The 127,826-nt window shown below is 33.0% G+C and overlaps 2 protein-coding genes across 3 annotated transcripts; both read right to left on the bottom strand.

Moving 5' to 3' along the window:
• Positions 1-10,174: 10,174 nt before the first annotated feature.
• LOC133181054 (uncharacterized) lies at positions 10,175-12,356 on the bottom strand. Its single transcript, XM_061315598.1, has 4 exons — positions 11,927-12,356; positions 11,259-11,336; positions 10,686-10,891; positions 10,175-10,435 (listed from the first exon to the last, which is right to left on the bottom strand). Exons 1-4 carry the CDS (start codon positions 12,354-12,356, stop codon positions 10,175-10,177), a joined length of 975 nt encoding a protein of 324 aa, XP_061171582.1.
• Positions 12,357-26,665: 14,309 nt separating this feature from the next.
• LOC133185349 (zinc metalloproteinase dpy-31-like) lies at positions 26,666-88,613 on the bottom strand. 2 transcript variants are annotated; one of them, XM_061320501.1, is made up of 16 exons: positions 87,675-88,613; positions 83,911-84,018; positions 83,585-83,789; positions 83,311-83,467; positions 49,542-49,629; positions 49,249-49,455; positions 43,262-43,403; positions 41,520-41,660; positions 41,273-41,373; positions 41,025-41,164; positions 40,801-40,922; positions 37,372-37,528; positions 35,860-35,948; positions 32,545-32,749; positions 26,986-27,120; positions 26,666-26,796 (listed from the first exon to the last, which is right to left on the bottom strand). In XM_061320501.1, the coding sequence occupies exons 1-16, from the start codon at positions 87,837-87,839 to the stop codon at positions 26,706-26,708; spliced, it is 2,253 nt and encodes a 750-aa protein (XP_061176485.1). In that variant the 5' UTR covers positions 87,840-88,613; the 3' UTR covers positions 26,666-26,705. The 2 variants fall into 2 exon arrangements, with proteins under 2 accessions (XP_061176485.1, XP_061176494.1); XM_061320510.1 differs by having other exon boundaries at positions 49,542-49,617.
• Positions 88,614-127,826: the final 39,213 nt, after the last annotated feature.

The raw sequence follows: 127,826 nt of genomic DNA, 5'->3' as shown, positions 1-127,826 counted from the left end.
GAGCATGTAGAGAGTAACAGGATGCTCCCACATCTATTCTTTCATTCCTTCATGATGTCATTTAACATGTTTAAGTGAAGTGGTGAAGTGCATGATTTACAATACATCTGATTCTTTGCCCCTGCTGACTTGAAACTTGCGCAGTTCCGTATTGAAAATAAACTTACTAGTCCTCTTTTATTGGGTCATCAATCGTACATTTAACATTCTCTTATTTTTTCTGAGCAGAGGAAATTCAAGTGAACAGGTGCGCGTTAGATTGTGACAGTTTCAGTCATCATTTAGATCATTCATTTCATTCACCATTATAATGAAATTAACAGTGCTAATATTTGACTAAATTTATTAAATTGTACAGTGTAGTTATAATAGAGCTTAGACTTACACTCTTACTACTAGCTGATACACGATCTACATTACTTCGTTCTGTTATTTCAGATTACAGGATAAGGTGTAGCAGTTACAAAGAAATATTAATTACTGTTTTCTTTATTACAGATTACAAGAAATCAACAGATTTCAACCAAAATTTACTTTTGTATTTAGTTTATATTTTGTTGTTTTAATTAAGAGTTTAATTCACTGTAATTAGCTTTGATATTTAATGAGTAATAGTAAGTTACAGAAATATTTAGATAGACCAGTAGAAAAGAAGAAATTAGTTAGTCAGCCTACATTAGTTAGTACAAGTTTGGGTAACTACCTGAGAAAACATCTAGATCTTTTGAAACAATATCATTTATTCTTGCATTTTGAATGTAGACCTGGTGCTCGATTTACAGATTTTTATCCTTGGTTAAATTACAATTTACGTGCTCTTTTGGACCAGTGCGGCCATTTGACGTTGTATGTTTGGCTCGGGACATGTGATATCACTAGCAAATTTGGTAAGTTTATTTCTTTAGTTTCTGATGACTCACAGTCTATTGTGGAGAATGTTGTTCACCATATAGATAGTTTTCATTCAATTGTCAAAGAGTTTAAGAGAGTCAAACTCATATTTGTGGAAATTCCTTCATATTCTATAGTAGAATGGAATAAAAGTAGAGGACATATTGATCCTGATAGTTTTCTTGATCAGGACAAAGTTTTGATCGAAATTATAGATTCCATAAATTTTAATATTAGGAATGTAAACAATAAGATGTCTGTCTATAGTCCCGAACTTAAACTCGATATTTTGAAGTACAGAAAAGATAAAGGAAAATCTCAAAGAGTTTCATTTAATTTTCAATTGTATTTGGATGGAGTTCATCCCGGTCCAATGTTAGCCAGAGTGTGGTTAAAAAGACTTATAGAAAACATTTTTGTACATTGTTCTTAAATGTCTTAATATATGCAGTGTTATTGATACATTACTGTTCATCTGGGAACAGGTATCTGTTGGCAGGGACTGACCCAATCAAAGAAATCGTACCAGTTACTCAATACACTGTATCATAGATTTATTCATGTACATAGTATTACACTGTTGGGTTTGTATTGGTAGGGATTAACCCAATCATACTTTTATACCTAATAAGTTGTAAATTTACTATTACATGTGATACTGTCATTATTTTACAAAATGACAGAAGCAGGTAAGAAAGAACAAAAGATATCATCAGACAGGGCAGGAACAGGTGAGGATACTGATGCAATCTCTATACAGCATCATATTTCTGAGGTACACAAAGACCCCAACTACAGAGTGTTAACTAAAGAGGAATATGACGTTTTAGTGAGTGCTAGTTTAAAGCAAAGCAACACTAGTACCCCTTTGGGTAAACCAAATATGTCACCAATGGCAAGACTCTTAAATAGTAAACCATTAAATTTTGACTTCCCCAAAACACCAGATGTCCCTTCTACCCCTACATGTACAATCAGTACCCAATACAACTTTCCAAAATTACCCACATTTAGCGGTGTTGATGATCTTAAACAAGGTGAGGTCAAATATGAAGTATGGAATTTTGAGGTCAAGTGTATTCAAAATTCAGGCCAATACCCTAAGCACATTTTGCTCCAGTCTGTAAGAAATTCATTAAAAGGGCTTGCCCGATCAATGTTAGTTTCTGTTGGAGAAAATGCCTCTCTAAAAGATATTCTAACCAAACTTGATGGATTTTTTGGAAATGTTGCTTCAGGGGAAACTCTTATGCAATCTTTTTATAATGATATGCAAAAAGAGGGAGAATCACTTGTAGTGTATGCTTCTAGATTAGAGGATACTTTATCCAAAGCTATAAAATTTGGCCATATAGATGCCGTTGCAAAAAATGCTATGCTTAGAAGTAAATTTTGGACTGGTTTGTACAATGTACAATTAAAACAAAGTACTAGGCATTTATTTGATTCAATTAAAAACTTTGAACATCTTCTTAGGGAAATTAGAAAAGTACACCAGGAAGAATTATCAATTCCTGTGAGAAAGACACAGAAAGTATTCCAACAGGCTGAGAGAGCAGAAACAACAGATTTACAAAAGGAACTTCAGAAATTGACATCAACAATGCAAAGGTTAGAGAGCAAAATTGACAGTAACTCTCAAAGTTTTCAAGAATTAAGCAATAAAGTTAATCAGTTGGAAAAAATGTCAAACCAACAAAGTCCAAATTTTATTGGGTCAGGTAGAGGTAGAGCAAGAGGATTCGGTTTTCGTGGAAATTCTAGTAGAGGCTATGTTCGCGGACGAGGTCAGTTTCGGGTCAAGGTCATTACAATGTAATTGAAAACAACCGAACTCGGTCAAACAATCAAGTGCCTCAAAAGAGTAACAATTCAACAAACTAGTAACCTCTTCTATTAAAGGGCAAATGGGGGAGGAATCTGTAAATAAGAGCCCTGAACAAAATTTGTTGTCAAGAATGGTGGGTCATTCAAATAAAAGTAGAATCATTATAAATCGTGTTGAGACAGAAGCTTTAATAGATACAGGTTCTACGGTTACTTGCATGTCAGAAGAGTTTTACCATTCATTGAGTCATAAACCTGAACTTCACAGTATTGCAGATTTTGAGTTGAAAATATATAGTGCTGAGGGTAGTACTTTGCCACATTAAGGTTATGTTGAAGTAGAGTTTCAAGTACCTTTTCTGTCAAAAGAATCATTCTATGTACCAGTCTTAGTTATGAAAGGAACATAATACAGTAGTAAAGTCCCAGTAATTGTTGGTACTAATATTATAAGACTGTGTAAAGAATATTCTACGTGCATAGAAACAACTATTCCAGATGAATGGGAATTAGCTTTTACAAATTTAAGCATTGATAGTGATATGCCTGTCAAAAGCACAAATAAGTATCCCATTACAGTGGCACCATACGAGGTGAAAACAATTTCTGGTTTAGTTAAGATCATGGACAAGGTAAGTACTGCTATTACAGAGCAAATTAATACAAATCAAAATGGTAGTCTTTTGATATGTCCAAGGGTTGTTACAATGAAAAGTGGCAAAACTTGTAGAGTACCTGTTCGTGTTTGCAATATGTCAGCACAACCAATTAAAATAGCACGAAAATCTGTCATTTGTAATGTAAGTGCTGCAAAGGTGGTTGATACTTTAGATTCACCATTGTTAGATTCCAAGGACCATAATTCATTTAATCTTGTGGATGCAGGTATAAAGGTTAATCATGATAACTTAACCCCAGATCAATCAGAAGAGTGTCATAATTTTCTTAACAAGTGGAAACACATCTTTTCTACATCTTTCAAGGACTTCAGGAGAACTGATCTAGTTGAACATGAGATTAAGTTAACAGATAATATTCCTTTTAAAGAACCATACAGAAGGATTCCACCATCAATGTTTGAGGAGGTAAGACATCATCTCAAAGAAATGTTAGATGCTGATGCTATTAGAAAATCATAGAGTCCTTATTGTTCAAACGTAGTACTAGCCAGAAAATCAGATGGTTCACTTAGATTTTGTATTGATCTCAGGAAGTTAAACAACAAAACTATAAGAGATGCAAATAATCTTCCTAGAGTGGATGAAACAATTGACACTTTAATTGGCAGTAAGTATTTTTCTAAGTTAGACTTAAGATCTGGTTATTGGCAGGTGGAAATCAAAGAGGAAGACAAATATAAGACTGCATTTTCGCTTGGCCCACTTGGTTTTCATGAATGTAACCGTATGGCAATTGGCTTGACTAATGCGCCCGCTACATTTCAGCGGCTAATGGAAACTTGCATGGGTGAGATGAATCTTAAGGAATGTTTGATGTTTCTGGATGATATACTTGTATTTTCATCTACTTTTGAAGAACATTTAGAGAGATTGCAGGGTGTTTTCAAGCGATTAGAAAAACAATTTGAAATTGAAACCTTCGAAATGTGAATTCTTTATGTCAGAGGTCAAATATTTAGGACATATTGTATCTGAGAAAGGTATTCAAACAGACCCTGATAAAATATCAGCTTTGAAAACATGGCCTGTCCCTAAAAATATCAAATCATTACGTTCCTTCTTAGGATTCACAGGTTATTGTAGGCGATTTGTTAAATATTATGCCAAAATTGTAAAACCCCTAAACGATTTATTAGTGGGTCACCCTACAAACAAACGTGCTAACAAGTCAAAGAAAAAGAAAGTACCTTGGATTTGGGGCAAAACAGAACAAACAGCTTTTGATACCCTAATAGAAAAACTTACATCACCCCCTATTTTAGCCTATGCAGACTTTTCCCAACCTTTTATTGTAAATATTGATGCTAGTAAGGAAGGTCTTGGCGCTGTTTTATACCAGAATGAAGGAGGGTTAGACAGGGTTATAGTTTACGCAAGTAGGGGATTGCGCCCCAGTGAATGCAATTACCCCGTCCACAGATTGGAATTTTTATGCTTGAAATGGGCACTATGTGATAAATTTCATGATTACTTATATGGGAATACATTTACGGTCTATACTGACAATAACCCTTTAACGTATGTAACAACTACAGCTAAGTTGGATGCAACATCCCACCGCTGGTTAGGGTCTCTTTCAAATTACAATTTCAAATTAGTTTACAAAACTGGCAAATCTAATAGAGATGCTGATGGGTTATCACGGAGACCAACAGAGGTAGAGATTTTTCATGATGTTATAAAAGCTTTAACATCTGCACTTTTAGTTGAAAAGGAAGAACTACCTTTAGCTGAATGTTTAGTTTTATCACAGAATGCTCAGTTAAAACATGTAGAAATAGAGAGTGAGAATACAGATTTTAGTACAAGTAATATCAATTGGAAAGAGGAACAAGATAAAGATACAGCCATTAATAGAGTAGTTGAGTTAATACACACTGGATTGAAACCTACAGGTAAGGACTTACAAAACGAAAGTCAAGATGTTAAGGAGTATCTTAGAGAGTGGAAGAACTTAGAAATTTGTAAAGGTATACTTTATAGAAACACTATTCAAGATGGAGTAAGTATTAAACAATTAGTCTTACCAGCACAGTACAGAGATGTAGCTTTTAAAGGAATTCATGACAATGCAGGACACCAAGGTAGGGATGACTCTATAGTTAGCTAAACAAAGATTCTTTTGGAATGGAATGGATAATGATATTAAATCCAGAGTAGAAACTTGTGGAAGGTGTGTGAGAAGAAAAGTTGGTGATACCCCAAGGGCTGATCTTATTAATATCCAAAGTACTAAACCCTTAGAAATTTTATGTATAGAGTTTTTATCTCTTGAAAGATCAAAGGGTGGATTTGAAAATATACTGGCGATCACAGATCATTTCACTAGATATGCAATGGCTGTGCCAACGAAGAACCAACTTGCAAGAACAACTGCAAAAGTATTATTTGAAAATTTTATATGTCATTATAGTTTTCCTGAAAGATTACATTCAGACCAGGGAAAAAATTTCGAAAGTAAAGTTATTAAAGAACTTTGTAAATTAGCATGTGTGAGTAAATCACGTACAACACCATATCACCCCATGGGTAATGGTCTAGTTGAACGTTTTAACCAAACTTTGCTTAAAATGTTGGGAACTTTAGAAAATTACAAGAAAGATGATTGGAAATCTTATATTTTACCGTTGGTTCATGCTTATAATGCAAACAAACAAAATACAACAGCTGGTTTTTCTCCACATTATTTAATGTTTGGTTGGCATCCAAAGTTGGCCGTTGATGCATTTTTAAATTTAGATCCTTCAGAAATGTCTGATAAGCCAGTTAGTCATCAAACTTATGTTGACAAATTGAAGAAAAGATTAAACTTTGCTTATAATGTCTCAAGGTCTAATGTTGAAAAAAATACTATAAGACACAAAGAGAACTATGATAATAGAATCCGATTCTCAAAGTTAGAGATCGGAGACTGGATTCTAGTTCGTCTTTTAGTAAAGACTGGAAAAAGTAAACTATCTGATAAATGGGTAAAGGATCCATATGTTGTGTTAGATATTCCCAATAGTGACATTCCTGTTTATAAAGTGCAGAAGTCATCTGGCAAAGGACCAGTAAGATTACTTCACAGAAACTTACTGTTACCTTTTATGTTCTTGTCAGATGATGACTGTCTTACAAATAATAAGACCAAGAAAAGTAAGAAAACTGTTAAACAAAAACATAGTGTGTTTACAGTAAGTGGAACAGATTCTGAATCAAGTGATTCTGAATCAGAGGTGTTATTGGTGACAAAACCAGCAAATACAAATAAATGTAATAATGTTCATAACACTTCACGTGTTAACCATAATACTCATCTCAATAGTTCAAATGAACAAATGAGATCAGATGGTTTGACATTCAACACATTTAATATTTCAGATTTTAGTAGACCTATGTCAAGGTTAGAAAATTCTTCTTCCGTTGACCCTGGATATCAAATTCAGGACAGTGGTTCTTCTTTTAATACAATATCGAGTACAAATTTATCCGAAATGCATGATAATTTGTCGCGAGGTAGTGAATCGAGCCCGTCTACTATTCAACCAAGTATAAGACGTTCCACAAGAGTTAAAAATCCTCCTGATAGATATGGAAATTGGGTTGTAAGGGAGCATGATGCTCAAGTATGGTATGTGTAGGAGGAGAATGTCACAGGATTATTACAGGGACTAGATTTCAGATAGTATATTCCAGATAGTTAGTTGTATATAGTTTTATGACGTAGATATCTAAAGTTGATAGTTTTAGGACGTATATGATAGTTGATAGTTTTATGACTTACATGATCGCTAGTTGATCATATTACCTAGATTTTAGGATACTTTATTAATCATGGATTGCTTTTCAGCTTAGCCATTCATGATTCCAGTTTTATGACAATAATACATTGATATGGATTGATTGAATGATTTTGTATTTCAGTTTGTGCTAATACAAAATGCTTTCTGTTATAGAGCAGAAGATGTTGCCAAACTTTAATTATCAATCATATGAGTGTTGATATTTATAATATTTAATATTTTTATTTCAGTTGATATATATTTTTTACAATGTAATTTGATGAAATGTGAGGACACATTTTTCTCAAAGAGGAGGAGAATGTCACAGGGTGAATTATAATTAATTAATATTACTAATTATCATTCATATCATATTCATACATTTGTCTAAGGCATTATATTATTATAATAACTAGTGAATTCCGTTCTCACTACGGAATTTACTACGTTCATTCATTGCCTTATTCATTCATTCATTCATTCATTCATTTATACGGGTGAGTGGTCAGTGAGAGTACGGGTGTGTGAGTGGTCAAACTGGTTTTATTCTGTCCCCTGCGCATTCGCGCCAATACTAATTCTCGAGCACTCCAACCTAAGATTTTGGGGAGAGAAGACGCTCTCTCTCCCCAACACAACTTTTTCTCACGATAATTGTGAACTTCAGTCTAGGAATTACGGTAAGAAATAATTGGTAAATTATTTCTAAGGATTCAATTGTTATTCAATATCTATTTGATCATTATATTCAAATCGAGTATTTTCTAAATTATCCAAATTTATAAAATTTAAATTATGATCCGCATAAAAGTGTGAGTGAGGCGAGAGATATTTAATACCTGTTGTTATATTTCAGGTCACCCTTCCTTCTATGTTATAAAATTCCATAATCGTAGAATATAGATTATATATAAACATCGAACCCAGCAGCAAGTTGTGTTGTATTTTACCACATTTATAAGGCTGTGACACTGGGAACGATGTCGTTCTCCCCGACCATTAAAACAACCACCTCGGGACCTAAAGCAAATACACTCTCCACATCCTTAGATATATCACGAACCTTCCTTCCACCCATACCCCTGTACAAAACGGACTGCGTTTTTCCCAGACCAAGATTTGCAGAATATCTAATGTCATCACCATGTTTCAAGAATTCGTGAATACGACGCACAATTAAATGACCAAGAATGACAACCGACGTTTTGCACATTGAAGACATGATAAAATAATTTTTCTCACCAAATACTTGATAAAATAAATAACAAACTTGAAAAAAACGTCCGTCCTCCAAGGCTGTAGGTGGGAGAGGAGGCAGAGTGACGCACCGCGTGGCCGAAATGTTGAATGTTTGATTTTGATTGGTCAATCTCTGCCTCTCCTAAGACATGAAACAAAACGACTATTATAATACATCACTATACAATATATCAGATTTGAACATTCAAGGAGGAGACTTATTGATTACAATAAAAAAAATTTAAGTAAACTTAAGTGAGCGTCTCAGAGAAAACCATGCAAAACAGTCCACAAGCAGGGTTTATGTATTGTTATCAATTTTTGTGTGCAATATAGTATTGATATACCATTAAATTTGCCACATATATTTTTGTCATTGTTGCCTTAGTTCATGACTTAGAGGCATGTTACTAAAAATAGAACATGTAGTCAAACTAGGAGCTTGAAATCATTGAATCTAGACATATTTGAGGAAGTCTCAACAAATTATGACATTTCATGCATTGAAATTAATTGATAGGCATAAAAGTATGTTGCCTAGAGTATCAGTCAGGATAGTAAAATTTATTCAGTACTTATCCAGTTTAAGTACAAAAAGGTCACAAATCTTCCAAAATTCACATTTCCAAAAAATTCAAATATTTATGAACTTTCAAAGTATTTTTAAAGATTCTGTAAACACTGCAATTTGTTTTATTGTAATTACACCTGTAAGTACAGACCATAATTAGGAAGATATAAAAAATCTATCTTTGGACTCTTTCAAATAGGGCAGATATGAGGTCACGAACAATGCTTTGTTTTGACGTATTGCAAATCATAATAAACATTGTTAAAAAAGCTCACACCTAGTATATCATAATTTAACTGGAAATGTTTCAGCATGTCACTTTATAATATTTCAAAACAAACAGGACAACTATAACACAATTCTACATAAAAGGAACTTAAATACATTTTAATGCAGAACATATATGTTGTCATGGGTTACGGTATTATCTTGGTACGTTTTCTTTAAAAACATCAAATGGCTGTTATTCATTGAACTTATTTTTACAGGAAAAAAGTATGTGTGGTATTAATAAATATTCTATATAAAAAGGCAAAGTGTTTAAAAATATTAAGAAATTTATTTTTGTCATTTAAATATAAAGAACATGTTGCCATGGAAATACCATATTCTTGGAGTTTTATCATTTTCTTTGAAAAGGATGAAAATTACTTTAATCAATTCATTACTCTTCGATCAGAAAATCATGAAAACAAGTCCAATATTTACAAACATTTAAAATAAAACATTGGTGTACCCGGTACAGATACAGAAAAAAAATATGTAAATGTTGCCATGGAAACATCATACATTTTACATTTTTTTTCAATTTTTCCGAAATCCCCCCCCCCCCCCATGATAATCTTCAAATCTTTACTTTTGCTAATACATATATAATATGACTAAAAAGGACTATTTGTGTTATGAAATAGACACAAAAGAACATGTTATACTAACATAGCATGTAAGCTACCATAAAAATGTTTACCATGGTTACCAAACAAAGCAAAATATCAAGTGTTTAAATTAGAAATACATATATGCTAATATATTCATATGCTAAGTGCATTTCATGAAATGCTGGAATTGTAACTTGTATCTTTAGAAAATATCTTTAACAATTAGAATAAAATTGCAGAAAATAAACTTTTCACACCTACATGTTTATCAAATAGGTTGCCATGGATACACAAAATTACGTATTTACAACATTTAACACATTTTCAGATTTTAATGCCATAATCAATCGCAGTTTCCTCTGCTTTTCTGTAAAGGCGGTTTCCCAGAGCGAGATGTTTCTCGAGATTGGCAGACCTTACATACTGTTTCTGACAAGAGGGATCTGGACATGAATACAATTCATCGAACAGTTGTTTCTGATCCTGGTCCTGCACACTGACAGCTTCATTTCTGTTGTTAGAGTTTCTTTTTCTCATACAAACTTGTCCAGTATCAACTGCATGGGACGGAAATTCTTCTAAAACCTATACCAGAAAAATCCATAATGCATTAGTAATATTTAACTAAAATAATAGAAATTCTACTGTATATTGTAGAATTTAAAACAAAAACAACAACTATTTAAAAAAAATTTGTTTATCCATACAAAAAAGTGATTGTATATTTATTATATAGATTTGTAATCATAACATATACCTGGAAAACCTTCATTTCTCTAACATGAAGATGTTGATATTTCAAGAGATTTGTTTTGATGAGCCTTCCACAACCAACCTGGTATGCCTTTCTCATAATTACTGAATCCACATTAAATATGAAGTTGTTCAGAAGGCTAATCTGGGGGATTTTGGATTTTATTTTTGGTTCCTCTGCATTGTCAATGGAGACAACACAAGCTTTAGTTCCTTTCAATCCATGATTGCTTTCTAAAGCTCTTTTCAAGTCTCTATGGCAAGTCCTACAAATTTGTTCACACCAATCTGAAAGTAAAATAATGTGATCTTCTAAACAAATACTTCTTTTTTTGATATAAAAATTATATTTGTCAGGGATGGCACAAGTTGCATGTGCAATAATGCACTAAACTAGAATGGACTATTGCATAAGATATATTACATGCAGCACTTTAGTTTCAGAATTTCATGAGTTTTACAACAAATGTACAAGTACTTTTCACCTAACAAGGGATTTTGTCTTATATGTAATAAAATTATTAAGCATGTTGCAAAGTCCTTGCTCATTCTCAATTTTTTCCTCAAAATGTCAACATTTTGAATCTGAAAATTGCTTAATGTATCCTTTTGCATACTAGCTAGCTAATGTATACTTAACAAATATTATAATTACCAAGTTCTTCCACAAACTGTACATTGTAAGAGGGAGAAACATTCTTCTTATGCTCCATTGAGCACCTCTTGCAAATTGCTACAAGACAAGTAATTGAAATAAATAATGCAAATTTTGTCAAAGTACAAGTACATTGTAATAAAACTTATTTATGGCATATACACATCATTATCGAATTCATTTTCTTTAAATTTCCTTAATAATATATTGAGTAAATAAACAAATTATAAATAATAAATAATAGTGATCACCTGGTGTACTTTAACTGTTTTGAGATATAATAATTTTTTTTCTATAGTTTTCTGTGAATGCCTTAATTTAGGTTACAAACAAAATTAAATGCTGATTTCCAATAATAGGCCTAAATGACCCCCCCCCCCCCCTCTTTTTTCATTTTTTTTAAAAATTATGATAGTTTGTGTAATTTTCAAATAAGATCCTAACAAACCATGTAAGTCTTACTACTTGTGATCAGTGATCAGTTTGCATTTCTCAGATTACTCCATGTATACATATGCTCTTTAAACTTAACTTGAATTTATTATCTAAATTTATTCTACTGGAATAAATATTTCTTTCATACACATAATTCAATGCAACTTTTTTTTATAATCATTTTATTGAAAATATGATAACTACTAACTAGGTTCATAATAATTATAACCAACCTGAAACTACTGGTAATATTTGTCTTGTATTTAACCACAGTTCTTTACAAATTGTAGGACTGGCTTCTCTGTCTGCTTTCATGTTTCCCTGATGACCAGGATAGAAACAGGTTCTCTTGGGTCTTTTCCATCGTGCCCCCAACTCTTCACGGTGCTTTATACATATTCTCATTGAAAGAATGGTTTTATCAACCGTGAAATATCCACTTCGATATAATATTAATATATACTCAGGACATACGTGAGCATCATATACATGCTTGTCTATTATTTCCGCACTTTGTAGAGAATATAGATGACTCAAGATATCTATGTCACATTCATAAACATAAAAAGTGTTTGCAAAATTACAATCAGATTCTCCATTATGAAAGTCACACACAGCAGGGCATTTGGTTGGCAGTGCTTGTAAATGAACATCCATTTCCATTTATAAATATATCAAATTAATCAGAAAAATCTTGGAAGTCATTTTGATTAAAAAGATCAGACCACATAGATCAAAAAAGTTGCATCAAGTTCATTCTGATAAATCATGTTTTGACCTCCATTACTTCTCTTCTCTTTTCTACCTCCTCTGCCTGGAGATTGCATTTAAGGGGAGGTAAATCTTATAAATAATTTTTCATAGAAACAAAACTTATCTACAGGATTTAGACATGGAATATATTGATCTAACAAGTATTTATGACCAGAAAATATATTTTTGAAATTAATTCAAAATTTAAAAAGCATTTTAAGGTCTCGATGTCTAAAATATGAATAAATTCAAGAATGACCTAAAATATGTCATTTCATATATGTATATATCAATTTTTATCAATTGTGCAGTAAACTTTGAGAGTCCAAAGATGGATTTTCTTTCATTTTCCATTTAGGTCTTCTACTTCTATAATCATGTGAGATAGACAAGATGCAAGCGTTTACAGGTATATTTATACCTTACTCAAAGTTAGCATTTTCTTTCATATCTGGCAGTGGTATCGATATGCCAGTTTTCTAAATTCTGCCTGATTTTTATAAAAGCAGTACTATCAATTCAACTTTGTTTTACTGAAAATATAAGACATAGATAACTTATACATGAGTAAAAAGTTTGTATGAATTGTTCTCTTATTTTTGTAATTTGGTACTCAAAATGTATCGTTTTTGGTATTTTTTTTTTACAATTTTTCAAAGGATACTTGTACCAATACTTAAAGTAGGTCAAAGCTAAAAATAGAACAACATTGAGGGGCAATTGAATTCAAAATTTGGACTTTCATGGGAGGTTCTTCCAGTTTTATACCAGTTTTAAAATATCTGAGACGTAAGCTTGTGGACCATTTTTGCCATTTTGCATGGTTTTCTCTGAGACGCTCACTTAAATTTATTTATGTTCAATAACCTGCATCTATGAAGGAATATTAATATCAACTTCATTAAACAATCTTCCTAATTTTTTGCCGTTTTCTATTCATGTTGTATGACACAAGCCTTGCATGCATTTGCCACGTAATAATTTCTTAAAAGATTGATTGCTTATCCAACAATGCCTTCACATTTCATTTATGCTTATGGTAGTTTCATTTAACCAGACGCTCGGCTTTCTCCGTAAACGCCGACCTGCTCGTTGGCCTTTACAGAGACAGCCGCCATTTTGGTCCCCGCTTCAAATTTTAAAATGTGAATATCTAGCGTTTGTTTTTATCAATTTTAAAACAAATCATATATTGAGCCCTTTTAGAAGTGCCTTTATAAACCTTACTGATATCAAAGAAAAATATTGAAAAACAAAATTTTTTAAAAAATCGACTTTTTAAATTTGCATTCGGTAACGACCGGAAGTATGGACGACGAACGAAAGGTAACGCCCTGGCTAATATTTATCACGATCTATAATCCCTGATAGTTTCACATTTTACCGTTCCGAGATTATCCGCAGACAAAATGTCATTTTAAATTCAGAAAATGGTCCGTAACTTAGCACCGGAAGTAAATTTCTAAAAATTCTCTCGGATAAAATAACTTCAGATTACAACACATTGTTTCTACAAATTTCATTAAAATCCATCCAGTAATGTTTGAGAAATCGCGTGCACAAAATTAGATTGGGCGGGAAAATAATGATAAGAAGAAACAATAGAATCACTATAAGCTTCATAAGAAACAGTTGACTCACTATAAGGTCTTCCGTGAAGACGGAATACCTTAATAAGAAGGAGAAACAATAGAATCACTATAAGGTCTTCCGTGGAGAAGGAAGACCTTAATAAGAAAAAGAAACAATAGAATCACTATAAGGTCTTCCGTGGAGACGGAAGACCTTAATAATAATAATAAGAAGAAGAAGAAGAAACGGAGTAGAAACAATATGTTCCACAACATCGTTTGGGGAACATAATAAAAAGAAGAAACAGTAGAATCACTATAGGTCTTCCGTTAAGCAAAACCTTTGTATTATAGACTTTAAGAACTTATTTTTTAAAAGTATTTCGAAGAAATAACAATGCAAATATAGCTCAGTGAGCTTAGCTAATCAGACTTAAGTACATGTGCAAGCCCATGATTTCGAAAATTACCATTTACAGATACAAAATCTGATAGAATGCCATAATAAAAAGGTCCATTTTAAATTTCAATGAATTTCACAGAAAACATAGAAAGTCACAGCAACATGAATATTAAACATTCAGAAATCAGCGCGCGTGCATGCATGTCCTCTTATACTAGTATTCATTTCTTATGATTGAGTAATGTAGGAACTTGTATTACTTATATATACTCTGAATTTCATCTTCTTTCGTTAAGAAAAAAGAATGTTATAAATATTAACAACCTTAGCCAATCGAATTTCAGCATACGTGCTTGCACGTATTTTCTAGATTTCTCACATACATAGTGCCTTTTAACATATGCCAAATGTCTTAAATTTCAAAGAATTATATACAATAGTAAGAGAGATACAACCTATAAAGTATTAGCCAATCAGATTCCAGCACATATGCACGCATGTCCTTGCATTCAATTCTGATACTAGCATAATGTAGAAGCCCATTATTCCTATCTACATTATATTAATATAAATTTCATTCTGTTTTATTGAAAACTAAAGAAGTTATAGCCAGTTAAAGTTATAGCCAATTAAATTGTAGAACGTGCTTGCGCGTGCTTTCAAGAATTTCTGTATAAAACATATTGTAGAACCTTGTAATATATACCTATATTTTAAATTTCAAGGGATTTTGTCAAAAAACAAGGAAGATATTGAGATTTTTGTTTCAGCCAATCAGCGCGAAGCGCTTGTGCATGTGCGTGAGTTCATGCTAATTTGACCATGTCATCTTTTCTACACTACTAATATATCTTTATATTTTTAGTTTCAAAGCATTTCACAACATGCCTGTTAACTCTAAAAAGGTTTCATCTCAATTGGATGAGTAGTTTCCGAGAACACTCGAGGACAAAAAAGAACCGGAGAAGAAATTTAGAAAAAAAGTAAAAACAATATGTTCCCAAACTTCGTTTGGGGAACATAATTAATAATAACTAGAGCAAAGCTCGTTGCAAAGCAACGAGTGGGTCATCCTTTTTAGCGAGTAGCTTGTAATTTGATGTAATAAATGGATAAATATTAGTTTAATTTCCAACTAAAGGTAAAAAGTTTCTGTTTAGATTGTAAACTTTGCTAATATTCTCTCCCTTCTTTGATCCAAATATCAAAAAGCCCCCTTTCTGGAACCCTGAATCTGAAGTGACCATAACATATAATCCAACGGTACTCTCTCTAACAGTACTCTTTAAACTGTACCCACAACATTAATACTTTTAGGATTCTCCATCAGCTGTTTAACTGTATCGGGCCCGACACAGTCAATTTTTTCCCGACACATTTACAATTCAAATTTTATGCGTGAGACACAGTAAAAATTGTGCGACACAGTAAGATCCGTGATAATCAGAAAATCAGACCATAAATTCTCTCTAACTGAAACTTTAATCAAACAAATCTACCGTCTTTCAATTTTTAATGCAGAGCATTTAATTATCTCTTAATTAGGGCACATTGTCTTACTTCACCTTGCATTATCAATTATCACCTAGACCCTCGCTAAATTTTAATTTAGCGAGTGTCTTTTATGCATGAAGGACAGAGGCAAATTGTTTGTTTTCACACTTCCATGTAACCATATAATTGCTAAATGCATTTTTTTCAATATTATTTAAATACATGTATATAAAAATTAATTAAATATATCTCTTTACTTCAGAATCACGTTTCCAGAGTAATGTTGGCGATGTGAGTCATCATAACGTAATTTATTTGATGTACATGTATTGTTGAAAAATTTAAAGGCACCCCTAAAAGTATTTTCAATTCTAAAGTTTCTTTTTTAAATTCAAAAACTTACCCATAATTCGATCAACAAACAAAATCACGGCAAATTTACTTTTAAAGATGGCAAGTAGTTCGATTGTATCGACCAGAATTCAATTCTAAAGTTTCTTTTTTAAATTCAAAAATTGCCCGTAATTCGATCAACAAACAAAATCACGGCAAATTTACTTTGAAAGATGGCAAGTAGTTCGATTGTATCGACCAGAATTTCGTCTGCTCTTCAGAGCATGTGTAAAATATAAAGTTATATATAAAAATATCAAGGTTTAATACTGGCAACTTGTAAATACTGTTACAAGTATAGTATATAAGTATTTGTCTTATAATCGTATTTTGTTAAAGTTGTGTTGTGTGTGGGGTGGGGTGGGGTGGGGTAGTGGGTGGGGTGTGTGTGTGTGTGTGTGTTCAGTTGGCTTGTGTATATTATTAAATATATTAGGAGACATTCTAATTGTTTTCAATATCCATTTATTATTTTTTTATTAATATATACGATCATACCATTTGTGTAAAGAATAAGTGACTCAAAATAGTTGTGTGTGCGTGTATGCTTGTGTAATTATAATGAATAGTGGTTCAGTTGCGAATTTAATCGTGAATATACCGCGAATATAAAGAGCTTCGCGAAAAGTCTGCAACATAGTTAAATTTCAAATGATGGAGAACCCTGAGTCTTCCACATCTTGACCTTTGAATTTTTTTAATTTCTAGACTTTTCTATTAATCTGCATGTAGCATCTTTGATGCAAGCATGTAGTCAAACGTGACATACTACAGAATCAGAAGTGTTTTGATACATCACTGTCATTAAAATTGCTTTAAAAGCATTTACATAGTATAACTAGATAGTACGTAACCCAAATGTGTTACGGATGGACGATCTCCATTGTTTGACAATCAGTAAGTAGAAAAATACTCTTACAAGATATGCGCAGAGATTATTTAAGTAACGATTAAAAGGAGGGGGTTGCCAAACGAAGTTTCAGTAAGACACAGTGTTACTAGTTGAAAACTTTAACATGACCTCTTTCTAAGCCTTAAACATAAACATGAAGATGAACTTCATTATCTCAAAAACTGATATTTCGTGATATATCAGTTATATGTCGTGAGTTGGTAGTCCCAACCACTTGTTCTTTAAGCTTTTTACCTTGCATTGTAATCTTGAATAATTGGATATCTTTAAGTATAATCTTTGTCATGTTGAAATTGAGATAAAGAGGTTTGCCTGTATTTCTTGGGTTCATTTATTCAAATAAAACTGACATATTAAAATTTTTTTAACATGTTAAAACAAGAGTCCCATGGGCAACAACGCTCACCTGAGTAACTTTGGCCCTGCTGTTCTTCACCAGATTTCCTCGTAATACTCATTGTGGCCCCAAAATACCACAAGGGGGCATGATTTGAACAATTTAGAATCTACACTACCTCGAGGAAGCCTCCACATAATTTTTCTGGCCCAGAGGTTTTTGAGAAGATTTTTAAATATTTTTCCTGTATGTTTCAATGAAAAACTTTGATTCCCTATTGTGGCCCCGCCCTAACTCAGGGGCCATGATTTGAACAATTAAGAATCTACACTTCTCCAGGAAGCTTCCACATAAGTTTTGGCCTTTCTGGCCCAACGGTTCTTGAGAAAAATATTTTTAAAGATTTTTCTTGTATGTTTCAATGTAAAACTTGGATTCCCTATTGTGGCCCCACCCTACCCCGGGGGCCATGATTTGAACAATTTAGAATCTACACTATTCCAATATGCTTACACATAGGTTTCAGCTTTTCTGGCCCAGTGGTTCTTGAGAAGAAGATTTTTAAAGATTTTTCCTATTATATCAATGTAAAACTTGGAATCCCTATTGTGGCCCCTCCCTACCCCTGTGGGCCATGATTTGAACAATTTAGAATCTACACTACCCCAAGATACCTTCACTTAAGTTTCAGCTTTTCTGGCCCAGTGGTTCTTCAGAAGAAGATTTTTCCTATAAATTTCAATGTAAAACTGGGATTCCCTATTGTAGCCCCACCCTACTCCCAAGGGTCATGATTTGTACAATTTAGAATCTACACTATCCCAGGATGCTTCCACATAGGCATTAGCTTTTCTGGCTCAGTGGCTCTTGAGAAGAAGATTTTTTAATAACCCCACCCTATTTTTGTATTTTCTTGATTATCTCCCCTTAAAAAGGGGCTTGGCCCTTCATTTTAACAATTTATATTTCCCTTTATCCAAGGATACTTTGTACCAAGTTTGGTTAAATTTGGCACAGTAGTTTTTGAGAAGAAGATGAAATGTGAAAGTTTTCAGATGGACGGACGGACGAAGGACAACGGTGATCAGAAATACTATTACTTTTTACATGTACATGTATATTACAAATATACTCAAGTAAATTTCTTACTAGAATTCATTTAGAATATTTGAATCCATTGAAGTTGAATGCAGTAACATAACAAGCAAATTTAAAGAATAGTGGTCTCATTCTTTCGTTGTCTTAGTGGTTGAGATGCAACTACTTATGACATATTTTAACTATCTTGTCCATGTGTTCTGTCTCCTATCCATCAAACATCAAGATACATGTATATATTTCTGAATTAATCAAAGTTCTGGCCATGATTAAAGTTTCTTAAAACTGCAATAAACTTCAAGAGCAAGGTTTTGATATCAAAATTCATAATATATTCCAAAAGGTATTAACAAGTAATGCAAATGTGAAAAAATATTAAAGCCATGTTTTTTCTTAAGCAAAATTTACAGCCAAAATTAAAATTTTTTATACGTAGGTAAAACCTGTTGATCAAGATCATAAAGTCAAAAATGATAGTTCTTTCTGAAAGATGTTGTCACATGTAATCTACCTGTAAAATATGAAAGCATACAAAACTGATTAACAATGTCAAAAAATTTTCCAAAAAAAGTTTAAACGTTTAAACTTTGAAGTTAAGGTCAAAAACCATAGTTCATCTCTCTTAACTCATCGCCTATAGGCAAACTCACTGGAAATATATATATATATATATATATATATATATATATATATATATATATATATATATATATATATATATATATATATATATATATATATATATATATATATATATATATATAAAGCACTTAAAATGACCAACGGCACGAACAATAATAATTGTCAAATTTTCGGGACGACCTGTCCCTTCCTCAGGACAAAGAGACAAGTTAAGAAGTCGGGTGTACTCTTCACCAGAGTACACCCAATAGACCGGACGCAATTCATAGCGCTCCGGATTTCTTTGTTCACAACTGTTTATAAACTCCACATTAAACATGTAACATTGTAAATATTTAGTGTTTGGTAGTTTAGTAGTAGTGCTAGTTGTTTTTGCTTTTCTATTTTCTTTGTTTTTATGACTTCTTAACTTTTTTCTTTGTCCTGAGGAAGGGACAGGTCGTCCCGAAAATTTGACAATTATTATTGTTCGTGTCGTTGGTCATTTTTAGTGCTTTATATAAATTTCCATCCGTGACCTTGTATCTTCTTAGTAGATCCGACACTTACGATATACAGTGTTGTTGGTTTTTAGTGCTTTATATATATATATATATATATATATATATATATATATATATATATATATATATATATATATATATATATATATATATATATAATCACAATTTTTTTGATAAATTTTTTTTATATATATATTGTGTTTCTGTTTCAGTAATTTTTCTTTTATATCTCTTTATAAAATTATTCATTTGATATATTTAAATAATTAATATATTTAACTTTCTATTATATCACAATTAGTCCTCTGTGTTATTCTTTTAAATTATAGCTTAACTTTAATCTAGCCTAAAATATAAAAATTACTTTTTCTCAGTTTCAAATGAACAACACAAACTATGCTGCATATTATTATAATTATTTTTTTATCGCGCAAATAGATGAAAAGCCAATTTGAAAAATAAAACAATATATGCAGTCTATTTAAATATAAACGGCATAAAATTAAATATTCAAACTGTTACTGTAATACTCGACAAAAACAATGCACAAACATTCATTCTTTAGAAAATGCACCGTTACTTGTGCATATGCTATGGTAAAAGTAATAAATACATGTATAATACAAAATGACTGGAATTGCATAAAATTGTTTAATTATAAGAACCGTTTTGAAAAATAAACAGCATAATTAAATAAGACTCAATGGCGATTGATTTTCCAATCAGAAAAAAACATATATATCATTTGTATCTGGTGCTTCTATTATTGTGTTCATTAACATCATTAACATGATAGAATATTCCATGATTAGATATTATTTTTAATCACAACTGATAATTAAATTTTAGAATATTTAAAATTGTTTTCACTGTTCAAAATTTTTGTACCTTTAAAATTTATTTATTTATTAATTAGTTTTTTAATATTTTTATCAATATTCATTTTTCAATTGAAAAAAAGCAGTTTTATAAATGTTTTTACCACAATCATAGAATTTTTTTTTTTTAAATTTGTCAAGATTTCTGATTTTTTAATTTTTTTATTTGAATTTTCCATTGGTTTATTTTTATTCTATTTTAAAAAGTAATTCTCAGGTATAGCACAAGAAAACATGGAAAAAAACTATAGCCTGCTGATCACCCAGGTGTAAAAATCAAAGTGTTGGCTATATGGGAATAAGATTTTTCAAAATGTTGGCTAAGTGGGAATAAACCCTGTAATCAACTTTAGTGGAAACACCCTTTAAAACCAGAGAAAGAAAGCGCACAACTCTTTTTAAAAGCTGAAACGGATTTATTAGGGAAAATACAAATAACAGAATAAATATTAAATATTTACAGGCTAAATTGCACATATAATCAAATTAAGAATGATATAATTGAGTATGAATGCTGAGTGATCACTAGACCACTAAGGTATACATTCTTTGAATTTAACTCTAAACAGCAGGAATACAGAGTTGATTAGTTATACAAAATTTCCTGAGTTGAACTATAAATATCGACATATTTATTCCCGTAAGTGAGAAAGTTGTTACCAATGAAAAAAATACAAAGTATCCAATGCAAAATATGCTGATAATGGGTAGCAGATTGGCTACATTAATTAACGTACATCTGTATCATGCACATTTTGAGTTTGTTTCAAAAATAAATAAAAAGGATGACATGATAATACATGTACTATGAAGACAAATACGATGTAACATAATGTCAATAAATGTGATTTGGTTTCACCAATGAATAATTCCAACCTTAATTTTATTTATTGATTTCCTGTGTTTTGATTGTACGAAAACAAATTCAAGAAAAAGTTTACACCACGATAAATCTCTCACCCAGAACTACTTACTTATGGAGGGTAATCGTGTTCAGAAATCCAGACTTGTAAGTTTGTAAATCCAAACTTGCAATCGTATCAGTTTCATAGGTTACATATGTAAGTAGGTAATATTCCGACATCCAAGCATGTAATTTTAAAAATACAACTGTGTTGACTTTGAGTTTATACTATGAATGTGGGTATTTTTGATGTTGTAAACTTTGTTTTCCGGAATCTGTATTTCCGCGCTCTGAATGAAACACAAAGACAATTCACAAGTCTACAAATGTAAAGTTTGCACGTTTGTCGAATTTTGATATGAGAAACTATGGAGGGGCATCAGTGCCACAATTTTTTAAAAATGTTCTTATTTTCTTTCTTTTTTTTTATTCTAACTTCTTGTTTTCGAGGGGTGAAAATTTTCAATGTTACACTTAACTACATGCAGTATTTATTATATTATACTGAATGTTTTATATAAATACATATTACAGTGAACTTTGCGCGCATCAATTCTGCGTAGTCAATATTTGTTTGGAATAACACCCGTCGTCAAGCAATGTTGACTGTTGCTTCGCTGGAGGGCGTGGCTTCATTATTCAGCGGGTAAAAGTGTTTTATAACAAATGTTTTTCGACGAATCAGATTCAACTAATTTACATGAAAGTATTATATATATATATATATATATATATATATATATATATATATATATATATATATATATATATATATATATATATATATATATATATATATATATATATATCACTAAAAAGTTGTATAGTATCAAAACAAGTTTTGTTAAGAAATAAACTGTGACAGGGAGAAGTTTTTTACTCTGGGAAAACTTCAAAAGGCTTTCTTAAACTCGCTATCTACAGTTTACACGTGTCCACTTGCTGTTTTTTTAGGGTAACATGTGAAATTGTTATCAAGCGAAAACCATTGCTAACCAAAGCCAAGCCGAGGTCAGCAATGGTTTTGAAGGGATAACAATTTCACATGTTACTCTAAATAAACATGTAAAAAATTTTTTGTTATACTGAATGTTTTTAGAATGCATTTAAAAGAAAAAGCTTCAATGAACCGTACGTGCAGACATTCTGCGCAGTTAACAATTTTAATACTGTTACCCGTTGTCATGCATTGTCAACCGTTGCTATGTAATGTTACTCGGAGGGCGTGGTTTACGCACGTGGTAGGGTAACGGTACTTTTTAGCTCACCTGAGCCGAAGGCTCAAGTGAGCTTTTCTGATCGATATTTCTGATCGAAATTTGTCCGTTGTCTGTAGTTGTCGTCGTTGTAAACTTTTCACATTTTCATTTTCTTCTCAAGAATCACTGGGCCAATTTCAACCAAACTCGCCACAAAGTATCCTTGGGTAAAGGGGATTCAAGTTTGTTCAAATGAAGGGCCACCCCTTCTTCCAAGGAAAGATAATTATGAATTTGTGAAAAATTAATGGCATCATTTAAAAATCTTTTTCTCATGAACCACTGTGCTTGAAAATATGAAACTTATATGGAAGCATCATCAGGTAGTGTAGATTCAAGTTTGTTCAAATCATAACCCTGGTGCGGTAGGATGGGGCCACAATGGGCGATCAAAGTTTTACATAGGAATATATAAGAAAAAATCTTTAAAATCTTCTTCTCAAGAACAGCAAAGCCATGATTGGTCATATTTATATGGAAACATCCTCAGGAAGTGTAGATTCAAGTTTGTTCAAATCATGACCCCCGGGGGTAGGTTGGGGCCACAATGGGAAGTCATAGTTTTACATAGGAATATATAGGAAAAATCTTAAAAATCTTCTCAAGAACAGCAAAGCCATGATTGGTCATATTTATATGAAAGCATCCTCAGGAAGTGTAGATTCAAGTTTGTTCAAATCATGACCCTCAGGGGTAGGGTGGGGCTACAATGGGCGATCAAAATTTTACATAGGAATACATAGGAAAAATCTTTAAAAAATTTTTTTCTCAAGATAAGCAAAGCCATGATTGGTCACATTTATATGGAAGCATCCTTAGGTAATGTAGATTCAAATTTGTTCAAATCTTGACCCCCTGGAGAAAAGAGGGGCATTATTTGGCATAATTTGTCATATTAATTCAAAAGTATCCCTTTGAAGTATAGATTCAAATCAGTTCAAATCAACCCCCCGAACCACTTTTATATTTAAACTTTTCGAGACTGAACTGATTTCTGTTGTTTCCTCGCCAGAGTGCTTAGGTGAGCGATGTGGCCCCTGGGCTTCTTGTTAACAAATGTTTTAAACCAATCAAATTTGACTATTTAACATGAAAGTATAACAAAGTCTTTTATCAAACCCGCAACAGAAACTATTCCCCGAGGGCTTGCACGAGGGTAATAGTTCCTGTCAAGGGTTTGATGAAAGAGCTATCCAACTCACAGCCAGTGGATAAGAGTTTTATTATGTAGATTATAATTTCTGAGGGTTGGATAGCACATTTTACACCCCAGTATATGGCTTGGCTTAGTGGAACTCGTCAGTGTTGGAGAAATCGCCAACCAATCATATTGCAGGAAATCAAAAATTGAATAAGAATTTTCCGAGGGTTGGATAGCACAAACTATACCCCAGGGTATAGCTTTGCTAGAAGTGAAATTTTTCAGACTATAAAAATGTAATTTTACCTTCTTAACTTTATACAGAAATCATTTAACAGAAATATAATAATCTTTTTTCAACTTTTATGTTAAATAGCCACATTTTATTGGTATAAAAACATTTGTTAAAAGTACTATTACCCTACCGTATATTTTCCTTCAAATACATTCTAAATACATTTAGGATACCCCCCCCCCCTTCCAAATGATTTTTTAGGGTAACATGTGATAGTGTTATCCCTTTAAAACCATTGTTGACCTCGGCTGCGCCTCTGTCAACAAGGATTTTCGCGGGATAACAATTTCACATGATACCTTAAAATGTAATATTTTTTAAGTACTATAGTTTTAATGTGGCTTATGATGACATGTTTGTTTTAAATTATAATGTTTTGATAAAGTAATTGACTGACTGTTATAAAGCACATTTTTGTGCTCATTTTTGATGCACTGTTCAAATACAAATTTAACATATTAATTATGTGGAATCCAAATATCAGTCAGTATCAATCATATGGTCAGGAGTTAATTTTATCATTATTATTTTTAATAAGCGTTTTCTCAAACTAATTTCATTCCTCTTTAACATGGTACTGAAATGTATTTTTAAAAAAAGGGAAAAAAATGAAAGAAAAAAAAACCCAAGCCCACAGAAGTATCAATATATTCAAAGTTATTTCATCAGGGATTACAATTAACCCCTAAAATTTAGTAGCCAAACGGGCTACTAACTTTTAATTTTCACTTTTACTAGCCCATATTAAGTCAAGAAGTAACACTTTTTGCCACATGATGTTGATGCGCGCAGATGTGCGACCTAGCAGAAACATTAATTTAAATCAAATCAATATGAAGGTACCTAATTGTATTATTTAAGATTCCTTAATTTTATCACATGAAGCGTCTTGTTTAAAAATGTGCAGACATCGGCCAATCGTACTTTGTATTATAATATCTAAATAATAGATAAAAACTATGATTTCAATGAGAAACTATGTTTATCAATGCAATTAAAACTGCAGACATAGAGGAAATTCTGGTCCCCAACCGGGTCAGTGCTACGAAGTTCTCAGTTGTATTTAGTCGCCTCGGGCGACCATTATTCATGCATTTCTTCGGGCCTCTTCCGCGGAAATATATTATTCTCGACAAATTGTATTCGTGATTCGTCAGTTTCAGTTGATCTGCGACTATTAATTTTCGCGGCTGAGAAAACATTAGTTATATATAGTACATATGATACAGTGTATTACGTATTACTTAATTTGTTTAATCGATTTCACTCGTACAAAAGATAATGACATTGTGAAATGTATAAAATTATATGTTATTCATGCCTCCACCCTGCAGTTTTTTTTCAGTACTTTGATCTTTCTTGATATTCCCATTGGCATGCATGTTAAGAAAATCAGAATCAGGTTGCTATCTTGAAAAGGCTCAAATTTCGCGGCCATTGTTTACAACATTTTTTGAGTACAGGCATCGTTTGCGACTTAACAATAAGCGGGTAATATGCACGTTGGTAAATAAAGATTTCATAATATTTATTATCGAAGAACGTTGAATTACTGATTGACACCAATCGACGAACAAAAAGCTTAATTCGTTAATTCGCCACGCTTTCGTCTTGCATGAAACCTGTTTACTTTTTATTTATATCCATTTATTTTATATCCGTAAACTTTGTTCTACTTCTGCTTCTTTTTGTCTTATATATAGCTGCAGTGTGATTACCTGTATTTTACTTTTTGGAAGGGGTAGGAGATCTGAGGTTTTAAATTTTGTAATTTCAAAATCACCATACCTTCAACTGAGAAAAAAAAAACATTTAAAGAATAAAACTGACCCTCTGATAAGAGAGATAACTCTCAGTGAAATACAAGATTATATATGAAAGGCTACTTCTATCTAATTTTGCCCTGCAATTTATGCTGATAGTGTATGCGTTATAAATTAAATTTACTTTGGACAATCATTAGCAAAATTTAAGCAAAATGTGAGTGAACAGAGGGACAATGAACCTTAAGGACCATAATATACCATAAAATATTAAATAGACTGTTCGAAATATTTCCCCAACATTTTTCAATAGCAGATCTGAAGTAAATAATTGTGTTTGTACAATGAAAATGAACATGACTATTTATATTCACAAATACACAAACTGTAATGGAATTCTAAAGATCGAAAAATGTTTTAAATCATTTTTTTAGTTTTTTAGTATGCCCCCTTAAACCTTGGCGTATATGAGGTACAGTTTAAAGTACTCTGTGGGGTGTGTCGTTCTTTTGCAGTAGCCCCAGGCGATGACGGAATGATGTCTGCATTCTACTTGACAATCTAGGAGAATACAAGCAATATCACAGATATAGACCCTCTTCGGTCATTTGGGCAAGGAAACTACCCGCTTTGCGTTTAGCATCCCTTTTCCATCTTAATGAATCCTATCTTTTGTTTATTGGAACACAACTGTTTCCATCAATTTTATAATTTGCACAACACGTACCGAAACAATCGTAAGTTTCTGTATATGTCCTACAAAAAAGAATTTTAATTATGTTATAACAATAATAATATATAATATAATAATATGACAATAAAAATAATGTTATATGTTAAGGGGCTTTTTTGCTCATGGAAAATTGGGATCAACCTAGTGAGACACAATATTTATACATATATATATATATTTTAAAATTTCACAGCATAAACTTGCTAACTTACGTAACGCATATATCCATGGATAAAGGACTACAAAGTTTCTGCTTCTCTATTTCTCGAGTACATTTGTTCGACACTTTATCTTTATCGCATGGCTGTAATCCGCACTGTTTTGCCTCTCTCTCGTAAGTTTTACCCCTAAAAATAGAACATATTGATTTACCTCGCAAACCTTTTATATCATTATCAATTTCAAAAAGATGATTTAATGTGGCTGTACATGAATGGTCGAGGATAGGGAGCCCAAAGACATGGAATACTTACCCTTATTATCATTCTACATGTATGAGTCTTTCTCATGTTTTATCGGTTCACCATTATCAATACCAACTATCTCATGTATTTTAAAACTATACTTTTCTATGTACAAATAATATAAAACGCCTAAATTTAGTTAAGGGTCCTCTACATACTTTCCACCTCTGTTCTGCTATAATTATTATATAATTATTAAGATTTAAGATTAAGATCATAATTATTAAAATTTTTCCGCCAAGTTTTGATAAGTCGCACAACACATTTAGTTTTGATTAGACACTCGGGAATTTTCATATTTTATGATTGGTCATCTACATGTACAAAATTACTTTGTAAAAAATCACTCTGATTTTACACAAAAATACTCTGAGTTTGATACTAAAAGGATACTGAACATCTATGTAGTCTTTGGAGACCAGGCCTTCAAACATTCTGTAGGAATTTCGATGGGAACTAATTTTGCTCCTTCATTAACAGACTTGTTTTTATATTCCATAGAAGCAGAATTTATTCAAAAACTTCAACATGGGAAGAAGAAAACACTTGCTGTGGCCTTCAACTCGACATTTAGGTACACTGTATATCAACGACGTTTTATCAATGAAATATATGGAGATAACGAACAGTATTCAAGCTCAAAAGTCCATTCAAACAATACAAACCAGGAACAGAGCAAACACGGACCTCTAAAACATCAGAGTGGGATCAGGTGCCATGGAGGAGTGAGCATCCCCTGCCAACCGATCACACCCGCCGTGTGCTCCTTGTCATGATCGGTAATAACGGAGAAATCCGTCGAAAATTCAGTGTGTAAATAAAGGCCTAATAATTAGTATGAAAAACTTCAGTCAGCATTTGATTCAATGATAAATTGTATTTGCTGAGAGCATGCTCCTGCGTATCGAATCAAAGGAGAGATATAAACCCCATATGCAGGTGATGAAGGTACATGTATATTGTTGCATAAGTAAGGGAAGTTGACGATTGAAAAGTTAAAGTCATCATGTTTATCATAAAGCTTGGTTGTTAGATTACCATTAACGTCTTTTTCAAGCAAAATATCCATATATGAAACAGATGTGTCAGACTCTGTAGTATCTTTTATCTCAAGCTCACCGGGATATATCGTATTGACATAAGAATGGAAATAACCATTGTTAATTGACAATACGTCGTCGATATATCTAAATGTTGAGTTGAAGGCCACAGCAAGTGTTTTCTTCTTTTCACGAATAAGATTTTGGACAAATTCTGCTTCATATGAATACAAAAAGAGGTCTGCTAATAACGGGGCGCAATTGGTACCCATGGGAATCCCTATAGATTGTTGGAAGACCTGGTCTCCAAAAACCACATAGATATTGTCAATCAGAAACTCAATCATCTTTTTAATGTCAGCTTCAGAGTACTTGTGTGTACAATAAGAATGTTTTTTAACAAAATAATTTTGCAAATGACCAATGACAAGGTAAGTAAATTTACGAGTTCCATTTTTATTGAAAAAGCAGCTGTCAATGATATCAAAAAGCCTGGATTTTAATTTATCGTGGGGAATGGTTGTGTATAAAGTTGAAAAGTCGTAAGTTTTTAAGCTGTTGATTTTGGTAAAATCTTGTGATTTCAAATTTTCCAAAAGTTCCTTGGAATTTTTAAGTATCCACATCTGATTAACACCACTTCTCGAATATATTGTTGCACAGTACTCTTGAAGTTTCCCCTTCATTACTGTTAATATCTTAGTGAGGAGTAAAGAATGAGGCTTGGTTGAACATTTACTGGAACCCTCTATGTATCTTTGTTTGTAAGGATTTTTTACGAAGTTTCGGAATCCAATATAGATATTGTAATTCAAATTCATTTTGGTTGTTTGGAATATTAAAAATATTCAAAACTGACATATGATTTTGAAGAATTTCTTCCTTAGAAAGAGAATATTTACTAAAGTCGTGGAGAGAGAGAGAGAGAGAGTATGTATGGCAGATAAATTAGTAAACTAGTTGCATTTATTTAGCATAACTCGCAATATAGGAAGGAAAGGTTTTGGTCAGAAAACTGTGTCCAGGATTGGTGTACACCATAATATTATGCCAAAATGCCGTTATTCGTGATATATCTTATACATCATCCCATTTTTTTATCATAAGAAATACTTGGAGATTAAAAATGTTACTTTTTAGCTCTACTGATCAGAGACCAGAAGAGCTTATGCGATAGTAAGGTGTCCGTCGTCCGTCCGTCTGTCTGTCTTTCTGTCTAGCTGTCCGTCCGTCTATAAACAATTTTTCAAAACGCTACTCCTCCTACAGTTTTGGTCTGATTTCAATATAACTTGGCACACAAGTAGACTACACTAAGATACATAATTCTGTGTATCGGTTTTTGATTTCAATGAACGATGTTGCCATGGTTACTTAAGATAGAAACTTCTGTGAAATACTTTGAAACCCTACATCTCCTACAGTTTTGGACTGATTTCAGTATTACTTGGCACACAAGCAGATTACACTAAGATACATAATTCTGTATATCGGTTTTTGCTTTCAATGAACGGTGTTGCCATGGTTACTAAAAATAGAAATTTCCTTGAAATAATCTCAAAATGCTACTCCTCCTACAGTTTTGGTCTGATTTCAGTACAACTTGGCACATAAGTAGACTACACCTAGATACATAATTCTATATATTGATTTTTGATTTCGATGAATGGTGTTGCCATGGTTACTGAAAGTAGAAATTTCCTTGAAATACTTTCAAAATGCTACTCCTCCTACAGTTTGGTTCTGATTTCAGTATTACTTGGCACACAAGTAGACTACTTAAGATACATAATTCTCACTTCAGGTTTTGATTTCGATGGTGTTGCCATGGTTACTAAAAATAGAAATTTACTTGAAATACTATCAAAACGCTACTACTCCTACAGTTTTGGTCTGATTTTAATATAACTTGGGCACACAATTAGACAACCATGAGATACATAATTGTCTTTATTGTTTTTTGATTTTTGTTGAATGATGTTGCTATGGCCCTTAAAATCAAAATTTATGTAAAATTTTTGAAAAGGCTACTCCTCCTACAGTTTTAGTCTGATTGCAATAAATCTTGTCACAAAAATAGACTAAACCAAGGATCATTATTCTATTCATTGGTGTTGAAAAGTTAAAAGTCCAAGTGCTACTTTTCTCTTCCTTTATGCAGTGAGGGTAGGCACATAATGTTGCCAGCGAAAATATGTACATGTGTAACTTTTCAGCCGGCAACAATGTGTACCGATGGACGACAACATATGCAGTGAGGGTAGGTACATATGCAGTGAGGGTAGGCACATAATGTTGCCAGCGACAATATGTACATGTGTAACTTTTCAGCCGGCAACAATGTGTACCAATGGACGACAACATATGCAGTGAGGGTAGGTACATATTGCCGCCGACGACAATATATACAGAACGACAATATGTTCCGTCACAACCCCGACCAAGGGGCCATGAATTTCACAATTTTATAGGAGGCATCCTTGCTCATCATAATCATGCACTTACTTTGATTATTTAATACCCAGGAGCAGAGAAGAGGATTTTCAAAGAATTTATGCATTTTCTCTATATAATCAATAGGGTCCCACCCTAAGAACAGAACCTCTGATCCAGGGGCCATGATTTCACAATTTTGGAAGAGGCATCCTTGTTTATAACCATGCATTTAGTTTCTCTCTTTATACCCAGAAGCGGAGAAGAATAAAATACACAATTAAAATTTTACTTAATTATCAATACAGCCTCCTCAACACTAGAACCCCTGACTCTGGGGCCATGAATTTCACAATTTCGGAAGTGACATCCTTGCTCAGCATAGCCATACACTTACTTTGTTTGCTAAAAACCCAGGGGCAGAGAAGATGATTTAAAAAAAATGCACTTTCACAATAAGAACAACAGAACCCCACCTTGACATCAGAACCCCTGACCCAGGGGCTATGAATTTCACAATTTTGGAAGAGGCACCCTTGCTCATCATAATTATGCACTTATTTTTTTGCTTTTGCTTCAAAGAAATAACGCATTTTCACTAAATTATCAATACAGCCGCCCCCAACATCAGAATCCCTGATCCTGGGGCCATGAATTTCACAGATTTCGAAAGAGGCATTCTTGCTCAACATAACCATGCACTTACTTTGCTAAATTCCAAGGGCAGAGATGTTTTTAAAAGAATTTGTCCATTTTCACAATATGATCAATAGAACCCCGCCCCAACACTAGAAACCCTGACCTAGGGGCCATGATTTTCACAATTTTAGAAGAGGCACCCTTGCTCATCTTATCCATGCACATAGTATATCTGCTTGATATGCAGGAGCAGAGATCAAGATTTTCAAATAAATAATGCATTTTCGCTTTTTTATCAATACAGTCCCCCCCCCCCCCGAGACCAGAACCCCTGAGCCTGGGGCCATGAATTTCACGATTTTTGAAGAGGCATAAATACTCATCATAACCATGCACTTTGTTTCTTTGCTAAATAAACGGGGGGGGGGGGGGGGGGGGGGAGAAGCATGTACATGTATGCATTTTTACTATATGATCGAAATGCAATAATTTTTTCCTGTAATTATATATGCCATATGCTAAAATTGGCTGAACTTTGCTTCTGCGGTTTCAGAGAAAAAGCTGAAGATGTTCAAATGTTGACACATAACGGACGACACAAGACGATGGACAAAACAGATAGCAATAGGTTACCCGAGTGACCCTGGTGACCTAAAAAGATTATTAATTGGCTATATAAAGAGTTTCACAGAATTCTTAATTCGGAATGAGAAATTTTATCATTGGCACCACTTATAGTTTTAATTACTTGCATTGCACAAAGCTGCTGTATTAAAGGTAGGCAGATATGATTGTGCAAAATATGCATAAGACCAAAAATACATATCATTCTACAAAATATTACACTTTAAACAAACTAATATGGACAGCATTTATTTAAGGGTTATAGGGTTTCAGGGCCATATAATTTTGAAACGTAATTTACTGTACTTTTTGTGACAATAAAATATTATGAATTTTCATTTAATACTATTCTGGTAACTGCTTTTTTTATACAGTACTTTTCATATTTTACATCTGTGAAAGGAATTGATGTTCCATTGACTAAGATTATATTTGTCTAACAAAGATGCAATTTTCTATGCATTGGTTTTATATCAATCACTTTAGAGATATTTTTTTTCATTTATGACAAGAAAATTTAAGTTTGGTACAGTTTAGCTAAATTTGGACGTAAATGCGTCTTGACACTAACCCACATAGTTGGGAATCCTCACAAGTTCTATCTCTTGTTTGAATTCCACATCCACCGCATGTAGCGCTGCAGGCACTCCAGGATGACCATATTGTCCAGCCAACGGCGTCGTACAAAACGTTGCTGGTTGAAGATAGTTTGTTGTCCTGAAAAGTGACCGTGTGAGTCGTCTGAGAGGGTGGTAATGTGAAGGTACTGGTTAATCCTGTAACAACAAGAAATATTGACAAAAACGATAAAGGCCAAAACTATCGTAACATACAAAATTGTGAGAATAGATTTTATAACTTGCCGGAAACCATTCCGCGCTTACAGTCTTACTATAAATCATGATTCCTTCAATTTTTCCAGTAAGTCAGTTGATTGATTGTATGTTGTTTTACGTCCCGTTCGAGAATTTTTCACTCAAATAGAGACGTCACCATATACCGGTGAAGGGCTTCAACTTTAGACCTTTACTCGGCACCCAGGGCCATTGAGGAGTGAGGGTTCTTTATCGTGCCAAAGCCTACCGTGACACGGGGCCTCGGTTTTTAAGGTCTCATCCGAAAGACTCACAACTTTCACTTCAAAATGCCGAGCGCTTGGCGAAGGAATAGTTGCTACCTATTTTTTATCGACTTAGGTCAGTCGCGGCCGTGATTCGAACACACGACCTTCCGATCACGTAGCGAGCGCTCTACCGACTGAGCTACCGTTTCCAGTGAGTCAAGTAATTATTGCTAACATAACAACTTGGCAATGTATGATTTAACAAACATATTTCTTTCTTGCGTGTATTTTATGTTAAGCTTCATTTTAATTAGTGATAATACAAGGTAGAATTATCAAATATGCTTCATTATTCCTAAATATGCATTGGATTGTTCAAAAGGTTTCTATCTGTCAGCTTAGAGAGAGAGAGAGAGAGAGAGAGAGAGAATTTGTGTACTTGTTATATACGTATAGCTGGAATTTTTAGCGGGGTGCTATCTTTGGCTTATTTTAGCGGTTTTGTAGTAGTCCGCTCAAATTTTAATCGCTAAATTTGCACCCTTGCATACAAGTTATGAGTATAAGAAAAAGATCCTGAAACTTATCTAGAGGATAAACTTTTGCAACGCCATAATACTTTGTGTCCGCAAAATTATTGGCATACCTTTGAGCAAACAAAACCCCAAATTTTACTCCCGCTAAAGAAACCCGCTAATATGTCCCTTACCGCCTTCCCAAGGAACAGGAGGAATGGGAATTAAATTTTGTGTTTGATATAATTATTTCGTTTTTGTATACTGGCACCGTGGAATATATACTTTTGCGCTCTCGAAAGCTAGCAGCTAGGTTAGACCTATATTTTGCTGGAATACGCTGTATTTTTACTTGAATTCACAGTAGGACACTGTAGGGAAAATACCATGTCAGTTTCATATTATCATTTAAAAATACATATTATCTGAAGTTTCGTGTTTTGTCGTATAACCTGTACAAAAATGTACCAGTTACTTAGGCCCAGTAACATGTATACCAAGACTGCAGAGATGTTATTCCTAAAATTGATAATGAAAACCTAGCTTATCACTTTTTACAAACATTGAAATAAATGTAGGGGACATCTTATGTATAGAATCTCGAGCTAAACTTCATTGAAAACATCATACGATATATCCTATAATATACTGCAGAAGATACAATCAACTCTGTTTAGCCAAAAACATGTATCTAACTGATGGTAAGCGACTCCACTTTTGTACAAAATCTCGTACATCATATAGTATTCCGAGCTTGTCAGTAAGGCCCGAGAATGTGCGATCGCTGCAAAACATTACCACGATGGAATATTTAAATAATGAAATTTCCTTGAAAGACAGCTAGATTGCTTAAAGCAAAGTGGTGTCATTGTCCAAGTGTAACCCACTCGAGTTTTACCATTCTCACTTCTGAGTTGAGACCCCTCCCTCTTTAGCAGCAGTGTCTTTCTATTAATAATTAATCGATTCATTATTATAAACCAATGATTCAGAAAACTATATCTGTGTTTATAATGGCTACAGCGCTAGCTCATCTATCTTTTTAAAAGATAAGATTAAAATTATGTCAAACTTTGCTACAGTACCCTAACGTGGTCCCACCCTACCCTCGGAAACCATGCTCTGAACAAATCTAAACCGTCCGTCCGTCTGTCACACTTTCTTCTTCCTGTAATTCCTCTAACAATTCAAGCAGTGAGCAATTCATCTTTTGGAATATGATAGATGATGTCCTTTAGATGTGCTATAAGATTTCAGCTAGAGTTTTCATTTTCAACCTAGTTGAAAAACAACTTTTTTCTACAAAAACCTGGTTCTCAAATGTCCTGGTACATTTTGCGCAGTAGCCAAATCATCTTTTGAAAGATGGATGTGCAATAAGGTTTCGAAAATTTCATTGTCACTCTGGGGGTCAAATGGGGGTTTACAGGAACCTGACTCCCAGAACTCTTACATTTTGCGCAGTAACCAAATCATCTTTTGGAAGATAATTGGTGATGTTGTGTAGATGTGCAATAAGGTTTCGGAATTTTCATTTTCACCCTAGGGGTCCAATGGGGTCGAAAAACGACATTTTTTATTTTACAAAAACCCAGAACTCCTCTTATATTTTACGCAGTAACCTCTTCAATTTTTGCAAGATGATAAGGGGTGTCCTGCAGATGTGCAATAACGTTTCGGAATTTTCATTTTCACCCTTGGGGCCAAATGGAAGTCGAAAAATGATGTTTTCAAGATCCAATTTAGGCCGATTTTCTTCTTGTTTTCTTTAAAGGAATATATTTTTCTAAAACTTTTCTTTTAAAATCAGAATTAACTTCATTTCAATCTTTAATTTCAGACCAAAGAGGCCAAAGGTCAAATGCTCACCTATACATTTTATACTAAATTTGATACATGTATACGTATTTCATGTTAATTATAGAATAACTTTTGTGGTTTCTTTGCTACCCAGGTACAAGGGAGATAGTGTACATTTAGAGGCAAACACTTACTTGCGGATATTACAGTCTTATGACAGTATCTAGTTTTTAGAAGTTTTCTTCTGAGGAACATTAGGACCACCGTTACATATGTCCGCATGTAGATTCAAGTTTGTTTAGAAAAACAATATCAAGAAATCAATGTTTGGCAAAGAAATCTACAGAATTTGCAAGCTTCGGTTTGATACTGTAAAATAAAAATTTTGAAATTATGGACTTTGAATTGACGTCTCTTTAAGCGGTTATACGTTTTTTTTTTCTTTTCCGGAAGTTATAGTCCCATAGGCCATTAGCTGAAGTCTTTGTAGTTCAATAAATTATCTTACCAACGCATAATTGACCATCAAAGAAGAACCCATCAGAGCAGTAATATGTGGATCTAGGGCACAAAGCAGGTCGGGATTTCTTTACCATTCTACATATTGGAGAAAACATTGATATTCAAATTTGTAAATATAATTATTTGAGTAAAATAAATTTCGCAGGATTGTAAAGATTTTATGCATAAAATATTGTGTAAAACATTGTTTTTTAAAAGCAATTTATTGTACTACACACAAGCCCATGGGCCACAACACTCATCTGAGTTACCTTGAATTTAGTCTTCTTGAAAGAGGATTTTTCCTACGTGTACATATTCCCTGTAACACTTACATTTGTTATGCTTTAAAAATTGTTACCTATATTAATCTATACTAAAAAAGGCTAACGTTTCCAATGTTTTACTGAGCGGTCAAAAAAAAAAATGTTTGACCGCAGAGTGAGATACTGGATCTGTCGATGAGATATTGGACCGCTTACGTCTCAGTGTAGGAGGGATCAGCTATATCTTCTTTACATTCGCTGAAGTTCGGCAGAACATTGACCTAGTTTAAACTGCAGTGCGGGTAAACGAAATTTACATCATGGAAGCCAGCACAAGATATGTTAAAAAAGTAAAAGGTATTACAAAATTTATGTACTGTGTTCTCGGGCAAAATGCCATTTGCCGACCCCTCGAACGAAACTGTTTGCTTTCGACATAAAGGCCTCAGGCAAACAGTTTGGTTCTTGGGTCTGTTGCCCCCGAACCCAGTCAATAAATGTATAATAGTTTCTTAAAGATGCAAACTTTATCAATTTAATGTACTAACTGTGGTATTGTCGTTCGCAACGGGAATTATTTTTCAAGGATTAATAGTAAATTTTTAACATCTATTTCAGCACCTTCACCCTCAACCCCCAGGAACTATACTTTGAAGAAACTTTCATCAACACTTTATGTTTGCACATTAATATGACTAATTGTGGCCTGTTATTGTTTAGAAAATTTGTTAATGTTTTCCTATTCAAACATTATTCATACCAAGTATTTAAGGAATCTTTCTAGTACACTGCACACTAAAGAGTTGTAATTCTGTGGTATTTTTATGCATTTAGAGTATTTTGCCCATAGATCTAGAATAAAAAAAATGAACTCTACATTGGTTTACTCAGTTTGTGATCAATTCAAGTATTCTTTAAATTTTATGACGCCAAAATGGATTAATAGAACACTATATTTCCCCCCTATTTAGGCATGAAATAATTAATTAAACCCACCATATTATTACAATTGCTCTATTATCTCCCATTGATGGAATGTGTTGCTTGTGATTTTAACCATGTTTAATTCACTTTGCCATTGGATGCTTTGTGGCATCTTAGCTTGATATTGGTCTGATGCTTACATGCTTACAAGACAGAAAGACAGACGTCGGACACTCTTCGATCAGAAAATTCACTTAAACCTTTGGCGAGGTAATAAAAATAGTATGAAAGAAACATTTTCAAAATTAACAGATAAAGGGCATGCTTACACTTCTGTTTTGCAGTCAGGAGCCCAAGTGTACCAGGTTTTACAGGACACCTCCTCCCTCTCCTCCCACACTTGTTGACAAGTCTCCTTAATAAGGCGGGAACAAGGCATATACGACTGATCCCTACGGCTATTTTGTCCATATCCTCCGCAATATTCTAAAAGGACACCAGTTAAAACTATGTTTCATTTTGTATTTCATATTAAATATTGTTCAAACAACCAACGTCCAGTCATACTCGTATTGACTTTTTGGAATGTTAATGTCTGATAATGATACATTACTGCACGATACCACTTGTACAAATATGTAAAAAAAATCCACTTGTGACGTCCCTCTTATGTTTCAACGCTCCACTATATCATTTTCAGGAATGGAGAGTTGCAAATTACATTGAAAACGGTATTTGCTATGTTCAAATTCTCCTTCCCGTGCCTCTACCGAAGAAAGAACTTAAAAAATTTCATTAACTAAAGTTTATTTTCATATTAAGGAATAATCATACTGGTACCGCTAAGAATCGATCCCGGTGTACCAGTGAAAACTGTCGCTAGTGCTCAGAGTCGCTCTAAAAATAGAAATCCCAAGCGGTAATTCTGGTAGGTTATGAAACCTCCTTTTGAACAGTGACCGAATAACTAAATAAATTTAAAATAACGTTTTCCGATTTTTTCCTTAGAAATATTGAACTACACTCAGATAATCTACTTTAAATCAAAACAGCATCCCGTTTTACTATTTAATGTTGTAACAGAAGGCATACTAGTCGGTTCGTATAAAACAATTGAACATGAAACCGTAATTTTTTGTAGAGCGACTTGAATCACCGACGCTCTTGATTTGTTTAAGATAATGTTTCTTCAATTCTTCATATTCAGATTTATTAAACTCAAAATTTATATCAGCTACATAAAATTAAAACCACATCCATTTTTTTTCTCTTTTTCTTATCATTTCGCCGGACAAGTGGCCAACCACCTGAACGTATTTAAAATTATTATGTCGTCATTATTTATTTGTTCAGAATTATTTTCCCGTTATTTAATTTATCTGTTAAATAAAAAAATAGGTCGAAATGAGATAAGAATTATCACTATAATTATTCTGGTGAAATACAGGTATTTATGGTTCATTGAAGACAAAATACAAGTGTATATAATGAAGTGGTTATCAAAACACACACCTTTTGGTAAAAATTGACCACGGGGAGCTGTGTTTGTGAGTTATTAACATACAGGTAATTGTTGACACCTGTATAAGATAACGCCCTGGGCATGGTTCACACCTGTTGAAACAAATGATTGAGAGATTGTGAACCGTAGCATGTTTTTCCTCCTTCTTTTTTTTTTAAAATATATATTCAATTTACAAAATTTTTAATTAAATTTGAAGTCGTTTATTTCCTTTTAGAAAATAAATAGATTTTAGAAATCTAAACCATCATTTAATAATCCTATACGAAGAAAATTCAATATTAAGTTTTAAATAACTTTTATTTAATTGTTTTGCATACTTTTAGGATTAAAATAAATAAATAAAAAAACTAAAAGCTAAGACTGCGGATACTATTACCGTGGATTTAAAACCAGTAGAGCACCGCTTGGATTTGAAGCGACTAAAATCCCCAGGCATGCGCAGAGGCCAGTGATTTGAGTCGCTCTTTTCCCTATATATTCTATTAAGAGCGACCCTGAGCACTAGCGACAGAAATCACGGTTACACCGGCACCCTCACCATTAAAGTCAGACACTTATCTGACTAAGCTATCGAAAGCTGTTGACAGACGATGGATTTAAATTACATTATAACACTTTACTCGCCTTACTCTATCTATATATATTAAATACTACAAATATGTCACATATATATTTACCGTGTATCTTTTATATATTCTTGTATTATATATTAACAAACAATAATTACAAGCATTTTAAACAGTGGATTTTAAGCGGGTTAATGTACTCGTAGCGCTTCATTCCGTAAAAGCAATGGGCCTTCACTCATATAGAGACGTCACCATATACCGGTGAAGGGCTTCAAATTTAGACCTTTACTTGGCACTCAGGGCCATTGAGCAGTGAGGGATCTATATTGTGCCAACACCTGCCGTGACACGGGGCCTCGGTTTTTAAGATCTCATCCGAAGGACCCGCAACTTTCACTTCAAAGTGCCAACCGCCTGGCGAAGGAACAGTTGCTACTATTTTTTTATCGACTTAGGTCAGTCGCTGCCGAGATTCGAACACACGACCTTCCGATCACGGAGCGAGCGCTCTACCGACTGAGCTACCGTGACGGCCTTACAGATGTATTGAAACATACGAAGAATTTACATCTCATTTTTCTCAGCGCAAATCGAACTCGTTGTGATATAATTAATTCGTTCTATTGAGATACTAACTCAAACCATTCTTTCGTTCATTGGATTCAAACAACATACAAGTAGTAAAAGGTATATATAAATTACTTTCTTTGAAAACAAACTGAATCTTTAAACATTAGATAGCTTTGATTTACTGCACATTGAAAATATGTGACAAATACAAGTATCGCTGCGCCATTAGAAGTGTTAAGGTTTCGAATATGAGGAGTTTTACATTTCTTTTGAAAGCTAAATATTCGGGTTGAGTCTCCATGATTGGAAAAATATGCTAAGAAAATTCTTACTACAATTGAACAGTATACAAGTCAAAAACATTCATTTTCATTTAAACATCAGTGTGTCGTTTATCTTTTTTCACAAAAATATTGCGGTAACTCCATAACGATGGCGGAAATCCTACTCTGAGAAAGAAAGAGGGGGAAAATTGGCTCTGGTGTGAGATTTCCCCTCGGGGGAAATCCAACTCTATGGTACAATTTCCTGGAGAAAAGCTGGCTATGGAGGAAATCCTAGTCTACAACACCGGTAAAATACCAGTAAAGATCTTTTTGAAATGAAACATGCGAGATAGAAAAAAATAAAAAGAATGATAAAAAAATATATCACATTCACACAGTCAAATAACGATGCATATGACGTCAAGATCCCGGTGGGGGGGGGGGGGATTTTTTTTTTATCATTAAAGGATGCGACTGCAACGCTTAATGATATACTAGTGTGTATCATTAACCGTCAATTATGTAGATATTTGCTTGTTTCATTAAGCGTCGATGTTGCTCTGCATTTGTGACGCTTAATAATATAATTCTATCATTAAGTGGCGATTTAGCATTAGCTGTTGTGAATGTCAACTATTAATGCAATAATTTATGGCACTGAGCGTTGCAATTGCAACGCTTAATGATATTTGTATCATTAAGAGGCGTTTTATCATTAGAGGTTGCTACAGCGCTACTCGTACATTAACCCTAACATAATACAGATTTCTGGACTATATATGTAGTGCTGGCTTTTGATAAATATTAACCACTCAAAGAAATTTTTACCTGAAACCACCTCCGCCTCGAAGCCTTTTTTACCATCTCCAAAAGCGCGCATCAACACCAGCATCTGATTTCCCTCTGACAAGAGGGGAGGGGTTTTGTCATTTTTATTGAAACAACAAAATCTGAAAATCAAAATATAAATAACTAGTATTTAATCAGTGATTTATATAAAACACGCATTTTTAAACAATTTATCTTTCCCGTTTTCTAGTGCACGTATATACCTTGCTCCGGGATTTGCTAGATTGTGGTAATACCGAACTTCAACATAATCCCGGCACTTTTCATTAGGGTCATCTGTGCAATTATAATACATCATGAAATCTCCTTTAAAAGTTAGTTTGATGTTTTTGTTCGGCTCAGTCTGAAAAAAAAACCCAAAGCTGTGTAAAAAAAAATCAAATTGATATCTACAGAGACCTCCCTTTGTTTAATAATTCATATGTTTCTGTTTGTGCTTTAAAGAACTTACCTTAAAGAGCCAGGATAATTTTGTCCCTTTCCTATAATCACTCGTTGTATATGCAGAAATCATTATTGGTTTATCGGAAACAAAGATTTCTCCGCTTTTCACTATAACCAAATTAGAATTTCGGTGAGAGTTTTAACCCATACGATGTAGCATATAATCCGACTGAATTCAAAGAACAACAACGAGCAAAAAATTATGAAGATAATTTAACTTTTAACTTATTCAATGAGGATGAAGACTAATTTACCGGTACTTTGAGGATGTATTTGAACATTTTCGCAGTAGTCTCCCCCTAGTCCGTCTGCACAGCGGCATCTGGAACAGTTTTTGGGATCCTGGTAACCATCGTGGAGGCAAGTTTTAGCCAAAAGTGAAGGATCACACACGTCTATGTGAAAGGAAATGATAACATTTTATATGTAAGTGATCATTGGGTATTTTATATGTAAGTGATCATAGGGTATTTTACATGTAAGTGATCATAGGGTATTTTACATGTAACTGATCGTAGGGTATTTGACATGTAGGTGATCATTGGGTATTTTACATGTAAGTGATCATAGGGTATTTTACATGTAACTGATCGTAGGGTATTTTACATGTAGGTGATCATTGGGTATTTTACATGTAAGTGATCATAGGGTATTTTACAGGTCATCGTTTCATTTCATTTTTGAAAATATAAAGAACAAGAGGCCCAGGGGCCACATCGCTCACCTAAGCACTTTGGCTAGGAAAAAGCAGAAATCAGTTCAGTATTGAAAAGTTTAGATATTTAGAGATTAGTGGTTCGGGAGCGGGGGGAGGGGGGATTTGAACAAACCTGAATTAAATCTACACTTCCTAAGGATGCTTCTGAATTAATATGATACATAATGGCTTTGCTGTTCTTAAGAGGAAAATTTTTATTGATATATCCTAAATATTCCTTTGTATAACTATGATCCCCTGTTATGGCCCCTCTGTTCTCCTGGGGGGTCATGAATTGAACAAATTTAAATCTACATTACATGAGGATGCTTTTATATTATTATGACCAATCATGGCTTTGCTGTTCTTGTGAAGAATTTTAAAGATTTTTCCTTTGTATTCCTATGTAAAGATTTGATCAAAAATTGTGGCCCCACCCTACCATAGTTTATGTTAATGATATCTCACTCGTCATAATCTATGGGATATACCCCATGTTTAACAATGTATGGGAGAAAATGACTCATTGTCAATATCCATGGGATTTATCCCATTTGAGCAAATTTGTGGGAGAAAAAATCCCAATGGGAGAAAATATCCCATATGACACTTTTTCTCCCATGTGAGAAAGGTGGGATATTGTTAGAACTAAAAATCCCTCCATTCTCCCATGGGATTATGACTTTTTGGTCCTCATATCTTTAAAAAAGGAGATATTTGAGAGTTCAACATGAGACCCGTAGATACTGCAAAGAAATACTACCAAGTGCTATAATTTATTTTTGGACATCACAATTAGAATTGGTAGTAAAAAGTCTGGACAATGTCGTGTCCAGAGTTAAATATCGCACTGATTTTGCTGTTCTTGAGAAGAAGATTTTTCTATGTATTCCTATGTAAAAATTTGATCCCCATTGTAGGCCCCACCTGACCCCTGGGGGTCATGATTTGAACAAATTTGAATTTACAATACCTCACAATGATTCCACATAAGTTTCATGTTTTCAAGAACAGTGGTTCTTGAGAAAAAGATTTTTAAATAATGCCATTAATTTTTCACGAAATCATAATTATCTTCCCTTGAAAGAAGGTGTGGCCCTTCATTTGAAGAAACTTGTATCCCCTTTCCCAAGGATACTTTGTGGCAAGTTTGGTTAAAATTGGCCCAGTGGTTCTTGAGAAGAAGATGAAAATGTGAAAAGTTTACGACAACGAAGACGACGACAGATAACGGACAAATTTCGATCAGAAAAGCTCACTTGAGCCTTCGGCTTAGGTGAGCTAAAAAGTCTTCCTTACCCTGACAGTAAGCCAAGTTTGCAAGCTTTGCGTCATAAAAAGAAAACTCCTGTCTTTGACCAAGGGCACGTTGAAGGCGGACATCCCTTGCAATAAGTGTCGGCTTCACAAATGTTCCACCACCCTGAACAGCGGCAAATGCCTGAAAAGAAATTAGGCTTACATCGAAACATACGCTAATTATTTTGAAAATCGGAAGAAAGTAGAGCACAAAGAAAATTAAATTTCTTTATTTTGCAGACGAAATTAAGGGGAAATTTTTGTTAGATATGTGACTAATAAGAATATTTAAAATATATTTCCATATGTGTCCTTTATATTGAAATGTTAGGAATTTGAAAGATCATTACTTTCCCTTTCATCTTACAAGTGGGTACTATTATTTTTGGCCGAACAAGAACGTGGAGAAAATGTGTTTTGTTTCCAAATTTACTATAGAATAATGAAATTATTTCAAATTTCAACCAGTCTTAAAGGATTTACTGAAGTAATTGAAAGTAACAGAAAGGAACAACTCATTTTTTAAAAAAAGAAATGACCTATATGGCTCGGGGAACACTTTTCCGGAAAAATACCTTTATAGGTCATTTTCCGGCCTACGATAAAATCTCTTTAAAATGTGATTTAAAAAAAAAAAAAAATAATAATAATAATTTTGATCATTTTATTTTATGATTTTGATGTTTGTTTTTCAACATCGATTACCTAAGTCACGTGATATAGAGATCACAAATGTTCGGTCAAATAAAGAAAAAAATGGGGAAGGTCTATTTATATGTACATCAAGTTTCTACGGTTGTTTTTAAATGTAATTTATCAAAAAATGTTTATTTATGTCGGAAACATACCAAACTTAAGTAATAAATACAAAGATTGATTCTGTATATTAATATCCTTATAAGGGATATATTCAAATATGGGCATGTGTAATTTTTGTACATATTTGGTTAATTTGTTTGGTATTCTAATAAATGCCCGTTTACGACAAATAATTTGTTGTTATATTTGCAAAAAACAGAGCAGAGTAGACTCATGGATGGAGAAAAAAAATTATATTGAGGGAAGTTGAAGACGATGGTATAAATACAAAGATTGATTCATTTAAGAGTTAAGACAATTTTTTATGACCTGAACTATGACTCTGAATCTTTTGCGTTTAAACGCAATAATTTTGCGATTAAACGCAACAATTTTTGCGTTTAAACGCAATAATATTTTTGCGTTTAAACGCAATAATATTGCGATTAAACGCAATAGTATTGCGATTGAACGCAATGATATTGCGATTAAACGCAATGATATTGCGATTAAACGCAATAATTTTTGCGTTTCAACGCAATAATTTTTGCGTTTAAACGTAATAATTATTGCGTTTAATCGCAATAATCTTTGCGTTTAAACGCAATAATCCTTCCTTTTAAGGATTCGTTTTGCACTTAAACACAATGATACCGTAGTTTCAAAATTATACATAAATAAGACAAAGTTCATAATTACTAGGATCCAACACTTCAAAGAACCTTTTGGTTCTGTGTCTTTTTGCAAAATTTTCCAGTTTTTGAAAATTGTAGTTAAACAATGGCATCCTAACAACCAGAATGTCTTAAACGTATTAGAACCCAACACTCTTAGTGAAGTCTTTGATCAATTTCTTACGTATCAAAATTAATTAAGAAAGTTTCAGTGGGATTAATAAAAACTTGTCAATTTGGTAGTACACATCGATCAATCTGTTTTCATTTGATTTTGATCTCATATGATTCCATCACCTATGTTCTTGTGTTTACTGTATGCAACCATAGGAAAGGTTGCGATACTTTTAAGTCTAAATACTTCATCATGTTGTACGTAGTTCCAACATTCCATTAGTCTTTTCCTGAATCCATTTATACATGGGTTAAATTTTGTGACCGCAACGTGGGGGAAAGTTTGTCAACCATTTTTTTTTCTTTAGTCTTTTATTTAGAAGATCCATTCTAATTGTTGCAGAAATTGTTTCAAAGTAGGAAAAAAAAAACAAATAGAAAAGTGATTTGTTATTGTAAGCAACTGACCAAATATTTATCAAGAGTATAGCGATCTAATAAGTCAAAGGCATGTCTCGTTCTTAGGTTGCCTTTGTTTTTACAACCCGATATTTTTTTCTCCTCTATAAATGCACATCAATGATTTATCCTTTCAGAGAGCGTTTGCTCGGAGGAAATCTGATTCTACAAAGCTATACAATACACAATTTCCTAATAAGTAAAAAAGAAAGAAAGAAAATATATCAGTATGCGTGGGTCCGTTGTATTCTGCAAGGTTTGATACATATGATTGCCTTTTAACACAAAGATTATTGCGTTTAATCGCAAAATTATTGCGTTTAAACACAAAAATATCTAGAGATATAAACTGAGCAACGGAGATCGCAGGAAATTTCTTGTTAATGTAATCTTAAAGGACTACAAAAAGCATAGTTTGATACTATAAATGACCATTATCATTCAATTTTCGTTCCTGGAGCCGCGTCAAAAACAAAGTTGTTTAACTGGGTGGTGACTGTTTCTTTGCTAAGTCCTCAGCATTATAAGTAGAAGTCATGGATCTTTTGGGTAATAGCTTAAAAAAAAAGATCCCGTGCCACTGTAGACATTGGTCAGTAATGAAACACCATACATAAATCAAAATTATAACACTTCGCCTAAAGTGGATGATCTCTTTACCTGGGTGAAAATACTAAAATACGGTCAAGCAACATTCAATTATCAAGCACATGTGACCTTTAGGGATCCCCTCTTCCTGGATTTAATTTTCTAAGACAGAACTGCTGTTTTTGTAGCTATAAAGCTACCAAATATGTGTGTTGCATTCTGAAGTCCCAATAGATTGATTCCGCTCTACATCCAGGTATCATAAAATACTTGGATCCTATGTCACTCATACGGAGATATATGAGCGTTCCTCTGAAAGGTCGAGGCGAGAATTCCAATTATGAAACTTTTATTTTATGTCAGTAATTCCCTATCTATAAAAGTTACGTGTGTACCTATCGAAAAACAAGTTAATAACACAATTGCAATTTTTCCCACTACAACACAGTTAGCTTTTATCATCTCTAGTACTAACAGATATAATGTACTCCTGAGGAATAAATACAAAGAAGTGGCATAGATAAACTAATCTATAATTATAAATAATTATTATAAATAACTTATATCCACACCTTATAGTATATAAAAAGTATTTTTTTCCTTTATTTCTAGCACACAGTTCGATTACTAAATTGAAACATTAACCTACTGTTTCATGCAGTTTTGAAAGGAAAAAATATTATTTCAAAAAAATGAAGTCATTGTAGGCCTAAAAACGGCCTTATAAGGAATGATCCTTTATAACCCGCAAAGTTTATTTTCGCTTATTGCTTTTCTGAGTCGTGGTTCAAACCCACCTGGTACAGTTTTAAATTCTCGCCTTTTCAAACACTTAAAACATTCTGTTAGGGGCTTTGTATTTTCCTACAATTATCTATCTTTTAGGCAATTCATTTTTAAATTAACTCTGCGGTCCAACATCGATTTTTTTATGACCGCGCAGAAAAACATTGGAAATGTTATACTTTTTTAAGTATATAATTTTTTATATACTTAAAAATTTTTATATACTTTTTTAAGCATAGATTTATATAGGAACCAATTTTTATAAGGTATAACAATTATTTTTTTCCACAAGAGATAGCAGAGCAAAGTAAGCTGGATTTACCGTCGGTGAAGATATACATCTGTAAGCGTCAATTCAATGAAATCCTCAGAAAGAAAGAGCTAGGTTCACTTTATCCATAAAATGGCCCTGCCTTTTTACCAATTAACTGAACTAGTCCCAATGTCCTATTTCAAACATGATATGATGTAGAGACTTTTAGTGGATTCATTTCCTATAAAAAAAATTCCTCTGAGAGTCAAAGTATTTAAAAACAGGCTTTGTGAAGTTGCAATGTTCTTGAATTTTGCAGAAAACGGGTGTATTTGATACCTTCAGCAAAGATTAAAAAATGAGCCCACCCCTCCCTCCAAAGAATAAAACATGTAGTATAATCTTCTGAAACAGTTCTTTCATTTTATAATTGCACATTCTTGATCAGAGGTTGGGCTCTATGCAAAATAGTGAAAAATTGCTTAAACTTTTGGCCATTTTTGAATAATTTTTCAGGATTTGAGGATAATGACGCAATTCATGACGTTATTATACATAGACTAGCGAGAAAAGTACGTCATTTTTATAAATATGCAGGACTCCACCAATGTCGCAAGTGAAATTTTATGTATTTTCGACAAAAAATGAAAAGTTTTAATTTTTTAGAAAAGCCCTAAGTGAATCTTATTCTTCATAATGCATTTAAAATCTAATTGATTGATATAATACTGAACATGTCCTTACAGTACAAACCAGAACAAAACTGGTTTGTTCACAGTGGTTAAAATTGTTCTCGTATGGTTCTATGCATTACATTTTTATCAGATTAGTAAATATAGAATAATACATGGCAAAATCTGTGTCACACCCCATATCAACCCAAGGCTCCAATATCAGCCCGAGGGCCGAAAGCCAGATGGCTGATATTGGTCGAGGGTTTATATGCATGGGGTGTAATACAGATTTTGATATATATTGTTGTTTTTATTACATATTTGAAAATAATGTCCACAATTCATTTATACATGTACATGTAAATGCATTATTAATAATTGAATGTGTTCATCTATTTTGTTGAATTTTTGTCATCACTTATCAAAGACAATTTATTCAGCGATAAGAATTAAAATAGTTATAAATTAAACAAAATAATTATATATTTTGAATGACATAAAATATCTAATTAAAAAAATGAAATTTAGGTAAACATCATTAACAATAGAAAGGGATCAAAGGTACTCCGAATGAAAAGTACAGAGGTGTTCCGGAAAGGTGTAATAAAGGTGTGATAAAGGGTGAAATAAAGGGTGATGATACATGGTGTGAAATACAGGGCGCATGCCTGTGTTAAAATCAGGGATGCAAAATTCCGATATTATATAACAAATTTATAATGTATTAGAATATGTTGTTTGTTTATCTTAATTCTCTGTAATAATGGTCATCACGAGTGGTAACGCTCGGGATGCTCCAAGTTTTGCTTTTATCTATACGCAAAATTTAATAATTTCAGTTTATTGCATTATGTGTCGTTATTACATTTTGCGTTGCAACATACCATCCCGAAATTTTAATCAAGGAGAGACTAGAATTATTTCATTTGATGAAAATTGTTATGAGATGAAACGTCAACAATGTCGCCTATGGGATACCAATTTGGATTCGACCTATATATATTGATGAGATGTTGTTCCCGTTTTGTTTGTCTGTGTCGAGTGGATAACATATAGGCATCACTTGTTTTGGTGTCTTTCCGACTATTTTACCGTCTAGGGGTCATCAAACTTTCAAAACTTTGAATTCTCTTATTTTTAATAACATTATCTTGAAACTTTCATGAAAATATTGATTTGAATAAGATGTAAACATCAAATGGCGTGTAAAAAAAATAGTCAGTTCAAGTTCAACCTCTTTGATGCAGGTAATTAAATGTATCAGTATTAGGCTGCATATACACCAATCCCAAACTAGTTCTAATAGTAAAGGAGACCGTAACGGAGACAGTTATAAATGCTCCCCTGCTCCCTCTTGCTTCCCCATTATTATCGGCAAAATCTCTGTTTAATAAACTAAATTACACCGATTTATAGGTTTCTTACATTGATGTTCTTTTAGTGCCTTATAACATAATTTCAATATATTTTACTTATATATATATATATATATATATATATATATATATATATATATATATATTGGGAACCCCCTGGTTATTACATGTACATGTAATTATTGCGAACAACAACAAAATTGTTATGTCCAAAAGATAGAACAATTCAGCTGTATTGACAAATATCAAAAGTGAATAAACTTACGGTGGCAGAATAATGCATTATAGAGCTGACATCGTAGCTGACGTTTTTCGTCTCCACATTCTGCCAGCTGCTTTTGTAAAAGTTGAATAATTTCCCTTCTTCTATTGAATCGTTTTCCACGTTAATGTGACTATCTCTGTCAGGCCGGGAGTGCTCATGCCAAAATCCAATTACATGACCCAATTCATGTAACAAGGAACCTTCGTTCTGTAAAGTTCTACTTCCATAAATTTACACTTTTTACGAGACAAGAGAATGAATTCAAAACGTTTGATTGTGAATAAAATACTTACAACCATACAATTAGGGGCTGCCGACAAAGCTTGAACACCATTATGTGCCTCGCGTCTTCCGATATAGGACCAACAACTGAAACCAGACCTGGGCATGTTGAGGTGAAATATTTAGATATTTTTAATTTTAACTAGTTTTATTATATGAGTGAATAATTTGTATCTTTATGAGTGGCTGAGATCCAACAATGTAAAAAAAAACAAACAAAAAAAACAAAACGTTATATTCACCTGCACGTGAACTTCCAGGTGAATATAAGGATTTATTTTCTCTAAATTGGTCTAAAAATATAAAAATAGATTGGGAAATTCCAAATAGATACAAATAGTTTTGGAATGCTAGTTCACTTGCTACTGACTTTCACTCAGGTGAACATAACATTAGGGAATATGTAATTTAGGGTGGGGATGGTTGTGGGGGTTGGGTGCAGTGGACACCCCCCCCCCCCAAAAAAAATTCTGAGCGTAGACTAAAAATTTATTTAATCCGCCACCCCTAACCCCACCCAACCATAAAAGAAAATTTGAAGTTAAAAGAATTCTCTTTTTGTGGGGGCTAATCAAAGATTTTTTTCAGCTGTCATTTTCCCCTGATAATCCCCCCCCCCCTTTTCAAAATCTATTATATAAATGAAAGAGCCTGATATTATTTCTTTTTTTCATAGCAACTAAAGTAGATTTGAAAAGTTATAAATTAATATGACCAGTAATGTTTATATAACCCCGCTTCTCTCATTGCATTTAGCTAGGACTTCAGCAAATGTTTTTTTGTTTGTTTGTATGTTGTTTAACGTCCCTTATCGAGAATTTTTCACTCATATGGAGACGCCACCATTTGCCGGTGAAAAGCTGCAAATTTTGTCCTATACTCGGCACTTACGGCCATTGAGCAGTGAGGGATCTTTTTCGTGCCAGCACCTACTGCGACACGGGACCTCGGTTTATACGGTCTCATCCGAAGGACCGGCCTCCACGTCCCCAGTGGGATTCGAACCCGGGACGTAAGGATCAACTCTTTACTTCGCGACTCTAGAGCAGACGCTCTCACCACTGCGCCACGCGGGCGACCTTCAGCAAATGTAAACAAGTAAGATTGCATGAACTACTCAATGAGTTCGTATCATTTAATTATTGATTCATATAATAAAACGAATATTGATGTTTTTCAGTCAATACGATGATTTAGCCACCTTTGAAATACAATATTCACCTCGCCCTTCGGGCACGGTGAATATTGTACTCCTCAGGTGGCTAAATCATCGTATTGACCTCAAAAACAACACTAATTGTATATTATTACTTAACCTACTATATAAATTGTAAGGAGGCATTTTGAACTGTTTCCTGAATCATTTTAATGTTTTTGCACACCATGAAACAGTCAAACTGTTATCCGATCACAGAATAACAGAATAAACTGTTGCATGGCTGAACTGGTTCATTGTGACGTCTTAATTAATTTCCCCTATTTTACAGCTATAATATTGAATTCTGTAGAAAATGAAGCATTTTCATGGCATTCAATTTGAAATCATCATTTGAAAAGTAATCCCGAATCTATACATATTCAATTTAATATCATTTCAAAGAAGAGGCCGGGAACACCTTTTCTGAGGGTAATTTGGGAAAATGTAGGCCCGTTTCACTCCCTATAGATCTTTGCCTTAAACAACTGACTCAGAATGTTATATCTAAACTTTTTAAAATCCATTGATTAACATTTCTATATTATTACTTTAATAAGAAATTATATAGTAATAAAACAGTTATTTCATGACAACTCGGGAAACAGTCAAACTGTTATCCCTCGATAATGGGGAAGTTCTGGAAAACTGTTGCCCTTGGCCTTCGGCCTCGGGCAACTATTTCCTAGGTCTTTCCCATCATCTCGGGACAACAGTTTGACTGTTCCCCCTCGAAGTCACGAAATAAGTGTATACTGTTGTAATTGTAACGGAGGCCTGAAGCAGATGTTCCCTAACAGCTAACCTACTGTCAAATGATTCACCATTCCATTTAACCCATTAACAAATATTTATTTCGTGGTAAGGTCTTTAAATTTTGCCTATGAAAAAGGAGAATTATCAGTCACTCGGAAACAGGGGGTTATTGTTTGTCTACCAAAACCAAATAACCTAAACAGTACTTAAAGAATTGGAGACCAGTTTCGTTACGAAACACAGTCTATAAAATTGGGTCAGGGTGTATAGCAAGTAAAATAAAATCTGTCTTACCAAAAAAAAATACACGGGGACCAAACAGGATTTTTACCAGGTAGAAATATATCAGAAAACACAAGACTGATTATACTCCAGTCAAAAATATTTTTGGTATGATTCTTCTTACTGATTCTGAAAAAGCGTTGAAATTACTATTCTATTATTATTTTTTTTATTTTTTACTATTTTATTTTATGAAATTCTTTTATTTTAAAGAATCTTTTAGAAAATGGGTTCAAGTTTTTTTTACAAGAATATTTCAACAGCAATTAATCAGGGTGGTAAATTATCAAGATGGTTCAGAAATGGAAGAGGTTGTAGAAAGGGAGACCCAATATGCCCATATTTATTTATATTTTGTACAGAAATATAAGCAATAAAATTAAGAGGTAATGAAAAAATTAAGGGTATCAGAATTTTTCTTTTTTCTAGATGGAACTATAACGACCTTAGAAACAACTGCACAGGAGCTTAATGATTTCAAGCATTTGTCTGGTTTAAAAGTTAATTATTTAAATTTAAAGTCAGGTTATATGGATTGGTAGCAAAAGGTTTTGTGTAGAAACGCTACTGAATAATACAGAGCTGATTTGGGGAAGTAAATCCTTTCAAGTTCTAGGAACAGAATTTAATATTGACTTAGAGCAAATGCTGAAAGCAAATTACAACTCAAAAATAATGCCTTCCAAGCTTATTAAATCAATAGAAAAGAAGGAATCTCGCACCATTAGGACGAATAACAATCATCAAGTCCTATTTCAAAAATAGTACACTTGTTTATCTCCTTACCAACCCTACCTAAAAATCTTATTTTGGAAAGCTAAATCATATGTATTTTGAATTATTATGGAAAAGTCCAGTTTCCAAAATTAAAAAAATCAATTGTTACTCAGGAATATGTGAATGGGGGATTGAAAATGGTTAATGTTGAACATTTTAATGCAAGTATGGATTAGAAAGATATTACAAGATAAAGCCAAATGGCAGTGTGTTATAGGGGCAGAAGTTGATATTTCCCAAGCAATAAAATATGGGCAAATTTATGCTTTGCAGAAAGTTAAGAAGTTTAAAAATCTGTTTTGGATTGACGTTTTAGTCATGGAGACAGCTTTGCACATGTCATGAAAAAGAAAACATATCCAAATAAATGTGCAAAAATGTTTAAGGTTTAACGAAAATATTAAGGTGGATAAAAAGACCTTTTTTTTAAATCATGGTATGAAAATAATGTTTATACGGTTAATTCATTGTTGGATAAAGATGTTAACTTTATGAATTATAACGATTTTATTACGGTATACAAAAATGTAAAAACAAACTTTTTTAGAATTTTTAAGTGTAACACAAGCAGTAAAGAAATGTATAAGAGACTAATCAGTTACAAACCTGAATGAAGAACAAAAACCCCTTATTCCATTACAGATTATCCCTCTTGTATTGGATAATAAGGGAAACAAAAAAGTATACAGAATTTTAAATGATGGTGAAGAAAAGCCTACCGGTCAAAAAAAAAATGGGATCAGTATTTTTTAATATCAAAGCAAGAGTGGGAAAATATAAATTTAAATGTTTTAAAGTGATCAAAGATAGAAGATTACAGTGGTTGCAACGGCGAATAAATCATAAAAACTTAACAACAAACATCTTTTTGAAAAAAAATTAAAAAACTAGATAATGATTTATGCAGCTTTTGTAGTAGATAAAGTGAAACATTAGAGCATCTTTTTTTAGGTAAATATATTTTTAACAAATGTTTATGCTTGGTTCAATGACTTCTTTTCATTTAAGGGGATGAAGGACACATGGTCACATGACTGTTTAACTACGTCATAGTCTCCGTTTATATAAGTGCAAAACGTGTAAAGCATCAGTTCTTGTATAAATTTTTGACAATTTTTGAACTTTAATTACCATCTTATATTAAAAAAATAAAAAGTTTAACATTCTTGTAAACATTAACAAATTATGAAAAAAGATTGATCCACTCCTCTGTTTCTTTAAACTGCGCGTCCAACAAGTCGGTGACGTCATACACGATCTGCTAGTACAGCAAAATCATACTCGGTGAATACAAGGGCGGTATTATTATGTAAAAACAGGTCATAATCAGTATATGATGAGGTATTTTGAGAAACGGGGAACACAAAAATTATTTTTGCATGGCTGATGACGGAAATCTTATGTAGGTATATCTTATTTCACTTATTTACATGTAGCTTACATGTGACGTCATTGTTGGTTTTTCCCGTACTCGAGAAATGTAAACATGACAAGTTTTTGTCCTGCTTATGTCGTCTTTAACGATGTCCTGTGCAATATCGAGGTCAGCTTCACCATTCGAAATTTTTACAGTTAATAAATACATGTAATTTGAAGGACTTGCATTTCAACGTAAATTTAAAAATATTGAATGATAGGATTTTTTGTAAATTACGTTTTTAGTTGTTTAAGTTGTCTTAAAAAGTTCGTAATTTTCCCTATCCAGATGCAGTGTGATAGATGAAACTTGGCTTTTCGAATTTTAAACCCAATTCATACTCTGAAATATTTTAAAAGATACATGTTCACTTACATATTTTTTTATATATACTTTAAAAATCCAATTATGGACAGAGTAATGAGCCCGGAAACATGGAGAATTAAAACTCCACTTAGATACTGTAGGGCATAATATTTGTCAATCAATATCTCTAAAATAAGGTTAGAAACCTAATGATATAACTGCTTTAAGATATGTGGGACATACTTAATAAGAAATATACAAAATATAAAAAAAATTGAATGACAGGTATTTTTTCAGCTAAAGGTCCTTCTTCCCCTTAATATTGTAATTGATAAGGAAACATTTTTATTTGGTTATGCTGAAATTGAAATGATTAATTTTATAAAGTCATGTGAAATGTTATATATACTATTCTAGATGTAAACTTAAGGAATTTTTAAGGATATTTAAACAACTTTAAAGCTATTTGGACCAATTTGTATAAAATTGAAAGACAAAGAGCATTTAAAAACAAGTGAATTAGTTTACTTGATAAGATATGGAAACCTTTTACAAAACTGATCGAATTAGAGTATGTATATGCATGAATAGAGTGATATATCGTTTAAATAGCAGATTGTTCTTTATATTTTTGCATTTGTTCTTGATTCAAATATTACTGCACTATCTTGCAGAGATGTGTGTATGTGAATTTATGTCTATGTATGTATACTTGAAAATTTATAAAGCAGTTAGATCCAAATTTCTTTTTCATAGCAAATATACCCAAACACGTATAAAACCATACTTAACTAGATGATGTTCATTCCTTAAAATAAAATGTTATTGGATTACATAATGATTATATAGAGTTTGTAAGAAACAGCCAGAGTAGCCTTCCCTTTTCTCCATCTCTTCCTTTCTGTCTTTTGAGTGAAAACCTTTCCGTATGAATGGGTGAGTGATTGTGATTTAAGTTATTAAAACCCCAAACCCCCTAGTCAGGTTGGGTTGTAGGGGTTATGTAAAATCCTGACCTATACTTGAATAAATTTGTTAAAAATTGTTTCACATTCCAAAGTATTTCTTTGAAACAAAGTACACCTAATCAATTAATTATGTAATTAAAAGCCAATCAAAATTCACGCTGTCCTGCTATATGAATGACTTGTCAAACTTCAGACTAATTTGTAGAAGATTGATTGGTTAAAACAGATCACATGATGCCCTGAAATTTTGTAATACATCCTCTCCTAAAAGAGGTGTATGAAAAATTGGGCGCGAAATTCTGTTCTACGTGTCTCTGATGTAAACAAATGACGGTAAGCAAACGATTTGTTCGTTGAAAGTCATTGTACTATTTTAACTTTGATGAACTGAGAATATGTTACTGATCTCGATTCCAATCATGTTAAGTTCTTCAGCGGTATAAATTCGTTACACAGCCAGTTAGTGACCTAATTCGGAATCAACCAGGGTGTAAAACAGAAATCCGTACAGGAACTTTTCTTCGCTACGCCCAATACAGATTTCTATTTCACATCTTGGATGACTCCGTATTAGGTTCGGTCACTAACTTTGTAACTGATAAAACTCTATTACACTTAATATAATGTAAATACTTAATACTCTATACACTTAATATAATGTAAATACTAGAACACATGTATTTTGAAGTATAACGTAGTATTAAGTATTACGTATTACTAATTTTCAGATGTGTGCAAAACAGAAACAAACTCCCTGGATGACTCCGTATTAGCCCCCAAACTGTGTACATTGTAACGTTTTGTTCCCGTTTTGTACACACTTGAAAATTAGGTGTGAGAAAAATGTGTTTGAACCGGAAAGTTGACCAGGTGAGATAATTATTTTATTGCTAAAGTCATACACATTTTATAACAAAGTAAAACTATTTAAAAACAAAGAAAATCAACCCCCGGCTGAGAAATGAAAATCCTTAATTTAAGTTTCGGACCTTAACATGCTTATAAGGAGTCATCCAGATTTCCATTTCACATCCTGGATGACTCCGTAATAGGTCCCAAACGAATTTACCATCCAACGAATTTATCCAGCTCAAGACCTTGACAGGATTTGTTTTAGAGTTCAGTACCAAACTAAATAAAAAAAAATAAATTAAAAATCTAATTCAAATATTTTTGAACATCATATGCATAACATCAACACACGAAAAATTCATAGAATCTTGCGCCCGATGATTAATACACCCCCTGCTCGGAGACAGTAGTTTAGAAAAATTCAGGGCTTCATATGATCTGTTTTTAGCCGATCAATTATTTTTTACCAAGTTGACCAAAATCGGCTGGATTGATTTCCAAGAAACTTTCAGGATTCACAAATTCACTTAAAACCTTAAACTTTCTTCCGTTTTCGTGACGTCACATCCACTCTGATTAAAAAAAAAAGCATATAATAATGTCAAAATTTTCAACACTTTTTGTACAATACATTGCAACACTTTACCTGTAAATATTTTGTCAAAACATATTGAGAAAAAAGTTGTAAAACATAACAAGATATTTCATCTGATGTAAACAAAAAAGGACTGAACCCTAGAAAAAGGGGTCTAGAGTGGCTAAAAGTTTTTTCAATATTTCTAAAATTATTGAGAATTTGTGATAAATAAAAACTTCTTCCGGTCATATCGAAAGTAGCTTTAAATAACTCATTTTCCTGATACATCTACATGTATACCTATTGCCTGACGCCACGTGCGTCAGGCAGTATAAGGATTAATATTTTCATGGTCCGAAACTAAGCGATCAGTCTTGATGAACTAGATTTTGTGCAAGCTGATTTACATCGGAATTTGTTACCTTCATTTAAACAAATACAGTTTGCAGAAGAAAGAATCATATTACTGATGCAAAATAATGATGTGTTTAATTCCTTCAGTTTTTTTTTGCATGCACATGCTTATTCTTTGCGATTCTTTGTACGGGCATGTCCCTCTTAAATTTTTTCTGCGTTTCTAAACTACTGGATCAGTCCATTTGCCTTCTACGAAATCATTTCGCGCCAAATGTCACGTACACTGTAAATTATCTTCGCACCTTTTTCTTGGATTGTTCTTTTGAATGGGTGTGATAACTTCTATGGAAATAAATTAAGTTTATTCATTTAACCTGTTTCTTAAGCTTCAGATTTTTTTATTAACAGTAAATTTTATCTCATTTTTTAAAAGAAAACATTGTATATGGGCAGGCAACACTAAAGCAATGGATTTGCTGATTATTCTTTCTATTTATCCCATAAGTGGACTAGTCCAATCATAAACAAACTCCCTAAACCTTGTAATTTAAATGGGACATCCCTTCTTGATTCAGTCTGTTTTCCACCTTTTCTTTCAATATTACAGGTCCGTAGGAAGCAATAACATTTGGGGGGGGGGGGGCACAGCTATACATTTTCAGTTGGGGGGGCACTTTCAACTACCAAAAATCCTTGATAAGCAAATAAAAAAAAAAGCATCAGACGTTTTTATTGAGGGGGAACAAGCATACGGCCATTTATTACATTTATTAATAATTTACGTTACAAGGTTAGGTTTTAAAAAAGCTTAGAAAGTCAGGTAGTAGCATTTTTTTTTTTATTTCATGCTTTGTCACAGAGGCTTGCTCCCGGCGTGTAATAATTATTTATTTAAAAATCATATACGGTAATACTATTACCGTATATGATTTTTAAATAATTATTACACGCCGGGAGCAAGCCCCTGTGGCTTTGTGATGAACGAGGGTTCCCTTTTAATACAGTGACAAGAGAGTAGGTCAGTACCCGTAGAGGTATGGGCTTCACTCCCGTAAGGTTCTAAGTAAAGAATCGGGAAAATGAAGAAGACATCATGATCTGTACTGGTTTTCATTTCATAAAAAAGCACGTATTATAAATATGACAAAGGTCCTAAAATCGATTGAAAAGAAAAACTAAACAATTTTAAAACTGTACATAAAGATGTATAAACTCATTTATAATACATGTACCATGTATATGGTAAGACCATCTATCGCGTGAGTTTTGTCCGGGGGTATTATTATCTTGTTTTGCTCTAGCTAAAAAGTGTACCGGCCATTTATTTTGTGTCCTAGAGCAGCATAGAAGCATTCTTGTCTCAAACGCTCCAAGACAACTTTCCCAGTTAAAACTGTTCATGATTTACTTCGTCGAGAACGACGGATCAGTCCATAATAGAGGCTGTCTCATCAATCTATCACTGACCATAGAGCGTGCATGAAGAAGCGCGCCCTCTAGTAAGAGAGTACATGTAATATGAATTTCTTTAAAACGAATCGTCTAACTTTTTTCCCCAGAATTATAATCTACGCAGTTTCTATGCAGTTTCATCCCAATGTAACTAGTTAGCCCGTAGGCTAACTAATAAATGACCACATAGTGGCATGTCTTAGATATTCGATCTGTAGTATTTGGTCATGACATTTCAGAAAGTCAATTGTATATTGTGTAATGAAGTATCGCAACTATATCGCTCCTTGATGACAGAAACATTTAGCACCTCTCTTGCTTATACGTTCCATAGATATTGATTGATTAGTCAGGCAAGCTTTTTGAAAAGCTATTACTTGTAAATTAATAAATTTTGCAAATAAACGGCTGCACCAGAGTTCTTACTTACTCCTCTATGAATATACTAGATACGAGGTGATGTCCGTAAACTATATTTAGATTTCACTTGCATCGTAAGTATCGTACATTAAATTAAAATTCTACTTTCATTTTCTATAAACAGCCATGAAATAGCAAAAACGTGAGTACGGTGGCGGTTCCGGTTGTCGGATCTAAGTTACTGGCAATTTTTATTAGTCCCCTACCGGTGAAACCGGAGGGGACTATAGGTTTCCTCTGAGTCTGTCCGTCCGTCTGTCCGTCCGTCTGTCTGTCTGTCTGTCCGTCTGTCTGTCTGTCTGTCCCTCTGTCTGTCTTTCAGTCTGTCCCACTTGGTTTTCCGCACTTTTTTCCTAAACGCTAGCAGATATTGAGCTGATTTTTGGTATGTGAGTGTATCTTGATGAGTTACAGATCAAGTTTGCATTTCGTTCCGCTTCATTGATTTTTGACGGAATTACGGCCTTTTCAATTTTTAGAGGTTTTCCGCAATTTTCTTCTAAACGCTTTCAGATATTGAGCTGATTTTTGGTGTGTGACTTTACCTTGATTAGTTATAGATCAAGTTTGCATTTCGTCCCGCTTCATTATTTTTTGACGGAATTATGGCATTTTCAATTCTTAACGGGAACCAGATTACACTTGCCGGTGGGGGACTAGTATTGCTAATGCAATACTCTCAGAATGCTTGTTGAAACTGACAGCAAGCAATCGTTTATTTATTTCATAAAACGTCATCACTGAATTATTAGTCCCCTACAGGTGAAACCGGAGGGGACTATAGGTTTCCTCTAAGTCTGTCCGTCCGTCTGTCCGTCCGTCTGTCTGTCTGTCTGTCCGTCTGTCTGTCTGTCTGTCCCTCTGTCTGTCTGTCTGTCCCTCTGTCTGTCTGTCAGTCTGTCCCACTTGGTTTTCCGCACTTTTTTCCTAAACGCTTGCAGATATTGAGCTGATTTTTGGTATGTGAGTGTATCTTGAAGAGTTACAAATCAAGTTTGCATTTCGTTCCGCTTCATTGATTTTTGACGGAATTACGGCCTTTTCAATTTTTAGGGGTTTTCCGCAATTTTCTTCTAAACGCTTTCAGATATTGAGCTGATTTTTCGTATGTGACTTTACCTTGATTAGTTATAGATCAAGTTTGCGTTTCGCCCCGCTTCATTGATTTTCGACGGAATTATGGCATTTTCAATTCTTAACGGGAAACAGATTACACTTGCCGGTAGGGGACTAGTATTGCTAATGCAATACTTTCAGAATGCTTGTTTATATTGTTTTTTAAAATTGATTTTGTGTAGGTTTTTTTCGAAAACGGCTGGAATTGATTTCTATAAAACTTTCAGGAATATTACAATATCAATCAAATCTGATGCTTTTTTGTTTTGTTAAGGTCACGTCGATCGATTTCACTTTCTGTCAAACCGGAACTAGTCATACCTGGCTCTTTTATCATCATATGCTTCCTTAGCTTTTAAGAAAATTCATAGAAAACTGGAGTACAAATATCTGCATGCAATTGATTAATTAAGGCCCCTGAAGAAGTTTGACATCATTTTTAGTCGAATGTTCTTCAGAAAAGTCTTTTTTAGAGAGGTTGAGATTTCATACGTGTACGTGTACGGGTACGTCTAGTAGGGGAATTCCCTAAATTTCTTGTGTATTACGTCATCAGTTTTGGCGTTGATAAGTTTTCTACACGTTCCTACAACTTGTAAAAAGGCATCTACACGTAGTTGTAAACTTGTAGCTTTTTCAATAAAAACTGGTCAATTTATGTGTGAAACTGTTATTGTTGTTAATTATTTAGGATGTTAAGTTTCATGAACACTTATTTTAACATGTTTTGTTCACTAACTAAAGTCAAACTAATGTCACAAAACTACTAAATAGTTGAAACAGAGACACCGATTGCACTCTACACGTTCACGTTACACGTCATTAAAATCTCAACAGACAAATTACAAAAAACGTGTACGTCAAAGTTTGTGCACACGTACACGTACGCGTACAAGTTTAAAATCTCAACCTCTCTATTATCTGTAACGACTTTAATTTTTTAGCACACAAGGACAAAGATTTTAATAAAATGTGACACAAGAAACATATACACTGTAGCAATTAAAACTTTGCTATGCGTCTTGGTGGTCATGGCAACTGCCGGAAAAGTTTGAAAATTTGAGATTTTCAGCTACTTCGATTCTTTATTGAGCCTTAAAAAGAACTGAGATTTTCAGCTACTTCGATTCTTTTCTTAGCCTTGAAAAGACTTACAAAATCAAACAAAACACTCTCACAAAAACATTTCACCTTATTGCAACTTGTGCTACAGAGAAACTTTTTATTTAGCATATATATCTCAAAGTAAGTGGTAATCATGAGTACATTTGGAATACATTTTAAAAGCTGAAAAGGCGCACGATATTCAATAACGATGAGTGTTACATGATCAAACTCAATCACCAAACAAGAAAAACTATAAAAATATTTGACTTTACGTTATAAATACGTAATTGTCAATATTGTTCTAAAATAATTTTCATGGTTGCCATAGCAACACAGTGTGGCCACACAAAATTTGTTGCGAAGTTTTGAATAACGTTACTTACTTGAGGAAAAACTCGGAAATCAAGACTTGCAAATATACATCGTTATGACCTTATTACAGAGATGGGCCTAGCATAAGAAAAACCGAGATTAAATGCTATGTTGTAGTGTAACTATGGAAACAACGTACCAGTGGTTTAAAGAGATAATTGTTTTGCTATTTAGGAATTAAGTTACCTTTAAATCAAGAAATTATATATGATTTGACTCACTTTGAATTGTAATTACCTAAAAGAACTAGAGTTAAAGATCATATATTGATAAAATTTGATGAAGAAAACACTGTTGCTATTCTTACCAAAAGGGGAGAATGATCAGTTTTGTTAACTTCGTAGCAATATTAAACCCTATGTGGTAGCTTCTTGCATCCAGTTAAAGACTGTGTGGTAGTCAAAATTGATAGTCAGATTAGTTGTTCATAAATATCAATCATAAAAGTTTTGGGAATCTACAAACAAGGATATGTAAGACCATAAAATATGTTTCAGCTTTTTATACATTTTTTCCTATTATTTCCATAGCAACGTTCTATTCTAAGAATTCAATTTGAGGTTTTTGAAATGAAGAAATTAGGACTTGCTCTTAAAGATTGATATCCAGTTATAAAGAAATCTACTCTTTAAAAAGTAATGATCAGGAAAAAATTAAAAAACCGCACTAAAAATAGTCAAAAATGCAATTTTTCAAACATTAGGGCATATTGTTAGGGTAACCATAGCACATGTCAACAATTTTTTAACTGATTTGAGTTTACCGAATTTAATTTTTTTTTTATCATAAAAAGATTGGAGAAATTCTGAGACTTTGTGACTATGTGTGCCACAGCTCCTATATAAAAGTTAATTCATTATAATCAAAATGCAAATAATATATATGTACATTTCTTATACATGTACAATTGATATGCAAAATAAAAAAAAATCTTATTTTGAAAACTGTAGGAGGAGAATTCGGGACTAATGATGTCGTATGTTCCCTATGTGCAATATTCTGAATAATAATAATAAAAAATTCCATATCAAAAACTGTAAAGAGTTGTCCGGTTCTTGGTAGGTGTCAACATTTGAGACACGAATCACAGGTGAATTCTGGAGATATTTTAAATACAACTTCTTAACTATAAATACTTTGTTAAAAACATATTGCGCAAAAGTTTGCAGAATTAGAAGAACTTCTTTTTAATATCAAGAAACAAAGGGCCCATGGGCTACAGCGCTCACCTGAGTCAATATGACTCTGCTGCTCTTCATCAGCAGATTTTTTTCTATTGTATATTCCCATGAAAAACTTTGGTCCTCGTTGTGACCCCACATCAAATGTCATGATTCGAACAAATTTGAATCTACACTACCTGAGGATGCTTCCATAATAATATGACTAATCATGGATTTGCTGAGTAAAACTTTGATCCCCCAGTTGTGGCCCAAACCTACCCCGGGGTCAAGATTTAACAAAGTTGAATCGACATTACCTGAGGATGCCTCCATATTCATATGACTAATCATGGCCTTGCTGTTCTTGTCAAAAAGAGTTTTGAAGATTTTTTCTTTCATGGCACCTGATCCCACGTCTGATGGGTTTCTATTTGGAGGTCCGTGTTTGCTCTGCTCCCGATCTGTATTGTTTAAATGGACTGTTCGTTATTTCCATATTTCATTCCTATATATTCCTAACTATGATCCCCCATGGTGGCTCCACCTAATATGACTAATCACGGATTTGCTGAGTAAAACTTTGATCCCCAACCTACCCCCGGGGTCAATTTTTGAACAAATTTGAATCTAAACTACCGGAGCATGCTTCCATTTCAAAATGACCAATCATGGCTTTGCTGTTCCCGTGAAGATTTGTAAAGATTTTCCTTATGTATTCCTATGTAAAACTTTGAACCCCAATTGTGACCCTACCATAATCCCGGGGGTCATGATTTGAAGAAAAATGAATCTACACAACCTGAGGATGCTTCTGTATCAAAATGATTACTCCTGGGTTTGCTGATCTTGTGAAGATTTTTCCTATACTGTGAAATCATTTTTAATAAGTGGGGTCAACGCTCGTGACAAGCAAAATTTTACTTGTTCATGGGGACAAAATTTTCATGGGTTAATCGTATATACAGTAAAGAACGAGGGCACTTTTGATTGACATTCGGCAGGAATCAGGACGCACTTGAAAAGTGAAAACTTTTTTGAACTGTAAAATTATTTTTTTACATTCTTTTGATGTATTATGTTCCTATGAAATAGGAAAGGAAAATATTTTCCCTATAGTGTGTTTTGATTTCCTTAAAAATAACTTAAAACATGGCTAGATGAGTCATTTGGTACAAAATGTTACATTTTTAAACATGTTTTTCTGAAAGTTTGCTTTCTCTGGTTCATCTCTCCACGATTTTAAAAATACATTTGTGTGCATTTGTATTCAAAGAAACGAACAAACATTTGTAATAAAAAAAAATGGAGAGAAGACCCAGAGACTATAAAAAATGAACTTTTTTCCAAAAAAATACCAATGTGTGAATGCGTTGCTTCTTTGTCATATTAAATTCCAGGGGCTCGTTTCTCAAAAGTCGTAGATTTGGGCCTAAGTTAGTCCGACTAAGTAAGTTACGCCAAAATTTAGACGGGCCTAAATCGCGTTTCAGTAAGCGGCTTAAGACTGGGCCTAAGACTAAGACCTCTCCGGTAAGTACTAAGCATGCGCAGATCGTATTTTATTTGGTTTAGAGACTACAATTACATGTGGCGGATCAAATTAATATCAAACTTAAACCTAAATACAGAAGTAAAGCACGGAAAGCATGAGCGCGCGTGCATGTTTTCTCTCTTCACCGTCTTTCAAACAGATATATTACGCAAATCCATCAGTATTTTCATTAAAATTAAATAACTATTTTTGCATGCTCAGACGAAAAAATCTATATAGGTACGAATTACATTAGAAAAACACGATTGTGATATTTCGATATACAATCGTACATTAAAACCCAAACCCAAACATAGTATTAGTACTTGCGAAAAAAATCTAATAAATTTAAGCATGGAGAATTTTTAAGTAATTTTCCTTTAAATATAAGCCATATTATCTTTTCACTTATGTTAAGTACATTAAAACAAATATACACATAAGGTAGTGGTAAAGGACTGGAACAGGCTTGTAGCAACATTTTAAAAAGTGAAAGGGGGCAACTTCCCCCCAAAAATATGATAAACCAAAAAGAAAAAAAAATGAAAGAAACCTAAACTACCAAAAAGTAGGGGCAACTTCCCAAATTAATGTAACCAAAAAAAAAAAAACTTCATTAACTGTCCAAGTCAAAAACATAATTATTATAACTGATATGATAATTTACACAATCCATGCAGAAATAGGCATATACAGCAATTTCATTAGCACATGCCTTCTTATTAAAGGTTTGCAAAAGCTTAATTAGTTTTAAAACAATTTCTTGTAAACCATATGACTGGCAAGCAATCTAGTATTTTTATAAATTTTTAAAATACATGTATTTCCATTTGATATATTTCCAGTCGGGATCAGATTTATTTAGATCTGACAAAGTACAACTTTCAACATCACCATCTTTTTCTTAAATCTAGCAATTCCGTTTAATTTTTATTAAGATTATGATCATTAATATTTCTTGTATGGATGCAGAATATTTCTTGGAAGATTTTTTTCTAGATTAAGGAGGCTGGGGGGTCAACAAATTAATCATCAGATATAACTTAATTTTTTAGATATGATATCTTTAGCTGTCAACTATCATTTTGCAAACAAAAATTTCATACATTTTATTTTTAAAATTTGATCATTTTTGTATATCTTTACATGGAGCTCTTCTTCTAAAGGAGATCAATATAGTCTGAAAATGGCCACAACCACCCAGCCCTCTTAATAAAGATATTAACAAGTCACGATTTTCATATTTATAAATATTTTTTTAAATAAGCAAAATTTTTTTCTTCTTGATATGTTTTATGAGTATAATGCATTAAATGACAGCAAATTTGAAACTGCTTCTAATCTACAATAAAAACATTTTTAACACTATATTGACCACTTTCTTTTCAAATATAATATTATAATAAAGTGTTTATCTGTTCGTATATTGATAAAAAAAACACATTCAAACAAATTTCATCTGAGAAAATCATGAGCAACGGTTTCAAAAACAAAAACAAAAAAAAAAAACCCAAAAAACAAAAAAACTAATTTACTATCCAAATCCTTTAATTTGCCTGTGCTCGACCTTAAAACAACAAAAGGGGGGGGGGGGCAATCAGTATCAAGAGGAAAATTTACTATAGCAAAATACTATATGCAGAAAAAAGTGCTCCTCCCTCCTCAGTGTTCTACGGTCCTGAAAAGTATGATAGATTTGTAAATTAATTAAAAACAAGTAAACCTACTTAACGAAATGATAGACCCATCTGCACAATCTTACGACATGACAGTTTCTCCTTTGAAATAGGAAAAAAAACAGTATGATACAAAGAATATTTTTATTACTGGAACATTTTACTTTTTTCTGTTCTATGATATTTGTATTTAATTAATGGGAAAATTAAGGTAAAGGTGCATTAACTAGTTGATGGCATAATTACCGAATATTTCTCATTATCGAAAATTAGGGATGTCAAATTGGTCAATTTTTGATAATCGGTTACTCGAACGTTTTTCCGATCGAGTACCCGGGTACTCAGTACATGTAAAAATGTAATTTTCTTGAGCCACATTAAGCTACATGTATGTTAAACCCCAAAGCTGTTTTTATCACGTTTATAAATGTATATAAACATTAAGTCTAATGGAATTGATTTTTTGATACTAAATTTATTTATCAAATTAACACAAAAGACACAATTTATACATCAAAAATTACAAATGGTTTACAGTTCTTGTTTAGGATCTATTTCATCAACGCAAAAGGAGGACAATCTGTTATGCAGGTTTGTGATGATTAGACTAGCGAAAGGGAAAGAACGGACGTTGTTGGTTCGCTAGTCTAAGTTGGTTGTTTCCCCCGTGTAAACTTACTACACAAACTGACTTTCAGCGTTTTTTTTTTAATCTTTAATTATTTCTAAATATTTCTTTACTTTCGAAGTGGGTAGCTGCGTTTCTATGCATGTCCGATTTCGCTGCCATATATTAACTAAATAATTTAAAAATAATTTGATGATAATAGACCATACTTAATCAAATCGATGTTCACTGAAAGCAATCATTGAAGCCATCTAAAAATTAAGGACCACAATAGGTGAGAACAGCTGTGTACCAGGTGATTGGTCACTAATTACTGTATATACACAGCCACAGGCGATAACGGTTTTTTTTTTTACAGGTGCACGTAGATGACGACGTATGCAGTTTTAAGCTTTTTTTTTTTTTTTTTATATTTTTTGACAAAAACATGTACTTTGAAATAAGAAAAAAAATACACTTTCGAGTAACCGAGTACCATTTTTAGTATTCGATACTCGGACGTTCGATCGAGTACCCGGTTAACCGGGTACTCGTTGACATCCCTATCGAAAATATATTGAATGTTTATTGTTTGAGGAGTTTTATTAAAACATTATCCATTTCAAAACAAAAAAAAATTATCAAGGACCCAGCATCGTTAAAAAAAGTGTGTGTGTGGGGGGGGGGGGAAGGGGGGGGGGCTACTCATGAGCAGGCGTAGATTTTAGCTAAAGTTTAGTCTCGACTAAGTCTCTGCCTTTTTGTGAAACGCAACTTAGTCCGATTTTCGGGTTTAGTCACTAATTTAGTCCGGACTAAGCTTACGCCTGGTCGTAGGCCTTTTTGAGAAACGGGCCCTTGATTATTTGTGTAGCGACGATAGATCAGTCGTATGCGTTACCAGTCCAATGCACATGGGAATCGAGAAGTTTTTGGTTCAATCCTCGCAAGAAGCATTAAATTTTTCTTTTTTTATACAAACAATCAAGTCATTTATCAGTTGAATTTTAAGGACCCTATATACACTGATGAAAAATGTTTTTTGGACTTTGAGAAAATTATATAGCGTAAAGGAGGATGTTTTGAAATTAACTAATTCATTTTTAATATAGGGAGCGTGCCTTTTTTTGCTTACTCAAATGGAGAAAATACATGCAAATAAAGTTTTCAACTACTCTATCTTGGTCTAAATACGATGTTTAGAATACTTGGATTTATTTTAAATTATGTCATACAGTGCAGGTTAAAATTTATTCTATTACTATATCAAATGATGGGTCAGTCTAACTACACAAAAGTACCCTGAAATTAGGGTGGAGTGTAGAGAGGGTCCTTAATTTTATATAAAAGTTTTAATAGAGATAAATTTTGGTTCAGTTGCACGGGGAGCGACAGCAATTTTTCAAACCTACTGAAACTTCATTTCATATATCATACCCTATAATCTTGTTAGGTGTTAATTATTTATAGGAAGTGTTCCTATATATGTTATCGTAACTATTAAGATAAGTGGACTAAAATATTTTAGCAAGCTATTTCAATGTAAATCTAAACATTTTACTATGTGCATAACTTTGTAAAGTCTGTCCACTAATGGTCAGCCGATCAAATCATAGACATTTAAGGATATACACAACGTAGTTTGAACTTTATTGTCTTTTTTTACTTGGAGTTGAAGAGTTCCAATAATTGAAGGTACTGTGTGCTTCATTTTGCTGAATATTGACACGAGTTGGCTGTACAAATGCACGAGCTTGCCAATATTCACCAATATAAGTTCAATAACACTATAATACTAATACATGTAATTATATTGTTTGTTTTTTTTATTAAATTGAAAAAAAAAGTATTGCATCTATCTCTTTGAAACATGACTCTTCAATTTGTTTGTTGAGCTATATAAAAAAATATTAAAAAGAAATGAAAATATCATATTGTACAATATCAAATTAGTCTTGAAAACTTTACACCTAATCAATTTTGAAAATAAAAGACTGGCCATCCAGTTACTAAGTATTTTAATTTTACAGGTGATCAATTAGAGAGTTAGAGACCAGATCTTTATTTCTTCTGTGCAATTCACAGGAGATATAGATAACACCTGTTTGATCAGAGATCCTCTAATAGTTCATTCATTAATTTTTAATTGGACGCATGTCCACTCATTACTCCCAAGGTGTGATGAATTTTTAAGTCTACATTTTTGTAGAACAATATAAATGCATAATATTTATGTCATTGCTGTTAAAAACAAAGATGCCTTTAAAAAAATTGTTACAAAGCTTTATATATTGAAAAAAGATTGTGAAATCTTGATGCAACATTTTTTGACAAGGTTACTGCATGACTCTTAGATTTGCAGGGAAAATACCATAAAACTTTTTTTTATACTTGGTGATTTTTTTTGTTGAGTTTTAATGACCCGGTTTTAAGCTGCAGTTCACATTTTCCTACAGATTTATCAACTGGCAGTTTCTTGATTCTCTGTATCAAATCTACATGAACCCAAAATGACAATAAAAATGATAAAACACCTGTAAAATGAAGAAAAATAATCCAATCATGATGAAAATACAAGGTGCACATCTTTATATGGTGAATAATAAAATAAAATTTCAGACAGATTCATGCAAGTCTCCAAAAACAGGTCCGGACAAAATCACTTCTACAGACAGATAGACGGACAGACAGCCAAATGAACATGCTGATTCCAATATACCCACTTCCTTTACGGGGGTATAATTATCTCCCCTTGAAAGAGGGCGTGGCCCTTAATTTGAACAAACTTGAACCCTTTATCCATTTTGTGGCAAGTTTGTTTGAAATTGACCCGATGGTTCTGAAGAAGAAGTCAAAATGTGAAAAGTTTACAGACGGACGGAAGGACAGCTAGACGGACATATGGACGACGGACAAAATGTGACCAGAAAAGCTTATTTGAGCCTTCCTAGAAAGACTTCTCACATCTTTTCATAAATAATCTCTTTGACGATCAATGCTTTGTTCTACATTACTGAAACAAAAATGTCCAATTTTAACAATGTGCAACTATATACGGTTACATTTTGATCATATGTTACGTAATTAAGGGTCATAAGTGGCCAAAATGCTAATCTTTGAGGCTTCCTATCTTGAAAAGGGAAAATGTTGAACAAAAGATGGTCAAAATAATGTTATTAACAATATGCAGCCTTTCAATTTTACAAAACTGCACTATTAAGGTCGTGAAAGGCTCTCCTTAAATATTTCTATTCCATATATTTCGAAAATGATTGTTCAAAAAAGGTGTTTAAAACAAAACAATAATTAAAGCGTTCATTTGATATAAGGAAAAAGGGGTCTGACCCCCTAAAATCAGGGACTTAGAAGGGCAGAATATTTTACAATAAATATTTTGCTAATATTACTGAAGCAAATCTGTCTATTTGCAACTATTGATAATAATATTGTAATCATGATACATAATTACGGGCCATAAGGCCATAATTAAATCTTTGATCCTTTATATCTCAAAAAGTTGGTTGGTTGGTTGGTTTAACGTTCCTTTGAGAATTTTTCACTCATATTAAGACGCCACCACTTACCGGCGGAGGGCTGCAAATTTAGACCTGTACTCGGCACTTTATGGCCTTTGAGCAGTGAGGGATCTTTTTCGTGCCAGCACCATGCTGCGATACGGGACCTCGATTTACACTGTCTTATCCGAAGGACAGGTCCCCTCGTCACACAGTGGATTCGAAAACGCGAGGTAAGGATCAACTCCTTATTCCGCGACTCTGGAGCAAACAATCCAACTATTGCGCCACGCAGGCGACTTTCTCAAAAAGAGAAATATTTTGAAAAAAGATACTTACAGACATGGCCCCTAAAGATTTTTGTCGGAATATTTCGGAGACAAAAAGGAATTTCTTTTTAGCAATTGAACAATTAGTGTCGTGAACAAAGCATGCTTTCTTTTTAATATATTCGATCAGTGCATATTATCTATTCAAGATATATTACTAAAGTCAGGTACTCTTTACACAATTGCTCCGAAGAAAATAGTTCCATTCATGATCAGTAGATACAACATTACAACAAATGTTAAGAATAATGATGTATATTTAATAGGGATGTCAAATCGTTAAGCTATATTAAACTCCAAAGCTGTTTTATCATGTTTATAAATGTATAAACATTGAGTCCAACGGGGATGATTTTTTGGTACTACATTTATTTATCAAATAAACACAAAAGACACAATTAATACATCAAAAATTAGAGAGAAAAAATTGTTTACAGTTCTTCTTTAGGATCTATTTCATCAACGCAAAAGGAGGACAATCTGTTACGCAGGTTTGTGGTGATTAGACTAGCGAAAGAGAAGGAACGGACGTTGTTGGGATCGCTAATCTAATATTATTTCATATGTTGGTTGTTCTCCCCGTATACACCAAACTTATTACGCAAACTGACTTTCAATATTTTTTGAATCTTTAATTATTTCTAAATATTTCTCAACTTTTGAAGTGGGTACCAGCATGTCCGATTTCGGTGCCGTATATTAACTTAATAATTTTAAAATGATTTGAAGATAATGGGCCATATTTAAACGATGTTCACTGAAAACAATCATTGAAGCCATCCAAAAATTAAGGACCACAAGAAGTGAGAACAGCTGTGTACCAGGTGATTGGTCACTAAGTACTGTATACACACTGCCACAGGCGATAAGGGGTGTTTTACAGGTGTAAATGACGACACGCTAATTACCGTATGCATATTAAAGTTATTTTTTGGATAAGTTTTTGATAAAAATATGTACTTTGAAATAAGAAAAAATACACAACCGAGTAACCGAGTACCATTTTTAGTATTCGATACTCGGACGTTCGATCGAGTACCCGGTTAACCGGGTACTCGTTGACATCCCTAATATTTAAATACGTTAAAGAAAACAAAATTAACGTAAAAGGATTTTAAGAAAATTACTTTTTCCCCAGAAAAGCAAATAAAAAGTTTTAATATTCCTACGCTCGCTGCCTCCTCAGTCTTTTTCACGAAAATATATAGGTCATACTTCGAATGATTATGATAAATCTTTTCACCAATTATATTACTGTCATGATTATTTTTCGTTAATTGCCGTATATTTTCTTTTGAGTAAAAATGTTAATCATTAACTGTGTGTTTTTCCCCTCTTTTTTATATAACGGAATAGTTATTATGGTTAAACATTTGCAATCGTAACTTCTCGGCAAAGCAACGTGATTTTCCGAGCTCGTCGGAAAGGATTTGCGCACGTGTGTAGACCTAGGCTATTTCAGGTGTGTGCACCGTTCGCCAGTGACGCTTAGATCATGTAGACTGGGTGTCAGTATTTTGCTAAGGACATGAAAAAGTTTAGAACTATACACCAGTTTCATAACAAGTGCAGGTTTTTTTCTCAAGCACCAGACTAGGCTAGAGGGGCTGAGTTATCTAAAACGATGCTAGGTCATCTATCTACTCATTTTAAAAACACGAAAATATACTATTTTTGTAAATCAAAACATTTCTAGAAACAAAAATGAAGTTTATCTTCAAAAAGTCTGCATATTCAAAATCTATATTAAGTGTTAAACAGGTTGGAGAGAATACTCGAAATCGGGTATTATCCGTGAAATCGCGTATAGTCCGCGAAATCGGGTATAGGCGGTGTAATCACCTTATAAAACTTAAACAGTGGGATGGCGCATTTTGCCGAGTCAACTTTCACCTAGAGACAAATGTTATCTAAAGGTATCACTAGCCAAATAACAATTTGGAAGTCTGAATTAATGCGCATAGGACAACAAATACCCGTGCAGCTTTGTACATTTCATGATCTGCACCCAACAAACGTTCGTTCTGCTTTTATATTTTATATAATGTTAAAAGTATTTGCATCTTCTTCATGTTCATACCCAACACAACAGAACTATTAAATATAAGAAGTCTGGAATTTATAATATTTCCACATCAATACGACAAACATGAACATTTTGTAAATAATTCAATTTATACGGAAACACATTTCACACACAAAATAATCTGACATTTAAACAGGGGGTTTTCTACCGTATTTAATTATGCGTCATTAATTGCTTTAACATTCATCTTGTGCATAAAAATAATTCCTTACAAAATGTATAAACTATTTAATGGTTAAAATGTTTCAAATTACGGCAAAAACTAATATAACGCGTATATTATTTAGTATTTTTTCGAAGGGGGGGAGGTGTTATGAATCTATTTTCATCAGTTGATTTTTTTGTCGTTGAATAGCATTCCTTACATATATCTTGTACCAGTACATATGTTTTATAAACAGAGAATGACAATTAAAGCTAATCCCCAAAAGTTATAAAAGGCGACATACTCTTTCTTATTTTTTTTTTTTTAAATTATTAAACTTTCCTTTGGATTCAACATGCCTCCAACGTTTTAGCAAAGACAATGATGTTCTCAGCAACATAGCTTGTGAGAGAAAATAACTGTTGATCATTTAATTTCGCTGAGTCGGCAATATTTTACCATTTTTCGGCGACTTCAGGGGACGAAAGTGAATAGCTATAACGGTTGTTACTAACTGCTTACATTAATTATTCCTTGTCCGGACTATATCGGTCAAGCGAAAATTAACCTCGGATGTGTTATGCATGTGTCCAAGAGAAACATCCCTCTCCTTTCAAAATAATCAAATTAAATGTAAAATGTTATTCTAGAATTTTGTGCTAAACGTCATTGAATGGTATATATTCATTGCATGATGAAGAGAGATCTATTCATCTAATAAAAATCATATTGATTTCCTATTTTGCCCTCTTGAGTGAATAGAATTTTTCAAATCTCCAAAACAATCATGCAATAATTGTTTATAAGCGAAACAATATCAGGTTAGAAATCTGTTATTTTCTACCACATTCGACAAGTTATAAAAATAACTAAACTTCATGTTTATTTTTTAACACATTTTTCACCATAGATTAATAATAACAAAAAGTGATAACCATGAGTAATAAGTATCACAGATTACAGAAAAGACAGGAAATTATGAAGTTTTAGTTCCCTGTCACGTGACGTACTGTCTAGAATCAATCAGATAACGTATTTTAGCATATTATAATGAGGTTTAAAGCGATATAACCTAAAATAAACTACAGACTCTGAAGGGAAAATCTACCCTGTCTATCCAATACTATAATAATAATAAAAGAACGTGTCTCCAATCTGTATGGATGATTAATTAAAAACAATGCAGCTCAAGACTTAAGCTAAGACGCGATTGAACACTCCACTTCAGTTTGTTCGTATGTATAAAAAGTAAAAACAGTATAATATGTGAAAACTTTAATATATAATTCATATTTGAATATTAGCTCTATATTGAGAATGTATAATAAGCACACGAAAAGATGTGCGAATTGGATTTTTTTTATTTATATGAACCAAGCCCCCCCCCCCCCCCCCCCACACACACACCCCAGCTAAACGAAAATCCTTTTAACAAGACATCTCGTTCTCAATTTCCACACAAACACACACAGGTAAAATAACGTCGCTTGCATCAATCAAAATGCAACCAAAACATTGGCGGGTTCTTTGAATGAAAATTTTCATGGTAAACTGACATTAAAATATTTTCTTTAAAAAATACGCACCCCCCCCCCCTTTCCCCGCGGGAATTGCAGGACTGTATACATACACCATAGGAGGAACTGATGATTTTACAAAAGGTTCTTTACCTTTATCAATATACACTGTGTTAATTTTTAAAAATGTATTTAAGTTAACATGCATGTACACATGTATATATTAAATTTATTTCATTTTATATCATTTTTCAACCTGCTTTCCCTTTGTTGTTTTTTTTTTATGTTTGTTTGTTTGTTTTTATTTTATTTTTTTTTCCTTACGAAAACGTCGGTATTCTATATCGATGAGAAAAACATGTACTTACCAACTGAGGAATAATTTAAATTCAACATGAAAGGGACACCATACATTTTTAAGTAAAAAATACATAACACAGCGTTAGTCGTTAAATTTCTTCAAAGTTTTACATTTTGTGAATAATGCACAGGTTAAGAAATTAAGCTTGGGGAATAATTTATAGGGAAATAAACACAGACGACATGTAGTTATTTGTTTTTAGAACTTGTACTGAAAAATAATGACGCCACCGTGCCTTCTTTGCTACCTCAGCAGTGTTTGTCGTGTGATTTTAAACTTGTCAGACAACCATTTAAATTGAGTTCAATAAAAATAAACTCCCAAGATACTGATGTACAAGTAACACTAACTGACACAATGCGCCGTTGCTTTATTTTTCTGTTTTTACAGAAAGTTGCACGGTATACCCGATTTCGCGGATTCAAAGATACCCTGATATCGAGGACTATACGCGATTTCACGGATAATACCCGATTTCGAGTATTCTCTCCAACCTGTTAAATGTCGGATTCTATTCTTTGACGAAGGAATATTCAGTGATGCTGCTCTCTCCCTTTTCTTTGAATTTAATAACGGCCGTCAATGCATCTCTGGACAAGTTCATTGATTACTCTAAAAGGTAACAGGTTGACCCATCTTTAACATCTGCCCATACTTGAGTGACAGTACTCTAATAGCACAAAATTAAAAAATGAATTAAAATATATCCTTGATAGATCTTATAGTTTTGCTATTTAAAAAAATGGGCTATCTTTGATATTCCATAACGGCTTGGACTTGTTTTGAATTTTATTTTTACAGAAGATTCTATCATTGGAAAGTTAGATGGTACACATGTAGCACAGGCCCATATAGTACGCGGTATTTTTTCGGACCCCCCCCCCCCCCTCCCCTTCACTTTGAAAACGTTGCTACAGGTCTGTAACATACTATTTGGATTAAATATTCTTGAAAATGAGTGAGGTGTTAAATACATTTTTAAAATTGTACGATTTATTATATTTAGTCTATGTTCTATGTAAAATTAAAACTATTTTTAGGCATGTGCAACTTTGTGCATGTAACGTTATATATGTACATGCAGTTTGTTTCCTAGTACATGCATATTTTATTCAACAAAAGATGTTGAAACTCAGTAGCCTAAATATTATGTCATTTTAGGATATTTATGGCACTTTTATATATGACTTTCTACAGCTTAAGAATGAAATATATGGAGATAACGAACAGTATTCAAGCTCAAAAGTCCATTATACAATACAAAATAGGAGCAGAGCAAACACGGACCTCCAAACATCAGAGGTGGGATCAGGTGCCATGGAGGAGTGAGCATCCCCTGCCGACCGGTCACACCCGCCGTGTGCTCCTTGTCATGATCGGGAAATAACGGAAAAATCCGTCGACAATTCAGTGTGTAAATAATGGCCTAAAAACCAGTATGAAAGACGTCAGTCAGCATTTGACTCAATGATAAATTGTATTTGCTGACAAGGTCATTGTATCGACCATAGAACTTACGAAATGATGACTTTAAACGAGACAGCTGATATTCTTGTTTCATCAACTTATTTGTCAATAATTTACCTCGTTTTAGAAATTGTACATACGTAGAGATGCTCTTGCGTATCGAATCAACTGAGAGATATATACCCCGTATGCAGGTGATGAAGGTATATTGCTGCATAAGTAAGGGAAGTTGACGATTGAAAAGTTAAAGTCATCACGTTTATCATAAAGCTTGGTTGTTAGATTACCATTAACGTCTTTTTCAAGTAAAATATCCAAATATGAAACAGATGTGTCAGACTCTGTGGTATCTTTTATCTCAAGTTCACCAGGATATATCGTATCGACATAAGAATGAAAATAGCCATTGTTAATTGACAATACGTCGTCGATATATCTAAATGTCGAGTTGAACGCCACAGCAAGTGTTTTCTTCTTTTAACGTACAAGATTTTGGACAAATTCTGCTTCATATGAATACAAAAAAAGGTCTGCTAATAACGGGGCGCAATTGGTACCCATAGAAATTCCAATAGATTGTTGGAAGACCTGGTCTCCAAAAACCCCATAGATATTGTCAATCAGAAACTCAAGCATCTTTTTAATGTCAACTTCAGAGTACTTGTGTGTACAATCAGAATATTTTTTAACAAAATAATTTTGCAAATGACCAATGACAAGGTAAGTATATTTACGAGCTCCATTTTTATTGAAAAAGCAGCTGTCAATGATATCAAAAAGCGTGGGGAATGGTTGTGTATAAAGTTGAAAAGTCGTAAGTTTTTAAGCTGTTGATTTTGGTAAAATCTTGTGATTTCAAATTTTCCAAAAGTTCCTTAGAATATTTTAGGTATCCACATCTTATTTACACCACTTCTCGAATATATTGTTGCACAGTACTCTTGAAGTTTCTCCTTCACCACTGTTAATATCTTAGTGAGGAGTAAAGATAGAGGCTTGGTTGAACATTTACTGGAACCCGCTATGTATCTTTGTTTGTAAGGATTTTTATGAAGTTTCGGAATCCAATATAAATATGGTAATTCGAATTCATTTTGGTTGTTTGGAATATTAAAAATATTCAAAACTGACATATGATTTTGAAGAATTTCTTTCTTAGAAAGGGAACTATGAGTATAAGTTGGATTACCACTTGTAGAATTAAATCCAAGTTCCTCTAAAATACATTTAATATAATGAGCCTTACAAATAAAGACAATGTTTTTACCTGCTTTGTCAGCAGGGACCAGTACGTACTGATCATGTAATCTATCTAATTCTTTTTTCACTTCTGGATTATATTTGACGTTTTGTCAGTAAAATGAGTAAATACTTGTTTTTTATTAGAAATCATCTGAGCACAATGAAAATTCGAATAAATTAAAAGTCGAATATCTTGGATATGGGGTAACCCATATCTATTCTTGTTATATCAATTGAAAGGGCTAGCCCTGCAAACTAGGACCCCAGTAGGGCCGAAAGTCTTTAATCTGTAGGTCTCCTATGAAAACGTTGATCTTTAAGTAAATTCAAAGAATTGTGGTCCCTCACTTTTAGATCTTAGTGGTTGGGATGCAATTATTTATGGCAGATTGTAACTGTCTTATTTGTGTGTCCTTAAAACTTTTAGGTCAAAGTCATGAAGATAAAATGATACATCTTTTCCAAAGGTGTTGACATAGGTAATGTACATGCAAAATATGAAAGCCCCATCGTCTCTCAATCAAAAATTATCACCAATGTAAGAGAAAAATGAAAACACTGTAGGTTAAACTTTATAGTCAAACTTCAAGTTCAAGGTCATGGGGTCAAATATCATAGCACTTTTGGAAAATTTTTGTCACAGGAAACGCATTTGTCAAAAGCGGACACTCTATACTTCTCTTGCAAAAGATAAGAGCAGAGTAAAAGTAATGATAAATTTTTTAAAAGTAGGTCAAACTTCAAGGTTAAGGTCAAGGGGTCAAAAATCATAGTATATTTGGAAAGCTTTTGTTATAGGTAATGTACATATGAAATATGAAAGCCCTATATTTTCTCATTCAAAAGTTAAAACCAAGGTTAAAGGTTTTTGTGACAGACAGTCTGACAAACGGACGGACTGACAGATGAAGGGGAACAAAAATGTTCATCTACATTTTCAATGACTGGTTTTGTAATTTTTTTTTATCAAATGTTACGTAAAAAGGGGGTCTTAAAGGGCCAGATTACTAAGTGTCTTAATTAAACTGGAAATATCTTTTAAACATTTCACATACACTTACATTCATATTTGTCAGCCATACATTAGGTACATGTATATACATCGCCTTGAAGTCAAAGCCACATCTGTCTCTGGCTTCTCATGTTAGCTGTGCTTAGTTTAGACATTAAATATACTGATCCTTTTTAGTTTTGGGGTTTTATTTTAAGCTCTTAAAATTTGGTCAGTGTTGTCCATGACATCAATTCTGAGCCTATGGCCACTTTTATCAAGGGCAAATATATGAACATGAAAATACCAGACACTGTCCACAAGATGTTGTCTGTTCTCAACTTTTAAGGTCCTTATGATTTGTGCATTTATACTTTTATCATGGTCTTGTATGATAAAATCATCTTTGAATTTTTCTGTCTTTGTAATGACCGATTTTCTCACTTCTGCAATATTGAACTTGATAATCGGGGGGGGGGGGGGGGGGGGTCACTTGATGGTATCCTATGAATGGCAAGTATGTGCAGATTGAGGTAACCTTTGTTCTTTTCGCCACGATGGTACAAAATTCTTCTTTCAGCTTTTGGCCTTGGCGTTCTGACCAATTAAGAATCTAATGTTATTTTATTTGGAGTACTGCTGATTGAAATTGTCACTCTAACTGCTGTGCAGGCAAGCTCGTTTACTTCCGTCAGTTTGGTCTCCAGTTTAAACATTTTTTTTCTAAATTTTGGCACATTTTCTGTATTACTGTCATTATCCATCATAAGCCCATCTACCTTGTCTAATAGTTTCTACCTAAGTTTGGAAACATTATCCCTGTGCTATTCTTTCTGCGACGGCAGTTCCTATTGAATCTCTGATTTTAGATCTTTCAGAATCTCTTCCTTTATATTGGCTGTCAACTCCTCATGTAGTTCTTTCTGAAGATCTTCCTTAAAGTCAGACACTACACTTTTAAAACTTTTCCTTATGCCATCCCTTTTGACTATCCTTTGGATTGACTGTTCAATCACTGCCAGTGCATACTTACTTTCCTCAATTTCTGAAATATTCTCTTTCCCCTGCTGAGGGAATCCTTCTTCGTTTTGTAGCGGGTTTTAATGATACAACTTGTGATTTATCTCAGATAGCACTCTTGTAAAAAAAAAAACGTACATTGAGCATGGGCTGAAAACTTTTCCAGTGTTTGCACCTCTTTTGTGCTCTTGGCCTGTTGATCAGCCATTGTTACAGTAATACATAATGGTTTACTTAACACTGGACACACTGAACACATGCAAGGGATCAACTGTGTTGTATACTATAATTCCAGGTACACTGAATACATGTGAACTCATAGCTTTTCAATAACGTTTGAAAATGTGTTTAACAAAGTTCACTTTTCCAATATTTTTTAAGGAAACAGGTTCAAACTGTGCTTTTAATCTTTACCAAACACTATTTTTCCTACCAAAGAAACACTTTTTAAAGACTCTAAAAATCAACTTTTTAACGGAGGAGCAGAAATACACCACCTCACTTGACAAACATGACTTTGAACTGCCTGCTATATCGCCATGAGAAGAAAAAATATTTTCAAGAATATAATGACTTTTAAATATATGACCATTTAAGCCCCACCGTAATTCCTGAATCGTGGACCCAAAAATATTTATGGTATGAAATTCACAATATAGGTGAAAGATTGAACACAGATATAATCATGATAAGGTTTGTCCACGAATAAAGAAAAATATTTTAAATATAATACATTTTCAATTTAGAACCAAATTACCCAGAACTCTGTACTAAGGACCATGAATTGCATAATTTCAGTAGAGGTCTCATTGCTTATGATATCCATGCCAAAAGTTATATGAATATTTGATGTAAAAACAGAAGAGTAAAGAACAAACTTCTTGAAGATCAGGTCTTAGGCATTCTCTTGAACTCATGAATGTTATGTACCAAAATTAGATAAAATTAGTTTAGCGGTTCCCGAGAAGAAGCAGAAAATATTCAAAAGTTTACGATCGACGCGCGACAGATGATGCCTGTACTTTACTTAGTAGCTTAAGGTATATCACTCGTCAGCTTTTGAAGAAAAATTTTGTTAGAAACGCTTATATGAAAATTATCCAATAAAATTTCATTTTAATTATATTTTGAATTCGACACTGTCTTATACAATATTCAAAGTATAGATCTGCACTTATGCATTAGGATAATGAACATGCTGAAAGTAACTAAAAAAAAAAACAATCCGATATCATAATAAATGATATATTTAGCATTCGTGGATAGACCTCTATCAAGCACAATTATATCTTGTTACAAAGCGAAATGTAATAACAACGCAAAATGTAATAAACTGGGATTATAACATTTTGCGTTATTACATTTTGCTCGAGATCAACGCAAAATGTAATTACACAAAATGTAATTACATGATTTTAAGATTATTACATTTTGCGTTATTACATTTCTGTTGGGATTAACACAAAATGTAATAATGTACTTTTTGGTTGTTACATTTTGAACCATTTTTTTTGCGTTGATGACAGCGCAAAATGTAATAAAACAAAATGTAATAAAACAAATTATTTTTATTGTATTGTGTTCAACGCCAAACATCACAAAACTCATTTTAAACATATGACAATGGGGAAACTCGATTTACTAAACAGACAGACCTTTTAGACGGACATTACTTATTCTAATTGTATATTTTTTAAACTCTGTTTCTAACATTTTTTATTGAATACTTATAAAATATTAACTTAACTTTGATTGACATTCTGTATCCTCATTCTGTATTATATATCCATCACTGACATTCTTGATTACCAAAGATTGACCATGGGTCCATTAAAAGCTCTTGGTATGCATGTACGACGTGCATGTGCACATTGGTTAGCAAATTAGAAGAGCATAAGTGTGTGTGTCTAGCGAGGAGAAGCGGGGGGTAAGGGTTACTTCGTATGTTGATCATTGTATTGCATGCAGAAACAATTTTATTATTGGAGAGAGAGAGAGAGAGAATTTTATTTTTGCTGGTCTGCAGTGCACATGATTTGTAAAACAGTGTGAAATCTTAATTGTCAAGAAACCCCCTTCCCGCTATATTTACACTTGCCAGTAAAAATAAATAGATTTCTTTTCTAAATTTCGTGCATGTGCCTATGAAAAAGCAAAAGCAAACTGATACACTGATCAACGAAATACCCCCACCCCCACCCACCCACCCACCCACACACACACACACACTTGTGCACGCACGTTTCTAATTTGCAACACCTATGATTTGAATATCAACTGATTTTAAATGGCTAATGAAATCAATACCTGATGAAATCAGATCTAATGTAAGAATAAACATATGTTTATTTTTCGTTTTGTTTTATTTTCTTTCCGTTTATTTTCTTCATCCACTACTCAATTGAAAATTATTCTCAACCTGACTGACCAAAAAATGTGTCATTACATTTTGCGTTGTTGTATTTTGCTTAATCTCGACGCAAAATGTAACAACGCAAAATGGCATAATCCAAAAATCATGTTATTACATTTTGCTTTATTACATTTTGCGTTGATCTCGACGCAAAGGGTAATAATGCAAAGTGTAATAATTCTAAAAGGTGTGTTGTTACATTAATTTTGCATTATTACATTCTGCGTTGATATCGACGCAAAATGTAATAACGCAAAATGCAATCATCACGGTTTATTACCTTTTGCGGTGTTATTACATTTTGCGTTGTAACATATCTTTAAAAAAATTTAAAAAAAAAAGGTGTTGCAATCTCTTCCAGTTTGGACAGAAAACGCTGAAGGAAACCCCGATTATTCACTGATAAATATTAGGATCTATTATTCTCGAAACAAACTTTCATTCGTTTACTTCAACCCCCCCCTCCCAAAAAAGAGCAATGGCGGACATAGTAGATTTAAAAAAAATCAGATTAACTCGACCGGAAGTGATAACAAAAATAAAAATAAAAATAAAAATAAATTTAAAAAAAAATGAAAATATATAAATTAAAAAAAAAATTATAATAATTAAAAAAAAAATTAATAAAAAAAGAGATAAAATCAGGAATGAAAGAGTTCCTGTAGGTGTATTTAATTCTTTTAAAATTCTATGTAGAAAAAATGGAAATTCCGGTCTACAATTAATCTTTTCGAGGATGATATTTCATTTTTATTTGACATTTGCCTTATTCAGGTCACAAAACAATATATGGAAGAGAAATAATTGAAGTTATAGACTCAATTTTCAACTCTCCAGTTTGTACCAAAAAATACTTCCAGTGGAATGTTTTCAACAGTCAATTTGCATTCTAATAAATATTTCGCTATTCAAAACAGTTCAACATTTTTGAAAATTATGTAATGCATAAGCCAATATATGAAACGATCTTTTTCTCCTTAATTTTATGGTTTTTTAAATTCTTTGATATTAAAATGGCACGTTAAAAAATGAAAGTGAAAAAGAATAAGGTATATACCTTTAATTATTTTTAGAATCGGTAGAGGAAAAATCTAGTACACTAAAACAACAAGTGCTTGAACTTGCAAGCAGTATATGAAATAAGTGGGTCACCTGTACTAAAGATGCTTGGTATATATTAAATAAGCAAAATTCTACTTTGAAACCATTCTCAGTATTGAGATATAATTGAATTACATGTGTGTTTGATGTAAGTATATCTTGAATTGGGAAACTTTCTACTTTTAATTTCATTTCAGATGGTTTTTTTTTTAAACTTAATACTTTTACTTTCTTTTCAGATTTTTTTTCTTTACGACATTGCATTGCAAACGAATTGTCACCTACATGTATAAAAAATATTTGGTGGACTGTAACGAATTTCGACCGGCAGTATTTAAAAAAAAATGAGATAAACTTTGAAATCACTAATACCTGTTGCTGAGAAATCGCAATGCCCTATAATAAAGGATAATCATAATAAGAATCATAATAAAAACAGTAAAGTCTTTCGAAAGAAGTTCCAGGACCTTAATAAAGATAATAATAAGAAAAAATAAAATCACCGCAAGGTCTTTGTTGGAAACGTAACTGCAGATCTTAATAAGAAACAGAGTAAAACCAATAATGTTCCTAAACTTTGTTAGAGGAGCATGAATGAAAAAAAAAAATATACAAAAAATGTAGCTTAAAATTTCTCGAAAATAAAGCAAATATCCTCTTACCCCATATCTTTGGTGAAGTTTATGGTGACATTGTTTTGATTTGCCAACTGGAAGGTACTGTTGAGAAGCAGATGATAATCTATCTTTTTAAACTTGATACAAGTTAGTTTCTCCAAGATGATAATGGATTCTAGAATACTATTCTCCTCCATCTTATCTAAAAATATTAATAAATAAAAAATATTTTAAAAAATAAAATAAAAACAAATTATTTATGGTCAGATTATTGTTTTGATAAAAATGAAATAAAAATGACATAAAAAGATCCACTCACTATACTCATTAGGGTGAAAGGTGTACCATATAGGTAATTTCCACAAATAAACCTTTTTGGCGTGCAGCTTGCGCTTTTGTCGACGTTTTCCCCTTTCAACAATTTCCAACGCTTGTTCTGGTTGTAAAATAATATCGCCCTCAAAAATGTAGGGAGCCGCTTTTATAGGTGTAGCTGTTGCATTAATCTTTGTATGATTCTTTCTCTTAAATTGTAAGTGAACAAATGTTGAAAAAAAGTTCATTTAAGTAATTTCCAATTTTTATTATCGTCACTATGTTTTTTTTAATGTATGTGTATTCACAAAATAAATATCAGATGCATACTCTACGAAACTTCTCTTCCATTTCTTTTTCCAATTCCGATAGAAGCTTCATAATTTTAAGTTTGGCATCCAAGGATTGACCATCATTGATTTCCAATGGATCAAAAGCCTAAGAGGAAAGAGTACAGGTGAGTTGACAACCATTGCTTTTACCATAAATTTATTTGTTTTGGAAAACTCATATTAATGTTGTAGACCTTTAAACACTGATAAAGGATATATTTTGTAAACAAGTTTGATTGAAATCATACTCAAACTTGTCAACAAAATGTATTCAATTTTGAATTTTCAAAGGAAAACATTATTTAAATATTTTTTTTATTGCTAGAACAAATACATAGATGATATTTAGAAGTTAGACATGATCGACATTCGTGTATGTGAATTTCAATGAATGGCTTCAGGGAAAACGTTAGGTTTGTTATCTGTCAGAAATCACACCGTTTGTCGTACTTCACATGTTTCCATCTGAATAGACTGATTTTTTTTTTCAATGAGCCTTCAATTTTTTTTTCTTAATTTGAAATCATTTAAATACTTTTACCATTTTTGTCGTATACAATATTTTGTAAATTTGTTTATTTCTGGTTTGTAATTAGTAAAAAAAAAATATTCTAAATAGTTAATATTTCTAACTTCTGACCATCTGTTGAAATATTTGAGAGATAAACACGATTACACACTTGATATTCTTATCAATTTTATCACAGTCGAACATTAGGAAATGGGTCGTAGAAAGTTTTTCACACATTCTTTTGTTGATACACAATCTGATTGTAAACCCTCAGGTGTACCACAAGGGTTCACCGCGCCTAACATAGTTATTTCAGTTAGGTGGGCAGGAAAAAGTCTACATTGATGGTATCCCCATGAGTCTACATTGATGGTATCTCCATGAGGAACGGCCAATAAAATTTTACATCAAAAACTGAAAGATTTGAAAATATCTATAGAATAAATAAAATAAAGTTGTAAAATATGCAAATTTTTGTTCGTTCTTGCAGGAATTGACTATATTGCTTTTAGATTCATATAATTTTTGAGCTAATACCCTTAATAGTACCATTCTGTTAATGATGGAATGGTTCATCGACAGAATTACCTCTCCTACTGGGTTTTGAAAAATGCACTTGAATACCTATTTTATAATAAATTGTATTAGCTATTACTTGTAGAATAAATCAAATGCGCTAAATGTTTTCTTTTAAATTCATTAACACAAGATACAGTCTATACTTTTGCATTTTTCATATTTTACCCTGAATGATCCATGTGCATTATTAAACCCAAAATAAAACTTCTGACTTTTTGATGATAATTGATGATAAAGAATTTTATTTTACATATTTTCCACTCCATATTCAATATGCATTCATTTTACAATTTAATGTCTTACAATGTCTTCGAAATAAATTTTCTGCTTAAGCATGTGTTTAAAAATTCATAACACACCTTGACAATGTTCATGGTATATGTATGTATATATAGTGTATTCTTTATAAATTCTATCCCCGTTTTTTTCTGTAAGAGATAAAAGCCCTTTTCTCTTTGAAGAACGCATTTCATAGGCCAGAAGGGAAACTTTTTATTTCCTTTTGTATAAAAGATTCTTTTTTTTTGCAAAGGACTTCCGTATTGAGTTAAATGGTTGAATATATAAAGCTGGGATCGGATGATATCAAACTTGGGTTTTACACATTCACTTTATACATGGTCTACCATATTTACCAGATTACTGCTGCATCATGCACAGTTTTCATCATCACTCCTAATACTAAATAATTTTTTTTAACAAAATGATGTATTAAGGCACGAAATATTATTGCAATAGAGGAGTACGGAGATGTATGATTCAAATATAATCAATCAAGGCGATAACTTCCGTTGTTAAACTATTAGATTGTGTGTTAAGTAAAAACTGCTTTTGTAAGCTTTTTGTGAAAGATGCCTTTATATGGCATTTTTATAAATTATTTCTTCATCATTATAACTAGATATATAATTGATGAATGTACGGGAAAAAAGTAAACAACAGGTTTAAGGGCCAACACGCTCACCTGAGTCATAGTTACCCTGTTTTTACTAGAGTTTATCAAACTATATTTTTACTTTAAATATTTCTTATCATCTCTCCTTTAAAAGAAGTAAGTCCCTATTTTGAACAAACTTGAATCCCTTTTATTTTCTGTGCAAAATTGAATTGTTGAAATTGGCCATGTGGTTCTGGAGAAGTCGAAAAAGTGCCAAGTTTACGGGGGATATCCAGAAAGACGAACAGTTAATGGACGAAAATGATCAGAAGCAGTTCAAGTGATATAAAACAAACCAAATACTGATAATCTGGTGAGCTAATAAAAACAATTATAATAATTATGTTAGATTTCTTGCAAATACTTGTTTATTTTTGTTTAAAGATACATGAGTGTAAGTTATGAACGTAGATTCCTATCAGTAATCAGTATTAAATGCGATAAAGAAACGCTATGATTCCTTTTATCAAGTTTATGATGTCTTTTTTTTCAGGTTTGAGGCTATACGGCCTACTTTCTGTTAATATCATGTTAAAATGTACATGGCTGAAATTCTTTTGTGGAAAGGTTGTTGTTATTTTGACCATCCAGAAAACTTCGGTGCCTCGATCCTCTACATGTTAGATGATATACTAGCTCCCCATTTTACATGTACATGTAATCTAACACTTTTGCATTTTAATTGTTGAAGTCTTTTCTCGAGTTTTTCCTGAAGTCTAGTGTTTATGTATTCGATTCTGGTTTTTTTTTTTTTTTTTTTTTTTTTTTTTTTTTTTTTTTGTGACCTGTTTGTAAATAAGACGGGGTTTCCTGCCTGTTTTACTCAATTCAGAGGGTCGACTTCTAAATTAACAGAGATCCCCAAAAACCAACTTTTTTAGAATGTGTGAATAATTGGACTAGTTAATGTGATTTACAAACGAATGAAGACCATAAAGTAGCTTGTTTAATGTTAAGATTAATCACATTTTGTAAATTCTCTACATTCACACCATTAATTTTAACACAATAACGATATAATGAAAAAAAATCATACTGAGTGTATACACTAAACTATAAGAGTAGTTATACAAATTACGTTATAATGAGTTTATTTAGGCGTTACCTGTTTCCAAATAGCCACCAAAATTAATGTTTTCGTACAACATGACAGATATGATATATTTTTGAGGGATAAAAAAATGGAATATTAATTTCTTTTGTGCAAATTTGGTATTTTGAGTGATTTGACATCTTCAGAAGGTCATACAAAGACACACAGTTAAGTATAATCGCCATTTCTTAGCTTTTTTCGCCATAAACGGTCCACGAACAATGTCCACACTACTGAAGAACATCTTCGTACTAAACCCCGCGTCAAAATTTGACAAGAACGCATGTCTTGGGGCCTGATTAACGATAGTCGCTAAGCCAAATTTTTACACCATGATATGCACGCTAAAACGATAATCCTATTTTGAGCATGTAAATATCATCCAACGAGCGGTTGATTTGCTTGAAGTTTGGTTAATTTTCTCGGAATATTTCTTATCTTCTTTAAAATACGGTAAGATCATTGTTAATGTTTCTAAAATTTATCTCATTATTTTCTGATTTGATTTCATTATTTATTGCACATTGAATACAATACCCTACAGAAAAATCTATATATTTAAGAAGAAAAAAAAAAAATTAATAAACCAAAAATTGTGCTTTGGGGACCAAGATTGAAAAATGTAATGAAAATCGAACTTACCTCAGTTTTTTCGGAGGATTCCGGTGGCAAAAAACCCTCATTTAATCGTTCCACAGAAATATCCACTGGCATTCCATTGCAAAGTTGCATTGAAATAAAAATAAGAAGACCAGTATAAATTATACAAGGTATTATATGCTGCAAAGACCGTGCCGAACCAATCATGGTTAGGGTTGTCGGAAAACGAGATACGCACTTAAGGTAAAGGTTAGATAAAACAAATGCGTGCAAAAAGGATATATCGCGAAAACGGTTAAAAGAAAATAAAGTACTTGTTAAATGATGTTTATATCATAAGTTAATGTCTAAAAATCCGTTCACTGTCGTCGATGCTTTGGGCACCCCGTGTTCAGATCCGTTGTGGGTTTTATCTTATATCTACCTCCCAGTGTTAGTCAAGTCGGAAGTCATGTTCGAGGGCTTTCAACTTTTACCTTTTGTTTATTATCGACTCATAATGCAAGAATTTGATTACCTATTTCCATTGATAGTTATTTGAAAGTTGTTTTGTCATTTTTTTAAAAACAAAATCTCCACCCCTTTCTGAAATCTAACCAGTAAGAATCTTTGACTTGTAAGACAGTTTAAAAAATAATGTTCTAGATCGCTGAGCACATCGATGAATGAATCTTATTAAAGAGAAACTTACCGTTACTTGCTGTCATTTAGAGATAACTAATATAGTATACGTGTACTTTAAAGATAACGTATTGCTCAGGATGCAATAAACTTCTGTAGACTTTATTTGCATAAATAACGAACAGATGTTTGAATCACCACGTGTAGATTGATTTAGGCGGAGTATAAGTTAAAGAAAAATATTAGCATATCTTGATCGCCCAGCTACTACAAGTATTTTGTCATTGTGGTTAGTGTGCATATTTAGTACATTTTTATGTTAATCTTTTGATTACATGCATTTCGAATGTATTTAATTGTTTTGACACACCAGGTGGCCAGGTGGTTACATCGTTTACTCTGGCTATCACGTTGTCAGCTTGCATCCAAAGTTACATGTATATGCATATCTATCAGTGTTGTTTACCAACTTACTTGGGAACCCCCCCCCCCTTCGTTTTTAATCTAGTTTTGTTGTATTTTTAGAGACAAAAAAAATGTATGTTTAGAGAGAAGAAATAGGTACAGTTAATAAAAAGAATACGAGTCGTGTGGTAAACATGTCCATCTGTGAAAACTTCAAATCTTTTGATTCATTTTGAGCTTGATAGGGAAACAATGTAATCTTAAAGGGAACCAATATCTATCAACATACATGTACTTTAAACTTAACCTGAAACAATAACATTGGCATTTTGCATATTATTACTGCAGATATACTTGTCAGAATTCAAAATGTTTGGTAAACCTTTTTGATCCAGTCATGTAAAAAGTCGGCAAAAACGTGTATTCCTTATTTTGTCAAAATTTAAGAAACTAGTTCTTTGATTTTCCAACTGCATTTTAGCTTTTAATTCAGAAACTTTTTAAGGAAAGTTTAGTAAGCCATATCAGCATTTGAAAAAAAATAAATTTTGAATAACTTTTTTTTTGCTTACGTTTCTTCTTCAGTCTTTCTAAGCAATGTGCACACACATTCAAATAATTCATTATTTAAACGGTAGCGTTGCAAGCAAGTGTTATGTCTTGTTAATACAAAACTATGAAACTATGATATCTTAGTTTAAACTATATTTTATTTGAAAATTAACAGTGGGTAGAAATGCATATTGAAGGAAAATTAAAAAAAAGATTCCTGAGCAAGTTACAAAATTCATGAAAGTTTAATCGCCTCTTTAATATTCGATAATGATATAAATAAGAGACCCTTATAAGGTAATACAAAATAAATACGGTGGCAGGCAATTTATGATTTTACAGGAAAAATAAAGTGTAAGATTTACATCCATGTACAATCCAAATTTAGAAAACAACATGTCAATAGACAGAAATATAACGTTCCAAAATTACAAATGAAATATAAATAATGAGATTGTGTTAATTGAATGTCAGAAAAAGAAAAACGACAACAAAACAGGGTTGAATTTTAAAACAGATAATAATTACTGAGTTTATAACGCAAAAAGTGACGCTGAGGATTATTAAATGACGTTTGCCACAAATACTGAAGAGAATGCGTACAAACCCATCAGATTTGATATCTTGACGTAATTTGAAACTTCACCTTTTCCAAAATCATGAAAAAAGTAGCAGTTGTGAAACATTTGAATAAACAAATATAATTTTCATTGAAATGTGGCAATGTCTGTTGTAAGATTACATAGACTTTGTTATGTTAATTATGTAGCATTACCTTATCATTGTTATTTTTAAAAGTTAATTATTGTATGTCACATGAAAACTACAGGTGTCATGGGAGTGTGCATTGAAATTCAACGTTTAATTACAAAATTATGTATAAATATATGACTATATAATGTATAAATAACGAGTCTATATCGAAATACAGTCAAGACTACAGAAATGGTATCTATTCTGGATCTTAAATATAGTCAATTAATCTGCTAAACAAATTCAAATAAAGATAAACAGATTTAAAAAAATGTTTATTGCACATTAACCTACATCGTAGACATCCAGTGGAGTGGACGCCGTTCGTTTTATCATAAGTGAAACTTCATGATTACTTTCACACTTATCTAGGTAACAACATCTTAGATTGTCTTTTCCCTTATATATATATATATATATATATATATATATATATATATATATATATATATATATATATATATATATATATATATATATGTTAGCCATATTGTGTTATTGGTTTATCCAACTCATTGAAATGGTGTATATTCTCGAGGCTTGCCGAGCGAATATACACCATTTAAACGAGTTGGAAGAACCAAATATCAAATCACACAATTATACATGTTCTATTTATCTCATACAATTTTCGTTTGTAACAAAAACTTTGAGATAACCCCTATGGAACTATGGGCGAGTTCGATCACCGACTAATGGTTAGTTCGGTAAGTGCTACTGCGCATGCCCTTGATCGAACGGAGTTTAGTTTCTCTTTGGTTTTTGAACATGGCCGAAATTTCTTCGATTATTAAAGTAAAAGTACCTCTTTTGGAGTTTTTGCAGGATTATTTTTATTTCTTTGCTCGTCGTCAAACAGATAGATATTGGTCTTTGTTAAGGAAGAGAGAATGGACTCCAAAAATTACGAGCTATATGGAAACGTTTGACGAATTTGGGCTTCCACAAAACATTGATGATTTTCGCTTACACTATCGTGTCAGTAGAAACTTGTTTGAAATTATTCTTCATGAAATTTATGGAAGTTTACTCTTAGGTTGGAGTGGGTCCTACAACGCCATATAACCTCAAAAACAACTCCTTTTTTGTCTGTGGTATCTGTCTAATATGTCGTCAATTCGAGAGTTTGCTCACATTTTCAACTTGTCGAAATCAACAGTTCATGCAGTTGTAATGAGGGTGTTGGAGGCACTTCAAGAGTTGAGACCAAGAGTAAGTGGTTCACTTAAATTTAAATAATTGTTGCTTACTCTCATAAGCATAAAGGTGTGATAAGTTAATAGGAATTTTTTATGATATACTATGATAAACAGCGGCTGCTGTGTGCTATACAATAAATAGATCTGCACAAATCTTTGATGTATAAATTTTGACTAGGTATAATATACATCATACATGCTTTAATCATTCTATCAAATAATTATAATACATCTGTATCATTCATGGATTTCAACGAATGGGTAAAGATTTTCAATTATTGATTTTAAATGTCAAGAACCTCTAATTTATATCGATTTTATACCTGATTTAATTAATGGTTCTATTTAAAGGTGATTCGTTGGCCAGATGCTGAGCGACAAAAAGAAATCTCTCGAGAAGTTGAGAACGTGTGGGCTTCAAGGGGTAGTTGGATTCCTTGATGGAACTCACTTAAGACTTTCATCGGCCCTCAATGGTGAAAGGGATTTTTACAATAGAAAAGGATATCCGTCCATTCAAGTACAGGTAAATAGCAAGTGTAAAAGTATCTTGCTTGCATAAATGCTTAAATGTCATAACCTTGCGTTAGCTTAAACCTGGCAAAAAGTAATTATCGGGGTATTATCATAGTACCATTGTTTTTACATGTTCACCTTTGGACATCAATGATCATTTTGATAATCCCCTAAACATCACATGTATATCCATTTAACTTATTTAAAATTTTAGAGATTCTTCAAGTAGATTACCTGAAAAAATAAATTTAAGTATGTTGAAATAAACTCCATGCTTATTAAAATGAAGAGATTTTCTTTAAGAGCAGTAAAAAAAAACCAACATGTCTCATATATATATATTGCAGGCTGTAGTAGACCACCAGATGAAATTTACAAATATTTATGCTGGGTGGCCGGGCTGTGTCCATGATGCTCGCGTTTTGAGATATTCATCGCTATACACAGAGGCAGAAGCAGAAAACCTTGTACTCGTTGATCACTATATTCTTGCTGACAGCACGTATCCTCTCAGGAACTGGTTAATAACCCCTTTAAGAACTTGGGAAATCTTACCCCACAGCAAGTCCGTTTCAACAAGAGACTGTCAAGTGCACGATAATTATAAGTTCTTAAAGGGGTTATTAACCAGTTCCTGAGATTTATAAGTTGTTGAACGTGCTTTTGGCCATTTAAAAGGACGTTTTCATCGGTTGCAGGACATTCCTTTACACAGCTCCACAGAAATTTGCCAAATGATTTTGGTTGTCTGCATATAACACAACATGTGCATCATTAATGATGATGAAGTTGAAGTTCTCCCACATCATGGGAGAACACTTACAGGATCCAAATGACTGCCAGTGTGATAATATTTACCAAAAAGGACACAGTGGCATTGTTAGGAGATTGCAGCTTGTCAACAGTTTTAACTGATTACACAAATGGCTGAATTATTGAATTTTTTTCAGTTGCAATATGCAAGTGATTATTTTGTAAGGTGTATTGCATGCATATTGTACAAGAGTGCTGTACAGCGTACAATGAACAAATTAAAATTTTAACACATTTTTGTGTTAAACCAATAAAAGTTACAACTACCACAAACAAAAAAAACATGACTTCTCATTATTTGTATTTACTTCAGTATTAAAGGAAACATAATCTTGCAGATGTCCTCAGGATAAAGAATGAACAGCTTACATTTGACATTTTATTAATATTCCATTAAGGATCAAAACAAAATAATATGAATAACAAAACTTCAACATATTGCTATTTGGCACAATAGAAATCAAAACTTCAACGGTTAACCTATTGCTATTTGGCACAATAGAAACTAATCTGTAACACAGGAAAAACCCGTAACAAACTATCTCAAAAGTTTATCTGGGATCAATGTCTGCACATCAACTTGTCACTTTACTGAAGTGTTCAAAAACAATTTTCAAAATATTTAGTTATTAAATGTGCACAAATGAAAATGATAACGAAAAAAATCAACATTTACTTATTGCAGCTTTGCCTTGTTTCAATTTCTCTTTCATAGAGATTTAAAAGTCTGTCTAGTCTTGCCATTTTATCCGTGTGCATCTATTCCATTTTCTCATTGAATTCCTTGTTATGCCTCTCTAATACTTCCATTACATCTGAAAGTCTTTTTACTGTACTTTTCTTCCTTCTGGGTTGCTCTGTAGACTTGTTTTCTTTTGACCCTTGTGTCTCTGCTTTCTTTTCCAATGTGTCTAATGTGACTGTTGGTTTTGTGCTTTCTTTAGTACCATACATTTCGTCAAACTGTTCTTTTTGCCTAAAATATTTCCTTATGGTAGTTTCGTTCAACAAGACGCTCGGCTGTCTCCGTGAACTCTAACCTGCCAATCGGCAATCCTCGACTGACTCCGCTATGCTCCATACAAACCTCGGAAGTGATTGGTGGAGAAATATGCATCAAATCGATTACATTTCTCCGCCGGAAACTACCTTGTAACTCATTTCATATTTTACTCTGCAAAAAGTTCTTCAAACATTTTTTTTCTCTTGTCTAATTCTTCCTTGAATATTGGTTTTGCTCACAACATCATGTAAGTAGTCTTTGAAAGCAAACATAGTGTTGGGGTGCTTCAAAGTAACTCAGACTTCAAAGGTATGACATTTGGAGGAATTTCAAATAAGATCACATAACTATATCAGCAACATGCTAGAACACCATTGACGTCCGAGGTTAGTGTGCGAAGAACGAGCCATCCGAGGAGCTCCGAGTGCCGACCTGCTCGTCGGATTTTGCGAAGACAGCCGCCATTTTGGACCCGCTTCAAATTTAGAAATGCGAATATCAAGAGTTTGGATTGACCAATTCTAAAATAAATTATATATAAAGCATTTTCTGAAGAGTCTCTATTAACCCTACTAATATAAAAGAAAAATATAGAAAAACAAAAAAGTTTAAAAATTCGACTTTTTTAAATTCACAGCCGGTAACGACCGGAAGTACTGACGACGCACAAAAAGGTGATTCCCCTCATTTAGAAATCATAATCTATCCTCTCTAACAAGTCTCCAGTTTATATCTTAAACCATTTCTGAAAAAAGGGGGGACAAAATTTCATTTTAAAATCAGAAAACTGTCAATAACTTGGCAACGGAAGCGAGTTTTCCAAATTTTTCTTCTGTTGAACAAAGTTCATTTAACGACGTATAATTCCTGAAAATTTCATTTAAAACCACTTAATGGTTTTCGAGAAATCGCCTGCACAAAATTTTGGGGGAAAAAAATAACAAGAAGAAGAAGAAACAGTAGAATCACTATAAGGTCTTCCGTGGAGACGGAAGACCTTAATAAGAAACAGTAGAATCACTATAAGGTCTTCCAACTGAAACGGAAGACCTTAACTAGAAGCTCATTGCGAGCAATGAGAGGTCTTCCGTCCGATTCTGAAAAAAACGAAAATTCAAGCTGAAAAAGTGATAAAAGAAATTCAGACACTCTGTAGATTTAACCCTGAATGTCAGCGCGAAAATCCAACGTGCTAATCATTAACCATTCACCTTTTTGCATCACTCCCTGTCACGACCGGAAGTAACGGCGATACAAGATTTTCTCACGATTCAAATAAACTGATGACTGACTATCAGTCCTGAAAGTTTTATACTTCAGTCCTTTATTGTTGCCGAGCAATATTGTGAGAACAAATTCTAATTTTGAGGACAAGTAAAAACGCGACCGGAAGTGAATTTTATTAAAATCTCTGACTTTTCTTCAGACATTTGCAGTATCTACAACATAAATAAAATTATTTCAAGTACTTTATCGATAAGCAATATTTATGAGAAAGTTAAATATAAAAATAACGTAGTTTATCTCCTAAAACCGGAAGTTGACGATTTTGTTTCCGGTGGAATCAAACATATTTCAAAACAGCAAAAGAGATTCAATAAAGTGATGCAAGTTTTAATTTTAAAAAGAAAAATTAAAATTTTTGATTTCTTTGACCACTTCCTGTAGCAAGCGGAAGTGACGACTGACGCGTTTAACCCAAATGGTTTCGCCTACTCTTCAAGGTCTATTACTCATAAAAGTTTGGTAATTTAATCTTTTTCCTGTTTTTGAGATCTCGTGCAGAAATCTTCTCATTTTAAGGACAGGAAAACACGCGACCGGAAGTGAATTTTTGAAATATATGTAAGGTTACTCTAGACATTTGCACTCTGAATAACATATTTAAAATTCATTTCAAAAACTCTATCTATAAAGAATATTTATGGGAAAGAAAAATACTCAAACTATGTAGTTTTTCTCTTATAACCGGAAGTTGTCGTTTTTGTTTCCGGTGGGACCAACATCTTTCAATTCTGCGAAAAAGGATGTAATAAAGTGATGCAATTATCAATTAAAAAATGAAAAGTTGAAATTTTCGATTTCTTTGATCACTTCCTGTGACGACCGGAAGTGACGGCTGACGCTCTGAGCTCAATGGTTTTGCCTACATCTTAAGTTCTGTTCATATAAATTTGATGTCTTAATCTCTTACCGTTTCCGAGATCTTGATAAGACAATTTCTCATTTTGAGGACGGAAAAACACTCGACCGGAAGTGAATTTTACAAAGATATTTGACGTTACTCTAGATATTTGCAGACTAAATAACCTATTCAAAATTCATTTCAAATACTTTATCTACAAAGGATAATAATGGGAAAGAAAAATACTTAAATTATGTAGTTTTTCTCTTATAACCGGAAGTTGACGTTTTTGTTTCCAGTGGGACCAACATATTTCGAAACTAAAAAAGAGATGCAATAATGTTATATAAGTATTGATTTAGAAAAGGAAAGTTGAAATTTTACGATTTCTTTGATCACTTCCGTAAGCGACCGGAAGTGCCAATGACGAACGACAGGGTAATTCTGTTCACCTATAGTTGATGTACTATCATCTCCAACAAGTCTCCAGTTCATATCTTTAGCCAATGTTGAAAAAAAGGGGCGACAAAATTTCATTTTAAAACAGGAAATTGTCCATAACTTGGCACCGGAAGCGAATTTTCAAAATTCTTCCAAGATGTATCAAGTTCCTATAGATGCGCATTATTCCTGAAAATTTCATTAAAAACCTCTGAATAGTTCCTGAGAAATCGTGTGCACAAAATTTAGGGGGAAAAAATAAGAATAATAACTAGAAACTCGTTGCGGGCAACGAGAGATCTTCCGTCCGAATAACCATCCTAATATTATTAAAAAATATTCAAAAACAAAAAAGTTGAAAAATTCGACTTTTTATATTCGCATCCGGTAGCAACCGGAAGTAATTACGACGCACGAAAAAGTGATTCCACACATTTAAAAGCCATAATCCATCATCTCTAATTAGTCTCCAGTTCATATCTTTTCTCATTTTTGAAAAAAAGGGGCGACAAAATTTAATTTTAAAATCAGAAAAATGTCCATAACTTGGAACCGGAAGCGAATTTTTCAAAACTTTTTTCAAGTATAACATTGGCATTTCAAAGCGCATTATCACTGAAAGTTTTACGAAAAACAACTGATATTGTGTGCAAAAAATTTATAGAAAAAAAAATTATTTTTAAAACTACTTACGATGGACATTTTTTAAAACAAATTTTAATTCGCTTCCGGTAGCGACCAGAAGTAATGACGACGCACGAAAAGGAGATTCCGTATATCTAAAAGTCATGCCCTATACTCTCTAACAAGTCTCCAGGTCATATCTTTTACCATTTTTTCAAAAAAGGGGCGACAAAATTTCATTTTAAAATCAGAAAACTGTCCATAACTTGGAACCGGAAGCGAATTATTCAAAAAATCTTCCAAATGTAATAATGACATTTAATAGCGCATTATCTCTGAAAGTTTGATGAAAAACCACTAAATAGTTCTCGAGATATCGCGTGCACAAAATTTGTCTAAAAAATAAGAATAACTAGATGCGTGCTTGTTGCTAAGGCAACTAGTTATAATTGTAACGGGGACCGTTACAGATATTCCACAAACGCTCCCCAACACCCTTTTGGTGTTTTATTTCCTGTAAGCTTCATTAAAAAAGGCAATGAAGAATATTGGTCGTTTTTTGCATTTCACGACCGCGCACGTGCATGCATGTGCAGGATGATCATGTCATCCCGTCTATACTGTTAATGCATCTTTATATTCTCAGTATCAAATTCAAACATTTCATCAGAAATATATAAGTTCCGGCTATATCAAGTATATTGGTTATCTTAGCATTGCGCGCACGCACACCTGCATGCATGTTCATAATGACCATGCCATCTTGTCTAAACTTATAATTTGTCTATTTATTCTTAGTATCAAAGTTTTTCATCAAAAGATATAAAAGTTACGGCTATATTAAGTATATTGGTCATTTAACACATTGCACGCGCGCGCATGTGCATGCATGTGCATGATGTCTACATCATCTTGTCTACACTTTTAATATATTTTAATATTCTTAATATCAAAGCTTTTCATCAAAAAATATTAAAATTACGGCTATATTAAGTATATTGGTCATTTAACACATTGCACGCGCGCGCACGTGCATGCATATGCATGCATGTGCATGATGACCATGTCATCTTGTCTACACTTCTAATATATGTAAATATTTTGAGTATCAAAGCATTTCATCAAAAAGTATATAAGTTACGACTATATCAAGTATATTGATCATTTTACGCTTTGCGCGTGCGCGCACTTGCATGCATGCGCATGCTGACCATGTCATCTTGTTTATACTTTTAATATATCCTTATATTCTGAATATCAAAGCATTTCATCAAAAAATATAAAAGTTACAGCTATATCAAATATATTGGTCATTTTACGCAATGCACGCGCACGCACGTGCATGCACGTGCGCGCAAAATGAACTTCGTTCCGCAAATCTACATAACATGCCTATTTACCCTAAAAAGGTTTCACCTCAATCGGATGAGTAGTTTACGAGTTCACTCACGGACAAAAAAGTGCCCAGGAAGAAAAATAATAATAACTAGACTCTTGTTGCCATGGCAACAAAAAAGTCTTCCGTTCTTCTAAATCTGTAAGAATTTGCTTTTTTCTGTGTAAAAAACATACATATCATATTTACTGTGAAAGAAAAAAGTCCTGTCAGTACTTAAGGTACTTTGATTTTCATTATCAATCTTGTGTAATACATTTGGCACCTATAAGAGATAAACGTATATCATTAGCAATTTAACAAAAAATTGTTTGCAATCATTTCTAAGTCAAACAAACAGACGAACGAACACCGTACTATCATAAACTTCACAGTGTGTATGTTTAGGCATAATTGTGATGGTGGTATAAAAAAATATAATGAATTAAGTTAGTATCACATTAAATGTAAAGTCACTGAGTTTTGTAAAGTTATAATATCAAGATTTGACAGCATACCTATAAGACAGATTATTCAATTACAGTAATTCTTCAGCAATCGATTGATTGATTATACGTATGTTGTTTAACGTCCCTCTCCAGAATTTTTCACTCACATGGAGACGCCACCACTCGCCGGTGGAGATTGCAAATTTTGTCCTATACTTTGGCATTTATCGCAATTGAGCAGTGGGGAATCTTTTTTATGCCAGCACCTTCTGCGACAAGGGACCTCGATTTATACGATCTCATCCAAAGGACCGGTCTCCACGTCCCACAATCGAAGTTCATAATACCGAGATATTTTATTTTTTATTTTATTGTATTTTTTCACAAGTTTGTTGCATAAGATTTACTTAGAGATCATACTTCAAGAGCATTTCGAACTCAGGCTACTTAATTGCAGTGCATACAGCGTCAAGTGATTTTGATTGACAGGTCAACACACGTGCACTTTAAGCTGAAAAATATACAGGATGTGACCATGACTGACTATGAAATCAGAAAACATTTAATAAAGAATGAGTGTGACCGATATAGAATTTATTTTTGGTCTATGTAAATGGATAGGAGGATCGGGATTAAGAGGGAATCTCTCTCTCTCTCTCCCCCCTCTCTCTCTCTCTCCCAGACGTAAATTGAACATTTCATAATGACAAATCTACCATTATAGAATATGAAATTCTGTATACATGTAAATGGTAATAATATTCACATGTTCCAGATTTAAATCTAAATCGAATATATAATTCAAATGCCTAGCTGCACGAACGTCTTCAAATATTAATCAAGATGGGGGGGGGGGGCTTCAAAGGAATTAGATAGTTTTATGTTTTATGAATTATAAGGAAAAGTACGGACGTCAGTTGCATGTACATAATTATCTATCATTGCATAAAATTGTGTTCATTCAGGTATACTTATCCCACATATCAACAGACCTGTGCAATTTTTTTTTCATGTTTTTTTTTTCAAAAGAAACATATAGCGTACCATTATTTCACACAGAATCGCGTTTTCACATTTTTTTTTTTTAACTCTTTGAGTATTTCACAAGAATCCAAGAATCGTCTTTTCACATATTTTATTATTCCTTGGGTATATAGAGTATAGATCATGTGTCATAAATAATTTAACTTTTTATCAAATATACATGTAATAACCAAATCTAATCTATAGATTGATTTTCTTTCTTTTAAGTAGCAGATGTAAATTTATTTATAAAGGCTTTAAAACAGTACTGTATTACAGTTTTCTATCACTCAATTCCTTTTTGAGTGTATGTAATATTTTTTAATATCGAAAATAAAACTCGGAAATCGGGATAATTTCGCATTCAAATCATAGAGAATAATAAATTGTCTGCGTTATAGAATGCTTATAACTATCGTATTCTGAACTTACTATACGAGATAGATAAAATTGCATGCCTGTCCATCACTATAAATGTATATTCAGTGCTTATAATATATTTACTTGAATTAGGTACCTAGCATATATATTAATTTTTTTTATAGATATATTCATGTGTAAATCAATTAACTGTCAATACAGACTTACACTACATCAATACAGACTTACACTACACTGGCAACTTTAAACTATACATGCACTGGAAGCGGTAACCAACGTACTCTTACATTTAGAAGAGTGAATATGGAACGTCTAAATATTTTGATATGGAGAGTGGAGAGTATATATGTCTTTGACGTCATCGATACTATTTCCGCCTTTATCTCGAAAGTTCTATTCTCACTTACAAGTCAGAGTTATCTTTCTTTGCCCATTGTTTACACACTAGGTAAACAGGGAAAATGAGGGTACCGAAAATCTGCAAAATGTGGAATCTGATTTCAAAACAAATTATATATTTAGTATTTGTAGAATAACCTCTGTTATACATAATAATATCTTGAAAAAATATTAAAAAACAAAAAAGTTGAAAATTGACCAAACGCAAGATCACTTCCGGTTCGGACAGGAAGTACCGGAAACACAGGAAAACAACTTCGAAACAAAGACAATGTCATGATTTAATACTCCTGTAAATTTCACATCTTTACCCCAAACCGTTTCCGAGAAAAATTCCGGACAAAAGTCCATTTAAAAATTGGAAATTCGGCCGTAACTTCGGACCGGAAGTGAATTTTTCAAAAAACGGAATTTTATATAAACTTCATATATCGGCCTACTATCATGTGAAAAATTGTGAAAATCTATCCAACCATTTCTGAGTAATCGCGCTCACAAAATTTGGGAGGAATAATAATAATAATAACTAGAAACTCATTGCGAGCAATGAGAGGTCTTCCGTCCGATTCTGAAAATAAAAACAAAAATTCAAGCTGAAAAAGAGATAAAAGAAATTCAGACACTCTGTAAATTTAACCCTTGTCGTCAGCGTGAAAATCCAACTTGCTAACGTTAACCATTCATTTTTTACATCACTTCCGGTCACGACCGGAAGTACCAGAAGTAACGGCTATACAAGATTTTCTCACGATTCATATAACTGATGACTGACCATCAGTCTTGAAAGTTTTAGACTTCAGTCGTTTACTGTTGCCGAGCAATATTGTGAGATCAAATTCTAATTTTGAGAACAGGTAAACAAGAGACCGGAAGTGAATTTTATAAAAATCTTTGACTTTTCTTTAGACATTTGCAATATATACAACATACATAAAGTCATTTCAAGTACTTTATCGATGAGCAATATTTATGAGAAAGTTAAATACCAAAGTAAAGTAGTTTATCTCCAAAAACCAGAAGTTGACGTTTTTGTTTCCGGTGGAATCTAACATATTTCTAAACAGCGAAAGAGATGCAATAAAGTGATGCAAGGATTAATTTAAAAAAGAAAAGTTAATTTTTTTTTAGATTTCTTTGATCACTTACTGTGACAAGCGGAAGTGACGACTGACGCGTTTAACCCAAATGGTTTTGCTTACTCCTCAAGGTCTATTACTTATAAAAGTTTGGTGTTTTAATCTTTTACCTAGTTTTGAGATCTCGCTCAGACAACTTCACATTTTGAGGACAGGAAAACATGCGACCGGAAGTGAATTTTTGAAAGATATTTACGATTACTCTAGACATTTGCAGTCTGAATAACATATTTAAAATTCATTTCAGATACTTTTTCTAGAAAAAAATATTGATGGAAAAGTAAAATACTCAAATTATGTAGTTTTTCTCTTATAACCGGAAGTTGTCGCTTTTGTTTCCGGTGAGACCAAGATCTTTCGAATCTGCGAAAAAGATGCAATAAAGTGATGCAATTTTTAATTAAAAAAAGAAAAGTTGAAATTTTCGATTTCTTTGATCACTTCCTGTGACGACCGGAAGTGACGGCTGACGCTCTGAACCCAAATGGTTTTGCCTACATCTTAAGGTCTGTTGCTCATATAAGTTTGGTGTCTTAATCTCTCACCGTTTCCGAGATCTTGCTCAGACAACTTCTCATTTTGAGGACAGGAAAACACGCGACCGGAAGTGAATTTTACAAAGATATTTGATGTTACTCTAGATATCTGCAGTTTGAATAACATATTTAAAATTCATTTCAAAAACTTTATCTACAAAGGATGTTAATGGGAAAGAAAAATACTAAAATTATGTAGTTTTTCTCTTATAACCGGAAGTTGTCGTTTTTGTTTCCGGTGGGACCAACATATTTCGAAACTACAAAAGAGATGCAATAATGTGATGTAAGTATTGATTTAAAAAAAGAAAGTTGAAATTTTATGATTTCTTTGATCACTTCCGTAAACGACCGGAAGTGCCGACGACGAACGAAAATGTGATTCCACAAATTTAGAAGTCACGTTCTATGCTCTCCAATAAGTCTCCAGTTCATATCTTTAGTTATTCTTGAGAACATTCGAGGACAAAATTTCATTTTAAAATCAGGAAATTGCCCGTAACTTGGAACCAAAATAGAATTTTCCAAATTTTCCTTGTGATGAAACAAGTTCATACAATGACTAATTTTTCCTGAAAGTTTCACGAAAAACCACTGAATAGTTTTCGAGAAAACGCCTGCACAAAATTTGGTCAAAAAAATAATAATAATAATAATAATAATAAGAAACAGTAGAATCACTATAAGGTCTTCCGTGAAAACGGAAGACCTTAATAACTAGAAACTCATTGCGAGCAATGAGAGGTCTTCCGTCCGATTCTGAAAATAAAAACAAAAATTCACGCTGAAAAAGTGATAAAAGAAATTCAGCGTGAAAATCCAAGAAAGCTAACCGTTAACCATTCACTTTTTTGCATCACTTCCTGTCACGACCGGAAGTAACGGCGATACAAGATTTTCTCACGATTCAAATAAACTGATGACTGACTATCAGACCTGAAAGTTTTAGACTTCAGTCGTTTACTGTTGCCGAGCAATATTGTGAGAACAAATTCTAATTTTGAGGACAGGTAAACACTCGACCGGAAGTGAATTTTATAAAAATCTCTGCAAACTTTTTCAATCAAAAAGATGAAAACATACATAAAACTCCTAGAAGACTCTCTATTAACCCTGTAAATCCCAGAGAAAAATACATGTATTGAAAAACAAAAAAGTTGCAAATTTAACATTTTTGAATTCACTTCCGTTTGCGACCGGAAGTAAGAACGACGAAAATTAATGTTCGATCAATATATCTATATTTGATACTCTATCACCTCAGCAAGTTTCATATTCATATCTTTAGCCATTCTCTGATGATACTGTTTACTTTCTTTTATTCTTTATGTATTCAACTTTTTATTTCATGTAATTCCATATACAGGCATGTCCATGTAATCTTTTTCTGCACTTCTATATACTTCTGCATCAGACCATTTGTCTACTACGAAAGGTTGATCACGATACATTATTTCGCGCGAAATGTCACGGGTAAATATTCGCGCATATCCTTCGGAATGTATTTTCTATTGAATGGTGATGGTTTCAATGAAATTTCAAAATGTATGTTCTTATAACCTGAATATCGAGCTTGAGAAAGTATATTTATCATATTGTACTTATTATATATCGTATGGATAAGTAACACTGAAGCAGTGATTTAGGTAAGATTTTCTACAAGTTTTATTTTCCTGTTTACCCCCAAAGTGGACTATCCCGATTAGTTACACATTCATGGGAAGACTAAAATGTTTCGCCCAAAAACATGTCTCGTCCTGCGACGGTCAAGGAATCTGATACCATTTATGTTCAATAACAACATCTTTTAGAAAAAAAATATTTAAATCATTTTCATTAAACAATCTTTAAAAAAATGTTTTTCTTATTTCTGTCTTTTCTGTTCATTTAATATGACACAAGCCTGCATGGGGAAAAACAATGGCCACGTAATAATTACTATATATTGATTGCTTTAGTCAGGCAAGTTTCTTGAAAAGCTTTTACTTATAACCATGGTTTAGGATCAGTTTTTCCGTGGTGTAAAACAAAAGGTTGTAGTTATCGTATTTCCACTTGTAGTCATGTCGTTTTTCTACTTAAAGATACAGACAAGAAAAATTATAGTAGACGTTTGAGGAAACCCCGGATTAAAACTCTATTGCGAAACAGAATTGCAACGTAATTGTGATGTGACAATCCAACATTTCCTTCACATTTCTTTGATCCTTATGGTACTTTCATTCAAACAAACGCTCGGATGACTCCGTAAATTCTGACCTACTTATCGGAGTTTACAGAGACAGTCGCCATTTTGGACCCGCTTCAAATTTAGAAATGCGAATATCTAGAGTTTGGATTGATCAATTCTAAAATAAATTATATATAAAGCATTTTCAGAAGAGTCTCTATTAACCTTATTAAAATAAAAGAAAAATATAGAAAAACAAAAAAGTTTAAAAATACGACTTTTTTAAATTCGCATCCGGTAACGACCGGAAGTATTGACGACGCACAAAAAGGTGATTCCCCTCATCTAGAAGACATAACCTATCATCTCTAACAAGTCTCCAGTTCATATCTTAAACCATTTTTGAAAAAAAGGGGGGACAAAATTTCATTTTAAAATCAGAAAACTGTCAATAACTTGGCACCAGAAGCGAGTTTTCCAAATTTTCCTTCTGATGAACAAAGTTCATTTGACGACGCATAATTCCTGAAAGTTTCATTTAAAACCACTGAATAGTTTTTGAGAAATCGCCTGCACAAAATTTTGGGGAAAAAAATAATAATAATAATAATAATAACTAGAAACTCATTGCGAGCAATGAGAGGTCTTCCGTCCGATTCTGAAAAAAAGAAAACCCAAGCTGAAAAAGTGAAAAAAGAAATTCAGACACTTTGGAGATTTAACCCTGGTAGTCAGCCTGAAAATCCAACGTGCTAACCATTAACCATTCCCTTTTTTGCATCACTTCCTGTCACGACCAAAAGTAACGGCGATACAAGATTTTGTCACGATTCAAATAAACTGATGACTGACTATCAGTCCTGAAAGTTTTAGACTTCAGTCGTTTACTGTTGTTGAGCAATAGACCGGAAGTTGACGTTTTATTTATTTTGAAATGTTAGTGGAATCTAACATTTCAAAACAGCGAAAGAGATGCATTAAAGTGATGCAAGTTTTAGTTTTAAAAAGAAAGAAGAGAAATAATATGAGCGCATCCTCTGATCTAAAAAATAAAACAGGTTTTGTAATCCTCAGAAACAGTTCTATCATTTAATAGTTGCATATTTAAGATCAGAGGTTACGTCCTATATTAAATATCGAAAAATAGCTTTAAAAATTGGCTGTTTTGTAGAAATTTTCAGGATACGAGAAAAATGACGCATTTCATGACGTCGTAATGCATAGGCTAGCAAGAAAATTACGTCATTTTTGATAGATACGCAGTCATCAAAGGTCTAAATGATATTTAATGCATTGTCAACTAAAACCAAGCAGTTTCAGTTTTCCTGAAATTCATAGGGCCAATAAAGGTCCTAAGCGGTTCTTGTTCTTTAATATTGAAACCACTACACTAGCGCAATGTACCAGCCATCATCGATGTTTACCTTGCACTCATTCCCTGAAGTAACGAGTGTCGGGCAGGTTATTATTTTTTCTTATAGTGCGGACTTATAGGATGAAAACTAGCCAGCTAAATTTTGAGAAGTGCTAGTAGATTTACATCGGATTTGTTACTTGAGTTTTAACAATAATTGATAGCAGAGAAAATAATCTGTTACTGATAAAAACTAAAAAAAAAACTATTGTGTTTACTTCCTTTATTCTTTGTACATTCAACTTTCTATTCTATGCAATTCCAAATACAGACATGTCCGTGTACTCTTTTCTGTACTTCTACACTACTGCATCAGACCATTTGTGAAAGGCGGATCAAGATACATTATTTCGCGCCAAACTTCACGAGTAAATCTTCGCACCTTTTCTTTGAAATGTGTCTTCAATTGAATAAGTGTACGTGATAGCTTCAATGAAATTAAAAAAAAATATGTTGCTGTAGCCTGATTTTCGAGCCTAAGAATGTTTATTTATCACACTGGACATATAACATATCGTATACGGGCAAGTAACATAAAGGCAGCGCTAAGTTTTCTTACACAATTTATATTCCTCTTTACCCCCAAAGTGGACTATTCCATTTAGTAACACATTAATGATAAGTCTTGAATGTTTTGCAACAAAACACGTCTCGCCATATGACGCTCAAGGAATCTGATACCTGTTATGTTCGGTAACTTGCATCTGTAAAGGAATATAACCCTACTAAGATCAAAGAAAAATATTGAAAAACGTAAAAGTTGAAAAAATGGACTTTTTTAATTCGCTTCCGGTAGCGACCGGAAGTACTCACGACGCACGAAAAGGCAAACCCGCATATCTAGAAGTCATGTTCTATGCTCTCCAACAATTCTCCAATTCATATCTTTAGCCGTTCTTTAGATCTCGCGCGGATAAAATTTCATTTCAAAATCAGAAAATGTCCATAACTTGGAACCGGAAACGAATTTTTCCAAAATTCTTTCAAATGTAACAATGGCATTTCATAGCGCATTATCCCTGAAAGTTTGATGGAAAACCATTGAAGAGTTCTCGAGATATTGCGTGCACAAGATTTGTCTAAAAATCTATTTTTAAAATGTATTCTGGTAGACAATTTTAAAAACAAATTATATATTAAGCATTACAATAAGAGTCTCTATTAACCCTATTAAAATCTAAGAAAAATATTGAAAAACGTAAAAGTTGAAAAAATTGACTTTTTTAATTCGCTTCCGGTAGCGACCGGAAGTACTCACGACGCACGAAAAAGCAAACCCGCATATTTAGAAGTCATGTTCTATGCTCTCCAACAAGTCTCCAGTTCATATCTTTAGCCGTTCTTTAGATCTCGCGCGGATAAAATGTCATTTCAAAATCAGAAAAATGTCCATAACTTGGAACCGGAAACGAATTTCTCCAAAATTCTTTCAAATGTAACAATGGCATTTCATAGCGCATTATCCCTGAAAGTTTGATGGAAAACCACTGAATAGTTCTCGAGATAATGCGTGCACAAAATTTGTCTAAAAAATAAGAATAATAATAATAATAATAATAATAATAATAATAAGAAACAGTAGAATCACTATAAGGTCTTCCGTGAAGACGGAAGACCTTAATAAGAAACAGTAGAATCACTATAAGGTCTTCCGTGAAGACGGAAGACCTTAATAATAATAACTAGACTCTTGTTGCCATGGCAACAAAAAAGTCTTCCGTTCTTCTAAATCTGTAAGAATTTGCTTTTTTTCTGTGTAAAAAACATACATATCATATTTACTGTAAAAGAAAAAAATAACTGGAAAAAAGTCCTTTCAGTACTTAAGGTACTTTGATTTTCATTATCAATCTTGTATCATACATTCAGCACCTATAAGAGATAAACGTATATCATTAGCAATTTAAATAAAAAAATTGTTTGCAATCATTTCTAAGACAAACAAACAGACGAACGAACACCGTACTATCATAAACTTTACTGTGTATATGTTTTGGCATAATTGTGATGGTGTTATAAAAAAAATATAATGAATTAAGTTAGTATCACACTAAACGTAAAGTCACTGAGTTTTGTAAAGTTATAATATCAAGATTTGACAGCATACCTATAAGACAGATTATTCAATTACAGTAATTCTTCAGCAATCGATTGATTGATTGATTGATTGATTATACGTATGTTGTTTAACGTCCCTCTCCAGAATTTTTCACTCACATGGAGACGCCACCACTCGCCGTAGGAGACTGCAAATTTTTGTCCTATACTTTGGCACTTATCGCAATTGAGCAGTGGGGAATCTTTTTTATGCCAGCACCTTCTGCGACAAGGGACCTCGATTTATACGATCTCATCCAAAGGACCGGTCTCCACGTCCCACAATCGAAGTTCATAATACCGAGATATTTTATTTTTTATTTTATTGTATTTTTTCACAAGTTTGTTGCATCAGATTTACTTAAAGATCATACTTCAAGATCATTTCGAACTCAGGCTACTTAATTGCAGTGCATACAGCGTCAAGTGATTTTGATTGACAGGTCAACACACGTGCACTTCGTGTGATACTTTTTAAGCTGAAAAATATACAGGATGTGACCATGACTGACTATGAAATCAGAAAACATTTAATAAAGAATGGGTGTGACCGATATAGAACTAATTTTTGGTCTATGTAAATGGATAGGAGGATCGGGATTAAGAGGGAATCTCTCTCTTTCTCTCTCTCAGACGTAAATTGAACATTTCATAATGACAAATCTACCATTATAGAATATGAAATTCTGTATACATGTAAATGATAATTATATTCACATGTTCCAGATTTAAATCTAAAACGAATATATAATTCAAATGCCTAGCTGCACGAACGTCTTCAAATATTAATCAAGACGGGACGGGGGGGGGGGGGAAGGAGGCTTCAAAGGAATTAGATAGTTTTATGTTTTATGAATTATAAGGAAAAGTACAGACGTCAGTTGCATGTACATAATTATATATCATTGCATAAAATTGTGTTCATTCAGGTATACTTATCCCACATATCAAGAGACCTGTGCAATTTTTTAATCATGGTTTTTTTTTCAAAAGAAACATAGGCTATAGCGTACCATTATTTCACACAGAATCGCGTTTTCACATATTTTTTTTTAACTCTGAGAGTATTTCACAAGAATCCAAGAATCGTCTTTTCACATCTGTTATAATTCCTTGGGTATACAGAGTATAGATCATGTGTCATAAATAATTTAACTTTTTATCAAATATACATGTAATAAACAAATCTAATCTATAGATTGATTTTCTTTCTTTTAAGTGGCAGATATCAATTTATTTATAAAGGCTTTAAAACAGTACTGTACATGTATTACAATTTTCTATCGCTCAATTCCTTTTCGAGTGTATGTAATATTTTTTAATATTGAAAATAAAACTCGGAAATCGGGATAAATTCGCATTCAAATAATAGAGAATAATAAATCGTCTGCATTATAGAAGGCTTAGTAACTATCTTATTCTGAACTTACTACGATACGAGATAAATAAAACTGCCTGCCTGTCCATCACTATAAATGTATATTCAGTGCTTATAATTTATTTACTTGAATTCGCTACCAAGCATATATAGTTTTTTTTAGATATATACATGTGTAAATCAATTAACTGTCAATACAGACTTACACTACACTGGCAACTTTAAACTATACATGCACTGGAAGCGGTAACTAACGTACTCTTACATTTAGAAGAGTGAATATGGAACGTCTAAATATGTTGATATGGAGAGCGTATATGTTTCTAACGTCATCAATACTATTTCCGCCTTTATCTCGAAAGTTCTATTCTCACTTACAAGTCAGAGTTATCCTTCTTTACCACTAGGTAAATAGGGAAAATGACGGTACCAAAAATCTACAAAATGTGGAATCTGATTTCAAAACAAATCATATATTTAGTATTTGTAGAATAAACTCTGTTATACATAATAATATCTTGAAAAAATATTAAAAAACAAAAAAGTCAAAAATTGACTAAAAACAAGTTCACTTCCGGTTCGGACAGGAAGTACCGGAAACACACGAAAACAACTTCGAAACAAAGAGAATGTCATGATCTAATACTCCTGTAAATTTCACACCTTTACCTCAAACCGTTTCTGAGAAAAACGCCGGACAAAAGTCCATTTAAAAATTTAAAATTCGACCATAACGTCGGACCGGAAGTGAATTTTTCAAGAAACGGAATTTTATATAAACTTCACATATCAACCTATTATCCTGTAAAAAATTGTGAAAATCTATCAAGCCATCTCTGAGTAATCGCGCTCACAAAATTTGGGAGGAATAATAATAATAATAACTAGAAACTCATTACTAGTAATGAGAAGGTCTTCCGTTATACTACTTGCTGTTTGCATCAACATGTCTTTTACAACATCGGTATTAGCCTAAAACTTATGTAGAAACAAAATAACTTAAAAATTTATTTTTTTGCTTCGTTTCCTGTCACGACCGGAAGTAATGATGACACACGATTTTTACCCGATGCAAATGACCTGATGATTGACTTTAAGTCCTGAAAGTTTTAGACTTCAGTCTTTTACTGTTGCCGAAGAATTGTGAGAAAAAAATTATAATTTTGATTACAGGAAAAACACACGACCGGAAGTGAACTGAATAAAAATCTCTGAATTTTCTCTTGACTTTTGCAGTATCTACAGCATAAGTAAAAAACATTTCAAATACTTATCTATAAGTTATATTTATGAGAAAGTTAAATCATGAAATAACGTAGGTTATCTCTTGAAACCGGAAGTTTAAAGTTTTTGTTTCCGGTGGAATCTAACATATTTCAAAACAGCGAAAGAGAAGCAACAAAGTGATGCAAGTTTTTATTTTTTATTTCTTTGATCACTTCCTGTGACGACCGGAAGTGACGGCTGACGCTCTTAACCCCATGTGTTTTGCCTTCTCACCAATGTATTTTACTCCTATAAGTTTGGTGTCTTACTCTCATGCCGTTTCCGAGATCTTGCTGAAATAACTTTTCATTTTGAGGACAAGAAAACACGCGACCGGAAGTGAATTTTACTAAGATATTTCACGTCACTCTAGACATCTGCAGTCTTAATAACATACATAAAAATCATTAACAGAACTCCATCTATAAGCGATATGTGTGGGAAAATTAAAAACCCCTATTATGTAGTTTTTTCTATTATAACCGGAAGTTGTCGTTTTTTGTTTCCGGTGGGATCAACATATATCAAAACTGTGAAAAAGATAAAATTATATGATGCAAGTCTTATTCCAAAAGAGAAAAGTTGAAATTTTGGATTTCTTTGATCACTTCCTGTGACGACCGGAAGTGACGGCTGACGCTCTTATCCCAGATGGTTTTGTCTACTTTTCAAGGTCTATAACTCATAAAAGTTTGGTGTCTAAATCTCTTACCGTTTCTGAGATCTCACTCCGACAATTTCTCATTTTGCGGACATCTAAACGCGCGACCGGAAGTGAATTTTACAAAGATATTTGACGTTAATCTAGACATTTTCAGTCTTTATAACATATTCAAAAATCAGTTCAAATACTTTATCTATAAAAAATATTTATGGGAAAGTAAAATAGTCAAATTGTGCAGTTTTTCGCTTATAGCCGGAAGTAGACTTTTTTGTTTCCGGTGGGACTAACATATTTCGAAACTACAAATAAAACGCAACAATGTGATGGAAGAAAAAAATCAAAAGAGAAAAGTTGAAAATTTCGATTTCTTTGATCACTTCCTGTGACGACCGGAAGTGACGGCTGACGCTCTTAACCCAAATGGATTTGCCTACTCCTCAAGATCTATTACTCCTGTAAGTTTGGTGTCTTAATCTCTTACCGTTTCTGAGATATGACTCGGACAAAATATTTTTGAAAAAAAAGGAAATCGGACATATCTGACGACCGGAAGTGAATTTTGAAAAAAATGAATGATACATTTGTAGGTATTTTCATTCTCTATTATCCCTGAAAATTTCAAGAAAATCCGTCCAGCCATCTCTGAGAAATCGTCCGAAAAGAAAAGGGGAAAATAATAATAATAATAATAATAACTAGAAACTCATTACTAGTAATGAGAAGGTCTTCCGTTATACTACTTCCTGTTTGCATCCACATGTCTTTCCCAACGTCGGTATTAGCCTAAAACTTATGTAGAAACAAAATAACTTAAAAAATTACTTTTTTGCTTCGTTTCCTGTCACGACCGGAAGTAATGACGACACACGATTTTTACACGATGCAAATGAACTGATGACTGACTATAAGTCCTGAAAGTTTTAGACTTCAGTCTATTATTGTTGCCGAACAATTGTGAGAACAAATTCTAATTTTGAGGACAGGAAAACACAAGACCGGAAGTCAACTGAATAAAAATCTCTGAATTTTCTCTTGACTTTTGCAATATCTACAACATATGTAAAAAACATTTCAAATACTGATATATAAGTGATATTTATGAGAAAGTTAAACCACGAAAAAACGTAGTTTATCTCTTAAAACCGGAATGTTAAAGTTTTTGTTTCCAGTAGAATCTAACATATTTCAAAACAGCGAAAGAGAAGCAATAAAGTGATGCAAGTTTTAATTTTAAAAAGAAAAGTTGAAATTTTTTATTTCTTTGATCACTTCCTGTGACGACCGGAAGTGACGGCTTACGAGTTTAACCCTATATGTTTTGCCCACTCACCAAGGTTTATTACTCCTATAAGTTTAGTGTCTTAATCTCATGTCGTTTCTTAGATCTCTTTGAAATAAGTTTTCATTTTGAGGACAAGAAAACACGCGACCGGAAGTGAATTTTACTAAGATATTTCACGCCACTCTAGACATCTGCAGCCTCAACAACATATATAAAAATCATTCAAAGAACACTATCTATAGGCGATATGTATGGGCAAATTATATACCCTATTATGTAGTTTTTCTCTTCTAACCGGAAGTTGTCGTTTTTTGTTTCTGGTGAGACCAACACATTTCGTAACTCTAAAAAAGATACAATTATTTGATGCAAGTCTTATTCCAAAAAAGAAAATATGAAATTTTTAATTTATTTGATCACTTCCTGTGACGACCGGAAGTGACGACTGACGCTCTTAACCCAAATGGTTTTGTCTACTCCTCAAGGTCTAATACTCCTATAAGTTTGGTGTCTAAATCTCTTCCTGTTTCTGAGATATCACTCGGACAAGTTCTCATTTTGCGGACATTTAAACGCGCGACCGGAAGTGAATTTTACAAAGATATTTAACGTCACTCTAGACATTTGCAGTCTTGATAAAATATTCAAATATCAGTCCAAATACATTATCTACAAAAAATATTTATGGGAAAGTAAAATACTCAAATTATGCAGTTTTTCGCTTTTAGCCGGAAGTTGACGTTTTTTGTTTCCGGTGGGACCAACATATTTCGAAACTACAAATAAGATGCAATAATATGATGCAAAAAAAGATTCAAAAAAGAAAATTTGAAATTTTCGATTTCTTTGATCACTTCCTGTGACGACCGGAAGTGACGGCTGAAGCTCTTAACCCAAATGGATTTGCCTACTCCTCAAGATCTATTATTCAGATAAGTTTGGTGTCTTAATCTCTTACCGTTTCTGAGATATGACTCGGACAAAATATTTCTGAAAAAAGCGGAAATCGGACATATCTGACGACCGGAGGTGAATTTTGAAAAAAATGAAAGATACATTTGTAGGTAATTCTTTTCTCTATTATCCCTGAAAATTTCAAGAAAATCCGTCCAGCTATCTCTGAGAAATCGTGAAAACAAGAAAGGGAAAAAAATAATAATAATAAAAAGAAAAAGAAGAAACAGTAGAATCACTATAAGGTCTTCCGTCTGAAACGGAAGACCTTAATAACAGAATGCGGTGTAAGGTTCACGTCAAAACATGGCTGACGCAAAAAAATTCCCGAATTTTCCCCTTCAATTCGAGCATTTCTGCATTGGACAGGGCTGATGGTTGTTTATGAGATGAAAAACTATGTGTAAACTTTCTTAGTTTAGCGGAATCATGAACATTTTCGGCGTGATGAATAATTTGTTTACAGTAGTGATGAGGCTTTCGCGCACCTGCAGGAGCGGATCCAAGGATTTACAAATGAATAAAATTTAATAGAAATGAAGTTTTAATACTTTTAAATATTATTTAATGAAATTATTAATATGCAAGTAATAGATATAGAAGAAAACGCGAAATGCTAATGAATGCAGCTGACAATCACTACTTTCTAAAGATAAATTAATTCTAAATAAAATAATTATAAATTCTAAAGACAAAACAGAAGAAGAATGAATGGTAGTAAAATATCAAATCACATCAGGGGAACCGAACTTTATTAATGAAACGCTTAAGAAGTTCCTTATAAGTTGTGAATTTTATATCTGTGTATTCTACCTGGTTGCTTCGAGGAAAGGGGGGGGGGGTCTTGAACATAAACATGTAAATTAGCATTACTTTGTAGAAAGAATTAAGGCTTATAATTTTGAAAACGTCAAGAAGAGTTGCTTGTGATAGGAAAGTCAAGGTCATTTTATAAAGAATGCAAAACATAAAAGCGAAAAAGAGAGAAAGGGGGGGGGGGTAAAGATGGCAATGTCTTGTACAGTTGACAAAAATAGGGGCGAATAATATGCACACACATATCATATACAACCGTTTTTATTTAATATAAACTCGTTTCTATGGCAACGGGAAGGTTTTTCTGGCCTATCCCAATCACCTAGTAGGTTTTAACTCCTCACCAGTTCCTACGTGAATGAGCAGTGAGCAGTCCCCGCAAACTATATATACGGGGGAAAAATCAATATTTTGTAGTGTTTAAGAAACGTTGGTCCTACGTTTTCGGAAATTCTAAGATATTTAAAGATATTTAATTCCTTCTTAATCCTATCAGGAAACTGGTAATACGTAAAATCTTCAAAGAGGGGCCTTTACATAACCTATGAATATTACAGAAAAAAGAAGTTAGAAAGACGAAGAAATAGAAAAAATCGACTTTTTAATCCAGTTTCTGTGACGACCGGAAGTATTGACGACGGAAAGAATATTCATGGTGACATCTACAAGTCATTATCTATGATATCTGACAAAGTTAACTTTCATATCTTAAGCTGTTCTGGAGAAATGGAGCGGACATAGTCCTTTACCAAATTTCGTCTATACAATAATATTAAGAATATAACAGAATGCGGTGTAAGGTTCACGTCAAAACATGGCTGACGCAAAAAAATTCCCGAATTTTCCCCTTCAATTCGAGCATTTCTGCATTGGACAGGGCTGATGGTTGTTTATGAGATGAAAAACTATGTGTAAACTTTCTTAGTTTAGCGGAATCATGAACATTTTCGGCGTGATGAATAATTTGTTTACAGTAGTGATGAGGCTTTCGCGCACCTGCAGGAGCGGATCCAAGGATTTACAAATGAATAAAATTTAATAGAAATGAAGTTTTAATACTTTTAAATATTATTTAATGAAATTATTAATATGCAAGTAATAGATATAGAAGAAAACGCGAAATGCTAATGAATGCAGCTGACAATCACTACTTTCTAAAGATAAATTAATTCTAAATAAAATAATTATAAATTCTAAAGACAAAACAGAAGAAGAATGAATGGTAGTAAAATATCAAATCACATCAGGGGAACCGAACTTTATTAATGAAACGCTTAAGAAGTTCCTTATAAGTTGTGAATTTTATATCTGTGTATTCTACCTGGTTGCTTCGAGGAAAGGGGGGGGGGTCTTGAACATAAACATGTAAATTAGCATTACTTTGTAGAAAGAATTAAGGCTTATAATTTTGAAAACGTCAAGAAGAGTTGCTTGTGATAGGAAAGTCAAGGTCATTTTATAAAGAATGCAAAACATAAAAGCGAAAAAGAGAGAAAGGGGGGGGGGGTAAAGATGGCAATGTCTTGTACAGTTGACAAAAATAGGGGCGAATAATATGCACACACATATCATATACAACCGTTTTTATTTAATATAAACTCGTTTCTATGGCAACGGGAAGGTTTTTCTGGCCTACCCCAATCACCTAGTAGGTTTTAACTCCTCACCAGTTCCTACGTGAATGAGCAGTGAGCAGTCCCCGCAAACTATATATACGGGGGAAAAATCAATATTTTGTAGTGTTTAAGAAACGTTGGTCCTACGTTTTCGGAAATTCTAAGATATTTAAAGATATTTAATTCCTTCTTAATCCTATCAGGAAACTGGTAATACGTAAAATCTTCAAAGAGGGGCCTTTACATAACCTATGAATATTACAGAAAAAAGAAGTTAGAAAGACGAAGAAATAGAAAAAATCGACTTTTTAATCCAGTTTCTGTGACGACCGGAAGTATTGACGACGGAAAGAATATTCATGGTGACATCTACAAGTCATTATCTATGATATCTGACAAAGTTAACTTTCATATCTTAAGCTGTTCTGGAGAAATGGAGCGGACATAGTCCTTTACCAAATTTCGTCTATACAATAATATTAAGAATATAACAGAATGCGGTGTAAGGTTCACGTCAAAACATGGCTGACGCAAAAAAATTCCCGAATTTTCCCCTTCAATTCGAGCATTTCTGCATTGGACAGGGCTGATGGTTGTTTATGAGATGAAAAACTATGTGTAAACTTTCTTAGTTTAGCGGAATCATGAACATTTTCGGCGTGATGAATAATTTGTTTACAGTAGTGATGAGGCTTTCGCGCACCTGCAGGAGCGGATCCAAGGATTTACAAATGAATAAAATTTAATAGAAATGAAGTTTTAATACTTTTAAATATTATTTAATGAAATTATTAATATGCAAGTAATAGATATAGAAGAAAACGCGAAATGCTAATGAATGCAGCTGACAATCACTACTTTCTAAAGATAAATTAATTCTAAATAAAATAATTATAAATTCTAAAGACAAAACAGAAGAAGAATGAATGGTAGTAAAATATCAAATCACATCAGGGGAACCGAACTTTATTAATGAAACGCTTAAGAAGTTCCTTATAAGTTGTGAATTTTATATCTGTGTATTCTACCTGGTTGCTTCGAGGAAAGGGGGGGGGGGTCTTGAACATAAACATGTAAATTAGCATTACTTTGTAGAAAGAATTAAGGCTTATAATTTTGAAAACGTCAAGAAGAGTTGCTTGTGATAGGAAAGTCAAGGTCATTTTATAAAGAATGCAAAACATAAAAGCGAAAAAGAGAGAAAGGGGGGGGGGGGTAAAGATGGCAATGTCTTGTACAGTTGACAAAAATAGGGGCGAATAATATGCACACACATATCATATACAACCGTTTTTATTTAATATAAACTCGTTTCTATGGCAACGGGAAGGTTTTTCTGGCCTACCCCAATCACCTAGTAGGTTTTAACTCCTCACCAGTTCCTACGTGAATGAGCAGTGAGCAGTCCCCGCAAACTATATATACGGGGGAAAAATCAATATTTTGTAGTGTTTAAGAAACGTTGGTCCTACGTTTTCGGAAATTCTAAGATATTTAAAGATATTTAATTCCTTCTTAATCCTATCAGGAAACTGGTAATACGTAAAATCTTCAAAGAGGGGCCTTTACATAACCTATGAATATTACAGAAAAAAGAAGTTAGAAAGACGAAGAAATAGAAAAAATCGACTTTTTAATCCAGTTTCTGTGACGACCGGAAGTATTGACGACGGAAAGAATATTCATGGTGACATCTACAAGTCATTATCTATGATATCTGACAAAGTTAACTTTCATATCTTAAGCTGTTCTGGAGAAATGGAGCGGACATAGTCCTTTACCAAATTTCGTCTATACAATAATATTAAGAATACTAGAAACTCATTACTAGTAATGAGAAGGTCTTCCGTTATACGACTTCTTGTTTGCATGAACATGTCTTTTCCAACGTCGGTATTAGCCTAAAACTTATGTAGAAACCAAATAACTTAAAATATACTTTTTTGCTTCGTTTCCTCTCACGACCGGAAGTAATGACGACACACGATTTTTACACCAAGCAAATGAACTGATGACTGACTATAAGTCCTGAAAGTTTTAGAGTTCAGTCTTTTACTGTTGCCGAACAATTGTGAGAACAAATTCTAATTTTGAGGACAAGAAAACACACGACCGGAAGTGAACTGAATAAAAATCTCTGAATTTTCTCTTGACTTTTGCAGTATCTACAGCATATGTAAAAAAAAAAAAAAAAAAAAAAAAAAAAACATTTCAATTACTTATCTATAAGTGATATTTATGAGAAAGCTAAACCACGAAATAACGTAGTTTATCTTTTAAAACCGGAAGTTTAAAGTTTTTTTCCGGTGGAATTTAACATATTTTAAAACAGCGAAAGGGAAGCAATAAAGTGATGAAAATTTTAATTTTAAAAAGAAAAGTTGAAATTTTCGATTTCTTCGATCACTTCCTGTGATGACCGGAAATGACGGCTGACGCTTTTAACCCTATGTGTTTTGCCTTCTCACCAAGTTTTATTACTCCTACAAGTTTGGTGTTTTACTTTCATGCCGTTTCCGAGATCTCGCTGAAATAACTTTTCATTTTGTGGACAAGAAAACACGCGACCGGAAGTGAATTTTATTAAGATATTTCATGTCAATCTAGACAACTGCAGTCTCAATAACATATATAAAAATCATTTAAAGAACTCTATCTATAAGCGATATGTTGGGGGAAATTCAAAACCCCTATTATGTAGTTTTTCTCTTAAAACCGAAAGTTGTCGTTTTTTGTTTCCGGTGGAACCAAGACATCTCGTAACTGTGAAAAAGATACAATTATATGATGCAAGTCTTATTTCAAAAGAGAAAATTTGAAATTTTCGATTTCTTTGATCACTTCCTGTGACGACCGGAAGTGACGACTGACGCTCTTAAGCCAAATTGTTTTGTCTACTTCTCAAGGTTTAATACTCTTATCAGTTTGGTGTCTAAATCTCTTACCGTTTCTGAGATCTCACTCGGACAAGTTCTCATTTTGCGGACATTTAAACGCGCGACCGGAAGTGAATTTTACAAAGATATTTGACGTTACTCTAGACATTTGCAGTCTTGATAACATATTCAAAAATCAGTTCAAATACATTATGTATAAAAAATATTTATGGGAAAGTAAAATACTCAAATTATGCAGTTTTTCACTTATAGCCGGAAGTTGACGTTTTTGGTTCCGGTAAGACTAACATATTTCGAATCTACAAATAAGATGCAACAATGTAATGAAAGAAAAAAATCAAAAAAGAAAAGTTGAAAATTTCGATTTCTTTGATCACTTCCTGTGACGACCGGAAGTGACGGCTGACGCTCTTAACCCAAATGGTTTTGCCTACTCCTCAAGATCTATTAACCGTATAGGTTTGGTGTCTTAATCTCTTACCTTTTCTGAGATATGACTGGGACAAAATATTTTTGAAAAAAACGGAAATCGGACATATCTGACGACCGGAAGTGAATTTTGAAAAAATGAAAAAAACGCCTAGGGGTATTTTCATTCTCTATCATCCCTGAAAATTTCAAGAAAATCCGTCCAGCCATCTCTGAGAAAACGCTCCGACAAGAAAAGGGGAAAAAAAAAATAATAATAAAAAGAAACAGTAGAATCACTATAAGGTCTTCCGTCTGAAACGGAAGACCTTAACTAGAAACTCATTACTAGTAATGAGAAGGTCTTCCGTTATACGACTTCCTGTTTGCATGAACATGTCTTTTCCAACGTCGGTATTAGCCTATAACTTATGTAGAAACAAAATAAGTTAAAAAATACTTTTTTGCTTCGTTTCCTGTCACGACTGGAAGTAATGACGACACACGATTTTTACACGAAGCAAATGAACTGATGACTGACTATAAGTCCTGAAAGTTTTAGACTTCAGTCTTTTACTGTTGCCGAACAATTGTGAGAACGAATTCTAATTTTGAAGACAGGAAAACACACGACCGGAAGTGAACTGAATAAAAATCTCTGAATTTTCTCTTGACTTTTGCAGTATCTACAGCATATGTAAAAAACATTTCAAATACTTATCTATAAGTGATATTTATGAGAAAGTTAAACCACGAAATAACGTAGTTTATCTCTTAAAACCGGAAGTTTAAAGTTTTTTTCCCGGTGGAATCTAACATATTTCAAAACAGCGAAAGGGAAGCAATAAAGTGATGAAAGTTTTAATTTTAAAAAAGAAAAGTTGAAATTTTTGATTTCTTCGATCACTTCCTGTGATCACCGGAAGTGACGACTGACGCTTTTAACCCTATGTGGTTTGCCTTCTCACCAAGTTGTATTACTCCTATAAGTTTGGTGTCTTACTTTCATGCCGTTTCCGAGATCTCGCTGAAATAACTTTTCATTTTGAGGACAAGAAAACACGCAACCGGAAGTGAGTTTTACTAAAATATTTCACATCACTCTAGACATCTGCAGTCTCAATAACATATATAAAAATCATTTAAAGAACTCTATCTATAGGCGATATGTTGGGGAAAATTAAATACCCTATTATGTAGTTTTTCTCTTATAACCGGAAGTTGTCGTTTTTTGTTTCCGGTGGGACCAACACATATCGTAACTGTGAAAAAGATACAATTATATGATGCAAGTCTTATTCCAAAAGAGAAAAGTTGAAATTTTGGATTTCTTTGATCACTTCCTGTGACGACCGGAAGTGACGACTGACGCTCTTAACCCAAATGGTTTTGTCTACTTTTCAAGGTCTAATACTCCTATAAGTTTGGTGTCTAAATCTCTTACTGTTTCTGAGATATCACTGGGACAAGTTCTCAATTTGTGGACATTTAAACGCGCGACCGGAAGTGAATTTTACAAAGATATTTGACGATACTCTAGACATTTTCAGTCTTGATAACATATTAAAAAATCAGTTCAAATACATTGTCTATAAAAAATATTTATGGGAAAGTAAAATACTCAAATTATGCAGTTTTTCGCTTATAGCCGGAAGTTGACGTTTTTGTTTCCGGTGGGACCAACATATTTCAAAACTACAAATAAGATGCAATAATGTGATGCAAAAAAAGATTCAAAAAAGAAAAGTTGAAATTTTCGATTTCTATTATCACTTCCTGTGACGACCGGAAGTGACGGCTGACGCTCTTAACCCAAATGGATTTGCCTACTCCTCAAGATCTATTACTCCTGTAAGTTTGGTGTCTTAATATCTTACCGTTTCTGAGATATGACTCGGACAAAATATTTCTGAAAAAAACGGAAATCGGACATATCTGACGACCGGAAGTGAATTTTGAAAAAAATCAAAGATACGTTTGTAGGTATTTTCATTCTCTATTATCCCTGAAAATTTCAAGAAAATCCGTCCAGCCATCTCTGAGAAATCGTGAAAAATAGAAAAGGAAAATAATAATAATAATAATAATAAAAAGAAAAAACAGTAGAATCACTATAAGGTCTTCCGACTGAAACGGAAGACCTTAATAAAAAGAAAAAGAAGAAACAGTAGAATCACTATAAGGTCTTCCGTCTGAAACGGAAGACCTTAATAATAAAAAGAAACAATACAAACACTATAAGTCTTCCGTTGTGAACGGAAGACTTAAAAAGAAACAATACAATCACTATAAGTCTTCCGTTGTGAACGGAAGACTTAACTAGATACTTATTGCCTAGGCAATAACAGGTCTTCCGTTTTCTTGACTTTTTGACAAAAAAAAAAAAAACATACTCATCTCAATAAGATTACTCTAAATAATTAACAAAAGTTATCTCAAGGCTTCCAAAGATATGTAAATACAGATAAAACAAACGGGATAACTTTTCTGTTTTCTTTATGTACTTCGTCATGAACGAAAGTGTCCAAACGAATAAAATGTTCATTCTACACCTAAATTATTCACAACTGATCATCCCTTAAAGTTTCCATGAAAAACTACTCATGTTTGAGACAACTTCCGGTTTTTCGGTTGGCACTTCCGGTGAAAATAAATTGCATTGTTATAGTCTATCTAACATCCGCATTAGCCAAACATTTCTGTAAAAAGAAAAAAAACTTTAAAAATTCACTTTTTCCCCATCGCTTCCTGTCACGACCGGAAGTGACGGCAACGTACGATTTTTACATGATGCAGATAAACTTAGGACTGTCTATCAGTTCTGAAAGTTTTAGACTTCAGCAATGTACTGTTTCTGAGCAATTTGGTGAACAAAATCTCAATTTGAGGACAGAAAAACACGCGACCGGAAGTGCATTTTCCTAAGATGGTTGACTTCACACTAGAAAATTGCAGTCTCAATAAAATAAATAAAAATCATTTCAAAAACTTTATCTATAAGCGATATTTTTGGGAAAGTTAAAAATCCCAATTACATAGTTTCTCTCTTATAACCGGAAGTTGTCGTTTTTTGTTTCCAGTGAGACCAACACATATAGAAACTCTGAAAGAGATTAAATTATATGATGCAAGATTTATTTCAAAAGAGAAAAGTTGAAAATCTTGATTTCTTTGATCACTTCCTGTGACGGCCGGAAGTGACGACTGACGCTATTAACCCAAAGGTTTTTGCCTACTCCTTAAGCTCTATTACTCATATAAGTTTGGTGTCTTAATCTCTTACCGTTTCTGAGATCTCACTTTAAAAAGTTCTCTTTTTGCGGACAGTAAAACACACGACCGGAAGTGAATTTTACCAAGATATTTGACGTTACTCTAGACTTTTGCAGTCTAAATAACATATGTAAAAATCATTTCAAATACTTCATCTATAAGCGATATTTATGGGAAAGTAAAATACCCAAATTCTGTAGTTTTCCGCTTGTAACCGGAAGTTGACGTTTCTGTTTCCGGTGGGACTAACATATTTCGAAACTGCAAAACAGATGCAATAAAGTGATGCAAGATTTGATTAAAATAAGAAAAGTTGAAATTTTCGATTTCTTTGATCACTTCCTGTGACGACCGGAAGTGACGGCTGACGGATTTGAACATGTTCCACAAACGTACTTTTCATGGTCTATAATTTCTGAAAGTTTGAAGTCTTAATCTTTTACCGTTTCTGAGATATCGTCCGGACATGATCTCTTTTGAAAAAAACGGAAATCGGACATATCTGACGACCGGAAGTGAATTTTGCAAAATCCTTCAAAATCTTTTTAGTTTATTTTATTTTTCATAATCCCTGAAAGTTTCAAGAAAATCCATTGAGCCATCTCTGAGAAATCGCTTGGACAAAAAATGGGAAAAAAAATAATAATAATTAAAAAAACAGTACAATCACTATAAGGTCTTCCGACTGAAACGGAAGACCTTAATAATAATAATAATAATAAGAAACAGAGTAAAAACAATATGTTCCCAAACTTCGTTTGGGGAACATAACAAGTGGTCTTCCGACCGATTCTTCGCTGAAAAAATTTGCTGCAATATTTCATTGGAAACATACCTTAATTTCAAATTTTCTTATGTATTCAAGTACTACAGGTTTTCAAGAATAAACCATCATTATTACAATTTTTTTTAAATAAAGTTTGTAAAAACAAACCTTTAAAACGTCAATAAATGTCATTTTAATTGAAAAAAAGAGGGAGGAAACGAAAAAAAATTGCCTTTTGAATCAGCCATATCATGTCATCAGAGAAGTTGACACCTTTCTCAAAAGGTAACAGTTTTACTTTATGTATTCTCGGTATCTGTAGCTGTATTCCTACATGAAATGTAATGAAATGTTACATTGATCAAATATCACAAAATTCGAACAGAATAAATACCAGACATCATTTTGAAGATAAAATGTTATATCTAAGCTGAAAAAGTAAATTAGTACGGACATTCTGAGGATTTAACAGGGGTCGCCCGCGTGAAATCCACCATGTTAACCATTGCGCTAGCAAGGATCACCGCTTCGAAGTAAAAAAAGTCGAATATCTAGAGTGTGAGTTAATCAATCTTATAACAATTTATATATTTAATCTTCTTTTGAGACTCTTTATTAATCACGTAAATTTCATAAAAAAATATTGAAAAACAAAAAAGTTGAAATATTAGACTTTTTGAATTCACTTCCGTTCGCGACCGGAAGTACGAACGACGAAAAATAAAGGTCGATCAGCATATCTACATGTGATGTTCTATCATGTCCGTGAGTTTCACTTTCATATCTTTAGTCGTTCTTGAGAAAATTATGGGACAAAATTCCATTTAAAAAATACAAATTTCCCCCAAAAATGCGAACGGAAGTAAATTTCGAAAAAACGAAAAACACATCTGGAGATATTCTCAAATTAAATCTTCCCAGAAAAAATCTTTGAAATCCGTGCACTCACAGCTGAGATATCGCCCGTACTATGAAAAAACAATAATAATAATAGAAAACAATAAGGTCTTCCGAAGGAAGTCGGAAGACCTTAATAATAATAAGAAACAGTAGAATCTCTATAAGGTCTTCCATGAAGACGAAAGACCTTAACTAGATGCGTGCTTGTTGCTAAGGCAACAAGTGGTCTTCCGACCGACTCTTTGCTGAAAAAATATGTTGTAATACCAAATTGGAAACATACCTAAATGTCAAATTTTCGTATGTATTCAAGTACTACAGGTTTTCAAAAATAAACCCTCATTATTACATTTTTTTCAATAAACTTCGTAAAAACAAACCTTTTAAACATCGGTGAAAAGTACGAAAATAAATGTCATTTTTAATTGAAAAAACAGAGAGGAAACGAAAAAAAAATTGCCTCCAGTTTGAATCAGCCATAAAATGTCATCAGAGAAGTTGATTCCTTTCTCAAATGGTAACAGTTTTAGCATATGTATTCCTGGTATCTGTAGCTGTATTCATACATGAAATGTAAATACTAGACATCATTTTGAAGAAAAATGTTATATTTAAGCTGAAAAAAGTAAATTAGTACGGACATTCTGAGGATTTAGCCGGGGTCGCCCGCATAAAATCCAACATGCTAACCATTGCACTAGCAAGGACAACCGCTTCGAAGTGAAAAATGATGAATATCTAGAGTATGAGTTGATCAATCTTAAAACAAGTTATATATTTAATCTTTTTATGAGACTCTTTATTAATCGTGTAAATTTCATAGAAAAATATTGAAAAACAAAAAAGTTGAAATATTTGACTTTTTCATATTACTTCCGTTTGCGACCGGAAGTACAAACGACGAAAAATAAAGGTCGATCAACATATTTCCATTTGATGCTCTATCACGTCAGTGAGTTTCAATTTCATATCTTTAGCCGTTCTCGAGAAAATCAGTGGACAAAATTTCATTTAAAAAATACAATTTTCTTAAAAAATCGCGAACGGAAGTGAATTTTCAAAAAATGAAAAAACATCTGAAGATATTTTCATGATGTATCATCCCTGAAAAAATCTTTGAAATCCGTCCACTCACAGCTGAGATATCGGCCGTACTATGAAAAAAGAATAATAGTAATAACTAGATACGTGCTTGTTGCTATGGCAACAAGTGGTCTTCCGACCGGTTCTTCGCTGAAAAAATATGCTGCAATATTTCATTGGAAACATACCTTAATGTCAAATTTTCTTATGTATTCAAGTACTACAGAATTTCAAGGATAAACCATCATTATTACCATTTTTTTTAATAAAGTTCCTAAAAACAAACCTTTAAAACGTCGGTGAAAAGTACGAAAAATAAATGTGATTTTAATTGAGAGAAAGAGAGAGGAAACGAAAAAAAAAATTTGCCTCCAGTTTGAATCAGCCATATCATGTCATCAGAGAAGTTGACACCTTTCTCAAAAGGTAACAGTTTTACTTTATGTATTCCTGGTATCTGTAGCTGTATTCCTACATATAATGTAATAAAATGTTACATTGATCAAATATCACAAAATTCGAACAGAATAAATACCAGACATCATTTTGAAGATAAAATGTTATATCTAAATAAGCTGAAAAAGTAAATTAGTATGGACATTCTGAGGATTTAACAGGGGTCGCCCGCGTGAAATCCACCATGTTAACCATTGCAATAGCAAGGACCACCGCTTCGAAGTGAAAATGACGAATATCTAGAGTGTGAGTTAATCAATCTTATAACAATTTATATATTTAATCTTCTTTTGAGAATCTTTAATAACCATGTAAATTTCATAGAAAAATATTGAAAAACAAAAAAGTTGAAATATTAGACTTATTGAATTCACTTCCGTTCGCGACCGGAAGTACGAACGACGAAAAATAAAGGTCGATCAGCATATCTACATGTGATATTCTATCATGTCTGTAAGTTTCATTTTCATATCTTCAGCCGTTCTTGAGAAAATTATGGGACAAATTCCATTTAAAAAATACAATTTCCCCCCAAAAATGCGAACGGAAGTGAATTTTGAAAAAATGAAAAACATGTCTGGAGATATTTTCATGATGTATCTTCCCTGAAAAAATCTTTGAAATCGGTCCACTCACAGCTGAGATATCGGCCGTACTATGAAAAAAGAATAATAATAATAATAACTAGAAACTCATTGCGAGCAATGAGAGGTCTTCCGTCCGATTTTGAAAATGAAAACGTAAATTCAAGCTAAAAAAGTGATAAAAAAAAAATCAGACACTCTGGAGATTTAACCCTTGTCGTCAGCGTGAAAGTCCAACGCGCTAACCATTACGCCATTTGGACTCCCGCTTCAAAGTGAAAATGACGAATATCTAGAGTTTGGATTTATCATTTCGAAAACAAATTATATATTTAGTATTTAAAAAAAAGGCTCTCTTAACCCTACAAATATTACAGAAAAATATTGAAGTAGAAAAAAATCGATTTTTTAAATTCCCTTCCGGTAGCGATCGGAAGTAACGACGATGCATGAAAAGGTCCCCTCTCCAATCTAGAAATCATGTCTAACATGCCTCCAGTTCATATCTTTAGCCATTTTTGAGAACACTAACGGACAAAATTTCATTTTAAAGTCAGAAAAATGTCTATAACTCGGCACTGGATCCGAATTTACCAAAAAACGGAATTTTATATAAAACTCATATAAAGATCTTTTATCCCTAAAAATTTCAAAGAAATAATTTTCGAGAATTCGAGTGCAAAAGATTTTGTCTTAAAAAAAGAGAATAATAAAAATTCTCTAGAGTTTGGATTTATCAATTTTAAAACATTATATATTTATAATTTTGAAAAGAGTCTATATTAACCCTACTAATATCATAGAAAAATATTGAAAAACAGAAAAGTTGAAAATTTTGACTTTTTTAAATTCGCTTCCGGTAGCGACCGGAAGTACTCATGACGAAAACCAAGGTCGATTTGTATATCTTAAAGACATGTTCTATAATCTCTAACAAGTCTCCAGTTCATATCTTTAGTTGTTCTTTAGATATCCCGCGGAAAATATTTCATTTCAAAATCAGAAAAATGTCCATAACTTGGAACCGGAAGCGAATTTTTCCAAAATTCTTTTAAATGTAACAATGCCATTAACTGGCGCGTTATCCCTGAAAGATTGACGAAAAACCACTGAATAGTTCTCGAGATATTGCTTGGACAAAATCTGTCTAAAAAATAATAATAATAACTAGATGCGTTTCTTGTTGCTAGGGCAAAAAGTGGTCTTCCGACCGAACTTTTCTCCAGAACGTTATGCTATCTCACTTTATTTAATACTTTATTGAAGGTATTTTTCGTTTGCGTTTATGTAACAGTCTTTCAACATAGATCATAATTATTAAAGGATTTCTGTAGAATCTCTGTTAAAAAAGCTTTAAAAAAGCAAAAACTTTCATACATGTCTTCACGGAGAAAAATATTATTTATAACTGAAAAAAGAGAGAAACAATCTCCCGCCCCAGCAGGATTCGAACCCGCAACATACGAGAAAGTTTGGATCGGTCATATCTTTGCAATAAATGCATCAATCAAAATGATGAAACCATACATAGAATTCTTGGAAGACTTTCTATTAACCCTGTAAATATCAAAGAAAAATATTGAAAAACAAAAAAGTTGCAAATTTAACATTTTTGAATTCACTTGCGTTCGCGACCGGAAGTCCAAACGACGAAAAATAAAGGTCGATCGCCATATCTCCATTTGATGCTCTATCACGTCAGTGAGTTTCAATTTCATATCTTTAGCCCTTCTCGAGAAAATTAACGGACAAAATTCCATTTAAAAAAAACAAATTTCCCCAGAAATGGCGAACGGAAATGATTTTCCAAAAAATGAAA

This window comes from Saccostrea echinata, unplaced genomic scaffold (assembly GCF_033153115.1).
Source record: "Saccostrea echinata isolate AGI-Se365-2 ecotype Australia unplaced genomic scaffold, CSIRO_AGI_Sech_v1 ptg000001l, whole genome shotgun sequence".
Taxonomy (NCBI): Eukaryota; Metazoa; Mollusca; class Bivalvia; order Ostreida; family Ostreidae; genus Saccostrea; species Saccostrea echinata.
Note: the sequence above shows the minus strand (reverse complement) of the source record. Positions and strands in the feature narration are given on the sequence as shown.

Bases quoted from the DNA above. Each gene is read 5' to 3' on its own strand.
- LOC133185349 (XM_061320501.1), bottom strand. From the start codon at position 87,839: ATGATTGGTTCGGCACGGTCTTTGCAGCATATAATACCTTGTATAATT. The intron at 41,165-41,272 runs GTAAGTTCTTTA...TTTTTTTTTCAG, and splicing joins AATTATCCTGGCTCTTTAAG to ACTGAGCCGAACAAAAACAT. The intron at 26,797-26,985 runs GTAAGTTAGCAA...TCTTTTTTGTAG, and splicing joins TCCATGGATATATGCGTTAC to GACATATACAGAAACTTACG.
- LOC133181054 (XM_061315598.1), bottom strand. From the start codon at position 12,356: ATGGAAATGGATGTTCATTTACAAGCACTGCCAACCAAATGCCCTGCT. The intron at 11,337-11,926 runs GTTGGTTATAAT...CTTGTCTTGTAG, and splicing joins AATATTACCAGTAGTTTCAG to CAATTTGCAAGAGGTGCTCA. The intron at 10,436-10,685 runs GTTGGTTGTGGA...TTTCTGGTATAG, and splicing joins TTATGAGAAAGGCATACCAG to GTTTTAGAAGAATTTCCGTC.